Genomic DNA, 112,651 nt, shown 5'->3' with positions numbered 1-112,651 from the left:
GTGCAGTGCTGTGAAGAGTTTTAGATGAAACATGAGACGTGAAGGTAAGCATCTCTTATGAGCAAAATACATTTAGGCCCTATGTGTCATTTCCAAGCTTCAAATTATGCAAAAAAGTTAAAATATTATCTAATTTTGTGTATTTACAAAATACACAATCACCATAATTTCTATCACAAAATGCTGTTAATGTGTGCATAATGTGTGATGTGGTGGAATATCTGGCAGGTGCAAACACGCGTATCCGATTCATATCAGATTTATTTCTGAATGAGGCCTGAAACTGATCTGAGTGCCTTTTTTCTGCTCACTCATTCGTGGGTCTCATATCTGGTCTGTGCCACATAGAAGGAAAAAATCTGATCAAACTTTTCTGTCTGTAGCTTTCTGGTAATCCTGAAGATTTTAACTAGGTTGTTCAGGTGTATTTGATTAACCCTCTACCGCACGCATTATGATAAATCTATAAAAAAAATATTTGACTATTTTTCTTTTCTTAGAATGGCTTAACTTAAAGTGCTGTAAAAAAATTTTTGGAAAAAAATATTATTTTAAGGTACTTTATGATACGTTGCCATATGGCAACAACATACAATAGTGGAAAAACTTAGAATAAGTGTAAGTGTATATAATTCATATTTTTCCTCAGAAATGTTGTTTGTATTGAATCAATTAGTGCTATTATAAGTTTTAGCAGTAATTATAAACAATACCTTATACTTATTTTCCAACATCTTGTGTTTTTCCATTCTCTTTTGCTGAATAATGCTTTATATTCTTTAAATTTCACCTTTTTTCTGTATGAAACTTCAAAAAGCATTTTTTTTTTTCCAAAGGTGAGACACATGTAGACATCACATTTGGTGCTCTTCTCACTTACAATACACTTACAGCCACTTGCACCTGCCTTTTTGAGACACCACGGTAGGACAGTGGTTGGTCTGGGCCAGTATACATGGCTGTGATGGCAGATCTCTGATGTTGATTTAATCCATAATACAAATGCCATGGCGGTCCTTAACATACGACTAATCAACATTATATCACTAGCATTAATGTTTTTATTGTTATAGCTTAACAGACTGCAGCTGATCTTTGCTAGCTATCTAACCTATTATAATAATGTCATTCCATTATTGCGCAGTGTTGCCATATGGCAACACAGACATTTTCTCGATTTGCCAAAAACTAATTTCATAAAAACATTTTTGAGTGGTGAATATGTTATCATAACTTACCTGAGATGATGTTAACATTTTTTTTTGTGAATGTGACATGGGCAGGTCCTTGTTTGTTACTGACGTTTTAGTTTGCTTTCAGCAACTACCGACAAGAGATGGCAGTCTGTCAGATATCGTGTCACAGAAAAAAAATGCATGTCATGTGACTTAACCAAAGCACATCATTGGCTAAATTAAGCTCTTCTCTTACCAATAAAAAAAAACTAGAATGTTCTCTTAAAGAGACGGTGGCAAGGAAATGAACATAAAGAGTATGTTGCCATATGGCAACACTATGCGGTAGAGGGTTAAGATTGGAGCTACATTTTTCAGGAAAGTGGATCTGCACCCCTGCAGTAGGATAATGCATATAGTGAACACAAGACTTTATTTGTTTTGGAGTTCTTGTAGCTCAAACAGTAAAGTAAGGAACTAGTGTTCAATTCTAAGGCATGACCTGATAGCTTTAACACAATGTAAATAACTTACCGTTTTCTCCTAAAGCAGGGGTGTAAAAGAGAGACACAGTCATGCAGAGTTTAGTTCTATCAGCACACATACCTTTAGTATTCAAATAGTCCTGAAGGACTTGATTAGCTGGATCAAGTTTAAGTTAATTAGGATTAAAGCTAAACTCTGCATGGCTGTGGTTTTCCAGGAACTAAAGCTGTGTCTGAAAGCTTAGGGACTGTTTACACGCCACCCTTTTCAACCAAAAATTGAAAACTTTTTATGCGTTTTGCCCATTCATTTACCCCAAAACTGCGTTTTGGTAGCCTGAAAACTCAAACTTTTGAAAACAGGTTTCAAAGTGGAAGTTTTTGAAAATGATACCGTTATCATCTCCTTGTAAACTGACAAACGCGAATCTGTGAAAACGACGCACATGCGTATTACATGTTTAGTCTATCCACTTTACTTTTCAATGTGGAAATACGTTTTTTTATTTATTTATTTGTGAATGTGCGAGACTTCGATATAACAAGAAGAATATCAAAATGCAGGAAACTAAAAATTAGGTGCAAGGCGAGTGTTCTGTTAAAGGAACCACTGACAGAAAATGAAAAGTTGTGATTTTCTAGGCCGATATGGCTAGGAACTATACTCTCATTCAGGCGTAATAATCAAGGAACTTTGCTGCCGTTCCATGGCTGCAGCAGGCACAATGATATTATGCAGCGTCTCTCACAAACGTCTCCATGGTTGCAAGGCACGCTCCCTGTGCAAGCAGGGGCTCACGGGCGCTGCGTAATATCATTGCACTGCTGCAGCCATGGAACGGCAGCAAAGTTCCTTGATTATTACGCCTGAATGAGAGTATAGTTCCTAGCCATATCAGCCTAGAAAATCACAACTTTTTATTTTCCGTCGGTCTTAGTACACGATTTAACTGCAGAAGAGTCAAGTTTTAAATAGGAAAAATATCAAAACTCTTTGGTCATTTTTAAGCGCGATGCTAACGGTCTAATCAGATACAATGAACTATGCTAAGCTATGCTAAAAGTGGTACCGCCAGAACCGGAGATTGGCTGAATGGATTCGAAAACGGTAAAACTCAACTGTTTAACTCTAGGGGAGTTGGAAAATGAGCCTATTTTCAAAAAAAGTGGAGTGTTCCTTTAAAGAAAGCATATGTGCACAGGCATGTAGTCATTGTTTACAACGTGAAATTGCCAACTAATTGTCTGGCATGCCTAATACAGCGTTTTTGTTGTTTGTGCGGATTCGTGTGAACAGATAGTTTTGATAGTGTTGTCATCTGTACAAACTACAAAGAAAACACGTATTTGTTTTTAGTACATCGTTTTAGGCAGCTGACTTGTTGCCTCGCGCTCCCATATCAGGCAGTAAGTTCGCACACGAAGATAGCCTATCTCACAAAACTGATTTCATACTAACTTTTGAGGCAGCATAACAGATTAATGATCTACAACATAATAGAGAGGGCGATGATAACTAAGCAAATATTTAATTAATAATTTGTGGAAACTGTTGGTCAAAAATGTACATTTACACACAAACTGACAACCAAATGCAACGTTCAGATTTATTTTTAGCTCAACTGGCACGGAATTGAATGCACAGGATTGCCACCCCCGTGAAACAAAGCAGTGCATGTCAATCGAATAAGGAATTAAAGTTCATCTTCAATTCATACATATTTATATTAATGTATGATATATGCTGAAACACTTTTTTTTTTTTTTCCACTTTTCCTTTCCCACATTGTTGCTTGACTCGTCTGCTTTCCAAAGACTAGAATGGGAATATATTTCCCTGACAGCAACATAGTGACGGCCCAGATCCGGCCCATATCTGGTCCGCGTGTAATCCACATGTACCAGATCTGGGACACACTATGTTGCTGTCTGGGTTAGCTTCTTAGCTTTTATTTACTTCAAAATAACCCCCAGTAATTTATTTATAAGGTAGTGTAAATGTATACTTCATTATTTTTAAGCCATTTTTTAATAATTCACCTTTAAAGGCCCTTTCCTGTCATTTAAAGCAACAGTGACAGTGAAGACAGGAATCAGAAGTCCAAATGTGCATTAGACTGCATTTATTTATAAGGCAATGGTTAGAATTGCAGAGTTGTCTATACAATTCCGCACAAAATCTCAAAAGTCAGAATTAAGATTACATACATCAATAGAAAAACTGTACAATTATTTATAATAGTGGCCCCTTCATACACAGTGTCCCCAAAACAGTATTTAGACACTTATAAGTCTTAAATCTTAAAACGTCTGAATATTTATTCCATTAGATGGAAAATATCAAACAAAGTAGTAAACTTCACTTTTCTTGATGCCCAAGTTGATGACACTCACTCACATTAGACAACCAGAAGGTATTTTTAGTCTTCATTTTGAACAGTATATCTATTTTTTTATTGTTCAACTTAAAACCTTTAAAAATTTCTATTTGTAAAATGTTTTGCTTGAAAAGCATGCTTGTGCTATCTTTAACATTACAGTATTAATGAACGTGAGAAACTTAAAGTGCTCTGACTTACACCACCTGATTGCTGCAAATTAATTTCGGGGTGAACAGCTCCAAGTAGAGTGCCACAGGTTGCAATCTCTTAATTACGGTAATTATGACATGGCGTGAACACAGCATAAAGTCTTTGTTTTGTTTTTGGACCGAATGCAATGATTGGAAGAACACTTTTTGGTCCTGAAACTTGCACAGAAAATATATATGTAAATGTTTTAATATTTAAACCACTTCTATTATTGATTGTTATTAGGATGTGAAGAGAGTTTCAAAGTGTTTATGAAAAACATTGCCTACCCTAACTTTAAACCATGAATTCATCTCCTCTTGCGTCATTTCTTCCTGCAAAAATGACATTTTTAGACTTGAAGAGGTGATGCAGTTAAAAGTAGAGGGGAAAAGAGCTCCGCTAACTAGATATCTGAGGCACAAAGACAGAGAGAAAGTGTTTGAAAGACACAATCACAGATGATGATGATGATCGCTCATGTCCACCTCTCTGAGATGCTGCTAGTAGGTTCCACCCTCTATATGCATTCCAGCCACAGAGCTGATCATCTCCAATTAAGAGGGGATCCTTTTATTGCCCAATGCATCATACATTGGCAGTCACTCCTTCTTTTTCTGCCCATTGACTATGATCTCCAGGACATGTGTGAGGTCCATCATCTTGGAGAGCATCTCCATGATATCAGGATGCTCTTTAGCCCCTGTGATGAACTCCTCCAGCGTTAACTCACCTGCAATAGTACAGACATTCTATTTTAAGAGTGACTCTTTATATTATTATATATACAACATAATAAATAAAAATATACACATATATTATTGTATAAAGGGCCAATCACACCTGGGACGATAACTATAATGAAATGATAAAGATAAGTAATTATGATTGAGCATTAGTGATGAACACCTGCTGTTAACAAGCATAATCACTTCCAGTCTTAGATGAGCTGTGGCTGGAAGTGATTATGCTTGTTAACAGCAGGTGTTCATCACTAATGCTCAATCATAACTTAATCACTTAATTATCTCATTAACTTTAACTCTGCTTCAGTGTTATTTTAACACTATATAGAGAGGGACCATAGGTAATCTGAGCAGAGTTGATTTAACTCTGGGGAATTTGCTGTGTAACATCAGTCGCTAGAGCATCTCTTGAGATCAGGGGAGTGAGGTTTACACTCACAGCCTACGTCTGTTACATATGGTTACTGATAAGAAAATATGGACTTGACTCCCGTTGCATGATCATACAGACAGTGTTTGAGATTAAGATGCTGTGTGAACGGGACATTTCAAGACTCACACCAGCTCTTACCTTCATTGTTAACATCAATCTTCTCATAGATCAGAGTCACAATATCATCTGGAGGGATGTCATAACTCCGGGTAATGTCTTGGATGGCCTGACAAAGATGAATAAATACTGATTTAGTATTTTGTATTTTACTAACATCACTGTCTTACTGACCCTGTCTAATTTCCTTCGCCTTTGAACCAACATCTGTCGTGTGGCTTCAGACGTTTTTAATGAGATCAGATTCTTCTATCATATAAACATTGTGTTTCCAAAAATCATTAACTTGGAGTCAGGGTTATTATCGTTAACTAAAACTTTAATGATTTCATGATTTTCATGACTTGACTAAAAAATGACTTAAAAAAGGGCCTTATTGTATTCCTTATTGCATGTGATAAATGCACATGCTGTAACTTGACCAATTAGTCTTATTTAAACAACAAATAAAAACAAAACTAGAATCCAGATTAGGAATCACATTCACAAGTCTAGTCTCTACTGCAGTTGTCGATTTAAAGGTACACTCAGTCAGTTTTCATTATTAAAAAGTTTTGAAGTTTGAAGAAATTAACAGTAAGTTTGGTGGATATTTTTAAACTGATGTAGATCCAGATGAGAGGAGTATTGCAGTCATAACAGAAGTCTGATAAATGTTTTATTCCATGAAGCAGGTCACCTAGTGGAGGCTTCCATGTTGAGGTCACATGATCAGTCAGCTTTATCTCCATTATCCCTCTGTTACTGGACACTTTTGCTTGTGGAATAAATGATGCATGGCTAACTGTGAATAATGCATTTCTACAATGGCATCGGTAACTGAAAACCATTTCTTTTATGACTGAGTGCACTCTTAAAACAGAACTCTAGTGTGAACTAGTGGCTGTACATCAAAGACATCAATGAGTACAAGAAAAATGGATACTTTACTTTAAATATGGTCTCCATTTCATCTCTGTCAATCTTGCCGTTTCCGTCCTGATCAAAGAGTTTGAAGTACCACTTCAATTTCTGGTTTATCTCCCCTTTCAGTAGAAGACTCACAGCTGCGATGTATTCTACAAAATCTATATAGCCATCCTGAGGAGAAAAAGAATGAAAATTAGAAAAGCTATGACTATAAATGCTATAACATAATAAAAAGCCTTTCAGACAGAATGTGTTATGTTGAAAAACCGAGATGAAGCATGACATAATGGAACTGCAAGGTTCTCAAGATGTGTCTTTAATATTTAAACTTTTAACTATTTAATCATTTTCATCATCCACACAGTCTACCATCCACTTACACACTATAGCCCAATTTTTGACATTGCATGTGCAAGTGATTTGAGTGCTTAAAACAAGCGCCCATTAGATAGTGTGCAAACGAGGAGCATTTTCACATTTCCGGGGTTCTCAGAAGTGGAAATTGTAATAGTTGGGTAAACTTCTAGCAGTGAATGGGAAACAACAGCAAATATAATATCTACTTTTCCCATTTTCTCCAATAGCAAAAGAAAAAACCCATGATAGCATTTCCATATCTTTTCAAAGGAGAAAAAAACTATTGAAAGATTGATTACAGCAGTCAGAAGAGAGACTGATGTGAAATTTGTCATCACTCCCTCAGTCATTGTATTAGAAACATAGCCTGTGAAAAAGGTCCAAATGCCAAATGCTGCGTTCACGCCATGTCGTAATTACCGTAATTTCGAGCTGACAGCTACTCGAAGCTGATGACGCCCTTGGACTGGGAATTATGTGTTTCTATCAATGCCTAAATGAATCTCCAGTGGTCTGGTATAATGGTCACATGGTACAAGTAAGAGCTCTCAGAAAATTCCCAGTTTACAAGTTGTAATTACAAGCTCTACGAGGATGTGAAATCTTGAAGTTGAAATCTCGTAATTACGACAAGGTGTGAACGCACCTTTAGCTTACGTAGACTTAAGGTGCATTCACGCCATGTCATAATTACAGTAATTATGAGATTGTGTGTGAGACCCAGCAGAATGTGGAAAATGAGTGGCTTTATTCAATGACTACATGTACATTAATGATTAATCCAAATATATTTGAAGTTTTCAAAACTGATTAAAAAGTCCAGTGTGTAATATTGACAGAATCTATTGACAGAAATCCAATATAATATACATAACTGTGTTTTCAGTGGTGTATTAAGACCTTACATTATGAACTGTTATGTTTTTATTATCTTAGAAAACATAATGAACCATTATGTTTTTATTATCTTAGAGCCATTTCTATGTACATACACCGCGGGTACCCTTACATCGAAGTCACCATTTTGTGCCGCCATGTTTCTACAGTAGCCCTAAATGGACAAACTGCTCTACAGAGTGCGTTTGCTTGACTAGCTACTCTCTGCTGTCTCAGACGACATCTTAGCCCTGTGTTGGCAATTGTAGCTTCTCTATGTGCTTCGAATGGGAGGGGTGAGCGGTGGACTGAGCCATTGGTTGCAATTCACAACCTCACCGCTAGATACAGCTAAAATGTACACATTTCACCTTTAAAATGATCATGCCATAAAAGAGCTTTATTTATTTATATCATATGTGATTTCAGTAAATGAGGCTTTGTTACATCAGAACGGTTTCGAAATTTCATTTGTTCACCCCTGGGGGGCGATCTCTGTGAATCAGCATCGATTCATGTGACGTAACAAAGCTTCATTTACTGAAATCATGTAACAGAATATAAATAAATAAAGTTCTTTTTCCACCACTCATTGATTCATCCAAGTCACACTCAAATTCACACTTTCACATATGGTCAAATACGCAATTGACATATTTCGGCAATTGTGAGTAAATTTTCTGTCAGGAATGTAAGATGTGCAAAGTAACATTTATCTTTAACAACATTATGAAAGTGAATGCTGATGCAACTGTTCTGTAGATATCTATGCATCACATGACTAAACATATCATCGTTTTCGAATACCTCCATTTTCACAGTCCACTCTACAATGCAAAAACAGCATTTTCAAATGTATCCACATTGGATCCACGGTTTTAACTGGATAAAAATGGCATCTCGTTGTGGACAGAAGGCCAAAAATATAAAGAAAAAGACGTGTTTTCAAACTGATCTGGATTAATGCGGACATAGCGTACCTCAGACAGATTAACTGGATTGTAAAGGGATTCCTGTGGACTGTAGGCCAGTAATAGGCTTATGTTCATTCATGTAGAAATGACCTTCGATGATTTAATGATTTACTCATCTTCCACAATATTGTAATGTCTTTTTGTATAAATTTAGGGCTTTTCTCAGCAAATACTGATATGTGCAATCAATAGTGATTTGGTTAATAAATCAGATAATTAATTTTATTAACATTGTACTACGTTTAAAAAAAAATCATTCACAGTACTGAAGAGATTTTAGAGTCTTCTAAGACCAACTCAAAGGCCGATATGCATTATATGCCTAAATGTTCCATTCACACATTGATGTTTGGAAAAAAGTGGAAGTTTTATCTCACCCCATCCATGTCGAAGGTGAAGAAGACCTGGTCCACATAGCTGCTGGCTTCCTCAGTCATCCCCTGCATCTGTAGCATGGTCTTAAGTTCGAAGAGCGTGATGAGACCTGAAGGTGATTCCCTCATGAATTTGTTGTACCAGTGGTGCATGTCCTCAGCCAAGACTTCATCCAGGCTGGATCCGTGAGCACCCATAACTCCTCTGAGGACCTCTTTCTGAATGAAATGTGGAAATGGTGTGTCAAATCCAGAAGTCCAGCAGTAGCAGCAGTTTCAGTATGAGAAGTGAGGAGTGTTGCGGCTCCAAGTTGGGATTGACTGTTGATGACGGCAGAAGTCCTAAAGCCCTAGGCAACTAAAAGGAGAGATAACCCTTTAATTGGATAACTGTTGAACACTTCCAAGAACTAAAGGACATCTACGGCTGACAAAGAGAGAACTCGGAAAGTCTAGTGACGGTCTTACCCCTCCCTATAGGTAGGATAGGTCATGATTTGTCGTGATCCTGAACTTCTTGACCTGGCTTATCGTAGAATGATCAATCACTTTCCATAGAGAGGTCTGCCAATAGGCTTTAATATTCCTGGCTTCTCCGAGTAAACCCCGCCCAGCGTGACTTGTTTCTCAAGCCGCTGTAATTGACCAGAGGATTTCTAAGGAAGGTGAGTTCTCATATGGGGAAACCCTTTAGAGAAGGCTATATTTGAGTTCACCGAAATGTGGAACATAACTAGGGCGGAGGATATTTTAAGAAGCGAAGATTCGAACTGTACCAAGGAGCTCTGCTAAATGCACTTAAATAATGATTTTTTTGACACTATATAAAACTTTGTTTAATTAAGGCAAGTATTACTATTATTATTGTTCGTATTTTGAGATTTGGAGTTTCTTTGAACACATCCTTAGCAGGATTTGTGCTATGTATATGAATTATACTTTGTTGGTTAGAGGTGTGGTATTGCTGTTCTAAATGAAGACTTCTAGTTTCTGATTGTTTCACTAACTAGTGACCTCTCTCCTTAGAAAACATTTAGAACACCAGAGTAACATTCTAAAAATAACACCTTAGCAACTGCATATAAACAACCTAGCAACCACCCAAAACACTCATTGTGACAGGAAGTTTAGCACGAGCAAACACATTATGAACATTACTTTATAATAGTACTTGTTTTGTAAATCAAAATTATTATTGTAAAAAAAAAAGTCAATCACTCAAAAAAAAATAAATAATTGTTTTTACTCAAAAAGTAAATTTCACAATTCGAAGTAGAAAGACTTAAATAGTATTTTCGTGTAAGACATATTGCACTAAAAAAATCTGGGTTAAAACAACCTAATTGGGTTGTTTAACCCAGCGGTTGGGTTAAATGTTTGCCCAACCTGCTGGATAGTTTTATTTAACCCAGCTATTGTTTAAAAATGACTGTATTGCTTGCTTAAAATGAACCCAAAGTATGCTGGAAATGAACATTTATTAATAAATTTAATTAATAATAATTAAATAGTAAACATGTATTAAATTGCTTTTAATAAAAGTTCACTTTTTGATTATTATTGTTGCCTCTAGTAATTATGTGTCTGAATTTTAATCAATTCTGGGATAATTTTTTCCATTTAATTTCATTTTCATAATCTTAGAAAGAACTTAGAAAAATTATTTTTATGCACTTCAAATGCAGTTTTGAACATTCTTCCAGTAATAATCTATGAATGAAGAAATAAATAAGCTGTACGTTTTATAGTCAGGAACCTTTCTACACTCTAAAATGTTGGGATAAATATGGACAAACCCAGCGATTGGGTTATTTTGACCCATTGGTTGGGTTAAATGTGCTGGGCAGTTTTATTTAACCCAACTATTGTTTAAAAATTACTATATGGCTGGCTTAAAATGAACCCAGGTTGAAAATTAAAAATCAGACACATAATTACTAGAGAGGCAATAATAATAATCAAAAGGTGAACATTTATTAATAAGCAATTTAATAAATGTTTTATTATTTAAGTATTATTTAATAAACTTATTAATACATATATATTTATTAAACATATAAATAAATGTTAATTTCCAACCTATTTTGGGTTTATTTTAAGCAAGATAGGGGCAAACATATAACCCAACTGCTAGGTTTGTTCATATTTAACCCAACTTGGTTTATTTTTAACCCAGAATTTGTTTAGAGTGTACATCTCAACTTCTACCACAACACTTTATTGTGATAAATATAATTGTGAGGTTAAAATCACATTTTAAATGTTTTCGGAACAAATCAGCTGACTTCATTGTCTTGCTAACTGCTTTTAATTGTCATGGCTAATTTGACACAATTACAATTACAACTTAATTAGAAATGACGGACAATAAAAATATCATTAAGTTCACATTAAGTGATATTTACATTTTTGTTGTTTTCTTCACACATCACTTGTTTCATATTTCATCCCATGCTCTTCAATGACATTGTATGTTTGATAAAAAAAAAGGTACAAAGTCTTGAAAACAAAATTGGAAATGTGGTGGAAATTACACCACAACTGGCTAATCTTAAAAAAAAAAATCAAACAATAAATACTGATTTTTTAAAATGCTCTATGTCACTTATTGGTTAGATTTTCATAGCTATTAAAATAGTTCATGCTTTTTAAATGAGTTTTAAGTGCCATTTATAACCCTCTTCAGCCACAAGCACACAGTATGTTTATCCAACACGGCTGACCCATGTGTGACCCTGATCTCTGATCCTCATGAGCTTTCACTGCATGTGCATGATCCACTCAGGAACACAAAGTGTCACCACTGAGATCAGAAGCAGAGGATAAATCAATCAGACTATCAAAGATCAGTGTTCCCGTTATAGTAAATCTGGCTTCAGACGATTAACAATTTCCAAAACAGATTACATTCATTCTTTTGAGATTCTTGGTACTTCTTACATAATGTCCCCTGCAACATATACTCATAAATGAAATCATAGTATGGTGATAATAATCAAAAATATTCTGAGATAAATTAATAATATTATTAATTATTTTAGGATAATTTTAAAAGTTAAAGTGATTTGAGTAAAATGAGTCTAATTTGAGTTTTTGATTTTAATTTTTTATTTTTTTTAAATTTTAATCTTAGGCCATGCTAATGCAGTTTTAACCTGATGAGGAAAACTGAGAAATCAACAGTAATAATTTGATTTTTACATGTGTTGGAAACGGGTAAACATACTTTGTGTTGAAAACATTTCTCCAATACAATTTCAAGTCATCTGCTCAGGATTTTCTATTAATAAAAACAGGATTAAATAAAGGTAAAGTTGATTAATTGGACAGATGGTGTGGCCAAAGCATGACTCTCCTGCCAAATGTGATTTAAGCAGTACTATGCTGATTAATGAAGTAAATCTCTTTAGATTTCAAATGATCTTTTTGCTGTTTACTGTTCATTGTTCTATGCTCATGTTTTAGTTCTATTTTACTCAATTTATATTTGATTAATACTATTTAATTGTGTATTTATATATCCTCCACTGTCTGTTCTGTACATCATTTAGGTACAGATATAGTATGAATCGAGACATTCTACATCCAGCATGCACTGATCCACTGACATACTAACAACAACCGCACAAATAATTTACTTTTTACAAAAGCACAGTCTCTTGGAACTGTATTCTCTGGGATTGATATGAGGTCTGGTCAGCAGAGCAGAATTTTTTTTTTTTTAAATAATTTTATGGATTGTGAAATTGAGAGAGGCAGATGGATTGAGAAATAATGCAGGCCAGGTTCAATTCTAACACTGTAATCTACTATAAAACTGATTCAGTTAATTTGCAGAAATTATACAATGAGCAGGAAAACTGTTTATTCCCATCTCTGCTGTCTTAACGTTAGTTCACAAAAATTAACAGTGATTGTACGATTCAATACTCACCCTCATGTTGTTCCAAACCTGTAAGACTTTTGTTCATCTTCGAAACACAAATGAAGGTATTTTAATAAAATCTGAGAGATTTCTGGCTCTCCATTGACAGTCCACACAACTACTCTAAAGTCCACATTTTCTGAGGAGACGCAATCACTTTATATGATTAACAGAAAAAGTTATACAATAATATAAAGGTTGAAATGTCAACTTGGATTGTTTCTGGATAATCATTTGAACTGAACTCTAAATATGGACTGTATCTATAAGTTTTGGGGACATTAAGTAGTTTTGGTGTGAGTAAAGACTTGCTTGAAATGGTACATACAGATCCTATTGAGAGTGTCCTGAGGTAAAGACAAATTTCCATGCAAATGGACAATCAAATTATTTCATTTAATTTCATAATTCCTGGTCAGTGTTTTTGACAGAAGGCAGTTTTTTTCTTTTTAATATGAAGTGAAGACTTAAGCAAGATATCACTGCTTTTTTTTTTGTTGTTGTTGTTGTCTTTAGAAACACTTTCCATCAAAAGGAATATGACTCAACATATAGCAATTAATTAACTGTGTTAATTCATTAACTGGGCAGGAGGAAAAAACAAGAAACCGGTAAAAGAATGTGAAGATTTAGATGAAAAGTTTAATAGATCATCATATACAGTAATAATAAACATACTTAGAAATAAATGTTCAGTGAAATTATGTGCATAATCTTTGTCGCCCTCTGCTGGTAAACAAATTTACAACATCAATCTCTTCTGTAGTCCCAGACTCTTAGTAAAACTGTGTCTGTATTGCACAATAAATCTATTGTCTATGGCTTGTTTTTCACTTTGCTTCAGTCATTTTCAGTGTATTTTGAGTGTTACACCATCTACAATATCTAATAAATTTGAAACAATTCAAATTAGCTATTTTCAGCACTCATTTTCATGAGCATTACTATAAAAACAGAAACTGATGTAAAGTCACACTCATGTCAGTGTGATCAGTGTGTGTCTGTGTCTTCAGTCTCTGTAGCTCCTTATTCACCATCAGCTGATCCTGAGAAGACTGGACTGACGTCTAAATACTGAGAGTCCTACAATAAAACACAGACAGTCACATATGAGTATGAGACATTACTGCTGTCACATCACATCAGGAGATCATTTCAGAACAAACACAGCCAGATATATTAGTGTATTATATATTAGTCAGAGATATGAATGAAAAACTGATTAATAACAGTAAATAATAAACAACTGAACTTGGGTCTAAATGCTTTAATGAAGAAAAAAATACTCACAATATTTTAGTTTCGCCAGTTTATAATGTGGATTATCTTTCAGATCAGAGAGCAACTTCACTCCTGATTGTCCTAGATTATTCCCAGACAGATCCAGTATTCTCAGGTGTGAGGGGTTTGATCTCAGAGCTGAAGTCAGAGCAGCACAACCTTCATCTGTGACTCCACAATCATTCAACCTGTAGAGAACAATGACACAGTTTGAATTGTAGTTCAAGTGTCTGTAGTTTGTGATTCACTCTGGTCTCAGATCAGGAGAGGAGATATAATGACAAGCATTGCCACATACTGCTGCTGATAGAATGAGATTCATGCATGATGATGCTCAATGTGCTGTTTGAAACTGTCATGTGCTTCAGGACTGAACAGACACACAGAGTTGAATGTGAGATATTGTTTCATAGTGATATAAAGATGGTTCTGACAGGTGAAACAGTCACTTGCACCACTAATACACTCCTACAGGAGGACATTTGCTTCACAGGGCTCACATGTTCCACATTCTATATTAACTCATGTGATTAAACGCATAATGTTTGGTCTCATCTGGCAGCTTATAAACTGAACAGAAATGTAATGAACTCAATAGAGATATTCAGTGTGTTAATGTGAGAACTACCAACCCTATCTCTGGCGATCAGAGATTTCTGTGCGAACGAACCAAATAAAGTTTTGAAACTATAGACCTAAATAATTTATATGCATTTTTTATATACTTGTGTCAATATATTTGTGATGTTTGGACTTGTTTGGAACTTTGCACACAACTACTTATATCTTGTATGCACTTCTTGCCACACTGATCACAACTGAAAGGTTTTTCATGACAGCACAGATGATTATTCATCCTGTCTGCAAAACTCTTTCCACACTGAGGGCAGGTGAAGGTCTTCTGTGACTTTAATGTTTCAGGTCTCACACTTAAAGCACATGATCTTGATCAACTTTACTTTTTCTTGAATGATAACAGGAAATATCATGTTCATGATTTTTTTCTCTCCACATGAGGGCACCTGTAAGACTTCTTTCGGGGTGCTGTGGGGCTTAATGCAGCATTTCTGTCATTTACTTTTATCTCTCTTCCTTCAATGTGATAAATTAATGTTTTTGAACCCCCATTATGAAACTGATTAAAGATTTGTCTTTATTTAGCTCATCTTTTTGTGATCATTTGTTTTAACTTCACATCAATCATTATTTATCAGACTAAAATAAAGTTTTAAAATTGTCAGTGCATTTATTGATTATTTATGTATTTCTTCATTCACATCTTAACAATGAGGTTTTTCAATAAAAGAAAGTTGTAAAATAAAAGCAAGAATAAAAATACACAAATGTCCAAAATATAATGCAATATTTCTGTTCTGCTGCTCCCCAAAATTAAATAAAAACATCTCTACAAATCTTGATATTTACTAGAAACTGTATTTGAACAATTAAGTAAAAACAACTTAATTTGAACAATAGAGTGAATACACAATTTTTTTTTTAAACAATAAATTAAAAACATGAATTCTCATGCATCAAATGACTCACTGCCGTAAAGCTCTTCCCACATTCAAAACACACGTTATCCTGTACAGCATCATAGTTTTTGGTGCTGTTTCAGAGTCTGGTTGTGAAAAAGTCTTTTCACACAAAGAGATCTTATGGAGCCTCTTGTCCATATGCACCATCAGGTGGCTTTTAAGAATTGATGACAATGTGAATTTCTTACCACACTGATCACAATTATATGTTTTTTTCTCCAGAGATATACATATAACAGAGACCTGACAACTGTTTGAAGCTTTTCCCACACTGATGGCATGTGTGCAGCTTCTTTCCAGTGTGAATCCTCATGTGTTTGTTCAGGTGGACTTTCTCTTTGAAACCATATACATGTGAACGGTCTTTCTTCTGAGTGACTTTTCAGACACTTTGAGATGTAGCGCTTTTCACAATACATATCGTTTCAAAGCAGCATTAGAGAATGCATGTCAAAATTACAATTTAAAGAATGCAGTTTGTAAATTAATTGCCTAAATTATTACATTATTTGCTAACACTGTTAGCAGTTTACTTGAAGGTAGAAGCGATGAGCTCCTGGAAAAATGAAATTACATATTAACAATAATTAGGATATATAGAAATTTGGGAATGTGCATGTTGATCCAGATGTTGCATCTTCTGAAGTCCTCACAGGAGTTGGCGCCGTCTCTTCACAGGTGTTGGTCATCTGAGGTCTTCTTAAGAGGCTGGATCCAAACTGAAGCTGATGTACTCTCTAGTCACCTTGGGACGGGCGTCCTGAGGTAAAACAGAAAAGCAAATGGAGAATAATTAGCGTAGCTGCTGTTCATAACATTAAGCAAAGATAGTCATGTGCAGTTGATCTGGTATGAGATGCATTACATGAATGCTTGGCTAAAGAGATGTGTCTTTAATCTAGATTTAAACTGGGTGAGCGAGTCTGAGCCCTGAACATTATCAGGAAGGCTATTCCAGAGTTTCGGAGCCAAATGTGAAAAAGAGCGTGAAGGATTGTAGGGCAATAAAGATCGGTTAAGTACACAGGAGCTAAACCATTAAGAGCCTTATAGGTCATTAGCAATACTTTATAATCGATACGGAACTTAATGGGTAACCAGTTTAGAGATGATAAATTTGGTGATATATGAACATATTTTCTTGACCTCGTAAGAACTCTAGCAGCTGCATTTAATTGTAGCCTATTTATTGAGGAAGCAGGACAACCAGCTAATAATGCAGTAATCTAGTCGAGACGTCATGAAAGCATGAACTAACTTTTCTGCATCAGAAATAGATGACATATTCCGTATCTTATGTTTCTGAGGTGGAAGAAGGCTGTTTTTGTAACATATGAAATATGATTTTCAAAGGACAATTTGCTGTCTAATATAACACCCAGGTCTTTAACTGTCGAGGATGGAGTAACAGTACATCCTTCTAAATGCAGATTGTAGTCTGAAAGATACTTCAATCTTATCTGAATTTAATAAAAGAAAATTACTAGTTATCCAATGTTTTACTTCTTTAACACACTCTGTCAGATTGGATAATTTAGAGATTTCGTCTGGTTGTGTTGATATATATAACTGAGTATCATCGGCATAGCAGTGGAAACTAATTCCATGTTTTCTTGTAATATTGCCGAATGGCAGCATGTATATTGAAAATAGCAGCAGGCCTAACACTGATCCTTGCGGCACTCCATAGTTTACTATCGTGATCTTAGATTTTTCCCCATTTAAATAAACAAATGAGATGGTAAGTCATTTGTAATTTTAACGAGCACAGTTTCTGTGCTATGATGAGATCTGAATCCTGACTGAAATTTTTCATAGACAGTGGTTTTTTTTTGCAAGAAGGAGCACAATTGGACCAACACAACTTTTTTCTAGTATTTTAGACATAAATGGAAGATTTTAAATGGGTCTGTAGTTTGCCAATACATTTTGATCTAATTGTGATTTTTTAATGAGAGGCTTAATAACAGCTTGAACGGTCTTGGGACGTGACCTAGAGATAAAGACGAGTTGATAAAATTGAGAAGAGGGTCTTCTGCTACAGGTAACAAATCTTTCAGTAGTTTAGTGGGTATTGGTTCTAATAAACATGTTGTAGGTTTAGACGCAGTGATAAGTTTATTTAGCTCTTCCAGGTCTGAGAGAAAGTCTGCAAACTCTTTTAGGCAATCAACATAAGGCCCTGGAGGTCTATAAATGGTAGCCAAAGCAAGAGATAGTAGCGACTTTTAACTTATATCTGAGAGTGTTACATTTAGCATATGAATTTCAAATGAATTAAACCTATAATTTGTTTTCTGAGTAACGTTAAGATTATCTCTATAGATTGTTGCTACACCACCGCCTCGGCCAATCAGACGGCATTTGTTTATTATAACAGTAACCAGGTGGACAAGACTCATTAAGACTGAAATAATCATTTGGTTTAAGTCAGTAAGGCAAATTACATCAAGACTATTATCTGTGATCATTTAATTTATAATAACCGCCTTAGGTGCCAGTGATCTAATGTTTAGCAGCCCTAGGTTTAGAAATTGTTTTTGTTCAGTAATTTTGCAAATTTCTGGTTTGATTACGATCAGATTTTTAATAGATCCTTTATTTTTATTGTTAAACCTCACTATTCAGGGAATAGACACAGTTTCTATAGACTGTACTACACTCACATTTCTATCAATTAAGTGGGTGGAACACAGACTGTGATTTGAGGTTTGACTTACTAATCATATGGTATAATGTTGGGGATGTGTTCCCCCACCATAAAAAGAGAGAATGATATGTTATAAATTTGATATTGAGAGAAAAAACAAGACAAAGAACAAAAAACAATGCTCAAGTGACACTCAATACCACTAAAGAGTCTGACTAAAGCCTAAGATATGATAATGGCACATATTTCATGTTTTCCCCTGTCTAGATGGTATTTAGGGGAAGCCCATCTCATCAAGATGACATATATGTGAATGAAAATGAACAAAAAAATATACATATACTATTTGATTTTAATTAGACAATTTTTTAGGTATTTTCCTGCTATAACTATAGCCGGTACCCCTAATGGTTATTACATAATTTTGTAAACAAACAATTTAGCCTTTGGTTATCTTTAGTTTATTTATTGAATGCTTTCATACTGATTTTCTGTGACTGAACACCACTGGAATGGTTACACCCTAATGTTAGTGTAGATCCAAAATGAAAGTGAAAGTTAACTTTTGTCAGGAGCCAAATGTGTGTTCCATTAAATGGAGGTCTTCTATTACATAACTTCAAAATCACACCCATTTGTTGTCTTAAGATGCATTGCATTTCTAACCATTAGAACAACAGATTTCGGAATACATCGCTTAAAATTATACCATAAAAACAAACAAACAAACCAAAAAAAAAAAAAAAAAACCTCTCCATATTAGCAAACAATAGAATATGTATCTTTTCTCCATTAAATCTAAGAGTAATTTAATTCAAAATAAGCAGTTATTCCAAACAGATGTATTATTTTGAGTTGTTTACACAGTAACTTTCAAATATACGATAACTTGATGAAAACCAGATAATTTAAGTGGATGTTTTTGTAAAAAAAATAAAATAAATAAATAAATAAATAATAATAATTCTCTGAGAATAAGAAATCAAAAACAGCCACCTTTTACTACCTTAGTTGTCTTGTTGAAAAAGAGAAGAAAACCAGTATATTATTATATTAATATATTATATTAAATATTTCAACCATCTGTCCACTTGAATAGATCATTTAGATAGATCATCATATTAAAAATAATAAAAACTTGTTTTAGAAATAAACGTTCAGTGAAATCACTTGCATTATCTTTAATGCATTTATCTCTGTTGATAGACACATTTTAAAAAAGTAAGTTTATATTAAAGGTAAAAAAATGTGACACTTAAAATATTTGCTTATTTCTCTTCAGTAGTCAGGCTCTCGATGCTTTCTAAAGTAAAGTTTATCATCTTTCCTAAATTTACACATGTAAACATAAAGGGCCAGTTTCACAGACAGGGCTTAGGCTATAAGGAATAAGCCTTATTTCAATTAGGGTGTTTAAGTAGCTTTTATAAACATACCCTAGAAAAAAACCTTACTGGTGTGCATCTTGAGACAAAACAATGGCTCAGACATATTTTAAGATATGCCAGTGCAAGTTACTTCCAGTTAAAAAAGCTCAAACATGCATTTTCGTCTAGGACTAGCATAAACCTTGTCTGTGAAACTGGGGGAAAAGTGTTATTGATAAATGAATCTTCTCCACTTTATAATAAAAGTTGGCTATATTGCACAATGAATCTCTTATTTACACCATGTCTACAGACTGTTGGTTTAAATGTTTTAGTTTTGCCGCTTACTGTCATTTATGGTGGATAATAAGTGTTACAGCGTCTATGGTAATCAATATCTAGCAAATTCAAAACAACTCCAAATTACAGACAATGCTTTTCAACACTCATTCATGTACCATCACATATAAAATTGAGTCTTAAATTATACAGTAAGTTCAGGTCCTATGGACGAAAATTGCAGAAATCAGATGATATCGGTCATTCAACAGTAAAACAGTACAACAGTAAAAGATAAACAACTCTATATTTATCACTTAAACACAGAGAGACTGTTTAACACAGAAATGTTCATATATTCATAGATAAGTCACATCACAGAATTAAACTCTTATTAAACACAGTTTAAAATATTGAGACTAAAGTGGAGCTGAATTATTATGTTATATTCAATTACACACATATGAAGCCTGATACTGAACTTGGATCAATTTAAAAGCTATAAAATATACTCACGATAGAATAGTTTCTCCAATTTATAATGTGGATCATGCTTCAGATCAGAGATCAACTTCACTCCTGATTCTCCTAGTTTATTTCCAGACAGATTTAGTACTTTCAGATGTGAGGGGTTTGATCTCAGAGCTGAAGCCAGAGCATTGCAGCCTTCATCTGTAATACTACAACACCTCAACCAGTAGAGAACAATGATACAGTTTGAATTGTAGTTTAAGTATCTGTAGATCAGGTCTGATCTGGTCTCAGATCAGGTGAGGAGATATAATGACGAGCATTGCCACATACTGCTGCTGATAGAATAAGATTTATTGTATAAACTGTCATGCCCTTCATGACTGAACAGACACACAGAGTTGAATGTGAGATATTGTTTGGAGATACAGTCACTTGCACCACTAATAAACATCTACAGGATATTTGTTTCACAAGACCAATATGTTCCCAAATACATATCATTTATTAACTCTTGTGATCAAACACAGTTGTGTAATTGATTGTTCATCTAGCAGTTTATAAACTAAACAGAAATGTGGTGAAATCAATAGAGATGATTTTTGGTGTTTGTATTTAATCGTGATCAACTTTCCTTTCTTAAATAATGCTTTGCTCAGGATATAAAAGGAAAAGGAAATTGCTGATGGAGGAGAAAGACTGAAACTCTGCTGCTCCTGCAAACCAGCGTGTTGATTCTTACAGATACATGTTTCTATACAGGTCCATTCTACAATGTTTAAGTGTCACTGTAAAAAAAAAAAAAAAAAAAAAAAACAGCCTGACTTTTCTCTCTCTGTTTCCTTTCTCCTGGACTTGTTTTACTTCTTGTATTGCATTCTATATGAAGTAATGTATATTCTCATTGGATGGTTGCTACACCACCCTTGGACAATCCATAAAATATAACGTGCATAAAGTAAAACCAAAGAAGTTTTGTGAACAGAGATGTTCATGACTCTTTCCATTTGAAAGCAATAACTGATAATAACATTTATTCATCCACTGATGACTGTAGTAGCGAGTTACAACTAAACACACACTCTAAATGTCAGATTTACTATACAGGTCAAATTAGCATGAAAACACTGCTGATCTGCTGCTGATGCGCAAATGAAAGAACACAGATGCAGTGGAATCATTTACGTAATGACCAACACAATCTACCAAGAGCAGTGCAAATTAGAGTTGGGTCACAAAAAAACAGAGCTGATGCTCATCAGGTGCGCGTCGACACAGGCACAACTTGTTACATTTAATATAAGAATGACGTCTTCCTCTGGCATTCCAAAGAAATTAATATGAGTGGATAATATTTTCTTCCTTCTACTACACAACATGCTTTTTTGGGGGATGATAAATAATGGTGTATATACACGAGTGCACACAAAATACACAAATTGACGAGTGCAAACATTAGTAAAAATACTCTTCTCCCATAAATTTTACATCTGAAAGGGAAACTCCTACAAATGCATTTGCACTATTATACACATCCATTTTCATCTGAATGTTCAGTATTAATCTAACTACCAGAAGCAACTGAAGCTCCAGTAAATATTTGATGGGTCAAAAACAGGAACAGCAGGTCATGTGATGTGGTGGAGATGAATTAAATTAACTTAATCTAGATTCATCATTAGAGTCATTTGTGCTGATATTTAATTTGTCTACTGAAATACAATTTACATTAAGGGACACACCTTACATGTATGACTATCAATAAGAGATTAACTTACTCCAGTATCTCCAGTTTGCGGGGATGATTTTCAAGTGCGGCACAGAGAGGCTTCACACCTAAATCTCCTAGTTTATTCCAAGACAGATCCAGATATCTCAGGTGTGAGGGGTTTGATCTCAGAGCTGAAGCCAGAGCAGCACAACCTTCAACTGTGACACCACAATTCATCAACCTGTAGAGAACAATGACACACTCTTCACTCTCTCAGATCAGATCAGTTTAGCAGTGAATCTATTAAACTGAAGGTACAACCTTAAAGCACAGATCAATACAGTATGTTTTAGATTAAAAATCAACACGCCTTGTTGTCACAGATATGGTCTGCAGCACGCACGGCGATGGAGTTACCAAACAAATGTCTTTATAATAAACACAAAGGAGATATTGTGGAAAACACAGGCAAAACGCAAACCACATAAACTAAAAACGAGAACCAACAAGGAACTGAACAAAGCAGGAGGTTTACATAAATGATGAACCATGATGAAACAAACAAGGAGATCAAAGCTGAACAGAGCAGAAAAACATAAACTAAACAAAACAGAATATAAAAGTCAGACTCAAGTCAGACTAGAAATGCCATGCTTACATGGTTGGCACGGACACAGGCTCATGGAATAGATGCAGAACTGAAAGAGCAATGTGAAGACGAGCAGAAATATAGGCAAGAAGTTCTAAAACAGGTGGTTGCGGTCATACAGTTCCTTTCAGAACGCGGTCTTGCATTCTGGGGAGACGTTGAGACGATCGGGTCTCCAAACAATGGCAATTATTTAGGGATACTTGAACTTCTTAGCAAGTTTGACCCTTTTCTTGCGGAACACATGAGAACATATGGAAATAAGGGCAGGGGAACTGCATCTTATCTATCTAACACAGTATGTGAGGAATTTATTGCACTGATGGGACAGAGAGTTCAAGCTGAAATAATTCTTCAAATACAGAGCTCTAATATTTTTCTCTAATAGTCGATTCCACCCCCGACTTGGCACATGTGGCCCAGCTCACCTTTGTGGTACGTTATGTTTCTACAGAAGGGGAAATATTCGAACGCTTTCTAAAATTTCTACCCATATTTAGTCACACGGGAGATTCACTTTTCAAGTCTGTATCAGGGATTCTAAATGAGATGAATCTTGATATTAAAAACTGCAGGGGCCAGTGCTATGATAATGCGTTGATTATGTCTGGTCTTTATAGGGGTTTGAGGGCTCACATTCAGGAGGTGAACCCATTAGCAGACTGGATACCCTGCGCTGCTCATTCACTGAACCTTGTTGGAATGAACAGTGTTGCTTGCTGCAGTGAGACAGTTTCGTTTTTTGGATTTATACAGTCATGTTTTAATTTTTTTTCGGCATCCCCTAGGCGATGGAAAGTTTTTATGGATGGACTTGAATTAAAGGAAAACTGTCGCCTAGAGACATTAAAAAGACTGTCCGACACCTGATGGGCCGCTCACGTGCAGGCCACCAAGGCCCTTTTACTGCATTATAAAAAGTCTATAAAAGCATAAAAAGATGTCTTGCTTAACTTGTCAGCAGTCAATGACAGTCAAAACCCTGCTACTTGAAATGAAGCTCAATCTCTTGTGAAAAAATGGGCCGTCTTGAGACTGCATTTTTATGCATATTATGGAACAAGATCCTGCAAAACTTTCAGAAAACTAGCTCAATTCTTCAAAATGTAGACCTGGATCTAGTGACAGCTGTGGAAATGATTCAGTCACTTGCAACTTTCGTTGAAAATTTACGCGAGCAGTTTGAAGAGTCTGTCACCCAAGAATACAGAACCGCAACCAGTTGCAAAATAAAAAGGAAAACAAGAGCAGATAAATCCACAACTCCCGATCATATTCTCACAGACAGAGAAAAGTTCCGTGTTGATGTGTTTCTTGTCATTATTGACAACCTGATCAGTATGTTACAGAGAAGTTGTAATTCATACGAAGAAACCTGCCACTACTGGGGCTTTTTAACCCGTCTAAAAGGCATGCCAACTGAAGAGATGCACGCGGCCTGTCGGAATCTCATACAGAAATGCTGTGAAGATCTACAGGAGCATTTAGATGATGAACTTGTGCAGTTTATTGCGTTTAGCTGCTCCTTGACCAATGACTTCTCGCCTAGAAATTTAATGCTTATCCTCAAAGAAAAGCATGTTGAAATTGCATTAAGGATCTTTCTCACCCTCCCTGTGTCAAATGCTTCAGGAGAGAAGTCATTTTCAAAATTGGGACTTATCGATGGATATCGATGCATGGACAAAGGCTGAATGACTGTAATGTCAAGTGAGTATAACATTCTGCATCAACTTGAGCTGACTCAGAGCTGCGTTAGCCCAGGGCCCCACGAAGGCTTAACGCAGCACTGCCTATATGATGTCTATGTGAAGCACACCCGGTGTTGAATAGATTTAAAGGACTGTAATGCCGTTGTTATTTTAATTTGTGATCACCAGGGGGCGTCGGTAAGAACGCACAAAAACCAGAGGTCGGTGCTCAACTGATGCTCCATTTATTATGCACGCTTTCACATACATATGGCACGTGTGTGGTGTCTAAAATAAATAAAAAAATATACATAATAAATCACAACTGAAATAATACACTATACATAATAACAGCATCAGTAAATATTTAAATAAAACAATTAGACAGAGCGCCATTATCTAACTTATTATCTTCTGTATCATGATACTGCAAGACTGAGTCACACTGAAATATATACTTTCACATCACAATCAACATTTCAATCTCTAGACTTTAAACAAACTTGACTTTAAACAGACAGCTAGCAAAGGGCTGGCCAGTGATGGAAATACAGGCAGGAACAGCCACGGTGGAGTAGGCAGCGGGATAAACCAAGCAGGAACCAGGAGCAGACGCAGGCTGATGTGAGTCCAGACCCCAGCCTGGATAACATCCCATGGCGGAGTTCAAAGTAGGTATGAGCCATTGAAATGGACGTAGAGACAGACTTGGTCACCATCAGAGTCCCAGAGTCGACACAAGCTGCCCAGTTCATCTCAGAGGCAGGAACAGACCTCTGCCTAATAAATCTGTGGTCTGCGGATCAAGTTCCCTCCCGAGTCCCCACCGTTGAGTTTTCCCATTTCCCACTAGTCCCCATCTGGCTAGTCCCTGGTCCCATGCCCTCTGCTGGTTACATTCTGGATCAGGTGACGATGATGATGCAACTGCCGCCGATGTCTTGACAGATACGCAGATAATGCGGCCCTGCATATAGGTAGATGCCCTATTGGCCGCTGGGCGCTGAGATTTGCGGCCGCCATTTTAGACCGGTCGTACTCCTAAGCTGCGTCCCAATTCGCCTGCTTATACTACGTCCTAAAAGTATGTATTGTTTTTGTAAAGAAAAAGTACATACTTTTGAGTGTGTAGCAGAAGAGTATGCAAGCTTTGGGACATACTACCTCATCATAACTGCGTCTTTAACGGACGTTCTGTCGCTTATTTACGCAACCTATAACTGTTTAAACTACCCTGTCAATCATCTTGTCACAGTTAAAATCCTTAAAATTATTTTCCTACCGTTTCAGAGAGAAATGTAGTCACACGTTGATCTGCCAGTCATGGGTCTTTCATGCAGAGAACTCTCCTCATCTTTGCATAATGATGCATTTAAAAGTTAATGACCAAACGCATCATTATAAAAGTTCACAATACTGTTGCAGATGAAATATAATGTGGATAACATTTAATAAATATCTTTTTGTAAGGTTATATTGATTATTAATTATTCAAGCCCATTTATCTTAACCGCTCTGCTTAACCTTCGGACCTCGTAAGTGTTTTCCACATAACTTACTATTCAGATCAGAAAGAAGTTCGAAAGCACTTATTATTAGAATGCGCTTAATGCACGAAACTTTTAGCGTTAGGTAACGTTAAGTGCCTATTACCAACACAATCCAATCTGAAGTTAATACATGCATTGTTGACCGGACATAATAACTGTTATTTGTGTTTGCGCACGTGATATCATGAAGCAATAGGTTTGTTCGACTTGATGCACCGCTGCAAAGACCAATCAGCGGCTGACTTGAAGCAGTGCATGCCGGTAAGAAATGTTGTCCGACTTGAGACAGCACTGACATCATGTGACTGTGACGTATGGCTTTAAAGTACCGCGAGAGCGATTCGAGATCAGCCGCCTGAGTTAGCCAGCGCAGTTTCTTTTTTTTTTTTTTTACTGGAATCTTTTTTTTTTTTTAATTGCATGAATAACAATTACAGAACATGAACACAAAAAATACAGGAGAAAAAAAATGCCAGGGTAAAAGATACACAAATGCAAAATACAAACATGGAGTTGAAATAAAACTAAATAGACCAAACAAACGTTAAGGCTTTGACATTTCACAAAATTTTTAAAAGTGTTCAACAAATACATGGTTTTAATAGCTTTTTTGTTTGTACTGTCCTTAATGGAAACCATATAATTTTCTAATTCTTTCAATACCACAGGAAAAGAAAAAGGTTTCTTTTAAGTAAATTTACATAGATGAATATGAAACTTCACTAAATAATTAAAAGATTAATAATATACGCTTCCCTTTCCATACTCTTTTCATATTGTAAAAAAACAAATATTACATGTTCGCATAACAAAAGAAAATTACATGCCAATTTGTTATTTATAAATTTAGAAACTTCCCACCACAACTTTTTGGTATTGACAGTGCCAGAAAATATGAGGTACAGTTTCTGGTTGCAAAAAACAAAATGAACAATTTACATCTATGTCTTTGTTAAATGCCAGCGCAGTTTCTCTCTCTCTTTTTTTTATTATTATTATTATTATTATTATTATTATGCCAGCGCAGTTTCTCAAGAGGAGCTGCACGAGCGCTGATGACGACACAGCTGTTTCATGATTGGCCGGATTCACCGCATGACAACGATCACGTGTGTTTCGTGTTTATTGTCATGCCTTCAGCTCCACCAATGCTCAAAAATCTGTGTTTTTATAACAGTTAAAGCTCTTTTCATGTAGTCGCGATGTTGTATTGTGTCATGTTTATCAAAATAAAATGGATAAAAAACAAAGACCCCACTACATTGTTATTTAAATAACATATGCTTAAGTTGAACTTTATTCTTGTAAAAACAGACGCTGTAAGCAGTAAAGTTTTGAATGAAAAGGTATCTGAAACAGCAGTGTATTAGTCAAATATTGCATTTATTTCACTTCAGCTGTGATAAAGTATGCAAAGTGCAAACGCAGCGCGAGCGTCACTACGGGAAGCAGAAAGTGTCCGACTTCACGTTTTCAGCTCCTCCTGCACGCGGCTAATCTCGCCGATCAGTCACATCCAGCCGCAGCCGATGTCGAACACACCTATTGTATAACGTACACACATGACGGCAAAGCGCAAATCAAGTTACCCCTCCCACTTCTGCTAGTATTACTGAGATATCTTATTTTACTGCAACTATCCGTTTCTGCTTCTTTATCATATTTATAGTGTGTGATTTATAAATTACCTTAGGCTATATCCTACATCACATATTTTGATTTTGGACGTCTGGTCACTTTATATCTTATATCAGAATATTATATATCTGTTAAGCCGAATATTAAAATACGCTGAACAATGTGTCCTGTATCATAGCTACATGAATGACCTTTGCAGCAAAAAAAAAACAAAAAAAAAAAACCCCACGTCAAAATCAGTTAGGTATTCAGTGAGATATGATTAATTAAATGCGCTGACAGCTCATTGCACCTGGCAAACAAGTTACACTGAGTGGAGCTGGCGACCGATCCAAGATGGCGGCTCCACGGCTCGACCGTGCCAGGGTGCCAATAGGCAGTAGCGTTCGATAGGGCGTCTACCCAGTGCCCAAGGAAGTCGACCGGAAGTTGAAGTCGGCCGCGTGCCGCCATCTTGTAGCAGAACTTCACTTGCGTTAGCATCCCATTGACTCCCATTCATTTTGGCGTCACTTTGACAGCGAATAACATTACATCTGAGGTGTTTAAAGACTCCATTTGTCCATTATTTATTTCTAAAGATACACGACAATGTATAAAGGGCTCCATTACCTTCTATGTTACATTATGGCCCCGTAGAAACAGTTTTTGTAAAAATAGGCTAACGATTGCGTCATAACCACTCGACTCTCTGTCGCACAGTAGAGAAATTACCGTACAGACAGGAGGAGAAGCTCGCAGGCAATAGTATGCATTAACTTAATATGGTGTACTGGCGTTACATTTTAAAATACTATACAAAATAATTAATCAGAATACTTACTCCTGCTCACTAACTCCAAAGAACTCCCTGCTCAAGCTCGCCGTCTCTGCAAGATTAACGATGGCAGTTTGCATGCACAGCTACTAGAAGATTTACATCTGTCAGACAGGTTGCTGACGTCATCAAGCTTAGTTTGAGTCTGCGCGTCAGAAACGGAAGTGCTAAAAATCGCTAAAAATGGGCTTCACTTGTCTCAATTGAGTTCCAGTGGGGTCGCTGTGTCCATTTCTTTTACTGTCTATGCGTCTACCTATATGATATGCCTCATACGTCCTGAAAAGTGAAGCTGCGGGCTCTTTGATCGCCCCCTGGAGGCTGGATGCAGTACAGGTCATAAACCCCACCCTCTCAATGCAGACGAATGAGACTTAAGTTAAAACATAAAAATAAATTATGCTTCAAATAAAATTTTCCGAAAGATGGTTTTGGTCATTTAAGGTAGTTGTTATCACGCTGATTTATATTCAATTGTTCGTTTTTGTGATCAGTTTGATTTTAGCTAGCATTTGGTGCTATAGAAACGGGGCGTGTCGTCGTGATTCACAGTTGATTGACAGCTTCTCTGAGGACTGTCGGAGCTTCGAGGGGAGATTGAAGATATATAACTATTAATTTTCGATTTCTGTGTTATTTAACACCGACAAAATGAGCTGTTCAGCAGTAAACTGTACTAACTGACGTACAAGATCTGACGGATACTGAACTTTTCTCGCTAACGTTAATTGTGGGCATTATAAGCTAATTAATAAATGTTATTAGTTAAAATAACACGCCTGACGTTAGCCATGACGGGAAAAAAAGCAGGTGATCGTTATCTGGCAGTTACTAATTATTTTTATGGGAAGGCTATAAAATAATAATTAGCAGGATAAAACTAATGACAGCCTACTCTAATTACAGCAATCGATCTCCTGTAACGTTAGTTTAACCCTTTACTTATAATGGCAGGACCGTTTCTGACATTTTAGAGTTGTTTCTAGTGGCATATAATATTGAGTTTATCTACTGAATTTGCTGTTTTAAAAATATTATTGCTGTAGAAACAGAATAGCCTATTATTTTATAGGTAGAATTTTAAATTGTGTGTAATTTATAAAGCCTATATAAAATACATCATTGATGACGCAGACGTCTGGGCAGAAGTTTGATACCGTGACTCCATCTGATACCGTGACAATTGTTTCTAAGCAAACTTTTTTTTTATTTTTTTTTTTACGTTTTTGCATAACGTGTCAGCAACCATCAGCGTCCGTTTTGGCTTCAGTTCAATACAATGGAAGGAAGCGTCGTCGTGTCGTCCATCTTTTTTTACAGTCTATATATAATGCAAATAAACATTATTTTTGTATAAAAATAATTCAGCAGAGGCAGGGATGCATAGACCAGAAGGGGGGGAATCCCACCCTACAAATCGCACCCTGAGTGAAGTTATGCTTATACAGTTACTTCCAGTGTAACTTGATGAAAATCAGATAATGGAAATGGACATTTTTGTAAAGTAAAATCACATCACAAAAGAAATTCAATACCACCTACATTTGTCAAAATTACCATGGGAACACAAAACCAAAAACTGCCAGTTTATGTCCTTTATTGTCTTGTCAGAAAAGAGAAGAGAAATTTGCAGGACAGATGCAACTAGACTGTGACAATGACTTAGGTTGAGTGGGATTCATATGCAGTTTATTGATAAGCAGCAAGCTCGAAGTAGAGGCAGGCATTGGTATTATCACCAGTATAAACAATAGTGTCAGAGGCAGCATAATAATCAAGGTCATAACCGGGCTAAGGATCAGGGCAGGCAGCAAACAAATGAAGTAAAAGTACAGGCAAACAACAGGGTAACAGGCAGGCAACAAACAATCAAAGGTCAGTAATCCAAACAAGGTCGATACACGTGTCATGATCACCGTCTGTTCCTGTCACTGTTCCTGGACTACATCTCCCATCATCCTCTCTGTCACTCACCTGCACACACTTCACACTAATCACTGATCACCACACCCAGCTGCAGCTCATTACCTGGACTATAAAGGACTTCCACACACACCACCTCACCGCGAAGTATTGTTTAACTGTTGTTGCAATTCCAAGCGTTTCTCTGTATTCCCTGTCTGCCTGTTCCTTGTTGCCGTTACTGCCTGTTCCCTGTTTTTGACCCATTGCTGCCTGTCCTGATCATTGCCTGTCCCTTGACTACGATTCTGCCTGTTCCTCACTGTTCCTGTTTGTTCCTGGTTTGACCCTGCCTGTACGACCACTCTACTTTAATAAACGCTGCACTTGGATCTCCAGCCTGAGTCTCCCATTCGTAACAGAATACTTCGCCACTACCAAGATCCAGCAGCTACCGTGAGTGTTCCTGTCTCAACAATTATGAACCCATCTGCCAAGTTAATAGGTCTCCGTCAAGGGGACAGATCCATTGAGAACTATGTCATGGACTTTATTGAACTGGCACCGTTAACCTGTTTTAATGAGGAGTGCCTAATGATATTTTTTCGCGGTGGACTATCTGACCCACTCAGTTCTGTCATGCCGCTACACGATCCAAACGGGACGTTGGAACAGTATATTGAACAGGCTTTACTACTGAGCGGATCTCCCTTTACTGTGGGTGTCGCAGAAGAACGCGACACAATGCTTAATCACGTAATGGCCTCCGCTGATCACCCAGAGCAACGTCACACCTCCGCTGATCACCCAGAGCAACGTCACGTCTCCGCTGATCGCCCAGAGCAACGTCAAGTCTCCGCTGATCGCCCAGAGCAACGTCACGCCTCCGCTGATCACCCAGAGCAACGTCACGCCTCCGCTGATCACCCAGAGCAACGTCACGCCTCCGCTGATCACCCAGAGCAACGTCACGCCTCCGCTGATCGCCCAGAGCAACGTCACGCCTTCGCTGATCGCCCAGAGCAACGTCACGCCTTCGCTGATCGCCCAGAGCAACGTCACGCCTTCGCTGATCGCCCAGAGCGACGTCACGCCTTCGCTGATCGCCCAGAGCAACGTCACGCCTTCGCTGATCGCCCAGAGCAAAGTCACGTCGCCGCTGATCGCCCAGAGTCACGTCAGGTCTCTAGATCAGTCCGGGAGCGGAGAGGGTTGCGTTCCAGTGTGACCGATCCACCGTTGATTTCAGTCCGAGCAGCTGGCATCCCCAAGTCTCCGTCGGCCGCTCCGCTCTCAAGCCCGGTGGCCACTTCGCTCTCCGCACTCAAGTCTCCGCCGGCCACTTCACTCTCAAGCCCGGTGGCCGCTTCGCTCTCAAACCCGGTGGCCGCTTCGCACTCAAGCCAGCCGGCCCCTTCGCACTCAAGCCCGCCGGCCGCTTCGCACTCAAGCCCGCCGGCCGCTTCGCACTCAAGCCCGCCGGCCGCTTCGCACTCAAGCCCGCCGGCCGCTTCGCACTCAAGCCCGCCGGCCGCTTCGCACTCAAGCCAGCCGGCCGCTTCGCACTCAAGCCAGCCGGCCGCTTCGCACTCAAGCCAGCCGGCCGCTTCGCACTCAAGCCAGCCGGCCGCTTCGCACTCAAGCCAGCCGGCCGCTTCGCACTCAAGCCCGCCGGCCGCAACGCACTCAAGCCCGCCGGCCGCCCGCACTCAAGCCGGCCGGCCGCTTCGCACTCAAGCCCGCCGGCCGCTTCGCACTCAAGCCCGCCGGCCGCTTCGCACTCAAGCCCGCCGGCCGCTTCGCACTCAAGCCAGCCGGCCGCTTCGCACTCAAGCCAGCCGGCCGCTTCGCACTCAAGCCCGCCGGCCGCTTCGCACTCAAGCCAGCCGGCCGCTTCGCACTCAAGCCCGCCGGCCGCTTCGCACTCAAGCCCGCCGGCCGCTTCGCACTCAAGCCAGCCGGCCGCTTCGCACTCAAGCCAGCCGGCCGCTTCGCACTCAAGCCAGTCTGCCGCTTCGCTCTCAAGCCAGTCTGCCGCTTCGCTCTCAAGCCAGTCTGCCGCTTCGCTCTCAAGCTCGCCGGTTGCTACGCTCTCAAGCTCGCCTGTTGCAACGCTCTCAAGCTCGCCGGTTGCTACGCTCTCAAGCTCGCCTGTTGCAACGCTCTCAAGCTCGCCTGTTGCAACGCTCTCAAGCTCGCCTGTTGCAACGCTCTCAAGCTCGCCGGTTGCAACGCTCTCAAGCTCGCCTGTTGCAACGCTCTCAAGCGCCCTGGACGCAATGGACAAGATGGCTGCTTTGCCAGTGCCTACGGGCAAGATGGCCGCCCCTTCGGTGCTCACGGAGGTAGGGGACGTTCCAGCCATTAAGTCCGCTCCAGAATCCGCTTCAGCCAGTGAGTCTACTCCTGAACCCGCTCCAACCGGTGAATCATCGACTCACCCTCGGAAAAAGAGGAGGAGGAGGAGGAAGAAGGCGTCCTCCTCTCCTCAAGACGCCGATGCCCTTCAAGAGGCCGCTGTGGGCCTGGGGACCATTCCAGAGGTCTCTCCTGCTCCGCCCAAACGCCTCGCCCTGCCGGCGCCACCCGAGCTCCTCGCTCTGCCGGCGCCACCTGAGCTCCTCAATCTGCCGGCGCCACCTGAGCTCCTCGCCCTGCCGGCGCCACCCAAGCTCCTAGCTCTGCCAGCACCGCTCAAGCTCCTTGCGCTGCCAGCGTCATCCACGCTTCCAGCCCTGCCAGCAGCACCCAAGCTTCCAGCCCTGCCAGCGCCATCCAAGCTTCCAGCCCTGCCGGCGCCACTCAAACACCTTGCCCTGCCGGAACCACCCGAACTCCTTGCCCACAAACCCGCTACGGGCTCCACTGAAATCCCCAAGAACTTTTTGGGGGGGGGCAGTGTACCTGAGGGTGGGGAGCTTGTGGGTGGGGACCCTGCTCGACCATGGCCGTTATGGGCCTTTGAACTGTTACGGCCATTTATGGACTGTAGCCCACTAGGGCCATTTATGGACTGTAGCCCACTTGGGCCATGTATGGACTCATTGCCGTGGCCGCCCAAACCACCTGACCTGCCATGGTTGCCCAAGCCACCTGACCTGCCGTGGTTGCCCGAGCCACCTGACCTGCCGTGGCCGCCCGAGCCACCTGACCTGCCGTGGCCGCCCGAGCCACCTGACCTGCCGTGGCCGCCCGAGCCACCTGACCTGCCGTGGCCGCCCGAGCCACCTGACCTGCCGTGGCCGCCCGAGCCACCTGACCTGCCGTGGCCGCCCGAGCCACCTGACCTGCCGTGGCCGCCCGAGCCACCTGACCTGCCGTGGCCGCCCGAGCCACCTGACCTGCCGCGGCCGCCCGAGCCACCTGACCTGCCGCGGCCGCCCGAGCCACCTGACCTGCCGCGGCCGCCCGAGCCACCTGACCTGCCGCGGTTGCCCGAACCACCTGACCCACCGTGGCTGCCTGAGTCCCTGGGGCTGCATTGGAGATTCCGTCCCCGTCTGCCGTTAGATCTCCAATGCACCCACCCCCCCTCCCTAGCTGTTCCTTTTACGGCGCGAGGACGCGCCTTCCGGGAGGGGGGCATTATGTCATGATCACCGTCTGTTCCTGTCACTGTTCCTGGACTACATCTCCCATCATCCTCTCTGTCACTCACCTGCACACACTTCACACTAATCACTGATCACCACACCCAGCTGCAGCTCATTACCTGGACTATAAAGGACTTCCACACACACCACCTCACCGCGAAGTATTGTTTAACTGTTGTTGCAATTCCAAGCGTTTCTCTGTATTCCCTGTCTGCCTGTTCCTTGTTGCCGTTACTGCCTGTTCCCTGTTTTTGACCCATTGCTGCCTGTCCTGATCATTGCCTGTCCCTTGACTACGATTCTGCCTGTTCCTCACTGTTCCTGTTTGTTCCTGGTTTGACCCTGCCTGTACGACCACTCTACTTTAATAAACGCTGCACTTGGATCTCCAGCCTGAGTCTCCCATTCGTAACAACACGAGTAAATAGTAACAGGAATCAAACGCTCAGAATTGTAGCAGGGCAAACATTAGGCTTGTTTGAGATGCGCCTAGCCTCGCCTGAAGTTCAGCCGAGTAGGCGGCTGCAGTAAGGGGAGGAGTGAAAAAAGTGCAGGCAAGACGGACAGTTCTCTGTTCTCGTAGTGGATCAGACACCTACGAGATCAAAGGCGGGTATCGCGGGATACACACTTGTGCGCTGTGTTGCTGATAAACTGGATGTAATTTAAGTTCTGTTGCTTTTATTTGAATATAAATAAAGAACACGACAACCAAAGTACTTGTTATTTATTTCCATTCGAAGGATGTGTGTGTCAATAATTTTTTCTTTAATTATAGACATGTTTTTATATATTTTTTTATAAATGACAACAATCACATAACCCATAGAGAGATCGCACTGTCAGAGAGTTTGGGAATATTATTTTTACACATAAAAACATGATATTAGAGTTTTAAAATCAAACATTTTAAACAGATCAATACATCACTGTTGTTCAAACCAATAAGCATAAAGCTTTGTCATCAGCAAGTCGTTTCTCATCGTGCTTTTGGTCAGCGCAGTCGGTGGAGAGCATCTGCGCTCTACTGCAATCATGATTTATAAATCGAGGGAACGAAATAGTAAATAGTGCGCACGTTTTAGTAAATTGAGGGAATGAATTAATAAATCGTGCGCACGATTTAGCCTGCTATTTTTTTCCTGCATGTCCAGGGCTCCATAGTATAATGTTGAAGATCAAATTTTAATAGACCATCATATAATAGGTAAATAAAAATATTTTTAAAAATAAAAGTTTACTGAAGATAATTTGCTTTGCTAAATCACATTGTCTCATTATAGTAAACAAATCTGTCTACATTGCACAATAAATGTCTTATTAACACCATCTAGGTTTTGTTGATTAAAATGTCAGTTTTGTCACTTCATGTGACTCACTGGTAGTGCATACTGAGTGTAACACCATCTACGCTGTAATCGATATCTAGTAAATCTTAAATTCTTAAATTGTAAGTAAGTAAGTAAACTGTAAGTAAGTAAAGTTCAAGTCCTGAAATAGATCATTGTGGAAATCTGCAATTCAAAAGAACAGATGCACGAAAAGATAAAAACGGTGTGAAGTCACACACTATAAAATAAAGATAAAAACTGGTGTGAAGTCACACACTCATGTCAGTGTGATCGCTGTGTGTCTCTGTGTCTTCAGTCTCTGTAGCTCCTTATTCACCATCAGCTGATCCTGAGGAAACTGGACTGACGTCTAAATACTGAGAGTCCTACAATAAAACACACAGACAGTCACATATGAGTATGAGACATTACTGCTGTAATCACATCAGGAGATCATTTCAGAACAAACACAGACAGAGATATTAGTATATACATATTACAGCCAGAGATATGAATGAAAAACTATATTAAAAGATTATAGGTAAAAGACAACTCTCTCATCACTTACATACAAAAACACTGTAAGAGATGAAAAACAACTCACATTCATATCAGTCACTTCATAGAATTAAACTCTTATTAAAAAAAGAGGAGCTGAATTATCTTAGGCCACATTCACACAGCAGGAGAATATAGCTGTCAGTCCTTAATACAGTTGAGTTCACACACAGTACGGTTATTTACGGGAGTGACAACCGCATTCTATAACCAAACTCACACCTGTAAATTTTTAGCACTCATAACTGCATTCTCTGAAAATCTGCGCTGTGTGAACAGAATAGGACTGAATAACTACTTGTCTGTCACGTCATAAAGTGCGAGAGCCTCTCTGCTAACGGGTTTTGTGTGTGGTTTCACTTTTGGTAACTTACAGTGAGGGTGATGTGAGCTGTGTGTCATCTGAAGGTTTTAGATCCAGCCACTATTCTCCATAAGAGATGTTCAGTTCAGTTTATTGTTCTATGCACGACTCAAATGCCGTGTCATGCGCGGTATACAAAGGACGTGAGACGCGAGTGCAACAGTTAAAGCTGTCCGGCTAGCGCATGTTTACATTGAAGCTTCTGTCAGTTAATGAAGATTTGATGGATGAACTCGCGGCTCTGTCCTGTCAGAAGTGATAAAACTTTTCAGATTTATGGACACTGACATCTTTCATATTACTTTGGTCACTGTCGCTATGGTTACTAGTAAGATAATACAGGCTTGACTCTTGTTGCACGTTCATACAGACAATACTGGAGATGCTGCTGCAAGTTGCTGCGTGAACGGGAAATTTCAAGACTCACACCTGTAAGTAAATGCGGTTGTCAGTCCCAAAAACTGACATTGTGAACATAGCCTTATATTCTCCAGTTACACACATATGAGGCCTGTTAATGAACTTAGGTTAATTTAATGGCTTTAAATAAAAATATACTCACAATAGTATAGTCCCTTCAGTTTATAATGTGGATCATCCTTCATATCAGAGAGCGACTTCTTTTCTTTTGAATGTCCTAGTTCATTCCCAGTTAGACACAGTTGTTTCAGGTGTGAGGGGTTTGATCTCAGAGCTGAAGCCAGAGCAGCACAACCTTCATCTGTGATACAACAATCACTCAACCTGTAGAGAACAATGACACAGATTGAATTGTAGTTTAAGTGTCTGTAGTTTGTTATTCACTCTGATCTCAGATCAGGAGAATAGATATAATGACAAGCATTGCCAAATACTGCTGCTGACAGAATGAGATTCATGCATATTGATGCTCAATGTGCTGTTTGAAACTGTCATGTGCTTCAGGACTGAACAGACAAACAGAGTTAAATTTGAGATATTGTTTCATAGTGATATAAGGATGGTTCTGGCTGGAGAAACAGTCACTTGCAGTTAAAACTAAACATGTTTAGAATCTTGTCTGTTCAACTCTAAACCTCTGAGCTAGTTGTCCTCTACCTGGTAAGTCACAGTGACTCCTGACTCACTAATTTACACATTACTGTCATCTGAAGCTTCAGGTTACATTTTTTGTTTTCAGTTCTAAGGAAGACTCTACCTTCAAATAATATGTTATATATCAACAACAAGTATAATTGAGTTGGATTAATTATATTGGAGTCAGATAAATAATTGCATTATGCACCTCATTCTTCAACTGCTGTTTGTTTAGATTACTGGTTCAAAATGCCATTCCAGATGTATACTGCATTTCACAATTGGCTGATTTTAGTGTTTACATTTAAAGGACACATCTAACTGAGGACGAAGCCATGAGTGACTATCAGGGAGATGATCTTACCATAGTATCTCTACTTTACAGAGATGATTTGCTAGTACATCAGACAGCAGATTCACACCCACATTTCCAAGTTCATTTCCAGACAGATCCAGATGTCTCAGGTGTGAGGGGTTTGATCTCAGAGCTGAAGTCAGAGCATCACAACCTTCATTTGTGAGATCACAATATCTCAACCTGTAGAGAACAATGACACACTCTTCACTCTCTCAGTTCAGATCAGATCAGTTTAGAAGTGAATCCATTATTAAAGAGAAAATACAAACATAAAACAAAAATCAATATGTTCGATCATTAAAGGAACACTCCACTTTTTTTGAAAATTGGCTCATTTTCCAACTCCCCTAGAGTTAAACAGTTGAGTTTTACCATTTTCGAATCCATTCAGCCGATCTCCGGTTCTGGCGGTACCACTTTTAGCATAGCTTAGCATAGTTCATTGAATCTGATTAGACCGTTAGCATCGCACTGCTGCAGCCATGGAACGGCAGCAAAGTTCCTTGATTATTACGCCTGAGTGAGAGTATAGTTCCTAGCCATATCAGCCTAGAAAATCACAAATTTGTATTTTCTGTCGGTTTTAGTACACGATTTAACTACAGAAGAGTCAAGTTTTAAATAGGAAAAATATCAAAACTCTTTGGTCATTTTTAAGCGCGATGCTAACGGTCTAATCAGATTTAATGAACTATGCTAAGCTATGCTAAAAGTGGTACCGCCAGAACCGGAGATTGGCTGAATGGATTTGAAAACGGTAAAACTCAACTGTTTAACTCTAGGGGAGTTGGAAAATTATTTTCAAAAAAAGTGGAGTGTTCCTTTAAGTCCTGGGGATACTTCATTTTTTTACGCATACAGTCAAACACACAGCCTTGTAAAGTATACATCATTTGACTTGTATGCGTACACAGGCATTCAACATATGCACAGTTTTGAGAAATCTCTCACCACGAGTTACATCTAAAACATCTTTGTATTGTTTCATTCTATAGTTGTACAAAAGAGGGTACTTTCTAACCTCTTTGCACAACCTCTCATCTATGTAGGCCTCCATTGTTGCTGTAGCTTGCATCCTGTCTGTTGTGTTTAAGCAGGTTTTCTTTCACTACTTTGTGAATCAACGCCCCCAGGGCATGGTTGCACGCTGGTACAAAGTATGTGTGCTTTAAGTACACACATACTCTTCTGATGATGAAATTTGCATCACTGTATGCTGACCCTAGCGTACGCGTAAAAAGTGAAATATACTTTGGGCTTTAGACTGAGGTCTGAAATGTCAAAAAGAATAAGACATGATCCCTTTAGTCATCTGAAATTGGCTTTTGTCCATTCCTAGATTTCGGTTGTCCACTGTTGGTGGAAGGTCATTCTGCGTTTCTGCTTCTAAACTAACTCACTACCCCTTGTTCTCCATAGCATTTCTTCTCTGTCTGCTTTCAAGAACCAGGTAAAACATATCTGTTTGAAATGTGTTTCCAGTAATGTGGCTTCATGTGGTCTCGTTTTTTGGTTTTCTCCCCAAATGTATACCTTGAGCTATAGAAAGGCACAAAATAAATAAAACTTATTCTCTAAATAAGAAACCACAACTAGACCCTAGTGAATTAGATAAATACTCACCCATCTCAAATCTTCTGTTTGTGTCTAAAATATTAGATAGGTAGTGTTTCAATTATGCTACCTTTTGCAAAAGAATGGTAGAATTTTAGTCAGGTTTCAGGCTCCATCATAGCACAGAGACTACGCTTGTTAGAATTACAAATGACTTACTTCCAGAATCTAACAAAGGCTGCATTTCACTGCTACATTGACTTGATATTAGTGCCACATTTAACACCATAGATCGTGACATAGTCTTAGATAAATTGCAAAATTACATTGGTACTTAGGGAAAAGCATTTAGGTGCCCCTATCATGCTTTTTCTAATATTACCCTTCATGTAGTGTTTTTATAGATGCTTGTAAATGTAAAAGGTCGGCACAGTTTCAAAGATCAAAGTACAGATAAATCAAGTTATTGTCTCCCAAATTAAATAACTGGCTGCCTGAAACTCAAGCTCAAATTGATATGATGAAATGGATGCCATCGTTACTGTTCAAGTGCTGAGGAAGCATCAGGAACTGAAATTCAGATATGGTAATGAGTAATGCACTGCAAGTGACAGACCAATCACAACATATATGGACATTACTTTAATACATTAATATCTGGCTGATAGCAGAATATTTCCTAAATTGTAACATTGAAACATTTTTTGTAAAGCTGCTTCGTAGTAATATGTATTGTGAAAAGTGGTATAAAAATAAACATTAAATGAATTTATATTTAAGTATAACAAATGTTGTACTTATATGTATGTAGTTGATATTATTATTATTATTATTATTATTATTATAATAATTCCTTATATTTATATAGAACATTTCTGGGCTCTGAAAGCGCTTTACATATTGAAGGGAGAATCTCCTCAACAACCAAAAATGTGCAGCATCCACCTGGATGATGCGACGGCAGCCATATTGCGCCAGAATGCCCACCACACAGCAGCTTATTGGTGGAGAGGAGACAGAGTGATGAAGCCAATTAGTGTATGGGGATGATTAGAAGGCCAATGGGCAAATTTGGCCAGGATGCCTGGGTTACACCCCTACTCTGTTCGAAAAACATCCTGGGATTTTTAATGACCACAGAGAGTCAGGACCTCAGTTGAACGTCTCATCCGAAGGACGGTGCTTTTTTGACAGTATAGTGTCCCCATCACTATACTGGGGTGTTAGGACCCACACAGACCACAGGGTGAGCACCCCCTGCTGGCCTCACTAACACCTCTTCCACCAGCTACCTAGTTTTCCCAGGAGGTCTCCAATCCAGGTACTAAACAGGCTCAGCCCTGCTTAGCTTCAGTGGGCAATCAGTCTCGGGCTACAGAGTGTTATGGCTGCTGCTAATAGTTATGTGTGTTTACACAATTAAAACAATATTATAAATGGAGCGTAAATGTGATGAACAGTAAGAATGAATCCAGCATTACTCAGTCAGTTTAAAATCGAGACTGAAATGTTTCGATGTGTCTGTATTTCAGTGTGACTCTCAGTCCTGCAGTATCATGTGACTGAGGAGCAGCTCATGTGTTCAATCATTTACAGCTCAATCAGCTGAACCCACAGCAGCAGAAAGAGGCTGAACAGAGGCTGAGTCAATTATGATCTTACCCCAGTATCTCCAGTTTACAGTGAGGATCCTCCAGTACAGCAGAAAGAAAAGTCACTGAATCTCCTATTTTATTCGCAGACAGATCCAGTTCTCTCAGGTGTGAGGGGTTTGATCTCAGAGCTGAAGCCAGAGCAGCACAACCTTTATCTGTGACTCCACAATCTTTCAACCTGTAAGAAAGATGACACTCTTCACTCTCAGTTAGATCAGATCAGATCAGGGGCTGTATGTATAAAGCCACTCAGGAGTAAAATGTTAGTCTTAAGTGTGTCAAAATTCTAAGAATTATGTAATTTTACTCTTATCCCTAGACTTAATAAAAAGTGTTATGCCTAGGTCTCAGCTTCTAAAATATTTAAGTATGCTGGAGAGGTATCTTAACCTAGTTAGGGGTAAAAAGATGGCAGCAGAGAGGAGGAGACCACACACTTTCCAATTAATATATAATGTATTGGAGTTATATGATGACAGGGAGTTGATAAAATGATAATAATAATGCTAACAAAATGATTTATGGCACCTACAACTCTTTTGCACTCTAGAGTTTGATGTGGAGAACTGTCCGATTCGAGATTCTATTTTTCTCTCTCATTGAACTTAATGTTCAGTATTCTTTTATCATTATTCTTTTGTTTTTATCCAGCCATTATTAGCCTTTATTCTGGCATTACATTGCTTGGCCATCCACATCACTTTCATCTCAGATTCATTAATCAACCTATTACCTGAAGTATTTATGGGGTAAAAAGCATATTCTTGGGACCTTATGTGAATTCTTTTAACAAAATATATCTTGAAATAAATATAGCTCCTGGTGCAGCAGGTGCATTAGAGCTACAATTAACATCAACTACATAACACAATTTAAAAGATTAATATTACGCTCAAAACTCACTTTAAACCACCATCGGCTGTTTGCAAAAAACTTTTCCCACTCTACAAATCAATGCTATTAACTGCAGTAATAAAAGTAATAATGAATTTTTTTGGCATCTGGAAAAATGCAGCAGTACACCAATAATGACTTGGGCCCCATCAGTCTGAAGTATTTTTTTCTTCACTCATATTTTAAAATATTTAAAAAATCTAAAATCTGCACATCACTTTCGTCCACTACTGTATGTTTGGTGTGGTCAGTGCCACACTAAACTTAGTAAAAGTATTTATCTGACAAAATTATTTGGCAAAAAAGGAAAAAGCAGCTGCCTGCTCTCGCCTACATTTCAGGCGAGGCTAGGCGCATCTCAAACAAGCCTAATGTCTTTTACCTTCAGTTGATTTCAATTAAATGGTTTTGGCTGAAACCTCTCTTTTCTTCAGTGATTCTGCTTGTTAACAGCAGGTGTTCATCATTAATGTTCAATTATCACTTAATTAATAGCTTAATTATCTCATTAACTTGAACTCTGCTTCATTGTTATTTTAACAATATTCAGAGAAGGACCAAATGTACTCTGAGCAGAGTTGATTTAACTCTGGGGATTTTACTGTGCAGCAGTAGAAAGAGGCTGAACACTTCAAATATACTTTACATTGTGTTTCATGTATGAGAGTCAAATATGATCTTACCACAGTTTCTCCAGTTTACAGTGAGGATCCTCCAGTACAGCACAGAGAAGCTTTACACCAGAACTTCCTATTTTATTCCCAGACAGATCCAGTTCTCTCAGGTGTGAGGGGTTTGATCTCAGAGCTGAAGCCAGAGCAGCACAACCTTCATCTGTGACTCCACAATCATTCAACCTGTAGAAAGATGAAAACCATACTTGTCAAACACTATGAACAGAAAAAAAGCAATCTGACAACTGCCTGCAATATACACTAACTTTTGGACCCCCCTATCATTATACCTGTCTGTAAAAAGGCACAAGGCCCGGAATATAAAAAAAATATATAATTATAACTTTAAGTTACATCTTTATGTGAAAGAAAAATTAATAATAACTGGTAAATCAGATTATTATATATATGCAGCTTCTCTAACTTTGATTTTCTTACTTACTGGACTGATCTGGATTCTTTAATAACAGGCAGCATCTTATGAAGAACCTTCATACTTTCAGCTTTGTTTCTTTTTAAAAAATTATCCAGATGAAACTCATCCAGCTTCTTCTCTGATGTCATCAACACAAAGACTACAGCTGACCACTGACATGAAGAGAGTTTGGCTTCCTTTATTCTTCCAGATTTCAGATACTGTTGTATTTCCTCCACTAGTGAATGATCACCCAGTTCATTCAGACAGTGGAACAGATTGATGGATTTCTCTGGAGAATCAATGGTCCTGATCTTCTCCTTTATGTACTGAATCGTCTCCTCATTGCTGTCAGATCTGCTTGTCTGTTTCATTAGTCCTTGTAGGAGAATCTGATGAGACTCCAATGACAGACCCAGAAGAAACCGCAGGAAAAGGTCCAGATGTCCATTTTTACTCTGTAGAGCCTCATCCACAGCTCTCTGATGGAGATCAGATAATGAAACATGTTCTGATGAATTGTGTTGAAACCAGCCCTTAACCTTAGACCGCAAATTCTGTTTGGTGATTTGGTCAAACACATTTATGTTGTTGTTTGTATAGGAGAGGTGCACATATAGAGCCGCTAGATGTTCCTGAACACTCAGATGAACAAAGCAGAAGACTTTCCCCTGATACCAGCCAAACTCCTCTCTGAAGATCTGAGTGCACAATCCTGAGTACACTGATGCTTCTGTCACATCAATGCCACACTCTCTCAGGTCTTCCTCATAGAAGATCACATTGCCTTTCACAAGCTGCTGAAAAGCCAGTTTTCCCAGTTTGAGGATCATGTCTTCATCTGTCACGTTCTTCTCATAGTCCTTCTCATGTTTGATGTTGGTCTGAAGGATCAGGAAGTGTGTGTACATTTGAGTGAGAGTCTTGGGAATCTCTCTACTCTCTGCTTCGCTCAACATCTTCTCTAGAACAGCGGCTGAGATCCAGCAGAACACTGGGATGTGGCACATGATGTAGAGGCTCCTTGATGACTTCAGGTGTGAGATGATTGTATTGGCCAGACTCTGATCACTGATTCTCTTCCTGAAGTATTCCTCCTTCTGTGGCTCATTGAAGCCTCGTACCTCTGTCACACGATGGACACACTCAGAGGGGACGAGATCAGCTGCTGCTGGTCTGGAGGTGATCCAGATGAGAGCAGAGGGAAGCAGATTCCCCACAATGAGGTTCGTCAGCAGCACGTCCACTGAGGCTGATTCACTTACGTCACACAACCTCACATCGCTCTGAAAATCCAGAGACAGACGACACTCGTCCAGACCATCAAAGATGAACAACACTTTATATTTGTCACTGGATATTTCCATTTCTTTTGTTTCAGGGAAAAAGACATGAAGAAGATCTGAAAGACTGAGTGTTTTGTCCTTCATCAAATTGATCTCTCTGAAAGGAAGTGGAAATATGAGCTGGATGTCCTGGTTCTCTTTCCCTTCAGCCCAGTCCAGGATGAACTTCTGCACAGAGACTGTTTTTCCAATGCCAGCGACTCCCTTTGTCAGCACAGTTCTGATGGGTTTGTCTTGTCCAGGTAAAGGTCTAAAGATGTCATTGCATTGGATCGGTGTGTCCTCTGTTGCTGCTCTCCTGGATTGTGTCTCAATCTGTCTCACCTCATGCTCATTACTGATCTCTCCACTCTCACTCTCTGTGATGTAGAGCTCTGTGTAGATCTCATTCAGGAGTGTTGGGTTTCCCTGCTGTGCTGTTCCCTCATACAGACACTCAAACTTCTTCTTCAGATTTGATCTGAACCTGTCGAGGACTTCATGGCTGTAAAATTAAAATACCACATTATTACATGAGTCAATAAGCATAATGTCTTTTTATTCTGTATAATATCTTCAAATCATATATTTTGCTGAAATCTTATACCTGACATCAGTCTGTGTATCTCGACTCTTATCTACTGGTTGACCCATAGACGCGTCACTCCTCATAGACACACAGCTGGGCTCTGGTTCTGATCTCTTCTGATCAACTGAACTATAATAAAGAGAGATTAAAGTAATTAAAAAACTATATTTAACTAAGTACATATTAATTTATTTTTAACTTATTTAATTATTAAAACAAACACTTAATGATCATTACATTTAGTTATTGCAAAAATTGTAAATTGAACGAAGTGTTTTCATAGATGTTTCTCTCTGTGTGAGCTACACTATGTTTAAAATCTTTTTTTTTTTTTTTTTTTTTTTTTAAGAAATAGTACCTGAGATCAGTCTGTGTATCTCCACTCTTTAACTCTATTGGCGGATCCATAGACCTGTCACTCCTCATAGACACACAGCTGGGCTCTGGTTCTGATCTCTTCTGATCAACTGAACTATAACAGAACAGATTTGATTCTTTATAATCATTTAATAATCTTAAATCTTAAAGTATTTTTCATCAAAAAGCACTTTATGGGGAGGCTGATCTTATTGTTTTTAAATACAGTTTTTAGGTTTAACCTAACAAACACATCATCTTCTTGTTATTTAAATGTGGTTTAATGTAGTGTTTATTCAAAGTAGGCTACCTGCATCCTGGAAAAAAATCTTCATCTCTGGATGTTTGTGCGTCATCCATGATGAATCTGAACAGCTTAAACAAAATCTGTTCTCCAACACTGAATCTGGGTGGAAATGACAAAAACACAATAACTCAGCAGAACGGACCCTGGAGTCCTAAACAGGATCATGAGACGCGGGGTTACTCAAACACACGTTAGTCATGTAACTTAAAGCACAATGAAAAAAAAAAAAAAATCCACATGCAACACGGAGCAGCAATGAAACCACATTTACGTGCTTACAAACGAAAAATATTAAATTAATTTCAGAGAACTATTGCTTCCTCAAAGGAAAATCTGAATGCAAATGTCACCTGTAAAGCCTCTCGATACCTGAACACTCACCTTGATCAACATCTAATTACATACAGATTCACAAATCTTCCTTTTCTATCAAGTAGCTACACGTAAATTCCTTTTCATTAAATGCTTTGACACTCCGTAAAGAACCGATATCCGATTGTACATGGCAAAGCATAAACTCTTAACATTTAGTTTCACTCTTTATTTGTGACGCGAGCGATGATCACGTCACGTTACGCGCGCGATCTCAACCCTTTTGTACAGATGTCCCTGAAAAAAAAATGATTACACGCATTCACCTAGATTAATGTTAAAAGATAGAACAATGCAAACTTAAATTAGGTGGGCACGAAATACATGTGTTGAAGTAACGAGTTTAATGCGTAAACAAACCTGTGTGACCCATAGACGCGCGTGACCATCCGTCGGATGACAGAAGGCATGCAGTTGATCTCGTGCAACAGGTTTTTCAGCAAAGGTTTGATTGTGTTGATAATTTGGAGACCTTAGAAAATAAAGTATCACATATGATATAGTAGGCTTAAGTAGCCTACGTTGATGTGTTGAATAAATGTGTTTATTTCAGATTATCCCAGGGTACTATTGGTTACTCATACGCATGCGGTTCACTTTTCATATGTGAACTATTTCAATATGAACAAAATACTTTTTTCTTTAATGGCTATCAACACGTAGCCTACTACAGTAGGCTACAGTACAGAAAAATGTCATGTCGCGAGCAAGAGCGGATCATGAGTCGAGTCGGATCAAGCATAATTTATTTGTATAGGCTACTTTTGTTGGCCAGTTGAAAGGTGAGGAGTTTGCATCTATGCTCTAAATTTCAGTTTCAAATCTTTTCCTTTTAATATAAAGTGAAGAATTACGCAAGAGTGACTGTCAGATCACTGCTTTTTGTTGTTGACTTTAGCAATAGGCTACTAAAGAAAACAAGAAACCAGTAAAAGAATGTGAAGGTGCAAACTTTAATAGCTCTTCACATAATAAATAAATAAATAAATACATACATGCATACATACAAACAAATATTTTACAGAAATAAATGTTCAGTGAAATTATGTGCATAATCTTTGTCGCCCTCTGCCGGTAGATAAATTTACAACATTTGTCTCTTCTGTAGTCACAGACTCTTAGTAAAACTTGTAAAAACTTTTCCTAATGCTGTTTGTATTGAACAATAAATCTATTGTCTGTTGTTTGTTTGTTTTTTTTTTTTGATTTTTTTTTTTAGTTTTTTACTTTGCTTTAATCGTTTGCTGTGTATGTTACACCATCTACATTGTAATCACTATCTAACAAATCTGAAACAATTCAAAGTTGCTATTTTCAGCACTCACTTTCAAGAGCATTACTATAAAACAAGAAACTGGTGTGAAGTCACACTCATGTCAGTGTGATCGCTGTGTCTGTGTGTCTTCAGTCTCTGTAGCTCCTTATTCACCATCAGCTGTTCCTGAGGAAACTGGACTGACGTCTAAATACTGAGAGTCCTACAATAAAACACACAGACAGTCACATATGAGTATGAGACATTACTGCTGTCACATCACATCAGGAGATCATTTCAGAACAAACACAGACAGAGATATTGGTGTATTCATATATCGTTATATTCATATTTCAGCTAGATATGAACGAAAAACTGATTAATAACAGTAAATGATAAACAACTCTCTATTTATCACCTACACACAGAGAAACTAAGATGAAAATATTCCTATATTCATAGATCATATTACATCACAGAATTAAACTCTTATTAAACACAGTTTAAAGTACAGAGACTATAGAGGATCTGAATTATTCTTATATTCTCCATTTACACATATGAGGCTGTTACTGAACTTGTTACTGAACTTGTTACTGAACTTGGATCATTTTAAAAGCTTTAAATAAAAATATTCTCACAATATTTTAGTTCCTTCAGGTTATAATGTGGATCATCGTTCAGATCAGAGAGCAGCTTCACTCCTGATTGTCCTAGTATATTCCCAGACAGATCCAGTTCTCTCAGGTGTGAGGGGTTTGATCTCAGAGCTGAAGTCAGAGCAGCACAACCTTCATCTGTGACTCCACAATCTTTCAACCTGTAGAGAATATATTAAATGTCTGTCTTTTGCAAAATCTGTTTTAATTAATTAAACTATTGATTAAATGAGTTCGTTTTACTATGTTACTTAGATCTGTACTATGTACAACCCCAATTCCAGAAAAGTTGGGACGTTTTGTATAATGCAATAAAATTAAGAATCTGTGATTTTTTGATTCTCTTAAATCTTTATAAAATATTTCCAATGTTTTCACTGAACAATTTTATTGTATATTGTAAGTGTAAGGGTGGAACTCCTACAGCGGTTCAGACTGTAAGGTTTGCCGAGCGACTAAAGAAACTTTATCAGTAAGATGTTAGAAAACTGTACATTTCTTGTCTATTACCACCCACTGCAACTTATACCAACGACGGAAATAAGCGCAGTTACAATAGCAAAATATGTGGGAGAGCGTTGCTATAGTGTGACAATATTGTATTGCAATAGGGAGCACATTAATGTTAATACTAAAACAAAAATAGTTAGCACATCATTTGTAATTGAAAGGGTTTAATGACAATATCTGATTATGGTTACACTTAAAATAATTACAAAATAGATGTATGAGATAATAAAATCATATACCATTAATCGTACCCAGCATGTATGAAAAAGTTACCTGAGAGAGAGAAAGAGAAATAGAGAAAGAGAGAGTGAAAGAGGAAGAGGGCAAGAGAGTGCCCGAGATCCAAGAAAGAAGAGCATAGAAAAGAGACCAGAGCAACAGTTAAAATCTTCTTTTATCCCTTCCTTGACCATGTGACTGAAACTCAAATGTGAGACATTCAAACTGACCAATCAGAAGATAAAACTTCCCCCCACTGTACTAAAGGTGTGACCATTTGTAGACCCCCGATGTACACACATCTTGGCCTACAGGCCTTGATCACTATTACCTTTGTGCCTCCCAAATGGCCCTTGGCAAGAGAGAGGGGTGTGAAACAGTAAAGCAAATGTCTTTGTTCATTTTAAAATATCTTTGGATATTTTCAATTCTTACATAAGTACGAACAAATTTTGATTTTGATGGCTGCAAACTGTTTACCACTGTGTCACATCACCTTTCCTTTCAATTACAATTTTTAATCATTTGGGAATTGAGGATACTAATTGTTCCAATTTTGCAAGTGGATGTTTTACTCAATCTTGCCTGATAAAAGACATCTGTGCAACAGTCTATCATTGTTGTCTCATTCTCCTTTTCTTTTTTTATGATTCATATTTTTGTTCATTCAACGTGCAAACAATATTCAATTTACAGATAATTAAATGTTTTGTAAACCTCTCCCTCTAGCCCACCCAAACAACACATCAGGGACAATTATTTGTAGATTGCTATTGTAGACTGTAGAGAAAGAAAGCACAAAATAACAATAAATAATTTACATTCTTACAATGTGTCTCACCACAAGCACTGTAGAGATCCTCAAGAAATGCCAAATATCTACCCCATCTTCTCTCAAAAACTATTTTTTCGAGTAATCTATATAAGATTTTTTCATATGCTGCCACTTTTCCCAATTCTGCAACCCATTCTTGAAAAGTTGGTGAACATACTGACCGCCATCCCCTTATAATAATTTGTCTCCCTACCATAATACTTATTTGAGTCCAGATCTCAACATCAGCACTTAATAAAAGCGGGTCTCCCAAGATGTAAATACTTGCGCAAAATGAAAAGCAGCATCCTGACACATATTGAATACAGTTATGAATCTTAATGCATAATTCGTCTGATTCTGCTTTTCATGATGGGTCATACATTTTCAATCAGAGTCAGATCTGGACTGCAGGCAGGCAGTCAGACCCATCCACTGTATGGTGTATATTGTCTAGAAACCACTCTGAAGTTGCACATGCTGAATGAGGCCTGGAATTGTCTTGCTTCCCAGAAAAGATGTCATCTTGATGGCAGTTTATGTCTCTTTATCCCAATACATGCCTCCATGTCAATGGTTCCTTCACACAAATGCAGGTCACTCATGCCATTTGCACTGATGCACCCCCATAACATGACAGATGTTTTCTTTTGCACCTGTCACTGATGAAAGTCTGGATGGTCCCTTTCGTCTTTGGGACTGAGAACTCAATGTCTGTTTGTTCCAAAAACAAGCTGAGATGTGGACTCATCTGACCACAGCACACATTTCCACTGTCTTTAGGACCATCTGAGATGAGCTCGGAGCCAGGGAACTAGGCAGCATCTCTGCACTGAACAGATGTATAGCTTTCTCCTTGTGTAACAGACATTTGAGATGCATTTTGTGATGCAGAGTCAGACTGTTAAGTGACAAAGATTTTCTAAAGTATTCCCGAGCCCATTTGGCTATATTTAAAGGTACAATTTGTGATATTTTTTTCCGCTAGAGGTCGCTAGAAGCCTATTCAAAACAAAGACGTAGTTTGATGACGCCAAGATTTAGAGCGGAAACGGGACATGTGGTCTCCATCTCAATGGACGGTGCAAAAGAATAGGGATTGGAGTCTGGAAGAACTCATGTTCGTGGATGCGATTATTAACGTTATTGTAGTATGAAGCAGAGCAGGACCAATTGTTGCGGGAGCCGAACGAGGAGCTGGAGCGATTGATCAACACACGCCTCACGAGCAGCGGGACTTTTATTATGACACAGCCGCCGGCGCCGCTTCCGCTTTTCCGGTCATGAGTTTACGGGAGCTGTCCTTGTCGACAAAACCAGCGGCAGATGGTAAACAGTAATTATATTCCATAAATAAGTAACACAATCCACCATAAAACGTGCAAGAAGTAAATAAGGAACTGCTTGAAGCAAGCTAGTGGTTTGCTGGACGCTAGACACTACTTCCGCATTTGTCCACGACACTGTTGTCATGTGGTTTCTACGTCAGTAAAGGCGGTAACAAAGGGAACTGACGTCTTTCACAGGCGACTGCACTGCCCCGTGTCACTGTTTAGAATGGGAATTTTCTCATGATTTACAAGTAGTTGAAAACATTAGAGATATTGTTAGTAATCAGCTGGACAAAATATATAACACTAGCCTAGTGGTTTTTGGATATTTTACTGCAAAAATTTTTACATATTGTACCTTTAACACAACAACAAAATTTGGTTTCTCCTGCAGTTCCATCTGAGAGCTCAAAGGTCCTGCACATTCAACTGAGGTGTTTACCTTGCCCTATACAGACTGAGATTTCTCTTGATTCCCTGAATCTTTTTACAACATTATGGTAGATGGTGAAAGACATGAATTCTTTGCAATCTTGCATTGAGAAATGTGATTTTTGAATTGTATGACAATTCTCTCATGACATTTGGCACAAAGTGGTAAGCCTTGCAAAGACTGAGATACATTTTTACACCCAAACACTATACCCTCACCCATTTCCAATTCACCTGCTAATTGTGCACTGTTTAAAAAACAGTTTAACTTGGATATTATTAGCCTGGCTGCCAGCCCGAACCCCGCCCACAACATTTTTTGGACGGGAAGTTCGGTCTGGACTCGATCCATTGTGGAGTAATTATGCTCGGCTCCCAGAAGGCAGAGCCAATCAAATTGCCAGGGCGGGCTTTAATCAATGATGGACAGGCTATCTGCGGTTACGTAACCACCCACGTCATCAAAGAGCGCTTGGGTTGAATTGGTTTTCACCAACGATGACTGCAGCTGGATAAGTAAGATGTTTAGATTCCGCTATCACGTCTGTAATAATAGAAATCGACAGCGCATTAATTTTAAAAGACAAACAAAGAACCGCAATCAAGGCATTTGTCAATGGGAAAGATGTGTTTGCCGTCCTTCCAACGGGATTCGGCAAAAGTTTAAGTACAAGTTCAACATACGTCACTTACTGCGTTGCTCTGATTGGTTGTAGGTCTATCCAATTGAGTGCAGAGTTTGTTTGTTTTACTGGTTCGGTTAAGACACGCCCCATAATTCAAGTGCAATGGAGCAGTATCAGACTCACATTCTGACTAGAATATGAGTCTGACGAAGTCAGGCTAGGATATTATATCATCTTTTCACTTTTATTTTGCCTCTGTCCAAACTTTTTTGGAGTGTGTTACAGCCATCAAAATTTGTTTATATTTACAAAATACAATTATGTTGGTCAGCGGAAACATCAGAAATCTTTTCTTTTTACTTTTGTCAGTTAAAAAAAGATTCAAGAGGATTAACAAATCACAGATTGTGGTTTTTATTGCATTTTACAAAATGTCCCAACTTTTCTGGAATTTGGGTTGTTATATGTATGGAGTATCAATTAATATGATCATGTGTTCAATCATTTACAGCTCAATCAGTTGAACTCACAGCAGCAGAAAGAGGCTGAACACTTCAAATATACTTTATATTGTGATTCATGTGTGAGAGTCAAATATGATCTTACCACAGTTTCTCCAGTTCACAGTGAGGATCTTGTAGTACATCAGACAGCAGATTCACTGATTTTCCTATTTTATTCAATGACAGACACAGTTCTCTCAGGTGTGAGGGGTTTGATCTCAGAGCTGAAGTCAGAGCAGCACAACCTTCATCTGTGACACCACAATCATACAACCTGTAGAGAACAATGACACACTCTTCACTCTCTCAGTTCAGTTCAGATCAGTTTAGCAGTGAATCCATTATTAAGGAGAAAATACGAGGTAGATTAGTCTCCTCGCCCCCTCAGGAACCCAACGATCAGGTCATGTTTCTCCAAGGACTTACCATCAGCTGCGTCATGGTGTGCAGTAATGGCAGCAACATACACTTTGAGGGTGGCCTCATTTGAAGCAATCTGAGTGGCAAGCAGCCTTTGCTCCAAACCATCTTGCAGGAAGGAAAGCACTGATCTGATCGAACATGTTCAGGGGTCCTCTGGATGAAAGGAACACCACTCAATGAGAGGAACACCACTCGATGAACAGGTTCCACTTCAGAGCATAGAGGTTCCTCGTAGAAGAAGCTCTAGCAGAAGTGATGGTGTCTACAACCGACTGGGGTAGATCACCTAGAATCTCTGCTTCCCGTCCAGGGACCAGACATGGAGTTTCCAGAGGTCCGGACACGGGTGCCATAGGGTGCCCCGTCTCTGAGTCAGAAGGTCCTTCCTCAGAGGAATGGACCAAGAAGGTGCTGTCGTGAGGAGCATCATTTCTGGGAACCAGGTCCGAGTGGGCCAATAGAGCGCCACTAACAAGACCTGCTCCTCATCCTAACTGACTTTGCACAGTAGCTGTGCGAGCAGGATCATTGGGGAAAACGCATACTTGAGAAGGTCCCGGCGGCTAGCTGTGTGCCAGTGCATCCATGCTGAGAGTGCCCTCGGTCAAGGAGGTGCTGTCCGTACGGACCAGTACGTTCTTGCCTAGTAACAGCTGTTTGAAGCAGCTCAGTGCAAGACATACTGCCAGCAACTCGAGGCAATTGATATGCCACTGCACCTGAGGCCACAGACCTGAGACTGTATGCCCATTGTATGTGCCCCCCACCTGGTAGTGGAAGCATCTGTATAGAGACCACAGCATGCCTGGACACTTTTTCGAGGGGAACTCCTTCCCGCAGGAATGAAGGGTCCAGCTACTGAGTGAGGGTACAATGGTACCTCAGTGTGATGGGCACAAGGAAAGTACTGCGTTGCCACGCCCATCTCTGGACTCGCCCGTAAAGGCAGTGCTAAAGCAGCCTCATTTGAAGCAATCCGAGCGGCGTGACTGTGGCTGCAGATGCCGTATGCCCCAGGCGCCTCTGAAAGATTTCAGTGGGGCCGCTGTCCTGCTCTTGAGCAAACTCAGACAGTTCAGACGTCCCCAAACCAATCTTGGAGACAGATGCATTCGAAAATGTGTTTCTGCATTGACATCTTGAACAGCAGCCTGAGAAGGGACTGATTCAGGACTTGCAGATCCAAGATTGGCTGTAACCTGCCGCCTTTCTTTGGTACAATGATGTAGGGGCTGTAGAACCCTGACTTCATGTAGGCTGGAGGGACCGGCTCTATTGCATCCTTCGCCAGGAGGACAGCAATCTCCACCCGGAGCACAAGGGCATTGTTCACAGAAATATGAGTGTAGTGAACACCCTTGGAACAGAACGAACAAAAGATTCTCCACCCGGCCCTCCTCCGAGCGAGGAAGCGATGCGAGCATCATCTCCTGAAGAGCTATCTTCCTCTCCTCCAGGTTGACCGCCTCAGGACCGCTTCTTCCTTCCTTCCTGGCTGAGTTTTAGGCCAGCTTGTGAAATGAAAGCATCGAGAAAGTGCACTTTGATGACATCTCACACCTCTACAAGGCTAGCCAGGGGGTGCTTCTGGACCACCATGGTGGACATCGTCTGGCAAGGGGCCTGCGCTGTGACTTGCAATGATTTTATGAAAAAAACTTCAATAAAATTTACTGAATAACTTTCAGATTTCAAACACAGTCTGTTTTTGCACCACCAAATAGAACAAACAGCAGAATTGCGGCGACTCAGAGAAACACAAATGTTTTGTTCCTCAAAGAATCAGTGTATTTGAATGAATCAGAGTACATGATTTAATTAGGCTATCCATTCATACTTGTTTACAATCTATAATTCATACAGTTATTTGCTAAGTTAGAAATGTTGATTGTGTGAAAGTGTGTATTTCAGTGTGACTCTCAGTCCTGCAGTATCTTGTGAGTGAGGAGCAGCTCATGTGTTCAATCATTTACAGCTCAATCAGCTGAACTCACAGCAGCAGAAAGAGGCTGAAAACTTAAATTATATTTTATATTGTGATATAAATATGATCTTACCACAATATCTCCAGTTTACAGTGAGGATCCTGTAGTACATCAGACAGCAGATTCACTGATTTTCCTATTATATTCCCAGACAGACTCAGTTCTCTCAGGTGTGAGGGGTTTGATCTCAGAGCTGAAGTCAGAGCAGCACAACCTTCATCTGTGAGATCACAATCTCTCAACCTGTAGAAAACAATGATACACTCTTTACTCTCTCAGTTCAGATCAGATCAGTTTAGCAGTGAATCCATTATTAAAGAGAAAGTAAAAACTTTAAGCACAAATTAATATGTTTGATGGATCATTAGACTGAGATCTAAAATATCACAAAACATGACATTAAAACATCTTAAGTATCATTCAATCAGAAAAATAATATATTTTATTTTCACAATATTAAAGGTCTATCTTGTGCAAAATCTATTTTTAATAAATGACACTAGGGGCCCTATGATACACCCGGCGCAATGTGGCGCCAGGCTCGATGCAAGTGTTTTTTGCTAGTTTCAGCCTGACGCAGATATCATTTTCAGTCCTGTGGCACGTTGTTTAAATAGCAAATGCATTAGCGCGCATTTGTGTGCACATGGGCATGCTGGTCTGAAAGCGAGGTGTGTTCAGGCACATTGTCGGCGCATTACTATTTTGAGGAAAATGAAATAGACTGCGCCACTGACCAACTGAAACCTGGGCTAAAGTCAATGGCGCAATATTTGTTTTGTTATTTAAAGAGCGTGTTACTAATTTGCACCTTTCAGCGTATGCACAACGGGCATACATTTTGCTTATTACACAGGGAAGCGCAGCAGCACACAAACATGCCAAATGTTAAAAATAAAAGGATAATAATGTAAATTAAAATTAAAATTATTATTGTGTGCATAAAGATAACAATGCTTTGTTGGAATCCGGCTTTTCCCGTAGATGGTCTGCTAGCGCTCTTTAACCTCGTGCATGTGCAGATCCGTTTCCTCACTACAGATGTGTTCAGTCATTCCACTTGCAAATTCCGCCTTGTAAATAGCGAATATACCATGGCGTGAGCACAACTGGCTTTTAAAGGGAATGGAAGAAAAGACTCTGGTTGGTTTATTGCAAGTTACGCCCAAAACACACCCATTACTTGTTAAGAGAATAGGGACAACCTTCTTAGACCATGCACTGGGCACACAGACCATTTTTTCCATCCTTAAACTACCAAAAGTGGATTCGGACAAGCCTTAAGTGCACCTGCGCCATGCGCTTTAGACCATGTGCTTATATTCTTAAAATAGGACCCTAGTATTCACCATGGCCGGACTTCCCACTGGGCTTGAGGAGCTCATGGGCCCCAGTCAATAGGGGGTCTGACTTTTACCCATTTATGTTTGTTTGATTTGTTCAGTTTTACCAGTCAGAAATTATTAGTCTCATTTCCACTGTCTGGCCATTTTTAGCAAGGTCTATAAACGGACCAGCCTCCGACTGAGAGCTTCGATGCCATAATCAAAACAAACAGCATAAACTTGTATATCATTATTTTTTATAAAAGACAGACATCCCAGATAGCAAAATTGATATGGCCCAGATCTGGCGCAAATTTGACACTTTCCTTTGGCCCACTTTTGGCAGGAATGATGGCACTTGGGCGGTCCGCTCCTGTTTTCCAGATTTGGACCACAAGCAAGCCACAATAATGCCGCATGTCAGCCATGAACAAAACAAATGAAGCAGAACTGGCCCACATCTGGGCAACAGTTCATTTTGATTCTGGCCCAGATCCAACAACCTTGCTGTTGCCCAGATGTGGGCCAGTTCTGCTATATTCGTTTTGGTTATGGCTGACATGCAGCATTGGTATGGCTTGCTTGTGGCCCAGATCTGGTGCAAGTTTGACACTTTTCTTTTGGCTGACTTTTGGCAGGAATGATGGCACTTGGGCGGTCCGCTCCTGTTTTCCAGATTTGGACCACAAGCAAGCCACAATAATGCCGCATGTCAGCCATAAACAAAACGAATGAAGCAGAACTGGCCCACATCTGGGCAACAGTTCATTTTGATTGTGACCCAGATCCAACAACCTTGCTGTTGCCCAGATGTGAGCCAGTTCTGCTATATTCGTTTTGGTTATGGCTGACATGCGGCATTGGTATGGCTTGCTTGTGGCCCAGATCTGGTGCAAGTTTGACACTTTTCATTTGGCTGACTTTTGGCAGGAATGATGGCACTTGGGCGGTCCGCTCCCGTTTTCCAGATTAGGGCCACAAGCAAGCCACAGTAATGCCGCATGTCAGCCATAAACAAAACGAATGAAGCAGAACTGGCCCACATCTGGGCAACAGTTCATTTTGATTGTGACCCAGATCCAACAACCTTGCTGTTGCCCAGATGTGGGCCAGTTCTGCTATATTCGTTTTGGTTATGGCTGATATGCGGCATTGGTATGGCTTGCTTGTGGCCCAGATCTGGCGCAAGTTTGACACTTTTCATTTGGCTGACTTTTGGCAGGAATGATGGCACTTGGGCGGTCCGCTCCCGTTTTCCAGATTAGGGCCACAAGCAAGCCACAGTAATGCCGCATGTTAGCCATAAACAAAACGAATGAAGCAGAACTGGCCCACATCTGGGCAACAGTTCATTTGAATTCTGGCCCAGATCCATCACCTTGCTGTTACCCAGATGTGGGCCAATTCTGCTTTATTCGATTAGTTTATGGCTGACAAGCGGCATTGGTATGGGTGCTTGTGGCCCAAATCTGGCCAACAGGTGTGGACTGCCCAAGTGCCATCATTCCATGCGGTATGTGGGCCAGAGCGAGGTTTTGGATCTGGGCCAGAATTAAAATGAACTGTTGCCCAGATGTGCGCCAGTTCTGCTTCATTTGTTTTGTTCATGGCTGACATGCGGCATAACTGTGGCTTGCTTGTGGCCCTAATCTGGCAAACAGGAGCGGACCGCCCAAGTGCCATTATTCCTGCCAAATGTGAGCCACATGAAAGTGTCAAGTGTGCAACAGATCCAACCCTTTGCTCTGGCCCACATACCACATGGAATGATGGCACTTAGGCGGACCACTCCTGTTGGCCAGATTTGGGCCACAAGCAAGCCATACCAATGCCGCATGTCAGCCATAAGCAATACAAATAAAGCATAACTGGCCCTAATCTGGGCAACAGTTCATTTTAATTCTGGCCCAGATCCAACACCTCGCTCTGGCCCACATACTGCGTTGAATGATGGCATGATGAGCGGTCCACTCCTGTTTGAAAGATCTGGGCCACAATAAAGCCACAATCATACCACACGTAAGCCAATAACAAACCAAATAATAAACCAGAACTGACACTAATGTGGGCCACAGTATATTTTTATTTTAACCCTAGTGGATTAAAATAAAAATCCTCATGTGGCCCACATGCTGCCTAGAATGGTGACATTTTGACAACGCATTACTGTTTACCAGATCAGGCTATTTCAAAAGTCAAGTCACCTTTAATTTAACACTTTATAGACTGTTTCAAAGCAGCTTTACAGGTATAAACAGGAGAATGATTCAATTATTCCAGTTCAATTCTGCTGTAAAGCAGCTCTAAAAGAAATAGTGTCATTGTTCAGCTGAAGTCAGTATGTTTTAATTCAGTTCTGTTCAATAGCTGTATAAAGTTAATCAATTATGAAATCAGTTCAATTTGTTATAAAGCAGCTCTGCAAAAAACAGTGATGTCATCGTCCAGCTCAGTTCAGTTCTCATATGATAGTGTCAGTGCAATCAAATCAATATTATTGCTGAATATTAAGTGTCCCAAACTTAGCAAGCCAAAGGCAACAGGGGTAAGGAACCCAAAATCCATCAGGTTACAAAAATGGAGAAGAAAAAAAACCTTGGGAGAAACCAGGCTCAGTCAGGGACCAGTTCTCCTCTGGCCAATGAACGAATATGGTGTGATGTGATTCAGGCAGCAACACAAGTCAGATTGTGGATTGGTATAATCTAGAATATTTCATATGGTTCCATCAGTTTGAAGATCAAGATACAACACGCCGGCATAGAGTTGAACCTAGCCGTAGGGGTCTGTGCAGAGGACTTGTCTGGTTCTTGTGGTCTTTGCTGAGGATCTTTGCCGATGGCTGTCAACGAAGTTCTCACAGGGGATCTGTCTGGCTTTGTCTAGTTGACATGGTCTTCGTTGACATTTAGGCTTGCGTCGTGGTCATGCCAAGATGCAGGTCCACCATCTGATCTGGATTTGGAGGGGATCCAGCTGACTATGGTAACCTCGGGATAAGGAAGAGACAGACAAAATGTTGACTGAGTTTTGAACTCACACCAAAACTCCCATTATAATCAACAAACCTCTTATTTACATTGTGTTTGCACTGTTAGTTATGATGAACGTATTTGTTAGTGAGCAGAATTCGAGTTTCAATGATGAGATCACTGCTTACATACACTCAACATGACTGTGATCAGCTACAATGCTCATTCAAAGTTGCAACCTTTCATGCCACTATCTAAATATAATGCAATAGATCTAAATGTAATGTTATAGTCAAGTTTTTAATAATACATATTATTATGTAATAATGTCACAGTTAATCTCTAAAATAAAAACAACATAAAGAAACAACATAAAGAGTATATTTTAAATACTTTTTAATGGCATGTTTTTATGAAATAAGGACAGTCTCACTGAAACTAAAGCCACGTTCGTGCACCGTCTGCATGACATAATGTTCGTCATCTGGAGGGCTCATGGACGTCTGCATACCTCGTCCATGTGCAGGCCAAATTTCAAGACTGTGTGGTGGATGGTGGATGCACTATTTTTATTCTCTGATCCTACCCAGCGAAGTCCCGTTGATGGCACGATTCGTGAATTAAATTGTACTGCATGTGTTGAACTCGGTCATCCACGCACATCTGTAGTTGAGTACACTTTGAAAGATGCGCAGACAAGACTGCATGTGAGATGCGTCTGGCCGCGGAAAGTGAAGTATACCCGGGTCTTAATACAGCTACTGATGTCCACTTTCTCACAACTCATTTACTTTTCAATTAAGACTTCATTTCAAGACGTCATAAAATCAAAATTGACCTTACTTACTTTGTTAGTGCATATTACTAGTCTTGTGGTGAACAATTAATCCGTGCAAGTTAATACACCGAAAAAAATTGTTTGTCGTGGTAATCTTTAATCAAAATCTGAAATGTTACTTCTGGTCTGAAATGGTGTTCCTTCTCTGATAAAATAAAACCACTCCCCCCAACCCTTAGTCTGCTATGAGCGAGAGACGGAGAGGAGGAGCGTTAAATTAAAACTCTGCCCTCTATTCAATATTCTGTTTCGCTTGGAAATATGTCACAACACTGGAGAAAAGACGTTTGCACTTCCGGTTCACGGGGACTTTAACTCATTTAAGGCTGCTCCATTGGTGATATTTAACAAAACTGACATTTTTGACATTATCATGTGTGTTATTGTTTCTTCAAGCATGACAGAGAACTCGATACTGGTGGGCCGTCCATGCTCACTATACTGGTGCATGTCTTTCTGTGCGTCGTGTGTGTGACAGGACATTCACAGACAGTGCGTTCTCTTTTTCTCTTTTGGTGCGCTTAAATGGTTTAAAAGCATTCGCAGAAATAAGAGCGTAATCATATATTGTAATGCTAGCCAAAGGATGAAACAAACAAAACAAAAAAAACATATGCTGCATTAACTGTGTTAAATATTTTAATGCGTTAAACTGGAAAAAGCACTAAGTATTTCAGTTGATTTATTCTTTCCAAGCTGATTTGTGGCACATGGAGAGGCAACAGCAATACAGCTATTTGATTTGCGCTCATTTCATTCATAGAGTTTACATTTATTCACTTAACACACTCATTATTGCACAGTGATTTTGGAGGATTAAATATAATATCATTATATCATTATCCAGCAAACACGAGGAGTAACTGTGTGCTGTGTGTAACTGCGGACACCCACGAACCGTACCCGAGTCCGCTTAAAAAGGGTGGTCTGGGGTGCGGTTCAAGTGAACTCAGGTACAGTTCGCTTCTGATATAAATGCAAACGCACCAAGCTGCGGAAGTGAACCGCTATTAATGCCGTATTATTTGATAAAAATGTGTGTTTGTGTGTGTGTTTCACTCACTTTCCCGACGAGCGTGACTGACGTGCTGCAAACAGAGAGCTGTAGCATAACTTTTCTCATTTCTGCTCGCCTTCAGCATTCTACATTCGTGGGGAGATAGATGCAAGTTCCGTTATGAACAAAACCTACGGTTCAAAAACAAAAATGGTGAGGAGAGCAACGTTATGCATTTTGCCGACTTCTCCTGTGCCATCGTTATTAAGCAACGTAGTCAACAGCTGCTGGTTTGATGACGAAAACGAACCGTGGTTCGGACCCAAATAATATAATGTGAACACAGTCCAGTGGCCGCAGGGAGAGGGGAGAGCAATTGAACTCGCGTTCGGTCCAGGCAATCGAACCAAGTGTGAAAGCACCCTTAGATGCATTTTAAAAACCAACCTGTTTAACACGAAATACTATTCTTCTCATTTGTTTTACTATATTTATGGTCCACAAAATAAATAAAGGAATAAATTAAGACAGTTAGGATAGCCTACCGTTATCAGCATGTTATGCTGAAATTTGTCTCTTGAGAATAGTTTGCACTTTGCTTTTTGTGTGATATACATTAGCTCACTTTCTGGCTCACACGGTGTATTTGACCAATTAGACACGCAAACAGAGGCTTCAATGCTTGTCCGTCTTACACTCAGAGTATGCGCATAGAAACATCCTGCCAGTATTTAATTTATTTTTAATATCAACCACGTCCTGCTCTTTACTTTCTCATTCATTCATGTTTCTTTATTAATAATGCCAATAGCCCTGCCCACTGAAAGCTGCGTGGACTGTCACACAAATACGAATATGACACATTTATAGGACATAAAGGTCTATGCAGTAAACGAAAGTAACTGGTGAAATGTTTCGAAATGTCCCTTGGCACAGCAGAGCACCAGTTTTAATAAAAGGATATGTTTAAGTTCAGCCACTATTTTACATACTTTAACATTTTCGCAGATGTTCAAGAAATTCTTTTCGCCGATACTACAAACAAGCCGCAGCCGCATGAATCTGATGAGTTCAGGAGCTCTTGGTTACCATAGAAACGGTGCGGTGATGGCGGTGATGACCTCAACATCGCGGTAGGCATCTCATTACTGCGGTATTGCGGTTATCGTAGCTCTAATTCAAGCATTCAACATCCTCGTAGTATAATACAAATTAATACACAGCAAAATAGACAGTGTAACTGACTTACAGGTTTCTTAGACAGTCCATCTTCATTCCTCTTTTTCTCTTTCTCACTCTGTCTCACATGCAAGTTGAAGTCATCTTTTGATGCAGGATTCTTCTTAATCTGTTGCTGTGAGCCTGATGTTTCTGACAAGTAATAAAACTAGTTAGTGCAGTATAATGTACAATGAATACATAGATGAAAGTCCAATTGAATTATAGTCATAATTTTATTTTACTGTTATGCCATAATAAAGCATAAGTAAAAACACTTGTCTACAGTACCGTGCTGAACCGACTGCAGGTTGGGAAACAGTGAGTGAAAGGGAATTCATGCTGGTCAATGCTGGTTTTTACAGCAGGAGGATCTACATTGAGGAGACAGACAATGTATCACTTCAGTATTATTGACCACTGGATTTACAGTTTAACTGGGCTACATGGGACTTAACTGTATATCATGTTACTTAAGTAAAACCAAACTAACGTTAACTGAATGTATGCCGTCACGTGACGTGAATGAACGAAAGAGACTCGGTTCAAAAGACTCGGAGGTGAACTAATCAACGTTATTCACGAGATATTACATAAAATAGTTAAAAACAATGAACTAATCAGTCTTGATCTACTGGCCATATCATAAGAAATATGTAAACAGCGCGAACATAGCAAATTACTATGTCCGGTCACTTAATCATTGTAGCCTACACAAACTACAAATCTTCTACATAAACATTCATATTTTTTAAAAATAAAATCCTGAAAATCCAGAGATAGCAAAAGTTGAAATGACTAAGTAACTTAAATTCAAATAGCCTTACCTATGTGTTTGCTTGCTAACGATTTAAGTAATCATTAGCTAACTTTAATATCACATAAATACTCCAATCAAATATAACGAAGCAATCGCCAACAACATAAAAACATTGTTTAAATCCATTATTTTTTATGAAGTCTTACCTTGACTTTACTTTGTGCAGTTTTCAACCGTCAATTCTCCAGCCGATCCTCTCTGCTGTTTAGGCGCCTTTTCCGCGCGCCTACTTTTAAATTTAAAGGGCCGGAAATAGAATTCGAACCAGTTTGAATTCTATTAAATAAAGATCTCTAATAAAGTTAGCTGAAGCCTATAACATGATAATAATAATGAAATAAAAATACAAAATGTTTGAAAAGTTAATAGCCTAATATCAAATCAAATAATATCAAAAAACAATGTTCTCATTGCAGTTTTATGCTGTGCTGATTTACCCATTCATAATTTAATTTATCAATTAATAATATGACAGGCTATTTTTACTAATAAAAAAAGTCATTTATAAATCTAAATGTCAATATTCAGTTAAAATGTAAGACAAAATAAATATTTTTTATTAATGTTTGTTTTGTAATGTTTTATTTATTAGTTTATTCATTCATTCATTTATGTACTTATTACAATATCAGGGTCACTTAAGCAGTTTATAAAATGACACTGCCTGCTTACATTGTTAATCCTGCATTTAATTCAACCAATCATATTTGAGTGACAAGTTTACAGTTTATGTCAAGTTTATGCATACAACCAGGGTTTTGTGCCGGTTATCATTTACTTTAAGGATAATGGGTTGGGTTAGGTTTAGGGTAGCATTAGGACTAACTTGTCCTTGGGATATTGTTACAAGTTCAACAAAACATGGACAGTGGAATATGTTCTGCTTGAAACCATGGCAAAGATTTTAACATACAGCAGCTCAAAATGTCACTCTACTAAATATATGTTCCAAGACCATAGTTCACTAATTTTAACTATGTTGTACACATTTCTCAATCAGACAATTTACTTACAGTACATGTACAGCATAACTGACTGTAAGAGCTGTAATAGTGCACATCTGTGTTTCTGCTCTACAGTACAGACACACATACATGCTGTGTTTTCATGTTTTATAAGGGACCATGCAGAGACATAATGGTTTTTATACTGTACAAACTGCATAACCTATCCCTCTACATTAAACCTACCCATCACAGAAAACTTTCTACAATTTACATTTTCCAAAAACATCATTTATTATTGCCCCCTTCCCCATTTATTGTACATCCCCCCTCCCCTAGCCCTAAACCTACCCACCACACACAACTTTCTGCATGTTTTGAATTAAAAAAAGAAAAAAGTTTTGTATGTTTTTAACCCATTTGGTTGTAATGCAAATGTCATTATAGATATTTGTGTCCTCACAAACCACATATACCTGTACACACAAACACACAAATAAAGTTATGTTAAAAAAAACCTGAAATATCTGCCTTCTCCAGATTAGCCTGTACAATTAAGTGTTGCATCCTACATCAAATATCCCTGAAAAGTATTAATGATATATTTTCAGCTCCATTTTTAGCTATACATTTAAATTAACCAGTTTTAAAAGGTGCTCCATACAAAGCCAGAAGTAGCCTAGTTTTTTTATGATATTTAGAGCATATTTGCTGTGTCAACTGTACCAAATATTTACCAACATTGGACCTAATTGTTATGAACTATTAACATGCTTACTGTTCCATTTTGAGCTTACACCCTGGTTGGCCAGTGCTGACTGTGCCATACATATGCCAAATATGGTCCAAAGTTGGAGTAATGGAGTACAGTTGGAGTTCACATTCAGAATCGCCAGTGATTACACTCTGTCATCTTTGCCAAAACTGGTCCAGATATGTTTTAAGATATCTGGGCCACATTTGCTGCATTATATGTGGGCCAGTTTAGGCTTACATCCTGGTTAGCCAGTGCTGACTGTGCCGTACATTAGGCAAATGTGGTCCAAAGTTGAAATAATGTATCTGGGCCATATTTGTTATGCCATCTGTGGGCCACTTTAGGTTCACATTCAGAATTGCCAGTGACTACTGTCCCACAATTTTGCCAAAACTGGCCCAGATAAGATTAAAGATAACTGGGCCACATTTGCTGCATTATATGTGGGCCAGTTTAGGCTTACATCCTGGTTAGCCAGTGCTGACTGTGCCGTACATTAGCCAAATGTGGTCCAAAGTTGAAATAATGTATCTGGGCCATATTTATTATGCCATTTGTGGGCCACTTAAGGTTCACATTCAGATTTCCCAGTTATTACTGTCCCACAATTTAGCCAAAACTGGCCCAGATATGTTTTAAGATAACTGGGCCACATTTGCTGCATTATATGTGGGCCAGTTTAGGCTTACATCCTGGTTAGCCAGTGCTGACTGTGCCGTACATTAGCCAAATGTGGTCCAAAGTTGAAATAATGTATCTGGCCCATAGTTGTTATGCCATTTGTGGCCCACTTTAGGTTCACATTCAGAATCGTCAGTGATTACACTCCGTAATCTTTGCCAAAACTGGCCCAGATATGTTTTAAGAATAACTGGGCCACATTTGCTGCATTATATGTGGGCCAGTTTAGGCTTACACTCTGGTTAGCCAGTGCTGACTGTGCCGTACATTAACCAAATGTGGTCCAAAGTTGAAGTAATGTATCTGGCCCATAGTTGTTATGCCATTTGTGGGCCACTTTAGGTTCACATTCAGAATCGCCAGTGATTACACTCCGTCATCTTTGCCAAAACTGGCCCAGATATGTTTTAAGCTAACTGGGCCACATTTGCTGCATTATATGGGGGCCAGTTTAGGCTTACATCCTGGTTAGCCAGTGCTGACTGTGCCGTACATTAGCCAAATGTGGTCCAAAGTTGAAATAATGTATCTGGCCCATAGTTGTTATGCCATTTGTGGGCCACTTTAGGTTCACATTCAGAATCGCCAGTGATTACACTCCGTCATCTTTGCCAAAACTGGCCCAGATATGTTTTAAGCTAACTGGGCCACATTTGCTGCATTATATGGGGGCCAGTTTAGGCTTACATCCTGGTTAGCCAGTGCTGACTGTGCCGTACATTAGCCAAATGTGGTCCAAAGTTGAAATAATGTATCTGGCCCATAGTTGTTATGCCATTTGTGGGCCACTTTAGGTTCACATTCAGATTTGCCAGTTATTACTGTCCCACAATTTAGCCAAAACTGGCCCAGATATGTTTTTAGATAACTGGGCCACATTTGCTGCATTATATGTGGGCCAGTTTAGGCTTACATCCTGGTTAGCCAGTGCTGACTGTGCCGTACATTAGCCAAATGTGGTCCAAAGTTGGTGTAATGTATCTGGGCCATATTTGTTATGCCATTTGTGGGCCACTTAAGGTTCACATTCAGATTTGCCAGTTATTACTGTCCCACAATTTAGCCAAAACTGGCCCAGATATGTTTTAAGATAACTGGGCCACATTTGCTGCATTATATGTGGGCCAGTTTAGGCTTACATCCTGGTTAGCCAGTGCTGACTGTGCCGTACATTAACCAAATGTGGTCCAAAGTTGAAGTAATGTATCTGGGCCATATTTGTTATGCCATTTGTGGGCCACTTTAGGTTCACATTCAGAATCGCCAATGATTACACTCCATAATCTTTGCCAAAACTGGCCCAGATATGTTTTAAGAATAACTGGGCCACATTTTCTGCATTATATGTGGGCCAGTTTAGGCTTACACCCTGCTAGCCAGTGCTGACTGTGCCGTACATTAACCAAATGTGGTCCAAAGTTGAAGTAATGTATCTGGGCCATATTTGTTATGCCATTTGTGGGCCACTTTAGGTTCACATTCAGAATCGCCAGTGTTTACTTTCCACATCTTTGCCAAAACTGGCCCAGTTGTGTTTTAAGATAACTGGGCCACATTTGCTGCATTATATGTGGGCCAGTTTAGGCTTACACCCTGCTAGCCAGTGCTGACTGTGCCGTACATTAGCCAAATGTGGTCCAAAGTTGAAGTAATGTATCTGGGCCATATTTGTTATGCCATGTCTGGGCCACTTAAGGTTCACATTCAGAATCGCCAGTGTTTACTTTCCACATCTTTGCCAAAACTGGCCCAGTTGTGTTTTAAGATAACTGGGCCACATTTGCTGCAGCATATGTGGGCCATATTTGGTTTAAAGCCAGATTAGCCATTATTGATTGTGCCACATTTTTGCCAAAGATGGCCCACATTTGGTTTGCGATATTTGGCCCATATTCATTATTTATCACACGGGCCACTTCAGGCTCACATTCAGATTACACATTGCCGTAAGTGCCGCATCTTTGCCTAAAAAGGCCCACATGCAATTTGAAATATTTGGGCCATTTTTGCCATGTTACATGTGGGCCACTTAAGGCTCACATACATTTTGTCCGGGCCATAAGAAGGCCTGTAGTGCCACACCATTGCCTAAAGTGGCCCACATCCGTTTGCTATCTGGGATGTGTGTTAAATCGCATCTGCTCATTTTTATTTGTGAACACATGGCTACTTAAAAGGATTTAAGATTTTAGCCCAAAAGGCCGCACATTTAGAAAGATACTGATAAATTCTCTGTCTAAATTCTCCACTAAATTATGCGATCTGAAAAGTTTTGAGCACTCTCTTGTGTCATCACATTAGTGGTGAGGAAATATCATCAAAATGTTAAAACAAATGTTTAGGAAGTCCTGTTCTTTATATTTATAAAATGATATGAGTTATCACTAGGGGTGGGAATCGGAGGGTACCTCACGATACGATACTATCACGATAAATGGCTCACGATAACGATAATATCGCGAGTCAGCGATTCTACTATAATCGATATATCGCTAGACAATCCTATAATGATACATCGCGATATTGGTCTTAATATGAAAACAAAATGCACGTGAAAAGGTTAAGTGCAGGTTAACGGATAAATCTGATCTTATATGTACATTTAATAGAGTTCACGTCACCGAAAGCAAGAAATATGAGGTGCATTTTATTGACCATCAGTTAATTTCAAAATCAAAGACTGTAATAGGAGAGAGCGGCAACAGCACTGGTAAAAGGTCTCATTACTTTTAATGAAGATAACTGTGTGTTATGCGTCTGCGACTTACTTTCACTTTCATATGCGGCAGTTTGCGCGTCAGCTTGCTGAAGAGATCTGCGGCGATGTGTGATGCAGTAGCGTTCTCATATCTGACTCTCACATGTTTCAGTTTTAGTATTTTTGGGAGAAGTAAAATTTACATATGTAGTTTCAACAACCAGATGCATTTAGACTGAGCATAGACAGTTTTGACTGGAATGCGTCCCAGACCATCTCCTGAAGTGGTTTGAGCGATCGGATTTAAATCCGTCTCAAATGCGTTTTTAGGCATTTAGACCTGGTCTTTTCACGATCAGATAGCCATCCGATCAGAGAAAATGCATGAAGTCACCAGGTGCAAACAGACCCCTTTGACGTTCAAGTGCTTAGATATACACAGGAGCGTTCGAAAGCAGGCGTTTATCAGAGGATCCCTAATATATGCATGCTTTCAAATGCTCCCGTGTAAGCGCGCGGTGAAGAACGTCAAAGATGACTACGACTGTCACATCAATGGTATAAAAGTGCGTCAAGACTTTGAACTTAAACGTGGCTGGGGCATCTATTTTACTCACACTGCTGTCCGCCATCCTGTTAATAACCTCTTTTTCTTAGGCTAGTTAACTTAAGTTCACGTTTCCCTCATTCATGTGTTGAACGCCGCCTTGAAGTAGGACGTTATGAGCAAAGAAATCTATATATAGCGCTTTATTTTTTTAAATTAAAATATCGATATTTGGCGCAGCGATACGATTCTCGTATCGCACAGAGAAGCATGACGATATATCGCCATATCGATATTTTGTCCCACCCCTAGTTATCACACAAGCAAGAGTGTATTTTTTCTGAACATCTGCACTCAAATGTAACATTGATTTTACACAACAACTTCAATAAACAACAGTTTACTGAGTAACTTTCACATTTCAAACACAGTCTGTTTTTGCACCATCAAAATAAAAAGAACAAACAGCAGAATTGCTGCGACTCCGAACACCACAATGCTTTGTTCCTCAAAGAATCAGTGTATTTGAACAAATCAGAGTACATGATTCAATTAGCATATCCATTTATACTTTTTTTACAGTCTATGATTCATACAGGAGCAGCTCATGTGTTCAGTCATTTACAGCTCTATCAGCTGAACTTACAGCAGCAGAAAGAGGCTGAACACTTCAAATACACTTTATATTGAGATTTGTGTGTGCAAGTCAATCTTACCATAGTCTCTCCAGTTTACAGTGAGGATCCTGTAGTACATCAGACAGCAGATTCACTGATGATTTTCCTATTTTATTCTTAGTCAGATCCAGTACTCTCAGGTATGAGGGGTTTGATCTCAGAGCTGAAATCAGAGCAGCACAACCTTCATCTGTGACTCCACAATCATACAACCTGTAGAGAACAATGGCACACTCTTCACTCTCTGATCAGATCAGTTTAGCAGTGAATCCATTATTAAAGAGAAAATACAAACTTAAAGCACAAATTAATATGTTTGATGGATCATTAGACTGAGATCTAAAATGTCACAAAACATGATCATAAAACATCTAAAGTATCATTTAATCAGGAAAATTTTATTTGCACAATATTAAATGTCTGTCTTGTGCAAAATCTGTTTTTAATAAATGACACTATTCATCATAGCTGGACTTCCCAGTGGACTTGAGGAGCTCATGGGCCCCGGTCAGTAGGGGGCCCCACTTTTACCCGTTTATGTTGGTTTGATTTGTTCAGTTTTACCAGTCAGAAAAATTATTAGTTTTATTTCCACTGTCTGGCCAGTTTGAGCGAGGTCTATAAACAGAACAGCCTCCGACTGTGAGCTTCGATGTCATAATCAAACAAACGACGTAAACTTGTATTTATCATTATTTCACATAGCGGACAGACACACGTGTTAAATCGCATCTGCCCGGTGCATTGCATCTTCAGGTTTTCGCTGAGGAGCCAAACAGGTTAGGTGGCAGCATCAGCGGGGTACAGCGACTGTGGTGACGGGACGTACGTCTCAGTTCCCTCCTTCAGGGAATGAGGGTTACCGATATAATTGAGATGTTCCCATTTAGTCTGTCCTTCCAGTGCTCTGTGTAAGCCTCCTGTACCCCCTTGCCTAAAGGACAGTGGGACAGGGCTAACACCGAGAGAGTGTCGATCACTGCTGTTCCCCAAAAACCCATTCAGTGAGATTATTGGATAACGATGGGAAAGCTTACCCTTTCACTGGGAAAGGAACGCTGTTGAAACCAAATCCTTCCCCGAAGGAGTTATGTGGAGAAGTACATATAGACTAACCCCGTAGGGCTGTACTACATATGGAAGTACTGGGGTGACTCCAACCCGATTAGAGGTGGGTTGTCCAAGAGGGAAAGACACAGGCTTCGTTTCAGCAACCGTGTAATAACACATATGGGATCCCTGTAGGGTCACACATATGGAACCCAGCCTAAATCCGGATCTCAAGGATACAACGGAGTAAAGGCCTGATGCCAGATGCTCCGCCACGTCTGGCAGCCGAAGGGTGATTGGATGACTCAACAGGGTCTGCCTTGTAGGGAATCTCTGAAGCAATTAGCGCATGTAAGCGCAGCAAGCCGACACTAAGCCAGGCCTCTCCGTGCCTCTGACCTGAGGTGAGAACACAGGAGAAGACCAGCTCGACACTAAAGGCTATAGAATCTAGCAAACGTTAGGTGTCGCCCAGCCCACAGCTCTACAAATATCTGTCAGCGAGGCGCCACGAGCCAGCACCCAGGAGAATGCAACATCTCTTGTAGAGTGAGCATTCAACCTGAGCAGGCAGGGCACGCCTTGTGTTTGATAAGCCAAGGCGATGGCGGCCACTATCCAGTGGGCCATCCTCTGCCTGAAGACAGCCTTTCCCATCTGCAGACAAAGAGCTGGTCTGAGGTCCTGAGGCTGTGAGTTCTGTCTATGTACAGTCACAAACCGAGGACTGGACAGAGCAAAGCCAGGGCTGGGTCTGCCTCCACCAGGGGCAGTGCTTGCAGGCTCACTACCTGGTTCCTGAAGGAAGTGGTAGGACCCTTGGGCACATAGCCAGGCCGGGGACTCTAGGCATGATTCGTTGACCGAAAATGCCTGCAGGTCTCCTACCCTCTTGATGGAGGCCAGTGCAACCAGCAGAAAAGTGCCGAAGTGATGATGTTTAGTACCTCGGGTAAGTCACCTAGAATCTCCATATCCCATCCAGGGACCAGACATGGAGTTTCCAGAGGTCTGGACGTGGGTGCCAAAAGATGCCCCATCTCTGAGAAAGGTCCATCCTCAGAGGAACCTGCCAGGGAGGGGCTGTCGTGAGGAGCAAGAGTTTCGGGAACCAGGTCCGTTTGGGCAAATAGGACGCAACTAGCAGGACCTACTCCTCGTCCTCTATGACTTTGCACAAGGTCTGTGCAAGTAGTCTCACTGGGGGAAGCACATATTTGCGAAGGTCCCGGGGCCAGCTGTGGGCCAGTGCATCTGTACCGAGTGTTCCCTCGGTCAGGGAGTAAAACAGCTGGCAGTGAGAGGATTCTGGTAAGGCAAACAGGTCTACTTGAGCCTCTCCGAACTCTCTCCAAATCAGCTGGACCACCTGGGGGGTGGAGTCACCACTCTCCCGGTAGGGCAGCTCATGAGAGCTCATCGGCCACACAGTTGAGCACGCCAGGGACATGGCGTGAAGTGACCTCAGATGCTTCTGACTCCAAAGAAGGAGATGACGGGCGAGTTGACATGCAACGGGAGCGTAGGCCACCTTGACGCAACGGTTGCAGTGTTGTCTGTACAGACCAGCGCATGCTTGCCCTGTAAAGCCCCGTGTGTACTTCACTTTCCGTGCCCGGGAAGAAAAAACAGGGGTGGGTGACTGAGAACTAGCTTGTGCCACCCTGAGAAACCAATCGTCCAACCGCGAGGGCTCGAGACATGGTGGAGGATTCCACATGAGCCCGACCCTGTTGGCGGCCCGGGAAAGCATAGCCATCATCTCCGGATCCAAATCGGGCACTGTTACCATTCCCAAAGGAGACAACTGCACTGACTCATTATCTCCAGAGAAATCTGTCTCACCCTCTGATGCAGCTATTGACATCCGGTCATCAGGAGGAGCTCCGAAGGATACGGATGGTGCACACCTCTGAGATGGCCCAACGTTCTCCCCCAGCAGCACTACTGGCTACAGAGTGTAGGAGGAGTGAGGGTTCCTAGGGGGTTGGTTCCCTGAAGGAAGTACGCTCACTGTAATCCTCAGATCACCAGTAACACTGCCTGAAGCAACCCTCTGAGGAGGATTGGAACAAGGCAGCGGCACTGGGACTCCGCCCCTTTGCAGGAACTGGAGCCTTGATCACAACTCCAAGATGGACATCCAGCTGTGAGAACAGCTATTCAGCACTCAAAAGCGCACTGTTACAGGCGTGAAAACAGCCTTTTACAGCTGGGAACAGCTTTGCTCAATAAGGCAAAAAATAAATAAATCAACCGAAAGAGAGGACTTTGACCCGCTGCTGCGCTGTCCGCCCGCACTGAAGAAAAGAGAAGTTTGAAGAGCTGGACTCGTCTCAGAAGACACTTGCTTGCAGAAACACAGACACATATGTTCATCTACGAAGCAAAAAGCTGAAGATGCAATACACCTGCTGCTCATTAAATAGAAGATCTGAAGATCTTAATTAGCGAATTCAGGTGTGGTTGGAGCTAAACTTTGCAGTTAGGTAGATCTCCAGGAACAGGGTTGGGCACCACTGCTTTACATTGTGATTTTTGTGTGAGAGTCAAATATGATCTTACCACAGTTCCTCCAGTTTACAGTGAGGATCTTGTAGTACATCAGACAGGAGATTCACTGATTTTCCTATTATATTCCCAGACAGACTCAGTTCTCTCAGGTGTGAGGGGTTTGATCTTAGAGCTGAAGTCAGAGCAGCACAACCTTCATCTGTGAGATCACAATCATACAACCTGAAGAGAGATGAAAATCAAATAGCATAATAAATAGTTAAACTATCAAACCTCTTTCAAAAAATCTATCCAACAACTTTCAATTGCAATATCATTTAACAATGTCTAATTTTTATCCAAGCTTCATGGTCATATTTGCACTAATAAAAATGTTAAGATTGAATTCATTCAACTGGGGGTCCACAGTGGTACTGCAGGGGGTCAGACAATTAATGTTTGATCACACATTTTGTTAAAAATTAAAACATGGGTAAAAAAATTAAGTACCCTAAGTTGATACAGTAATAATATTATATTGGCGAAACAGATATGGCAATCGCTCCAGGGCACTTATGTGTTTGCGCTCGGGAGAACCCCAAAAGTTTCTATTTACAGCATGTTTTTGCAGCAGTAAGAAATGTAGCCAATCACAGACATGTTTGTTGATTTCTTAAACACAATTGGCAATCAGAGTAGGTTAATTTAGTCAGAATCCAGTTTTTGTTCAGTGCTCAGTTCTGTATGCTCACGAATCCTCTCATTTACAAAGAAAAGATTTAAGTAAAATATTCATTATGCAGTGAAGATAACTTTATTGATTATAATGGAACTGTGAGATTGTGAACTAAGATGAGTGACAGCTTTTTATTGATTGTAAGGGAGCACTCTTTCAAGGCTATATAATCCATTGAATAAAGTTTTGTTTTTATTGCTGCTGAGAGGAAAGATGGTCAATTACATGCTGGAAAACGGCATGTCAAAATAGATACACGCAATGTAAAAGCAGACTGATAGATTGATTGAAAAAAAATTGTTTGTACATTTTTAAAATTCCATTCCAAATATCTGTAAAAGTAACTCTTATAAATAATGTATGGTCTTGGCCAAGCAGCAGCTCAGTTTCAGGTTCTTGGCAATCTTCTTATAGCCTACGTCATCTTTATGTAGAGCAACAATTCTTTCTTTTTTCAGATCCTCAGAGAGTTATTTGCCATGAGGTGCCATGTTGAACTTCCAGTGACCAGTATGAGTGAGAGAGAGCGATAACACCAAATTTAACACACCTGCTCCCCATTCACACCTTGAGACCTTGTAACACATATGAGTCACATTCCACCAGGAAGAGAAAATGGCTAATTGGGCCCAATTTGGACAGTTTCACTTAGGGGTATACTCACTTTTGTGGCCAGCAGTTTAGACATTAATGACTGTGTGTTGAGTTATTTTGAGGGGACAGCAAATTTACACTGTTATACAAGCTGTACACTCACTACTTTACATTGTAGCAAAGTGTCATTTCTTCAGCGTTGTCACATAAAAAGATATAAAATATTTACAAAAATGTGAGGGGTGTACTCAGCTCGTTGAGATACTGTATTTGATAAATGAGCTGTTTCTCCAATAGTTTGTTTGTTCTTAATTTTATGTAATTTACTTAAAAACAAATATTAAAATTTCTTCTATATGTGCAAGAATATTCAACTGGTAAACCTAAATTATTTATTCATATGCAAATTCTTTGACTGTGAATGTCTGAAGTAAATTTACATTGTCACGGTTTAAATTTACATGGTCACATTAAAATACTGACCACTAAACTCTGGAGAACATCTGCAGCACTGAAGATTTATGAACTTTCATTTTCTTAATGTTTTAACAGTAAAGTGATTGTTATCAGAGATACTTACTGAATTGATCTGGATTCTTTAATCACAGGCAGCAGCTTCTGAAAAACCTTACGTTTTTCAGATTTATTGTTTCCTTCAACAAATTTATTAATATCAAACTCAGCCAGCTTCTTTTCTGATGTCAACAACACAAAAACTACAGCTGACCACTGAGATGAAGAGAGTTTGGCTTCCTTTATTCTTCCAGATTTCAGGTACTGTTGTATTCGTTCAACTAGTGAATGATCACCCAGTTCATTCAGACAGTGGAACAGATTGATGGATTTCTCTGGAGAGTTAATGGTGCTGATCTTCTTCTTGATGTACTCAACCGTTTTCTCATTGCTGTCAGATCTGCTGCTTCTCCGTTTCATTAGTCCTTGTAGGGGAATCTGATGAGACTTCACTGACAGACCAAGAAGAAACTGCAGAAAAAGGTCCAGATGTCCATTTTTACTCTGTAGAGCCTCATCCACAGCTCTCTGATGGAGATCAGATAATGAAACATGTTTAAACCTTTCCTTAACTTTAGACCACAAACTCTGTTTGGTGATTTGGTCAAACACATTTCTGTTGTTGTTTGTACAGGAGAGCAGCACATATAGTGCCGCTAGATGTTCCTGAATGCTCAGATGAACAAAGCAGAAGACTTTCCCCTGATACCAGCCAAACTCCTCTCTGAAGATCTGAGTGCACAATCCTGAGTACACTGATGCTTCTGTCACATAAATGCCACACTCTCTCAGGTCTTCCTCATAGAAGATCACATTGCCTTTCACAAGCTGCTGAAAAGCCACTTTCCCCAGTTTGAGGATCATGTCTTCATCTGTCACGTTCTTCTCATAGTCCTTCTCATGTTTGATGTTGGTCTGAAGGATCAGGAAGTGTGTGTACATTTGAGTGAGAGTCTTGGGAATCTCTCCACTCTCTGCTTCACTCAACATCTTCTCTAGAACAGCGGCTGAGATCCAGCAGAACACTGGGATGTGGCACATGATGTAGAGACTCCTTGATGACTTCAGGTGTGTGATGATTGTATTGGCCAGACTCTGATCACTGATTCTCTTCCTGAAGTATTCCTCCTTCTGTGGCTCACTGAAGCCTCGTACCTCTGTCACTCGATGGACACACTCAGAAGGGACGAGATCAGCTGCTGCTGGTCTGGAGGTGGTCCAGATGAGAGCAGAGGGAAGCAGATTCCCCACAATGAGGTTCATCAGCAGCACGTCCACTGAGGCTGATTCACTTACATCACACAACCTCACATCGCTCTGAAAATCCAGAGACAGACGACACTCGTCCAGACCGTCAAAGATGAACAACACTTTATATTTGTCACTGGATATTTCCATTCCTTTTGTTTCAGGGAAAAAGACATGAAGAAGATCTGAAAGACTGAGTGTTTTGTCCTTCATCAGATTGAGCTCTCTGAAAGGAAGTGGAAATATGAGCTGGACGTCCTGATTCTCTTTCCTTTCAGCCCAGTCCAGGATGAACTTCTGCACAGAGACTGTTTTTCCAATGCCAGCGACTCCCTTTGTCAGCACAGTTCTGATGGGTTTGTCTTGTCCAGGTAAAGGTCTAAAGATGTCATTGCATTGGATCGGTGTGTCCTCTGTTGCTGCTCTCCTGGATTGTGTCTCAATCTGTCTCACCTCATGCTCATTACTGATCTCTCCACTCTCACTCTCTGTGATGTAGAGCTCTGTGTAGATCTCATTCAGGAGTGTTGGGTTTCCCTGCTGTGCTGTTCCCTCATACAGACACTCAAACGTCTTCTTCAGATTTGATCTGAACCTGTCGAGGATTTCATGGCTGTAAAATTAAAATACCACATTATTACACAAGTCTAAGTGATACATATATAAAAACAGTAAGATCTATTAAAATTATGAATTATTGATCATGTCGTTGATTATAAACTATATGATGAATCTTTGCAGCATCAAAACCTTGTATATTACCTGTCACCAGGATACATGTTTTCATTCATTTCTTGATTCATAGACTCGTCAGATTTCATTTTCTCACAGACAGGTTCTGTTACATCTGGTCTGGATCGCAGGAATCGCCTTAAACAGCATGAAGTAGATAAATAATCAAATACTCTTGATATTTTGAATTGATACTACAGTTTAGTTTCTGTGATTATATTAGAAAATAAAATAAAATAAAGTGATGATATATATTAGTGTGCCCAATTTCTATATAGCTTGGCCATAAAACAGTGATACAGTGAAGTTAATGAATTATTGATGGAAAAAAGTTTTTACTAATTACTGGTTAAATAAAAAAACAATAATACATTAATAAATTAATAAACCACAATGTACATAAAGCAACAAAGTCTTTTTTGTATTCTGTATCGTAATCAAATCATATATATTATACAAATGTTATACCCGAGATCAGTCTTTGTATCTCCCCTCTTAATATTTACTGGATTACCCATAGACTCGCCACTCCTCATAGACACACAGCTGGACTCTGGTTCTGATCTCTTCTGATCAATTAAACTATAACAGAACAGATTAAAGAAACACTTTAAGGTTTTTTATTAACGTTATGTTGATACAAAAACTGTACATTTAACCAAGCACTCTCATAGATGTGTCTGTGTGAGCAACACTATATATGATAACATATCAGATAAAGAATAACTATAAACAAAATACAAAAATAATTATTCAACATAAGAATATAATACAAAATGCCATACTATAATACATATATAATACATATTACAGATGTGTCATACCTGAGATCAGTCTGTGTATCTCCACTCTTAATATTTTCTGGATTACCCATAGAGCAGTCACTCCTCATAGACACACAGCTGGACTCTGGTTCTGATCTCTTCTGATCAACTGAACTATAACAGAACAGATTTGATCCTATGATTATAATAATTTTACAACAAGGTCTTTAAAAAGTATTTTCCATCAAAAGCACAAGGTCTTGACTTGTTTATAATACAATTTTAACTTAAAAACAATTATGTTTTAAATGTAATTTATGTTTATTTAAAGTACCTGTATTCTGGAGAAACATCTACATCTCTGGATGTTTGTGTGTCATCCATGATGAATCTGAACAGGTGAAACAGAATCTGACATCGAACACTCTGGATGGAAATAACAACAACAATTCAGCTCAACTGGGACACGTTCAAGCTCAAACCGGTTTTGTTACGGTTGAACGACATGTTTCCTGGAAACGGTGTGTAACGGGGATTGAGAGGTTTTCTCTTGTTTGGTGGGTGTGTCAAAAATATCAGTCCAATCATGTATATAAACCACGCGGTAGAGACAGCTCGCACAATGGGTATCAATGTAAGTTAATATAAAAGTACTATATATTTTGCTATTCTATTTTGGAGTGACACTTTCATAAACTTTTCTATTCTCCTCTAATTATATAATGGTAAATATTACTATCATAGGACAACAATGGTGATCATCAATAATGATAAGCCTAATAACACGTTCTCACTCCCAACTCGTCACATATTGGTCAGGACCCCTTGGCGTCACATATTAACGCACCTTGGCGTCATTTTTCAACGAGCGTTTTTATTAGGGTGCATGCTGGATAATGTATTTTTATAGGACTCTGGTATTGATAAATAAATACGTATATATGCTTGTGTTCGATTAATCAATGTCTTGTTTATTTATTTAGGCTATTTATTAAAAATCCTCAAAATTAATAACGCTGACGTCATTGTATGGCGCGATCGCAATCCCAAGGTCCATTGCGATTTTCCACTCGTAAGTAAAAACGTTAATTAATAGAGATCGAGACTATTCTTAAATTCACACACAAAAAACTGTAGAATTAGCTCAAGTTGTGTTTAGAACTTTTAGAAGTGTAAGGCAGCATTTATTAGGACGGTTAATGATAGAAAACTTTTTTATATATAAATAAATTACTTGCTGCACCAAATGTGCAATAGGCTAGCAAAGTTAGCTAATTAAATTCAAGTTAATTTTTTTCGCATATAATCATGAAGGTGCAATCATTGGGAATACAAGATTTTCAGTACTGATGTGTTTCCAGTTACCTATTTTACATACTCAGACTGCCACTTTAGCCAACATTATAAATGGTCCAGTAAAAAACAGGGTTGCCAGATTAGTTTGTTTTCCAGCCCAGTAATTGTTTAAAATCCACAAATAATCTGACAATAAACGCCTAAATATATAATAAACAGTAGAAACAAATTCATAACAACAACATTATTGTGTCTCAGCACAATTTCTCACTATGAAATAAAACCATGTGTATAATTAATGTAATAATAAATTATGTTGTCATAAGTTATTAATACTTTTTACAGTGAGTTCTGCTGTGGTTTTGTTTGGAACTATTTTTGTTGGCGAAATAGAGAAAAACTTACATTATTAACAATTTTTGTGTAAAATGTATTTAACAGTATTAACTTTTTGCTTATTCAACTGTATTAAATCAATTTTACATTCTCTCAAGCCCAATCTGGCAACACAGGTGAAGAGAATACTGATGTAAAATGTTCAATTCTGTTTTTTTGTTTGTTTTTTCTTTTTCATCATTAGGTCCCTCAAATTTGCCTGCAAAAATTATCTTTATTCTAACACTCCACCACATACACACACACACACACACACACACACACACACACACACACACACACAAATAAATAACAAAGGCACTTTTAAGAGCCACGTCCGTCTTGTAAACCTGTACCCATCACCTGTACTCTCTTCAGCTCTCTCTCTCTGTGTCTCCTCTCTGTCTCTCTTTGTCTCCCCCTCCCTGTTTTATTTGTCCATCTCTTTGTTGTGAGTCTTTCTGTCTGTTTGTTTTTCTGCCCATCACTATGTCCATAAGTGATTCAGAAATCCAAGAAAATCTAATGGTCTTGGATAACTTGGTTGATCATCAAGAACTGAAGGATGAGCTCCAAAGTCTTGATGACTTTCTTGGTGAGCTGCAAGAAGAGGAGGCGGCAGCAGCACCAGCAAAGACGCCTGAGCCAAGGCAACCAAGGGTGCACTGGAGAAAAAGAGACGTGCATGGAAATATTGTCTATGCAAGGCCAAGATCAAGCAGGCATCAGTCAAAAAAAGGTCAGTATTGTTTTTCATTAAAGATATTTTGAGAAATCACATTGTTTAGGCACTTAATATTGTAATAAAGGAATTAAGGAAATGAAGGAATACATGTTTAGTTGATATGTCAGGGAAACAATCAAACCAGAACCAGTCATTTGATTTTTGACATAAAAAGTAGATTTATTAAAGATGTTACTAGTCTTAAGTGAAAGTGAAAAATTAAGTGAAAGAGACACATTAATGTTACTATTAAATATTTTTGTAAAGCAGTATGAACTACAAGATTAGCACAAAAAAAAATGTTTATTTGTGGGCTGTTATTACATTTTAGGAAATCTTGTCAATATTATGGTTATGCAGTAAAATGTGCCTGCCTGGTTACCATCATAGTAAATCGCTTGCAAGGTGTTGGTCTTGGGAAGGCTGACTTCCTTAGTATGGAGAAATAAATACTATGGAAGTGAGTGGGGTCCACCAACTGTTTGGTTACAAACATTCTTCAAAATATCTTCCTTTGTGTTCAGCAGACCAAAGAAATTAATACAGGTTTGGAACTCTTTAAGGGTGAATAGATGACGACAAAATTTAAATTTTTGGGTGAACTATCCCTTTAAACAGTGAGCTTGTGCCATTTCAGGCTGGTAATTTCAGTTGTAAATTTGAATGATATATGTAAATGTTGATTTGTGTTGTTTTAATCCTCTACAGCTGATCACATTCAGAACATTGATCCTCCCTTCAATGCTCCTGACACTAACTGTGAGGTGGCCTTTGCTCCAGAGACTGTTGGTTTGTACTTCATTGTACACCATTTTCATTGTTTCCATTTATATCTGACAGTGGGTTAGAATGTAAATAAATGTTTGTATTTTAAAATTTGTTTCTAAAAACTCCATACTATTTTAACAGAGTGTTTTCTACAAGATCTCCAGCACTCACTGAGCGATTCCTCAGGTGATGAGGCATCACCTCTTGGAACCCCAAGAGATCCTCTTCTGGCATCCTCGAACTGGAGCATACGTCAGAGTCTCTTTTCAGAGAGGTGGAGGGCAGAGAGACCCCGTCTGGTAAACACGGCTGCAGCAAAAGAAAGTGTGGCAACACACATCTGCCAACAGTGTAGGAGCAGTCCAGCAGTTATCCGGTGTTGTGACTGTCGACCATGCCCCTTCTTCTGTGCTGAATGTGACATCAGCATGCACACCAGACATGTCCTCCACAATAGAGATGAATCCAACAACTGTTGTGGTGGATAAGGCTCTTTCCCAATGTGGTAAGTTTTGGCTTGTGTTTGTACAACATATCCCATTTTCAGAATAGTTAAGCTCATAAGTTTTATTATTTAAATGATCCCTCTTTTCTCTTTTTGTTTGATCTTGAATTTATGTAGATACTCTGTGTCAGTCGGCTTTTTGAGCATATCTTGTGTTCTTTTTCAGCAATGTGCTTCAATAACATTGATCCATTATGATCTTATATTACTCAGTCAATACAAATTATGTTAATTCACATGTACTGTATGATCTTTTTCAGTGCGGCTTGTACCTGTGGAAATGCCTGAAAAAATCTCATTGAGGGTCAGTCCAGGAAAGACTGTTGCTGTGGTCACAATGAATGATAAGAATGTAAAGAACTTTATTTTGTCCTGTTTGAGAAGCATCTTATGAAGTATACAAAGTAATGTATAAATTGTATTAAGAACCCAAACCCTGATTGACCCAGCAAAGAATTGCATTACAGTGGATGTGTTTTTGATTTTTCCAGGACGATATGATCTAGGAAAAAATATATACTATGGAAGTCAATGGGGACCGAGATCTGTTTGGTTACAAACATTCTTCCAAAATATCTTCCTTTGTGTTCAGCAGAACAAAGAAACTCATACAGGTTTGGAACAACTTCAGGGTGAGTAAACGATGACAGAATTTTCATTTTTGGGTGAACTATTCCTTTAAATTAGCTATCATTATGACAAATGGCTAAAAATCATACACTGTATTTTCGCACAAAACCAGCCCACCTTTTGTCCCTCATTTCATAGTGACAAAGTTGGCAACCCTACCTGTCACAGGAATAAACAAATCTCCATTTCTCTCTTATACAGACACAGACAAACAAAAAGTGTATGTCAAAAATGTATACAGTGGTTAATTTGGCCTGGAATGATCTGAAACATCTGGAAATCACAAAATAAATCTGTTATCAGTATATCAGATCAGTCTCCGCAAATGCCATATAGATTGGTATTGGTAATTAGACACTTTTGCCTTGTGTTTGCAGTTACTGTGACACACACACACACACACACACACACACACACACACGATGGGCAGTTGCTGAATTCTCAGGTAAGTCTATTGCATTACGTTTCCAAGCAACAAATGGCAATGCATTATTAAGTTTTCAAATCAATGATATTATGGACTTCTTTATAAAATAAATCTCAAACTCAAGGGTTCAGGTCCAGTGTGATATAAATATGGTATATGCTGGAAATATATGTCTTTTCACTGTGTTTTTATTGTTTATACATGGATCTTTACTGGCAGAAACTGATTTAAAATAGGGTTGCACAATGATTTTATTGATTTTAATGTATCGGTAACAGCACACTCCCACCTTTTTTTACATTTAAACTGCCTTTACCATCATCAAGTGCTCACTTAGTTACTCTTTAATAAAACTACTAACTTAGTAACACTGGTAAATGTAACTGGTAAATAATCTTTCAAATCTCAAAATCATATTTCATATACTACATTATAATGTTGTGATGCCCAAAGTTAGTTTAAAACTATCAGTAAATCCTTAATTTTAAACAATGATGATGTTAGATATTGTTTCAATCAAAATGTTGCTATTATTTGTTATTAGTTATATTATTCTCTATACTCTTAGCCGGGGGACAGTTTTTATTCATTTTTCTTATTTAAAAAAAAAAAAAAAAACACCAAAGTAGTATCATTGGCTGGTAATATTCACCCTTACATTTTCCCATATTCTCACTTACATGTGCTCTCCCCCCCACACATCTTTCCCATGCACTCCCCGACCTTTCTACAGTAATTTCTCTAATATAATTGCAGGTGTTGCTTATGTAAGAGATAATTTTCTTAGTAAGGGTGACCAACTTCTAGCTACTGTACTTCTTTTGACTTTATCTCTCATGGCCTTCTGCCAATTTGATGGTCAAGCCTTTTCCCATGGGCCAATTGAAATATTGTATCAAACCAGTCAATACACCCCAGAGGTAAGAAGCCTTCATATGACGCACTTAATAATGGTCTTGTTCATTTCACAGCCACCTGTTGTCTGGTGGAAAATTGACAACAAAATATGCTCAGTGGCCAAGTTAACTTGTCTGACCCTTACAGTTAAATATATAAGCCAAGAGGCCTCACAACACTTCTAGCTTTTATAGTAAGCAAACTAATTCTATAATTGTTTTCTATAGAATGAATAAAATACTCCATCAGGGGTAAAGTGAGCCAAATGCTGTGGGGTAAACTGAGCCAGCGTTTTAACTTGTCCCACCATTAGGCACTGAATTTAAGTTAAATCTGGTGTCATTTTTTAATGTAATATTACGCAACTGGTTTAGTTTATCTTTTTGAGTTTATTTGATAGGAACAGTGTACAAGTACACCAAATCCTTCTCTGATATGAACCAGAGGATGTTTCGTCATATATATCTTTCCACCTGTGGTCTCTAATGGCCTAACATGGTCGACATTGCAGAAAAACTACCATGTCAAGAAGCTTTTGACTAAAATGTTTATTAGTTTCAGTGTCATTTATTCATTCTTGTTTAGTTTTTATTTAATTTTACTCAAACTCTCTGTTTAGTCTGTTTATGGGAAGGTTACAACTTTGGTGTAAAAACTTGAGAAAAAAAGGAGATCCAGGCAGTCCAGCAATGATCATGTCAGAGATTAAATTTGAATAAGGAATAACTAATTTATTAATTTAAAATTATAGAGACTTTATTAATAGTTAATAATAAAATCTAGAGTACTGTATCCAACAAATGAAGATCAGAATATAGAGAATGAAGGAACAATATTGACATCTGCAGAATGAAATGAGAAGAAGAAGAGATGAAGCAGAAACAAGACGCAGATGAGATGCGAGAAGCAAAAAGAGCAAACTGAACTATTCTTAATTATCTGAACATATTATAAATAATCCTCACAAATACATCAGTGTGACGTATGGTAAAATGTCACAACTAAAAATCTAAATAAAATAAAATAATTGTCCTTCTTTACTTAAATCAATTTAATTTTGTTTAACTTAGTCACTCAATCTTGTTCTCATTCAACACAATGCAAAAGTTATTTCCGTTAACACATGCTAAAGTCTCTATAATGGATCAAATTTCAAGCTGTCTACCAGGGATTATGAATACATATTCAGACATCTTCAGATGACAAATAACAGGATATAATCTTTGCTTCATTCAGTTAATATTGTACTATTTATTAATTTCTCTAGGTCCCACATTTCATGTATATAGTATGTAGTATGTATCTGAGACAATGCATAAGTGAAATAAGAAAACTCTTCTGCAGAATTATCTAAATACAGTTGTACATATCGTATCACTACAAATTTGGAACACAATACTTTAAAAATAGCAGCACACTCAAACTAACACAGCTGGGACAGAACAGAGCGGAACAGGATTTGATTCAAAACTAACTTCACCTCATCAAAGTGACTTTAGCCATAGCCATTAGTCGAATTTGTAAGCCTTTTTACAATCCAATCCAATCTCCTTCATGAGACGGACATCCACATACAAGAATAATTGCTGATGTACTGCTCTACTTTGACACCCATCCTGACAAGATCGATTTATGTAGGAAGTTTAAAAAGTTATTTAGCGTTTTAGGTTTTAGTGCCTTGCAAGGACTTCTGAAAACATTATGAAATATTATCATCTGCTGGATCTCAAATTAAAATGTATAAAGCAAGGCCAGTCTCCTGTTATTGTAATTGCCGACCCCTCAACAGAAGCTTCCACCTTACATGGGAGTTGACTAAACAGACTTTCAATGCCTACAAAACAGTCTCACCTGAAAATAACCTGGGGTAAATAAGACTAAATAGACATCAATATCAAACACAGTCACCCTCGGAAACAGAGAGCTCTCTTAATGGATATGCACTCAGCCTGACTGACACAGAATAAATGATTATTAATATGATTTAATAAAAATATTAATTATTCAATATTCAAAGATTCGGCAGAGACCTGGACTCGTGGTTCTTTCTTTGTTTGCAGCCAAATTGAAAGACCCATATCCACAGGCAGATAGCTCAAGCAATCCAAAAACAGTGGACCAAAAAACAGAGGTGATATAATACTCACCTCTATTTTAAACCTTGCAGTGCAGCGACGGGCCGTGAAGAACCTGGCGGAAACACCAAAACTGATGCAAAAACTTGAGAAAATGAGATCCAGGCAGTCCAGCAATGATCATGTCAGAGATCAAATTTGAATAAAGAATAACAAATTTATTAATTAAAAAAAGGATTAAGTAATTAAGACAAACAAATTAATTAATAGTTAATATTAAAATGTATTGTATCTAACAGATGAAGAACAGAATATAGAGAAAGAAGGAACATTTTTTTTTTTTTTTATACCATAAGCATAGGAAAACTACTTAAACTTATATTTTGTTCTAAGAAAAGGTAAAACAGACTAATCCATTATGCCATAGTTGGTGTAACAGCTAGGTCAGAGTGACTGGATAGACAAAGATAGATAAAAATAGATACAAAAGGTGTTGTTTTGACAAAATGGAAACATACATATTTTCATACAAATGTACATCAAGTTCAAATGAGCAACTAATTCCAAAAACATCATCGCTTCTGCAGTACTTGACAGGAGTCCAATATCTGACCACAAACGTGTCAACATTACCTGTCACACAGGAACACTTGAAGAACAACTGAATATAGCAAGCATACATACTCTTAAATATAAAAGAAGAAGAATCATAAAGGAGTACAATAAAGAGTAAATACACTGAGGATTAATATATGGAGTAGGTGTACATGAATATATATGAAATCAAATGTAACATTGATAAATCATAAGCCATAATTGATTAACATGAAATATGTAAAAAAAAAAAATGCATGAATATTGACCATTTTGGATCCAGCATTCAGAAATGCAAACAATTAAATATACTGAAATTTCAACTTCATTTGGTTGGTTTTATGTTGTTTAAGTTAGCTTTAAAAAACAAAATATAAATATTTGTAAAAGGAAATTTGATTATTCATTTAGTTTTTAAAATAGGTACATTATCTTCAAAATATCACATGGGTTTGATTCAGATTCAGTTAGATGGTCAGTTTATACCCACCTACTGACTCGGATCGACTTACCCCTAACCTGGGGTGAATTGAGCCAGAGGAACACTTTTTTTTTTTATAAGAAGCCATATTTTTAGAACCATTTTTCATAGATGTATTCTGATCATTTAAAATGATCTGAAATCACTTTAAATACTTTCATTGTACTTTTGTCTCATTTTCCCTTATCTTGAGAACCAGTAAAAAAATGGCTCATCTTACCCCACTCTCCCCTATCACACCAAATACAACTGTGATAGTGAAACTGCTGAGTCATACAGCTAGTAATAACGTAACGATAACAATTACGGAGCCCTGCACGACATGCAGGAAAAAAATAGTAAGCTAAATCTTACATGCTTTATAATCGATTATCTCGATTTATAAATCGTGCACATGACATACTAATTTGCACAATTTAGTAAATCGAGGAAACTAAATAGTAAATTGTGCTCAGTTTGAAATGGTTGTGTAACAGAGAACTTTGCACACTAATTTTGATTGTTCTTTTAGGAATAAGAAAAGCCTAAACTGGTAGGTATCAATTATATATATATATATATATATATATATACATTTTTTTTTTTTTTGAGGTAGGCTTCACCCCTGCCTTCATATCTTTAGGATTTGGACTAATGACGGGGCATACGCCAAACAATGTTTCTATACAACTAAACTTGAGGCATTGTAGCTCACTATCATCTGTGAATACCCAATACATACCAAGCAAAGTCCACCTGCCCTGTTGAGTCTTTCTGGTAAAAATAAATGTTCAGTGAAGTCATTTGTATTGTCGCCCTCTGCTGGTAGACTTATAAAAAACATTAATCTCTTATGTAGTCAGGCTCTAGACTCTCAAATTAAAACTTTTAAACTTAGAAAAAAGGTTTGTAAAAAAAATTAAAAAAAAAAAAAAAAAAAAAAAAAAAGGTTATATTGATAAAAGAATCACATTCTCTCATAATAAATCTCTAAATTACTCTGTGTATATGGTTTGTTGATTATAATTTTCTAGTTCTAGTTTTGTCTCTTTTGTCACACTTTTATAGTGTATACAGTCTTATGTAACCCGTGTGGCTCACTTATGCCCAGCATGATGTGCGGCCAGCGACACCGGGTATTAAAACTTGGTCTGCGTTGTGTTACGTTGTGTGGGTTTAGAGACAGACACGGGACAGCAGGCAGCAGATTCACTGGATCATTTACTGTATCATAGAGACAAAATAAGCAGCCTCAGATTGAGTGGCCCTTATAACACTCTCTTCCACTGAATCGCAGTTCAAAAGGGAAGAAAACATGAGAAAATGAACATAAAATATACAGAAAACATACCTGTATCATAGAGACAAAATAAGCAGCCTCAGATTGAGTGGCCCTTATAACACTCTATAAAACCAATATGGTGCGCCTCCATTACCATGTGCTTGTTTCACATTAAAGACAGAAATATACCTCAAAGAATGTAAAATAACAAAAATAATCCCAAGGATAGATAAAACAGTACTTTACACATAAGTTTGGGTGGAAATACAGATATAAAAGATATAATTAACATAAGGATTAAATAAAATTAACAGGATGACAAAAGAAACCTACCTCTTCCACTGAATCACAGTTCAAAAGGGAAGAGGAGGAGACAGGACAGGAAATTAGGTCATACTGTGACCTCGCATCACTTAAAGGAGAAGCGCACCTTTAGATCAGGTATCATAAAATGTATAAAAGAACAATTTTGTGTGAATTATAACAATATTTACTAGTATACTTTGTATACCTGTTACACTTACACCATCTACATTGTGATTAAGCAGCGAATTATCTAGCGAATCCAAAACTACTCCAAATTGCCAACAGTGATTTTATGCACTTATTTTCATCTATACAATTGAGTCTTAAAAATATACAGCAAGTTCAGATCCTGTAATAATGTAAATCTACAGAGACCCTAAAAGGACATGGTGGTGGAAAAAAATTGGGATGGGAGGAAACTTTCTTCAAAATCTTTTGCGTTCCCTTGCAAAGATATGATCGTTCCCTTACTGTGAGCTCAGACAAACACTTCCTCTCTGGCTGACAGTAGTGTTTCATTTAGTAACATACGTTAATAATGCACACAAATAACGCACGGCTTATAGAGTTTGAACTCGGACTCAAATATAAAGAAATGCAGTCAGTGCTTAAGTCATGGAGTTCAGTAAACTTGGCAATATATTCACAGATTCTAGCTTCCCGGATTATATATTATTATATAAGCTAAACGTTGTTAAAACACAAATGCTGCTATTTCCAATCATAGTAACCTAGACAACGAGCTACAACAACCCAATTTTCCTCAATTGTGCTTTATAATAGATTGGTCTCTATGAGCAGGCGGCGGAGAGATGTCTGAAGGGACCGTCTGAAAAGTGCAAAACCCAAAATTCTTTTGCTCATTTCATATTATAAAAAAATATTCAGTAACTTTACTGTAACACACTGCACTGTCACCAAATTCAGTTCATACATCACTCAGGGATGCAAACACATCAGGGGTGAAAAAGGTGAGAAAGATGCAAGATTGCAAATTGCCTAGCGTATTAATTTGACATCGTTACCCCCCACAGTTGGCTTTTAACCACATTTTACAGGTCTTCATTTCAAAGCCCGTCATTATGAAATTGCACAGAACATCTTGTGTGTGTAAAAGCAAACTGTTTCATTACGTTATGACAATATAGTATAGTAGAGTTCAACAAAAGTTGTATTCGTTGGCAAAATGGCAATGTTGTTAGCGTTAAACCAATTGTATTTGGAATAATAAAAAGTATGTTTGATTAACTGGAAATAATGAAACAGTGGAAATCACAAGTCAGCCATGTCAGGCTTATTAACAGTCCCAAGCTTTACATATCGCTACTTATCCCAGGAGTGTTGCACTTGGTGCGAAGCCAGGATGTCGGAGGATTTTATTTTATTTATTTTTTTGACAACCGAGAAGGTGTGATTCTCATGATTTCATTCACCGTGACCCTGTCCTAAGACTGTCCTCCCAGACAGGTTTTAACAAACTTTAGCTCAAGAGTTATTGATCCGGGAAGTTCGAATCTGTATATTGCTGTATATACTTTACTGAACTCCATGACTTAAGCACTGACTGCATTTCTTTATATTTGAGTCCAACAAGTTCAAACTCTAAGAGCTGCGCATTATTTGTGTGCATTATTAACGTATGTTACTAACTGAAACACTACTGCCAGCCAGCAGGACATTAAAGAGGAGGTGTTTGTCCGAGCTAACAGCAAGGGAAAGATCATATCTTTGTGTGGGAACGCAAAGTTTCTCGGGGGAATGCAGAAGATTTGAAAAAAATAAATACATTTTCCTCACATCCCAATTTCGTTCCACCACCATGTCCCTATAGGAGCTCCATATAAATCTGATGACATACTTAGTTCAAAATAACAGACCAAAAACAGACACCAAAAAACAAGATACTGGTGTGAAGTCACACACTCATGTCACTGTGATCGCTGTGTGTCTCTGTGTCTTCAGTCTGTAGCTCCTTATTTACCATCCGATGATGTTGTGGAAACTGGGCATGTCTAAATATGGAGAATCCTACAATAAAACACACAGACAGTCACATATGAGTATGAGACACATCAGGAGATCATTTCAGAACAAATACAGCCAGAGATATTAGTATATTATGTATTAGTCAGAGATATGAATGAAAAACTGGTAATAGATTAATAACAGTAAATGATAATCAACTTTCTCTTAATTACTTTCACACTGAGACACTGTAAGATATAATTAAATATGTGTAATAATGTAATATCTGAGTAGAGCCATGAGGACACTATATTTGAGAGCGTATGAGTTTTGTGGAGAGATTCGTGCTACACATTGATGCACACTCGACATGCATCGTTAAAGGCTAAATCGTGTTCAGGATTTACTAATTCATTCCCTCGATTTACTAAAACTTGTGCACAATTGACTATTTCATTCCCTCGATTTATAAATCATGCACATGATTTAAAAATTGAGGGAACGAATTAGTAAATCATGCACACAATTTAATTTTCTTGCATGTCATGTGCGGGGCTCCATACATAGTAACTGCCTCAAGTGAACTATAAAAATGAAAAGAACATTGCGTCTATAGTTCATATAGTTCAGGCTATAGTTAACAAGTTTGTGAATATTTTGAATAAAAAAGGGAAAATTAAATAAAAGTGATTCATCTGTCATACAACGCTATCGTACCTGCGTGGTGCGTGCACATATTGTGAATTAATTTAATAAACTTAGTAACCTAGTATTCTTCAGTAAATTAACTTCTCTAAGAAAATTATTCATAAAACATCAGTTGATCATGTTTACTTTCAATTTCATATTTCCATATTGATGTTAAAAAAGAGAAAGAAATCAAGATATAGTTCAACCAAAAATTACAATTCAGTCATCGTTTACTCAACCTCATGATCCAAAAGTTTGTGTAATAAATACGTTCAATCAAATAAAATATTTTCTTTCTGATTCTACTTTTTGTAATGTCCAATTGATGCTTTACAAAATAATGACTTCAAATTATCTTTTGGGGATAAATTCTCAGCAAAATTTGATGTATAATAAATTTGCAATTAATTAGATTAATTAATCACCACATCAGGTAATTAACCCTTTAACGCGTACGATCACACCGGTGTGATTAGAACGTTCAGTGCATTACATGATCAACTGCCAAATTCAAATGTGCGTGCGCGCTTTAACTGACGCTAAACCAGAGACGGACGCGCGCAGCGCTTTTCATATCACATATATGCAGTGTTTTCAACCAAATAATGTTCATTTCAGGTTTCAGACATTTAAATGCACATGAGTACTAACAAAACAATATATTTAGAGTTTGTAAAATACACAATGATGTCTATAGAAGCGGAAATAACAACCCTTTCCATTATAACTTGACAACACGTTTAATTCATATCAGATATACATTTCTGAAAGTAACTGAAAAGCTTACTCTAATCTTCCCCAGTTCACCGGCACACTTACTTTCATGTATTTCGGGAGAAGTGGATAAATTCAGGGGTTGTAAATCCAACAGATCCGATTCTCTGCGCGGTGCAAACTAACATGGCGGCGCCCATCGCTCATATGGCTCAACTAACGCGATCGTTATGAAGGTGTTTAAACAGCAAAACACATCCACTTGCACATATTTGGCAATCGGAATATTAGATATTTCATGGTATAGTTAACAAATTTGTGAATATTTTGAATAAAAAAGGAAAAATTAAATGAAAGCAGATCATCATTCATACAGTGCTGCGGTGTGTCACATAACAAGCAATGACGCGTCACCATGGAAACCATAAAGCGATACGTTCTAAATAACGGTCGCCTTAAAAAAACTCACGCTGGGGGGTCAGACAGAATATTTGAAACTTACGTGCGAAAGGGTTAATTAGATATAAAAATTTTAATAGTTTCCCAGTCCTAATAATTATAGATCATATTCACATCACAGAATTCAACTCCTATTAAAAACAGTTAACAGAGACTGAAGTGGAGCTCATTAACACACATTTGAGGCCTAACGCCTAAAACTCACAATATTTAGATTCTCCAGTTTATAATCTGGATCTTTCTTCATATCAGAGAGCAGCTTCACTCCTGATTGTCCTATTTCATTCCCAGTCAGACTCAGTTCTCTCAGGTGTGAGGGGTTTGATCTCAGAGCTGAAGTCAGAGCAGCACAACCTTCATCTGTGACTCCACAATTATACAACCTGTAGAGAACAATGATATACTCTTCACTCTCTCAGTTCAGATCAGATCAGTTTAGCAGGTACAAAAAATAAACACAGCAGCAGAAAGAGGCTGAACACTTCAAATATACTTTATTGTGATTCATGTGAGAGAGTCAAATATGATCTTACCACAGTATCTCCAGTTTACAGCGAGGATCCTCCAGTACAGCAAAGAGAAGCTTCACTGAATCTCCTATTTTGCTCCCAGACAGATTCAGTTTTCTCAGGTGTGAGGGGTTTGATCTCAGAGCTGAAGCCAGAGCAGCACAATCTTCATCTGAGAAACCACAATCCTCCAACCTGTAGAGAACAATGACAAACTCTTCACTCTCTCAGTTCAGATCAGGGCTGCATTTCCCAAAAGCACTGTAAGCCAAAGTTGATTGAACAATTGGCACCAATGGTCTCTACGATCAACTAAGGCTTACGATGCTTGTGTAAACGCAGCCCAGATCAGTTTAGCAGTGGATCCATTATTGAAGAGAAAGCATAAACTTAAAGCAAAAATCTATATGTTTGATGGATAAGGATCTGTATTTTATGTCTAATGCAAAATATGTTTTAATGAATTAATTTTACAGTTATTTATATCTGTAACAATACTATGTATGAAGTAGTGATTTGTTAGTGAGATGAATTTAATAAAAAAAAATTCAAAGAAAAACACAAAAAAACTTAATTATTTAATTTTATGCAGTCAATAAATTGCTATTTTTTTTCTTTTCAACATTAGTGTGGCATGCAGGGAGGGCCAAGAGCCGTGAGAGAATGGGGCGAGTGGTGTAATTGATAATGAGTGTCAATGACAGTGAAGACGAAAGAGGACCAGGGGCTCGTTTCAATATAGAGGTGAAAACGAAAGTGAAACCTTTAACTCTGATTTGACTTACCCTGAGTTTTCGGTTTCAGAACACCTGAATTGAGTTAGTTCATTCAACTCTGAGTAGATTGACTCCACACCAAAACTGAAATGCCATGATCAATGGAGCTCTAGAATTACGATTCACCATGGCAACAGTACTCGATAAAAAGACGTCCACATACTTCCGTGTCAATACAAGTTTAATTCGTAATCACTTTTAGGGGTGAGAACTGGCAGAACGGTAAGTTATTGAACAAATATTTATTTTGAGGATATCCCACACGCAAAAAAAAAAGAAAAAAAAAGTATAAAAAGTAGGGCTGTGAATTTAACGCGTTAATTAGATTCATTTGATCTTTTTAACACATTTAACATACTTGCCCCGCCCCCAAACCAACATTTCATACAGCTGACTGATGATGAATATGATGCAGGGCATCAACTCACTGCAGGATAGAGCCTATAGAATTCAGCTAGAATGTACATAAAATTCAAGATATGAAAGGCGAAAATGATTGATTTGAACCCTTTGAAGTGTACAACAACACTGGTAAGGTCAGAAATTTCATTGCTTAATTCAAATATGCTTTTGGCTCAAGATGGATGTGCTCAGTGCTTTTTACATCACAACTATTCAGTGTTTTCAACCACATGTTTATTTTAAGTTTCAGGCATTTAAATAGACATTAAATAGGCTACTAGCCAAAAACATCTTTTGTTAAATAGCTACACACTGATGTTTATGGAAAGCAATAAAAATAGTCTAATCCTTTCATCAGTCAAAATCTGATGACATGTTTTATGTCAGATTGTGCAGTTAACTATACTGTTTACTCTATTCTTTTGCTTGTTCTTTTGTTCTTCTGTTTCTTTTCTATAGCTAAGTGATTCATCTGTCATGCAGCGCTATTGTGACACATCGCCCCCATAACTCAACATAACTCAATCAGGTAAAGCTTTAAGCATATAAGATTGATGGGTGTAAGCTACATGATTTCACAAACATTTGACATTAAATAACTAGATATCATTCAGTGCAGCAGCTTTTTCCACATAGTCTAATGCTTTCACATAATTAAATGTTCTCTAATCCAACCTGTTACATTTCTTAATTAGAGTAATAAAATTAACATTTGACATTTCTATTCAGCCAACAGCAAGAAGGCAGAGTCTTGGAAAATTAGGGGAGGACCTGAACCACCACTGACAGATGAAGAGGAGATGGAGGAAGAATATTAAAATAACTGAAAAAGAATAACTGTTGCTTTTGTATTTGTAGGAAATAAACATGACCAAATAAATCCCCCCGGAAATTATACTAAATATCTTATATCATTCATCTTATATAGAAACTGCATCTTCATTTAAGAATTTAGATTTAGATATTTGTACTTGAAATAAGAAAAAAAAAAAAAAGCAATTTTTGCAGCGTGAATGAATGAATGAAGAATTTAAACATCGCTTACGCTTTAAAAAGTGGGAGAAGACTGAAAGAAACTCTGGGTTTATCGAAGAAATGATAAAAACAAACACCAGTCATAATAATGTGTTTATCTGTTTCCATCACTCCACAGTAACAGCATTGACCTTGTTATGAGTTGTTTACCCATCAGAGACAATAAAATATCATAAGACATAATCTGAATGTTCACTCCTTCTCTTTCCTTCATGTCGCTGTATTATCTGAGACTTCATTCACAAATGATTGAATAAAATGCCCAATGATGTACTAAAAGAATCTTATGAGAAAAATATCTGACCATCCCATTCCTTCTCCCACAACACAGTTTTTTCTTCTATATTATGAGATTTGTGAACAAATGATACAGTACATCTGTTTGTCATATAATTATAATATGATATAATTAATTTTTAGAACCTCTCGCCCCCTTTAAATGAATGTATGAGATTTTAAAAATACTCATTGCAAGGAGAGAGCAAAGCAAAAAGCACAAACTAGTTATTTGATCATGCTTGATCATTTTCATTTTTTTTTTTTTTGTTATATGAGCAATATAATCTCGGAACAATGTGGGTTAGACAGAAAATCTTCCAGTTTCTTGTCTAATTAAAAATCTTACTGAATCCATGAAGTTCAGAAAAGATCAGAAAAATAAAGTGACTTCATGGGACTGAGCTGAATAGTTGATCATAACTGAGTTTCTCTTATAACTCTTCAACACATTCTGTGCTTTTCTTTGATTCGAGTCTGTGAAACTGAAATGTTGATTGTGTGAAAGTGTGTATTTCAGTGTAACTCTCAGTCCTGCAGTATCATGTGACTGAGGAGCAGCTCATGTGTTCAATCATTTACAGCTCAATCAGCTGAACTCACAGCAGCAGAAAGAGGCTGAACACTTCAAATATACTTTACATTGTGATTCATGTGTGAGAGTCAAATATGATCTTACCACAGTATCGGCAGTTCACAGTGAGGATCCTCCAGTACAGCAAAGAGAAGCTTCACTGAATCTCCTAGTTTATTCCCAGACAGATCCAGATCTCTCAGGTGTGAGGGGTTTGATCTCAGAGCTGAAGCCAGAGCAGCACAACCTTCATCTGTGATATCACAATATCTCAACCTGTAGAGAACAATGACAAACTCTTCACTCTCTCAGTTCAGATCAGATCAGTTTAACAGGTACAAAACCTTGATTCACAAGTCACAATTCTATAAAGACTATTAAATATTTGTAATTGATCACAGATTAAAAAAACAATGCAAAATAATAAAAAAAATTTGAAAAGCTTTTTGCACATGCTTCAAAAGTTCCAGTTTAATAAGAAGACAGCCACAGAGGAAAGAAGATCTTCATTTGTTATGTTGGTTAATTACTGTATTACTACACTATAATGTAATTTATTACTCACCCTCATGCCATTCTACACCCATAATACCTTCGTTCACCTTCGGAACACAAATTAAGATATTTTTGTTGAAATCCGGTGGCTCAATAAGGCCTGCATAGCCAGCAATGACATTTCCTCTCTCAAGATCCATAAAGGTATTAAAAACATATTTAAATCAGTTCATGTGAGTACAGTGGTTCAATATTAATATAAAGTGACGAGAATATTTTTGGTGCACCAAAAAAAAAATAAATAAATAACGTGATGGGCGATTTCAAAACACTGCTTCAGGAAGCTTCAGAGCATAATGAATCTTTTGTTTCAAATCAGCGGTTCGGAGCACCAAGGTCACGTGATTTCAGAAGTTTGGCGGTTTGACACACGATCTGAATCATGATTCAACACAAAATATTCATAACGCTCTGAAGCTTCATGAAGCAGTGTTTTGAAATCAGCCAAAAGTATACAAGTTGTTTTTGATTAAAATATGTTTTTATAAATGTTATTGCTGGCTATGCAGGCCTCACTGAGCCATCAGATTTCAACAAAAATATTTGTACTTAATTTGTATTCCGAAATGTCTGAAGAATTCACAACACAAAATTTTAAAAATGTTTGTATCAACAAATTTCCTTTTTAGACATTAAGAGCAAGGTCTGAAGTGTTTGTGTTTGTGTTACTATGTTACTATCAATAAAGCAGCTTTAATGGTACCCTGTATCATAAAGAAAAGCCTAATGGTTTAAAGTTAAAATATGTGGAAGTCATAATATTAGTATTGTAATTTTAGTTCATTATTATTATTTACAGTACATTATTGCTATAGTAATTTATTTATCAATTTGTTGTATATTTTATTTAATAATCACAATAAAAAAATATTACTTTATAGGTTATATTGATTGTGTCAAAAACAATGGGAATGTAGTCTGGGATAGCTAAAGTGGTTTCTACGGTTTCTACAACTAAAACTGCATTGCATTGTTCCAAGACAATTTGAAATGGACTTATCACACACTATATCATGTTTACACCTTATAAACCTCATTTAATATACACGGATCAATGAATATGCAAATTAGCTCTGCCAGTAATAACGCGACTAAACGAGACGAAATAACGTTATAACATTTCGTCTCGTCTTGTTTTGATTAATGAAAATGAAGAGACATTTTAGCATAGTTTTTATTTTGTAAAGCACATTTTGTCTCATTTTTATTCATCAACAATATTGCATTATACATTTAATTATCGTCATCGTCACATGACCAGCATTTACATTGCGTCTCGTCTCGTTTGCATCATGTGATAAAGGTTCGTATTTAGTCATAATTTTCGTTGACGAAAGCAACACTAGAAAGGCTTATAGTTCATCATAACATCCTCGCTATATTGATAAATCGACACAGACTTTCCTGCTTCAGAACACATTGTTGTAATTGGTTACAAGGTAGTCTGTGACGTCACAAACACCACCGATTTCAAACCGCAGGTTTTTGGTTTACTGTAGTTTCAAACATAAAATGCTCAGCAATGGTGCTGACTTATGAATTTGCACATGGTTTGTCTTAAAGCATATTAAAAACACCACATAGACATATAAACAAAATTAAAAACTAGATTTTCACCACAGGGGGTCTTTAAAAGAATTGTCTTGTCTTAGGTTCTTGCAAATTTACTGTCTTAAACTGTCGATCTTGTTACTAAATAGTGTTTTCACGATAGCTGGATATTGATATCTGCTACAAGAGCTTATTACGACTTGAGCAAATTAATGTTGGACGATTCAGTTGCCCATTTGTAAACTAAGTGACTCTTTATAATTCCCTATAAATAAATTAATTATTTCATTTAAGCTGTTTTGTCCTACAAAATGGTATACCTAAACAAGAACGTCTAATTTTTCAAGTTTTTCCCCAGATTGTTCAGCCCTAAAAGAATGGCTCCCAATAAGAATAGGTCTTTAGTAATGTCATGAATTTTTAAAATTATTTTGATTTTCTTTGTAAATGCTGTCCTTCCAAATAACCCTAACCATTCTATAACGATTAATTCTTTCCTGATTAGAATTTAAAATTCCTGTATTCATAATATTGTTTTAATGTTGCACATTATTCTATTAGAGACTGAATGACGTACTGACTGTGTGTGTGTGTGTGTGTGTGTGTGTGTGTGTGTGTGTGTGTGTGTGTGTGTGCGCGTGTGTGTGTGTGTATGTGTGTGTATGTGTGTATGTGTGTGTGTGTGTGTATGTGTGTATGGGTATAACATAGGTATTACAAGGAGAGGGGGATTTATGAGGACATTACCCATGTCCCCACTTTTCAAAAGGCTTATAAATCATACAGAATGTGTTTTTGTGAGAAAGTAAAAGTGTGCACAGTTTCCTGTAATGGGTAGGTTTAGGTTTAGGTTTAGTGTAGGGGGAGAGAAAATACAGTTTGTACGGTATAAAAACCATTACGCCTATGGAATGTCCCCACATTTCACAAAAATAAACGTGTGTGTGTGTGTGTGTGTGTGTGTGTGTGTGTAGGTGTGTGTGTGTGTGTGTACATACTGTAATAAGTACTGAATGGCTGACAGTCTACAGATTTTACTATATTTTGGTTACTATATTTGTTATAAATAACGATAACTATAACAAAAAAAATAGTTTTAAAAATTACTCAAAATTTAAGAGAATAGTAGAGTTCACACCACAAGGATGATGACAAAGAAAAACAATATTGCTGAAATCGCTTTCAAAACTATTTTCTTCCAGCTGATGAACAACAAACATTGATAACCAATCAGATTTTATCTAAAAGATTGCACATTGAAATGGGGATATCATTACCAACACTTTGCAGCATGTTATTCAATCCTCATCAATCCTCTCAGCAGCATGAAAAACAAGGTTTTTATTAAAATTCTGAATGGATCATATACGTATAGCCTGTAATCCAGAAAAAGAGCGTTCCTTTTATAATCACTAAAAAGTGATCTCATGAAGTTTTGTTTAACCAATGAAGCTTTCTACACTTGAAAATAAATCTTATTTATTGTACATCATGTCTGCCAAAATTCTATATATTTTAATCATGATCACAACTTGTAATAATTAAGTAGCTCATTGTTTCAGCCCAAAATAAGTACGTTAGCTAACATGATTTCTATTATCTAAATCTTAATCTCATTTCTGAAATGGACATTACTTTCAGTCACCTCTGATAACAGATCACTTTAAATTGTAATGTAGACGCATGCATTTTCTGTAAAGTTGCTTTGAAATGATATGTATTGTGACAAGCGTTTATTGCATTTAAGAAAGCAATAGATATGTCTGTGATTGGCTACTGCAAAAGACATTGTAAAGAAACCTTTAATGATCTCCAAAGCTCAAACACAAATACGTACTGGAGCATTTGCCAAAAATGTTTTGCCATCAATGAGCCCCCCTGATTCCCCGGGGCCCAAAGCAGCCACTTACCTCACTTAATGTTTAAAGTCCTGCTTGTTTTTTTAAAATGCTCATAAATTGGCCAACTCATGTTTATATTTAAATCTAATGATTTACACAACTTTCTGTGAGGGTTAGGTGTCAGGTTAGGACATAATATCACTGTTCTCACTAACATAGTGCAACAAATCTGTGTGTATACTGTTTTGACTTGCTTTGTGAGGACTGTCTTCATAATGTAATGTCTCTACCACTATATTATGAGCTGTCTTCATTAATCAAATGACAAAATAAACATACGTTTTAATAAAATATAGAAGGGTCAAAAGTGTACTGTGAGAGTTGTGTTTAGAGGTTAGGGGATAAAAAATATGAGCGTAGTATACAAAATAATTATGCCCGTGGAAAGTCTTCACAATGATAGATGTGCCGGCATGTGTGAACATCCACATTTGTGTACACTTCCTGACACTGTAGATTTATTTTTTTGTATACATTTTCTCTGAAATTTGTCACCCTAGCCTTAGCAAAAGTTTTCCAACATTTAGTAAATATTATTTAACTTAATACCTCATAATATATACTTATAATATATATTTAAAAATAGCCTGTATGATCAAATTCTCATTACTGAAACAGAAGTTCTCTCAACTGGCCTTAAATTGTTGCAGTAAGTGAGAATAGTATTGCGGAAGATGAGGTACCTTAGCATATTTTATTAAAATTCAGAGAAGCCATGATGATTTAGCCAACTTTTATTCAGTGTACCTAATTAGACATTAATGAAGTACATTTTTTCACAGAAAGTTTTTTAAATGAGGAAAATTTCCTGTTATGGTAATGATAATCAAAATGTTGTGTGCATAATCTGACAAGATCATTTTTAACTTTTAACTGGATAAATATAAAGAGATCTGCCTACCTGGTAGCCATCTTAGTGGTTCTAGCACATGTGTTGCTTAATTCAAAATAAAGATTTATTTAAAATTTTGTGTCTGTGTATAGAGTCCTTAAAAAAATGTTGTGGAGGAGGAGAACATCAGTCATGGACCCTTCATTTTTCCACTATAATTCCATTATTATAATATATTATACATTAATATTTTTTTCTGTCATTTGAAAACATCTATTAGAACACCCATATATATTTTTTTTAGAATATTTTCATTTTTTTTTGTTTAAATTAGAACACAACATATACTCAGACATACACGGACACATTGCAGTAATGAGAATTTCAGATGAAAATGCAGTAAAATACAAAAATAATTCATTTATATGTTGAAATAACTCTTTGTTCAGTGTAGAGAACAATACTGTCTTTATTATGATGTTTTTATATATTACTAAAATACATGTTTAATATTTAAAATCATTAGTGCCGTGGTGTTTGAATGGTTTCGTGAGAATGACCCAGTTAGAGAATGTCTCCATGTGAAAGTTTTTAACGTCACAGGCAGTTATTTTCCATTGCCTTTGCTTTGGTACAGAAACACTGTTGGATTTTTGCTGATAGGAAGGAGGAGCAGGTCATGTGATGTGATGAAGATGAATGAAATAAACTTCATCTTCAGTCATTTGAGCTGAGATTTAATGTTTTTACTGAAAGTTTTATTTTACAAGATGATATCAGTTCTAACGGTTACATTAAAGGATTCATCATACTGATATCATACTGACAAAATTACATGTGACTATTAGAGAGATGATCTTACCTCAGTATATCCAGTTTACAGTGAGGATCCTCCAGTACAGATGAGAGAAGCTTCACTGAATTTCCTAGTTTATTCCCAGTCAGATTCAGTAATCTCAGGTGTGAGGGGTTTGATCTCAGAGCTGAAGCCAGAGCAGAACAACTTTCATCTGTGACTCCACAATCTCTCAACCTGTAGAGAACAATGACACACTCTTCACTCTCTCAGTTCAGATCAGGGCCGTTTTTCCCAATAACAATGTATCTTAGCTCTTAAGAGCGCTTTCTATGAGCGAGGCTACGAACGCTCGCTGCAATTCCACATGCTTTTCCCAAAAATGCACTTAACATGAACGCGCGAGAACACATTCTACGTGCTAATTAAGAGTCGCTGTCTGTTTCTCAAGTGCTGAAATATTACCTTATAGAATCGTATCCTTTAACGTTTAACTTATCTTCACCTGATGTGGATTAGAAAAAATAAATAAATAAAAATACCTTTCAAAAAGATTAAATTAATGTTCTTCTGGAGGAGGTAGAGCGAAACAAAGATGTAATTTTTTCAGAAGATTTCTTTAAATTATACATAGGCTATATATATATATATATATATATATATATATACACAGTCAAACCAAAATTTATACAGACACCTTGAACATTTCATTCATTATTACAGTTTATTCACTATAGTTTTAAAAATTAAAATATAATTTAAAAATTATGTCAGATAACACAAGAAAAACATGGTCAGGTCAAAGTGTCTGAATAATTTTTGGCTCCATGTTTTATCAATTTTACTGGTAGTCCACTGTATGAAGAATTTGGGGTATAATATGTCACAGTTTACTTTATTTTGCTATCCTCACTTACATAATAATCTATAGTGTCCTGCGCACACTCACACACACACGTATATGTGCGCAGCTATTCCAAGAAGAATGTCGTCCGAACGGGAGAGTGAGAGGCTCTGTCCACACACAAAAAAAGTAAAGTAAGCTCGACAGTATGGGATTTTTTCGGCTCCTTACACAGCCCAATCCGCAGGATTTGCCTAGCTACAGTCAGTGCGAAGGGTGGCAACACCACCAACCTTTTTACCCACCTCTGTGTCCATCACCCTGCAGATTACTCAATTTTACAGAGAGTAAGTTGCGATTACTTTACTATTCATGGAATGGGAAATGTTATATTAACCTGTTAACAGCAATTTTTTCTGTGTGTGTGTGTGTGTGTACATGTTTTTGTGACATATCAGGAAACAAATGTGTATAATGACATGGGTATGACATAGGTATTACAAAAAGAGGTGAGTTATAAGGACATTGCCCATGTCCCCACTTTTCAAAAGGCTTATCATACAGAATGAGTTTAAGTACAGTATAAAATACAGTATAAAAACCATTACGCCTATGGAATGTCCCCACATTTCACAAAAATAAACGTGTGTGTGTGTGTGTGAAATCAATCAAACTGTGATTCAATGTTTTTGATGTCCATGTGTTTGCTGAACCACCCAAGGCCTAAGGCACTTTGAAATACTATAGGAATTCTTATGTGTTCTTTCAAGTGTTTCTAAGGTGACTTTTTTTCAACCATAAACTAAATTTTAAAACATAAATATGCAAGTTTAGATATTAATAGGCCTATATAAAGGGTATATATTAAGGGTATGTTAATTATGTACTTCATCTAGCTAATTTCTACAGGTGTACAGACAAACTTTTTATTGCAGACATGTTTTATCAGCACTATTCTACATATTTATGAAATCATGTGTATTTTTATTTTTTTATTTTAATTATTTCATTTAGAAATTAATTTAAACAAAAAGAGTATTTAAGAGAAATATAGTCAAAACCTTAGTTATGTTATACACATTGGACTTGAATAAAGGTGTAATCTGCCGGTTGTCCTGTGTGACCTCATACTTCTGTCTTCTTACGATGCACTTAGAGCTTTACGATTACTCCAGAGCACTCATAGATCTATGATCATTGTCAAGTGCTATTAAAGTTACAATGCTTTTGGGAAACAGACCGTAATATTAAGAATAGTCGTACAATCGTTTTTACGAACTTCTAAGGCTTACATTGCTTTTGGGAAAAGCAGCCCAGATCAGTTTAACATATACATAAAAAATAAACTAAACTAAACTAAACTCACAGCAGCAGAAAGAGGCTGAACACTTCAAATATACTTTACATTGTGATTCATGTGTGAGAGTCAAATATGATCTTACTCCAGTGTCTCCAGTTTACAGTGAGGATCCTGTAGTACATCAGACAGCAGATTCACTGAATCTCCTATTTTATTCCCAGATAGACTCAGTTCTCTCAGGTGTGAGGGGTTTGATCTCAGAGCTGAAGTCAGAGCAGCACAACCTTCATCTGTGACTCCACAATCTCTCAACCTGTAGAGAACAATGACACACTCTTCACTCTCTCAGTTCAGATCAGATCAGTTTAGCAGTGAATCCATGATTACATAGAAAGTACAAACTTAGAGCAAAAATCTGTTTGATGGATCATGATCAGTATTTTTTTTTGTCTAATGCAAAGTCTGTATTAATTAATTTTAGTTATTTATATCTGTAACAATATGTGTGAAGTACTGATTCATCAGTGAGAGATGAATTTAATAAAAAAAATGTAAAAGAAAAACACAAAAAACATAACTTAATTATTTCATTCTAGGCAGTCAATAAATTGCAATTTTTTTTTCTTTTCAATATTATTGTCGCACGCTGGGGTGGGGGGGGGTGACTGTTAATGAGTGTCACCTGTGTGCCACACCGGTCTCGTATCTCTCATGGAGGAGCTTTAGAAGCGTAAAAGGAGGAGCAATGACAGTGAAGACGAGAGAGGACCAGGGGCTCGTTTCAATAAGGAGGTTCAATCAGCAGCCATATCACCCTGTAGCGCAACACTGGTTGCCCACTGAAGCTAAGCAGGGCTGAGCCTGGTTAGTACATGGATGGGAGACCTCCTGGGAAAACTAGGTTGCTGCTGGAAGAGGTGTAAGTGAGGCCAGCAGTGGGTCCTAACACCCCAGTATAGTGATGGGGACACTGTACTGTTAAAAACCTTCAGATGAGACGTTAAACCAAGGTCCTGACTCTGTGTGGTCGTTAAAAATCCCAGGATGTCCTTCGAAAACAGTAGGGGTGTAACCCCGACATCCTGGCCAAATTTGCCCATTGGCCTCTGTCCATCATGGCCTCCTAATCATCCTCATATCATGTCTCCTCTCCACCAATAAGCTGGTGTGTGGTGGGCGTTCTGGCGCAATATGGCTGCCGTCGCAACTTCCAGGTGGGTGCTACACAATGGTGGTGGTTGAGGAGATCCCCCTTCAATATGTAAAGCACTCTGAATACCCAAAGCACTATATAAATGTAAGGAATTTTAAATTAATCAACTCGAAGTTAAACCTTGAACTCTGAGTTGACTTACCCCAAGATGGGAAATTCTGAGTTTTCGGTTTCAGAACAGCTGAATTGAGTTAGTTCAAATCTGAGTAGGTTGACTCTGAGTTAAGCACGTGCACCACCAACTATGAAAAGCCATGATCAATGGAGCTCTAAAATTATGATTCACCATGGCAACAGCACCCGAAAAAAAGACGTCCACATACTTATGTGTCAATATGTAAGTTTAATTCTTAAAGGGTCATGAAACCCCAAAACACACAGATGTAAACTGATATGTATAGGCTGCACATCATTGAAAACACTAAAGGTACTCATTAATGTTATTCATAAGTGAAAAATAGTTATTTTTGCATTTTTCAGAGCAATTTCGGTCTTCCTGTTTGAAAAGCTGAGTCGGAGCAACGTCACAAAATCTGACGTCATCATGTACTTTCGAACATGCTGACGTAGATTCTCGACATATATATATTCACAACATAAAGCTCATTCAATCCAATCACTGCGCTGTAGTATGCATACGATTATAATTGCGGTATTATGCATGAGGAAGCATCACTTCTCTCGCCTTGGTCTGTTGTCATTCAGAGACATATCGTTGGTGTTCGTTTCCTCAGTGCTACAACACAATGTGTTTTCCTGCGACGCGACCAGAGCAGAGGTTAGTGTGCATGTGGATTGTTTTGCTGTAATCTACCAGCACAAATGAAAAATATGTTCGCGTGAGATCGCATTACAACGGAGAATTCAAATGTCACAAAAGTGCGGCTCATTCTCCTCTGCCTGCTCTAGCTGCGTTCAAACACGCGAGTCGTTGGCTGTTTACCACAGCACAGCACGTGTGTTTGTATTTTGCGATGGTGTCAGAACTGGAGTTTGAATACGAACACGAAAAATACGATTGTTTTTATGATATACAGGCGGAGCGCGCATATGCTCGGTTTCAGAGCGGAGCTCCGCGATGAGTTTAATAACACTAGCCACATGGCACATAGCTCATACAGAATAAAGCAGTAATTCTCAAAGTGTGGTACGCATGGCTCCCACTAGTGGTACGCAGAGGAATCGCTGAATTAAATATGAATTGGCTGTGATGGGAAGAGGTGGATAAATTATGAAAAGATAAACAAAACTGCTATCGTGACTTCAATCTGGTAAGACAAGTATGGATCAGGAGGAGAAAGTGTCAAGAACAAGAAGTGAAGAAGACAAAAGTGAACCAAGCACAGCTGCTAACAGCAGGGGCGGAGCCAGGGGGTGGCCAGGGGTGGCTGTGGCTACCCTTGGCCTAAGCTTGGCCACCCCGCTCACAACCGCTGTTTCTGGCTACTTTTTTGTTGACAAGAATTGCGTTTGTTTAAACGCAGAACCGTCTCTTTAAGAGCACAAAAAACGGGAGACTTTTTAGACGTGCATACCGACTTTGCCTCAGGGCCAGGCGCAAGTCAGAGCGCGGAAAAGGTGCAGGTGACGACGAGGGAGCTTCAGTTGAACAACAGTGAACTGCGGTCAGATGAGATTGTCAGGATATGTCTGTAAAACTCAGAAAAATGAACATGACTGTCCAATCAGCCGTTATACTGTGATCGTGGCGCGCATTCAAGAATTGCATGCGCAAATGCGCCGACGCGCGCTGCATAATTACTTTATTATAGCTTAAATAAAGTGCAAAAGAAACTACGAGCAATGGCCGTCGTTGTTCTGTTGTAAGTTAAAGGGGCTCTATGTACTAATGACACCCAGTGTTCAAAATAGGTACTGCAGTCCAAATTCAAAATATTGTTTGGCCCGCTCCCTCATTCAAAGACGCGGGTTGCCAGCAACAATAGGGAGCGCAATTGACAATGAAAGCTGAGGAGACTTAAACACTGTAAGCTGATGAGTTGATTTATCTGTTTTGATATGCTGTTGTTCATAGAGATATTTAGATGGATTCAGAGGCTTTTTAGTAGAGATGCACCGGTTACAATTTTCTTGGCTGATTCCAATTTCCGATTTTTTGTTAGTGTGATCGGCCTATACATATTTTTTTGCTGATTCCGATTTTCTTTCTAAGAACTATAAATGACAACATATACAAACAAAAATCTACTTTTCTTCAATGCAGAGTTTTATTTTCATAAAAAAACAAGTAAAAGTCAGTAATAAAATATAAACAGCTCAAATAAATTCAATAGAATAAAGAGAGCTATGAAACTAAGTTTTTTCGGGTTAACTGGGTTTTTATTCAGGTAAGAAATACTACATAAAGTAATCAAATGTAAAATAACACATTGTGTTATTTTGCATTGGTTACCTTAATTTCTGTAGTCTTTACTGCAAATAATTCTTACCATTAAAGTTATACAACATATTCAGTCAAAAGCAGAAAGTGATTTTCTTTGTCTTTTGTTCTTTGATTAACACAGACAGCAGCAGGAATATTGGACTGCTTTCCCTTTAAGAGTTTATGAACGGTGTTCAATGGACCCAATACTGTTACACACATGGGTTCACTTTCTTAGCTATTTAACGATTCAGAACTGACTGTATTTATCTGAATACTCGCCAAGATTGCCTGTGCCACTGGTTTTGACATACTTTTGTATGTATTTGATAGTTTAAGCTCAGTAAGCCACTCATTTTGGTACTTGTGACTCTTTTTGACTTCTGTCTCTGTTCGTGGCTTGTTCGCTCCACCGCTCAGTGGTGCACGCGCTTTTGGTGTGACAGCGAAACCTACGGGAATGACTAAAATTATGCGCAACACAAGCACTACTTACCGGAGCGAATGAGACGAGAGAGAGAGGAGGCGTCCGCGCGTGTGTGTCACTTCATCGTGACAGAGAAGAGAGCGAGAACGCGCAGCTTAAGTTATTGCCTGATTCTCTGACCCAGTTCGTTTGCTGGTTTCCGCCAACTGGCAACCTGTGATGTCGAAATACTATTGGATAAACTGCAGCACGAGGTTTCGCACAGACCAAAACAAAACAGACATTCCGACATGGAACGCATATTTTCAAAGTAGAATATTTGGCTGTAGCAATGTTTTTCTGAGAAACAAGTAACGTTAGGTGAACTTGGCATATATCTGCAAACATATTGGGGTATTTTTATGCTTTATTAAAGTAACATTTTTGCATAGAGCCCCAAGTCATGGAATTACCAAACATGCGATTAAAGCTTCCTCAAAACTGTGAATGCATGTATTTGTTGACATGGTTTTAAGGCTTGTTATCCAATTTGTTTGAATATAATCCAAACGCGATTGAATGTAAAGGTTTGTGTCTCGTTATTCTATTAATAACTACCGATTGATTTTGCATTTCTATCAGAAATTAAGAATTATTAGTGTCATTGTAGATAGTGTTGCAAATATCTAAGATATCTAATACTTCAAATCTCAAGGTTAAATGAGAAGATTTTTTGTAAATGTTTCTGTAACAGTTACCAAAAATAGTATATAGCTCCACTGGTTTTTAACAAAATGAAAAAGAAAAAAAAAATTAAAAACTTCTTTAGCTGAATAGTTAGGCCTACTACGCTACTGTATTTAAATTTTGGTCATTATGGTGGTACTTGGAGATATTTTCTTAGGTGGTACTTGGTGTAAAAAGTTTGAGAACCACTGGAATAAAGTATCCGTGTTTAAAGTTTTTATTTCACACATTCTCCTGCACCAAACATTAACCAGCAGGGTGTAGTTATGCACACATATTTCATCAAGTCTTCTTCAAATGAATTATATGTGCAAACTGGACACTGATACAGTGGTGTAGCCTATCTGAACGCGACGACATGATTATTCTAAAAGACTGATTTTGAGACTGTAGTGCTCCTAAACGCAATCAAAGTAGCCTATTATTATCCCTATTAAATATTCTTTTGCATTTCTCCCTTGTGCTTGGGAGTTTGTTGTCATTCTCTCCGTGCTCATATATTAATATTCATTATTCTGTATAATGAGTGTGTTGTATGTCTGTGCTTCATTGGTTGTTGTCTCCCCTCTTCTCCCCCTCCACACTCCCACTTTTCCAGAGCTTTACACGCCTATTTTCACAGACTTTTTGAAACTCAGAGGTGTGAATGACCAGGGTAAAACGGGGGTTTCATGACCTTTTAATCACTGTTATAATATCAGAGGTCTGAACTGCCAGAACAGTAAGTTATTGAACAAATATTTATTTTCATGGTATCCCACGGGCAAAAAAAAAAAAAAAAAAGAATGTGGCAGCAGCTAAAAACTAGGCCTGGGAATTTAACCTGTTAATTAGATTAAATAATTACAGAAAAAATAACGTGTTCGCCCCTAGACCTACATAGGTCATCTGACATTTCATACAGTTGACTGATGATGAATATGATTCAGGGCATCAACTCACTGCAGGATACAGCCTAAAGAATTCAGTTAGAATGTACATATAATACAAGATATGAAAGACGTATAATATCTGAGCCAGAATAGAGCCATGAGGACACTACAGCCCTTTTGAGAGTTTAGTGGAGAGATTTGTGCTGCACATTACATTGATGCACCCTTGACCGTTAAAAAATGCCATAATAACTGAAAAGAGAACTATAAAAATGAAAATAACATCACGTCTGAAAGCTGCAGTTGTTTTTTATTGGATAAAATAAATGGAGAATATCTCATGTTTTTCCATGGGTGTTCAGTGCCCCTATAGCCTATAGTTCATGATAGGCTATAGTTAACAAGATTGTGAATATTTTGAACCAAAAAGGGAAAATTAAATAAGTGATACATCTGTCATGCAGCGTCTGCATGACGCGTCAACCTCCCGAGGTCCTGACTCCCCTTTGTTATATGAGCACTATAATCTCGAAACAATCTGGGTTAGACAGAAAATCTTCCAGTTTCTTATCTAATTAAAAATCTTACTGAATCCATGAAGTTCAGAAAAGATCAGAAAAATAAAGATTCAACACCCCTCTTTCTGTAAGACTGAAAGGGACTGAGCTGAATAGTTTATCATAACTGAGTTTCTCTTATAAACCTTCAACACATTCTGTGCTTTTCTTTGATTCGAGTCTGTGAAATTGAGATGTTGATTGTGTGAAAGTGTGTATTTCAGTGTGACTCTCAGTCCTGCAGTATCATGTGACTGAGGAGCAGCTCATGTGTTCAATCATTTACAGCTCAATCAGCTGAACTCACAGCAGCAGAAAGAGGCTGAACACTTCAAATATACTTTACATTGTGATTCATGTGTGAGAGTCAAATCAATCTTACCACAGCGTCTTCAGTTTACAGTGAGGATCCTGTAGTAAATCAGAGAGAAGAGACACTGAATCTCCTATTTTATTCCCAGACAGATTCAGTACTCTCAGGTGTGAGGGGTTTGATCTCAGAGCTGAAGTCAGAGCAGCACAACCTTCCTCTGTGACTCCACAACCATGCAACCTGTAGAGAACAATGACACACTCTTCACTCTCAGTTTAGATCAGTTTAACAGGTACAAAAATAAACTGACTAAACTTGATTCACAAGTCACAATTCTAAACTATTAAATATTGCAAACTGATCACAGATTAAAAAAAATAATAATTAAAAAAAATAATAAAACAAAATTCAAAAACTTTCTACACATGCTTCAAAAATTCCAATTTAAATGAGAAGTTTAATAAGAAGACAGCCACAGAGGAAAGATGATCTTCATTTGTTATGTTGGTTAATCACTGTATTACTGCTGATCTTATGGTGAAGGATAAAACAAAATCAACTTATTGTACACTGTAAAAAAAATCCCGTTGTTTCTACGGAAAAATACCGGCAGCTGTGGTTACCAGAACAATACTGTAAAAATGACCTCAAACCGTAAACATACTTACGGAGTTACATGTGAATTTTACATTTTAAATATGTATATTTAACATTGGATTTCAGTACACTGTAAAAAAAAAAAATCCCAGTAAAATTTACGGTAAAATAACATATTTCATTAACTGATATAATGTTAATTTACCAACCTAATGAAGTACTAATATCTGTTTTGTATCTTTATAATACACTGACAGTCACCAAACACAGAGGTGATAAGAGTCACATGATGAATCAAAGTTCATCACAAGCAGCTTTTCCACAAGCTGAGGAGGACAATACTAATATATAGAAGGTGCACACAGTGTCATTCACACACACACTAAACACCATCATGGTAACATGCATGAAATTTTAAAAATGCAATAAACATTAATTTAACAACATTAGATGTAAAATAAAACCCTAATGTACATAACTGATTAGAAAAAAATGAGAAAAACTAAGAAGAAACAGTTATTTCAACAAAAATATATCAAATGTGAAGTGTCACGCAGGGAATTGTGGGAATGTCAATTTAGGTTTTTTCACTGTAAATTTTACAATGAATTGTTATTTTTCACTTTCAAAAACTGCGAATTTAACGGTATTTTACCGTATAATTACATTAAATGTACCATTAGATCTATTCCAGTTATTCACCGTATATAGTACGGAAACTTTCTGTAAACCAATTAACAGTTTTTCACTGCAGCATTTTTACAGTCTTTTACTGTTAAAATCACGGTAATTTTTTACAGTGTAAAGCTGATTCAGATTTTAGATCCGGTACAAATATAGGATGGTGATTATTAACCCTTAAAAAGAGAGGAGCAAGAAAATGAGTATTAATCAAACTAGCAGAAGAAACTGAACCTCCTAAACTTGACCAAACATGGTTTGCTGATCATAATTGGTGTCCCAGCTTGGTCAGGCTGGTCTGTTTCCTGGTTTTAGAGAATTTTGGGGCACATTCAGCTGGTTAAGCTGGAACATAGCCAGATATAAGCTTATATCTGCTAGATATGCTTTTTAAGCATTGTGGTGGTTCAAATACAATCCCAAAAACAATCTTAAAACTTCACAAAATGACAAATGAAAGTAAACTTTACAGAACTTTACTTCTGTTTCTCGACAGAAACCTGTGAGTCTTCAAGTGCTTCAAGAGAGCGACCATACATTTGTTGTTTTGTGTTTTAAATTAATTTATTAATTTTTAATCATTTACTCAATCATTTATTAAATCATTTAATTGTTCCTTTCAATCATATAATTAATTTTAGTTTTATTACTTATTTTACTTATTTTCCATGCTTATGCAATGCTTGCTATTGTTGTTTAACCCATTAAGCCCGAAGTGTGCCAGTGGCGAGACACAAATGCACCCCCGTGAAAAAATTCATAATCAAATTATTAAGCAAACTCTGACAGGAATAACACAAAATTGGTCAAATTTTAAAGCTTTTTAATGCATCCAAACATTTTGTTAAACTCTTAAAGAGTGCTGAGAGGGCGCCACTTATAAAAAAATGAATAATCATATTTTTCAAAACTACTGCCTTGATAATCACAAAATAGGTGTCGTTTGAAAGCTTAGAGTCTGAACTTTACAATGAATGTAGCCAATTGGATTAACTCCTAAATACTGCTGGGTTTTTCACTGAAAAATAATCATTTTAAATACATTTTATTTTTTAGTTTACTCCAATGTGTCAAATGCATAATCCATGACATGTGTTATATGTCATTTGAAAGGTCTCATGGAGTAGAATACAATGAGTGTAATTATTTTGGGCTTTGGCTGAACTTGAGTAAGTTTTTGTAGGTGAAGCCCCATATGTAAATAATAAACCGATGCAGCATTTATGTCTCATTCCACGTCATAACATCAGGAAACTAGTTCTGATTGTGGAAAATCACATTACTTACAGCAGATTCTCAGGATTAAAATGACATCAGCATAATCCAATAAACCAATCACAAGATATTGATCACGCAATTATGATACATAAAACCCCACAGGTGCACAGATGCTGACTAAAAAAAATGCATCTCTCACTTGGCATTTAAGCATGTAACTTATACTTATATTGTAGAAAATGGCACATCATTACTCTTCAGTGGATTCTACCGATTAAAATGAGTCCAAGATCAAAATAATCCAGTCTTTCACAAGCTACTTCACGCAAAAGCACAATTTTAAAAATGCCCATCAGGGGGTGCCAATGGATAAACAAAAGGCTGCCTTGGTCCCAAATGCTGTAACTCTTTTTTTCTTTATGGGATCACCAAGAAATTTGAACCAGATACAGCTCACATATAGAGGAACATCACCAAAAAAAAAAGAAATTTCCTCCTTCTTTATTTCCTTTCTGAGTTATTGCATGGCAAATATGAAATATATGTAAAATTTCCCTTGAGCAAACTTTTATTTTTTGACTTTATCAGCAGTTTCTCAGCATGAGAAAATATGAGAAATATTTCAATTAATTCTTTATTTGCAAAAACATTTTTAATATTTGATATTAATGAATCATTGTTTCATATGAAATTTCTCTGACTTTAAAAACTTAAGAGTGTTACTGATTTAAAAAAAAATATCAAAGTACTGACCACTAAACTATAGACAGCATCTGCAGCACTGAAGATTAATGAACGTTTATTTTCTTAATGTTTTAACAGTGAAGTGATTGTTCTCAAAAGATACTTACTGAAGTCCTCTGGATTCTTTCATCACAGGCAGCAGCTTCTGAAGAAC

The 112,651-nt window shown here is 38.1% G+C and overlaps 4 protein-coding genes and 1 pseudogene across 8 annotated transcripts in view; 1 reads left to right on the top strand and 4 right to left on the bottom strand.

The window, feature by feature from the left end:
- Positions 1-3,885: 3,885 nt before the first annotated feature.
- On the bottom strand, positions 3,886-13,070 carry guca1c (guanylate cyclase activator 1C). 2 transcript variants are annotated; one of them, XM_067365253.1, is made up of 5 exons: positions 12,951-13,070; positions 9,020-9,374; positions 6,457-6,606; positions 5,548-5,635; positions 3,886-4,963 (listed from the first exon to the last, which is right to left on the bottom strand). In XM_067365253.1, the coding sequence occupies exons 2-5, from the start codon at positions 9,212-9,214 to the stop codon at positions 4,833-4,835; spliced, it is 564 nt and encodes a 187-aa protein (XP_067221354.1). In that variant the 5' UTR covers positions 9,215-9,374; positions 12,951-13,070; the 3' UTR covers positions 3,886-4,832. The 2 variants fall into 2 exon arrangements, with proteins under 2 accessions (XP_067221354.1, XP_067221353.1); XM_067365252.1 differs by having other exon boundaries at positions 9,020-9,231; positions 12,951-13,049.
- A 938-nt stretch (positions 13,071-14,008) lies between these two features.
- Positions 14,009-45,611, bottom strand: LOC137005231 (NLR family CARD domain-containing protein 3-like). The gene is made up of 12 exons (XM_067366048.1): positions 45,519-45,611; positions 45,210-45,323; positions 44,870-44,980; positions 42,965-44,767; positions 42,532-42,705; positions 40,962-41,132; positions 37,752-37,925; positions 36,890-37,075; positions 22,331-22,479; positions 20,569-20,776; positions 14,228-14,410; positions 14,009-14,024 (listed from the first exon to the last, which is right to left on the bottom strand). The coding sequence occupies exons 1-12, from the start codon at positions 45,566-45,568 to the stop codon at positions 14,009-14,011; spliced, it is 3,339 nt and encodes a 1,112-aa protein (XP_067222149.1). The 5' UTR covers positions 45,569-45,611.
- A 1,621-nt stretch (positions 45,612-47,232) lies between these two features.
- Positions 47,233-77,659, bottom strand: LOC137005493 (NACHT, LRR and PYD domains-containing protein 3-like). Its single transcript, XM_067366438.1, has 9 exons — positions 77,583-77,659; positions 77,309-77,422; positions 76,953-77,066; positions 74,572-76,365; positions 69,158-69,331; positions 54,717-54,887; positions 52,340-52,510; positions 47,784-47,962; positions 47,233-47,365 (listed from the first exon to the last, which is right to left on the bottom strand). Coding segments are annotated over exons 1-9 (2,769 nt in total). The 5' UTR covers positions 77,633-77,659; the 3' UTR covers positions 47,233-47,363.
- Positions 77,660-85,234: 7,575 nt separating this feature from the next.
- The window catches only part of LOC137005491 (NACHT, LRR and PYD domains-containing protein 12-like), a 32,585-nt gene continuing 5,168 nt past the window's right edge, over positions 85,235-112,651 (bottom strand). For all 4 annotated transcript variants that reach the window (XM_067366435.1, XM_067366432.1, XM_067366436.1 and 1 more), the window contains 8 exons: positions 112,605-112,651; positions 109,327-109,497; positions 102,909-103,079; positions 100,689-100,859; positions 95,093-95,263; positions 91,949-92,119; positions 91,621-91,798; positions 85,235-89,615 (listed from right to left, as the gene is read on the bottom strand). The exon at positions 112,605-112,651 is cut by the window's right edge and continues 1,729 nt beyond it. In XM_067366435.1, the coding sequence (XP_067222536.1) occupies positions 89,565-89,615; positions 91,621-91,798; positions 91,949-92,119; positions 95,093-95,263; positions 100,689-100,859; positions 102,909-103,079; positions 109,327-109,497; positions 112,605-112,651 (1,131 nt within the window). In that variant the 3' untranslated portion in view covers positions 85,235-89,564. The remainder of the gene's footprint in view (positions 89,616-91,620; positions 91,799-91,948; positions 92,120-95,092; positions 95,264-100,688; positions 100,860-102,908; positions 103,080-109,326; positions 109,498-112,604) is intronic.
- On the top strand, positions 103,564-103,680 carry LOC137005595 (5S ribosomal RNA; annotated as a pseudogene).

Source organism: Chanodichthys erythropterus, chromosome 17 (genome assembly GCF_024489055.1).
Source record: "Chanodichthys erythropterus isolate Z2021 chromosome 17, ASM2448905v1, whole genome shotgun sequence".
NCBI classification, from domain to species: Eukaryota; Metazoa; Chordata; class Actinopteri; order Cypriniformes; family Xenocyprididae; genus Chanodichthys; species Chanodichthys erythropterus.
Note: the sequence above shows the minus strand (reverse complement) of the source record. Positions and strands in the feature narration are given on the sequence as shown.

Bases quoted from the DNA above. Each gene is read 5' to 3' on its own strand.
- guca1c (XM_067365252.1), bottom strand. From the start codon at position 12,987: ATGAACAAAAGTCTTACAGGTTTGGAACAACATGAGG. The intron at 6,607-9,019 runs GTGAGATAAAAC...TTTTCTCCTCAG, and splicing joins TCACCTTCGACATGGATGGG to GATGGCTATATAGATTTTGT. The intron at 5,636-6,456 runs GTAAAGTATCCA...CATCTTTGTCAG, and splicing joins AAATGGAGACCATATTTAAA to GCCATCCAAGACATTACCCG.
- LOC137005231 (XM_067366048.1), bottom strand. From the start codon at position 45,568: ATGGATGACGCACAAACATCCAGAGATGAAGATTTTTTTCCAGGATGC. The intron at 44,768-44,869 runs GTATAAGATTTC...TTAATTTTACAG, and splicing joins GATACACAGACTGATGTCAG to CCATGAAGTCCTCGACAGGT. The intron at 37,926-40,961 runs GTAAGATCATAA...TGTTCTCTACAG, and splicing joins TGTAAACTGGAGATACTGGG to GTTGAGATATTGTGATCTCA.
- LOC137005493 (XM_067366438.1), bottom strand. From the start codon at position 77,632: ATGGATGACACACAAACATCCAGAGATGTAGATGTTTCTCCAGAATAC. The intron at 77,423-77,582 runs GTACTTTAAATA...GTTCTGTTATAG, and splicing joins GATGTTTCTCCAGAATACAG to TTCAGTTGATCAGAAGAGAT. The intron at 52,511-54,716 runs GTAAGATCATAT...TGTTCTCTACAG, and splicing joins TGTAAACTGGAGATATTGTG to GTTGTATGATTGTGGTGTCA.